The sequence below is a fragment of the Ovis aries genome, chromosome 3, assembly GCF_016772045.2.
Source record: "Ovis aries strain OAR_USU_Benz2616 breed Rambouillet chromosome 3, ARS-UI_Ramb_v3.0, whole genome shotgun sequence".
NCBI classification, from domain to species: Eukaryota; Metazoa; Chordata; class Mammalia; order Artiodactyla; family Bovidae; genus Ovis; species Ovis aries.
This window is the reverse complement of record NC_056056.1, coordinates 204,535,768-204,657,663: the sequence shown is the minus strand read 5'-3', so window position 1 is coordinate 204,657,663 and position 121,896 is coordinate 204,535,768. Positions and strand designations below refer to the sequence as shown.

The 121,896-nt window shown below is 42.0% G+C and overlaps 2 protein-coding genes across 6 annotated transcripts; both read right to left on the bottom strand.

The window, feature by feature from the left end:
• Positions 1–258: 258 nt before the first annotated feature.
• STYK1 (serine/threonine/tyrosine kinase 1) lies at positions 259–53,905 on the bottom strand. 4 transcript variants are annotated; one of them, XM_042247525.2, is made up of 12 exons: positions 53,801–53,905; positions 25,848–26,005; positions 23,097–23,198; positions 21,825–21,943; positions 21,022–21,153; positions 18,176–18,442; positions 13,963–14,144; positions 13,341–13,424; positions 9,418–9,626; positions 7,072–7,112; positions 6,102–6,198; positions 259–2,183 (listed from the first exon to the last, which is right to left on the bottom strand). In XM_042247525.2, exons 3-12 carry the CDS (start codon positions 23,171–23,173, stop codon positions 1,979–1,981), a joined length of 1,413 nt encoding a protein of 470 aa, XP_042103459.1. In that variant the 5' UTR covers positions 23,174–23,198; positions 25,848–26,005; positions 53,801–53,905; the 3' UTR covers positions 259–1,978. The 4 variants fall into 4 exon arrangements, with proteins under 4 accessions (XP_042103459.1, XP_012030743.2, XP_027823668.1 ...); XM_012175353.5 differs by lacking the exon at positions 25,848–26,005; XM_027967867.3 differs by lacking the exon at positions 25,848–26,005 and having other exon boundaries at positions 21,825–21,921.
• Positions 53,906–66,959: 13,054 nt separating this feature from the next.
• Positions 66,960–92,463, bottom strand: YBX3 (Y-box binding protein 3). 2 transcript variants are annotated; one of them, XM_004023316.5, is made up of 10 exons: positions 91,999–92,463; positions 88,099–88,162; positions 87,041–87,074; positions 84,155–84,244; positions 82,043–82,165; positions 78,888–79,091; positions 73,600–73,697; positions 70,311–70,482; positions 69,372–69,471; positions 66,960–67,531 (listed from the first exon to the last, which is right to left on the bottom strand). In XM_004023316.5, the coding sequence occupies exons 1-9, from the start codon at positions 92,276–92,278 to the stop codon at positions 69,406–69,408; spliced, it is 1,131 nt and encodes a 376-aa protein (XP_004023365.4). In that variant the 5' UTR covers positions 92,279–92,463; the 3' UTR covers positions 66,960–67,531; positions 69,372–69,405. The 2 variants fall into 2 exon arrangements, with proteins under 2 accessions (XP_004023365.4, XP_027823667.1); XM_027967866.2 differs by lacking the exon at positions 78,888–79,091.
• Between the last annotated feature and the right edge of the window lie 29,433 nt (positions 92,464–121,896).

The following is a 121,896-nucleotide window of genomic DNA, read 5'->3' as shown; positions in this document are numbered from 1 at the left end:
GTCAAGAAGATCCCCTGGGGAAGGAACCCATTCCAGTATTCTTGCCTGGGAAATCCCATGGACAGAGGAGCCTGGGGGGCTACAGTCCATGAAGTCACAAAAGAGTCAGACACAACTAAACAACAACAATTTGTACTATACCATCATCTTTAAGTGTGCACGGCCTTGCAATGTGACTGACAGACCAAGGTTCTCTTCTTGGTCACCACAGATGTTAAATGAAAAATACATGAAGGAGAACCTAGGATAGTAAAGGGGTGGGTAAGGAAATTAATATTTATTGTCATATAGTATGTGCCACATGTGGTACAAATAACACCCTTTCATTCCATTCTCACAACAATCCTGTGAAGTAAGTATTATCCCCTTTTTACACATGAGGAATCTTTCTGACAATGTAGATTGTCTCCTGAATTTTCCTGTTGACATTAATTCACATTTATTTACTTTCATCCTCCTTATTGTCAAGATAAGGGTTATATAACCCAAAATGTATACTTTCACTCAATAAATATTAATTTAATGAAATAAGTTTCACAGTACATTATTGAATGATTGAAAATCAGAACCTACCATCCTTCTATCTCAGGTTGCATCTTTTTCTAGCACTCCTTGAAGACATCCTGAGCTAGTGAGCACCCTTGCTGGTTTCCACATTTCCCATTTAATAAATACATACAGTCAATTCATCATCAGCCCTATTGGACTCTCTGAGCTCAGTCTCCATAGTCTGATTTGTCATTGTGCAGTCACCCAGTCATGCCCAGCTCTTTGTGATCCCATGAACTGCAGCACGCCAGGCTTCCCTGCCCTTCGCTGTCTTTCTGACTTTGCTCACTCATGGCCATTGAGTCAGCGATACCAAGCAACCATCTCATCCTCTGTTGCCCCCTTCTCCTCCTACCCTCAATCTTTCCCAGCATCAGGGTCTTTTCCAATGAGTCGGCTCTTCGCATCAAGTAGCCAAAGTACTGGGACTTCAGCTTCAGCATCAGTCCTTCCAATAAATAATCAGGATTGATTTCCCTATTCTAACAGGGACCAGAAAGCCACCTGATGGATGATACATAACCAATGCTCATGAAATCACCCCTCCAGCTTCTAGTTAGAATAGTACCAACAGGATTTACCTATTTCAGACTTAGATAAAAGGGGACTGTATTTCTCCATATAAGGTGAGCTTATACCTTAGGTAAGTAAGTAAAGTCACTCAGTCGTGTCCGACTCTTTGTGACCCCGTGTACTGCAGCCCACCAGGCTCCTCAGTCCATGGGATTCTCCAGGCAAGAATACTGGAGTGGGTTGCCATTTCTTTCTCCAGGGGATTTTCCCAACCCAGGGATCGAACCCAGGTCTCCCGCATTGGAGGCAGACGCTTTAACCTCTGAGCCACCAGGGAAGCTCAGAAATCTTCCTTAATGGTTCTCCTTCATCCCTGCACAAACGGGCCAGAAATGAAGAACTCTATGACCTTCCTCTCCCTTCTCTGTGAAGGATGGACCTTGGTCCTCATCTATACTCCTGAGCAAATAGAACCTTTCATTTTCTTCTCATCAATTTCTTTTCAACTTTCTCTTCCCTCATTTGATTCCAATTTTCTGGACCTTACTATAGTCTAGATAAAGGTACGTTTTGAAGGAAACAAGCCTGTGGTAGGAGGAACCAACTTATCTATGCCATGTTGCAACAAAGATTGCAAATCTGTAAAACCTCCCTTGCATGGACACTGTCCAACCCATCTACCCTGTGTCTTCAGAATTGGGATGACAGAAATGAAACTGCATTTCTCCGTCTCAAGGGTACATGGTGAGGGCAGTCTCATCCAGCATCATTTCAGGCTTCTAGGGAAATGTGTAGGGGAAGATTCAAGATCCATGTCCCATTTCTCCCTTTAACTCCCACTAGAAAGTCTTTGTTCTTGGAGGAACTGGTTTCAAGAGTATACGATCTCCCCAGAGCGGGTGTTGTCCCAGGACCTTCATAAGATGCTGTAGCAGTAGGAGATACTCTCCACGCTGATACCTGCCACAGCTGCATACAGTTCAGGTACCACCAGCTCTGGTACTTGCAACACAGCCTTGTCATTTGCACTTTGAGCAGCAGTTTCGAGACACGAGTGTAGCTTTCTAAGTGAGGGGCGGCTGTCCTCACTCCAGCGCCAGCAGGACTTCATGAGACCATACCTGAAAGGAACAAGAGAAACTGACTTCCTTGACAAGGCAAATGCTTGAAAAACATGCTTCTTCGCTTACAAATCTTAACAAAAGGACCCTACAATTCTGTAATCTATTCATCACCCTGTCCCATACTCTTCCCAGAGAATACTATTCCTTCTCACCTTCCTACATACTGAATCTCTTAATATCTTAACCTTTTTTTATAACAGGAATGACTGATGATTTTTTTCTACTGTAACTTTTATTATGGAAAACATTGAACACACATAAATGTAGAGAATAGTTATACTAGTCACACGAATAGTATACTAGTTAATACTAGTCGATAGTTATACTATGGGCTTCCCTAGTGGCTCAGTCAACAAAGAATCCTTTTTTTTTTTACATGAATGCAAAGTTTTTTACATGAATGTGAATTCACATGAGTTCCTTTATTCACTAGAATCTTCTAATCCTATTTCATCACCTTATTCTTTTTCTTTTCCTTCTTTTAAAAATTTGGGATATAATTGGTTTATGGGCTTCCCTCAGGGCACAGATGGTAAAGATTCCAATACAGGAGACCCAGATTCGATCTGTGGGTCGGGAAGATCCCCTGGAGGAGGGCATGGCTGCCCACTCCAGTGTTCTTGCCTGAAGAATTCCATGGTCAGAGGAGCCTGTCGGGCTACAGTCCATGGGGTCAATGTCATGTTGGTTTCTGCTGTACTACAACCAGTATGACAAAACAGTTTTGTTTTTTTTCATTACCAAAAACTCTTTCAGAAGTTGAGTGTTACCCGAGAGAGCGAGCGCAATCATCGGACCATTGAGGCCGAGCCCAGGCCTCTGGAAGAGCCGAAACACGAGACCAAAAAGCTCAAGAATCTTTCAGAGTATGCCCAGACGCTGCAGCTGGGTTGGAACGGGCTTCTGATGTTGAAAAACAGCTGCTTCCCGACATCTATGCACATCCTAGACGGGGACCAGGGGGTGATCAGCAGTCTCCTCAAAGACCATACTTCCGGGAGTAAGCTGACCCAGCTGAAGATTGCCCAGCGCCTTCGCCTGGACCAACCCAAGCTCGATGAGGTCACACGGCGCATCAAGCAGGGGAGCCCCAATGGCTACGCAGTGCTCCTGGCCACGCAGGCGACCCCCAGTGGGCCTGGCTCTGAGGGGATGCCTGCGGTGGAGCCTGGCCTACAGAGGCGGCTTCTCAGGAACCTGGTCTCCTACTTGAAACAGAAGCAGGCTGCAGGGGTGATCAGCCTGCCAGTGGGTGGATCCAAGGGCAGAGACAGCACAGGCATGCTCTACGCCTTCCCGCCCTGTGACTTCTCACAGCAGTACCTCCAGTCAGCGCTGAGGACACTGGGCAAGCTCGAGGAGGAACATATGGTGATAGTCATAGTAAGAGACTCGGCCTAGCCCAAGCCTGGCTGCGCCAGCCTGTCTGTCACTCAAGCAGTTACTTTAAAGTCTGACCGCGGCTGCCCTGCACCCCCTGGCCCATTGTACACCCTTGATTTGAATTCTCTGCTGGGTTACTCCATTTCATTTGGTAGGGGACCAAAGTCCTATCTCCCCACCAAAAACTAAGTTCTTAGGTTTGGGTTTTTTTTGTTTTTTGTTTTTTTTTTTTACCGTGATGAGAAGGGACTCCTGTCGTGTCGGCTTCTAGTGTATGAAATACTGTCTGCTGTGTTCTGTATTTTTTAGTTTTTGACTAACTGTATGGAAAATTGTCAGTAAAGCCTTTGTCAGAGGATGGATTTTAAAAAAAAAAAAAAAAAGAAGAAGTTGAGTGTTTTCATTCTACATATTATGAATTTACATCATTCCAGACCTGATACCTGCTATAACTGATCTACCACTATGAGCTACATTACAACAGGGGAAAATAAGAAGATATGGAATAACATGATTCATACTAATTTCAGATACTGTAATCAGATAGTTCTTTCCATTAGTCCAGGTCATTTTCTCCCTTTATTATTTAGCTTCCCCAGGAAATGGCCTTAGATAGATGTATTTACCACCTTCAGTCTGTCTTTGTTTCAATCCAGTTTCTAGAGAATGTGTAACTCAGTCTGTTATCAAACACTCTTTATCAAGTCTCATTACCACCCAAGAACAGCACTTTCCTACCATTCATCTTATAAAGTCAGCATCCTACGCCCCAGCTTCTTACCACATAGGCCTTGCTTTAACAGGAGCCCTCTCCTCCTCCTAAGACAACATCTAGCTATGCCCCAGACATGGTTAGTAACACCCAGCTTTTTCTTTGCTTATGCTCTGCCCGAGGCATTAATATCCTCTCCCTGGTTATTCTTTGCTAATGGTATAAGTAGGAATTTTTAATTCCTTCTCTTATAACCTGTGTTTCCCATACGCTTTAATGTTGTACCATTAGACTTTGTATAAGATGTTACGTTACTCTACTAATACTGATAACATTTACCAAGAACATACTTATTATAAAAGGCATGGTGCGCTTAGTCAACTATTCAGTCATGTCTGACTTTGCAACCCCACAGATTGTAGCCCACACCAAGCTCCTCTGTCCATGGGATTTTCTAGGCAAGAATACTAGAGTGGGTTGCCATTTCCTTCTCCAGGGGATCTTTTCGACCCAAGGACCCAACCTGAGGTCCTCTGTCTCCTGCATTGCAAGCAGATTCTTTACCCACTGAGCCATCAGGGAAGCCCAAAAGGCATGGAAGGGAAACTTAACATGCATTATTTCATTGCAGCCTCACAATTACTTTGAGGTAGAACTATGATTTTACCTGTTTTAAGTTAAGTAAACAATGTAACATATAGGACTTAAGACTGAAATGTGTCTTTTTGACTATGACATGAATCTGAGTTTTTAACCAGTCTACTCATTGCTTCACACTTTCTGTTAATTTTCATATTATTTCAGGTATTCCTCATCCAAATATTACATGGTTCAAGATCAGGTACTTTTTCAGTTAAATGTCTCTGCCTATCCCCAGTATCAAGGACAGCCACACACACATATATATATATATATATAGCCTACAAGAAATATTTGTCAATAATTTCATTCTAGTATACCCAGCCAGTATCATCACTATCCTATGTGTATATAAGTATATATAGTTATGATTTTTAGCATTTTTAATATGCTTGATACAATTACTGTTTGTATTTGTGGGAAACTCAGGTGCTAGAAAGTCACCTTTTCAGTATTGAAGAATTTACAAAATAACAGCAATTTAAATAGAAATGTATATCAATATATTATCTCCTGCTTTCTTAAAAATAATTGAAGCCTTTCTTACAGTCTATCATAACCTGCTTTGTACTTTATTGTTTATGAAATTCTGCATGTAATTTTTACTTTTCTGCTTCTATGTTAGTTCACCAACTGTCCCTTTCTGCTGGCAATTTGATATCTTCCTTCTGCTGTCTAATTTCTTCTCACTGTCTTTCTTTTGATGGGCTTCCAACATGCTTAGAACCAGGAAAATTTTTTTAAGTTAGATATCAAATAAGAACCAGTGAGTAACTGTGGATTTTATGACAATTATATTAGAACTGAAGCTGGTAGTCTCTGAGACTGACATTTATATAGCTAAAACAGTGCTGTACCTGCCCTGGATTTTGTCTGTTTTAAAGATTCCAGAGGAACTAAACTTTAACAATGTTAGCAAATCTAAATTTATAATATGGCATTCAGTGGCTACCTCCATATTGTATATGTGTGTGTTTGTGTTTTTGCATGTATACACACACACACATACACACACACAAATGTAAAGACACATATACACATATATATGAGCAGATGTATTTTCTGCATAGGTTTGGTTTAAGGTTGTACCTTAGCACATAGAGGACAGCTGAGGATCATCTGAGCCACTTTACAAAGGGCATGACTGATAAAGAGCAAAAAAGATTTTAAAAGCCACTTACATGGTGTGTGTGCAGCTACTGGGTCTCTCCATGATTTGCCCTCTTTGGAGATGCTGTAGGATATTGGTAGGAGGGACTTCAGGATATGGAGGTGCCCCTGTTGGTATGGAAAGAGACAAGTAAGACAACTTTAGAGTCTTCTAGATTATAAATTATAACCAACACTATAATCCATCCACCTGGACTAATCACCTACAAAAGTAGGAAACCTAATAGGCATAATATAGTTGATCCCTGGTGATCAGATAAGGGTATACTTGGAGAATTTTGGAGAAAGGAGATGTTGGGGGAGGGAGACCTGATAATTTAGGAAAATGGCAAGTCTTTAGGAATGTAACAAAATAAAGCCGAGCGAGAAATAAGACCTGCCCTCTACTTCTCAAACAAGAGAAAGTGCTGCAGTTTCTCAGTCAAATGGATTAATAAATCTAAAGACAACATTTTTATATTTATGCAAGATCAGCCTAGGGGTTTCCCAGGTGGCACTAGTGGTAAAGAATCCGCCTTCCATTGCAGGAAACTCAAGAGATGTGGTTTTGATCTCTGGGTGGGGAAGATCCCCTGGAGAAGGAAATGGCAACCCTCTCCAGCAATAATTTGCCTGAAAAATTCCATGGACAGAGGAACCTGGCAGGCAACAGTCCATGGGGTTGCAAAGAGTTGGACACGACTGAGCAACTGAGCACACACAAGGTCATCCTTGGAATACTGCTTGGATTTTAAAATATGCCATGGAATTGTTAACGTCTTGGGGGAAAGAAAGAGGAAGGAGGGAGACAGATAGGGAGGGAATCATGATTTTATAAGACTACCTCAAAAATCAAGCTTGGATTCTGAAAATGTGTCAGCTCAGTTCAATCTTCAGCAATTGTGTCAAAACCTCTTTTCACAGCAAATGCCATCTACCACACAAATAAACATCCTTGCATATTTCTATAGGGGTGCACACTACTTTGGGGACTCTCCTTACCTAGAGTCACCATCTCGTACAGCAGGATCCCAAAAGACCAGCTGTAAAAGGAACAAAGCTGTTTACTTCATTTTTATTTCTGCCTTTCATAAAGATAGCTCACTTAAATACCAGAGACCTTCAGTAAGAAACCCATGACACCAATACAGTATACTAACACATATATATAGAATTTAGAAAGATGGTAATGATAACCCTGTATGCAAGACAGCAAAAGAGACACAGATGTATCGAACAGTCTTTTGGACTCTGGGAGAGGGAGAAGGTGGGATGATTTGGGAGAACGGCATTGAAACATGTATAATATCATATAAGAAATGAATCGCCAGTCTAGGTTCGATGCAGGATACAGGATGCTTGGAGCTGGTGCACTGGGATGACCCAGAGGGATGGTATGCGGAGAGAGGTGGGAGGTGGGTTCAGGATTGGAAACACGTGTACACCCGTAGCAAATTCATGTTGATGTGTGGCAAAACCAATATAATATTGTAAAGTAAACATAATAATAATAAAAAAATTAAATTTAAAAAATAAAAACTAAAAAAAAAGAAACCCATGACAATGGCAGTTAATGGGAATCAAGGATGATTGGTAGAATAAGCAATGTAGTTATGCCATTAGAAAATATTTCTGGAAAAAAAAAAGAAAAAGAAAGTATTTCTGTCCAGTCCCCTTAGAATCTAATTTGCCCGAGAGCTCGATTTATGTCTCCTTTCTGCACATTAATAGATATTTACTATTATTTGTTAAATATTACATATGAATAGATATTACACATTAATAGGTATTTGCACATTAATAGATATTTACTCTTACTTGTTAAATGCCATGAGTGCTTATGCAAATGCAAACATATTCATTCAAACATATAAAAATTCCCCTGTGTATCTTTTTCATCTTTTCTATTCCTTCCTGCTGAAATTCCAGCTTTTATTCTTAGTTTAAGGCCAAGCAGGGTTTTATCATTTGTCTACTATTTCCTCAGTAGATCTAACTGCCCAAACCTAGGTAAAACATTAACAGAGCAAGTTTTATACATAAATGGAGTAAGTAGTTGCCTAAACAATATGATTTGAGAGACATATGTTTCATTATTCTACAGCATCATTGTGAAATGAGCAGTATCTCCCAAGGGAGTTAATTACTTTCAGACCTCTATTGAAAAGCAGATATTAGTGAAACAGCAATGAAATGAAAAATCAGTGTCTTAATAGATTCACCACATTAACTGATGTTCTAAATTTCCCCTGAAGCCCCTAACATTCAAGGCTGGTAAGATATTTTGTATTATACCTACCTGCTCCTCCAAGCAGGTGAGTCATATGGTTACCAAAAGTCAATTGTAATTCTTCGCAATCCTGTTTATGCCAATCATACATATAACTATAACTATGCAATCAATTACATACCATGTGGATTGATTATATACACATGCCAAAAGCCTAAGCTCCCTGAAAACTAGGTTGAATGCTTTGAAAACATTCTCTAAAATCAAGCCGCTAAAAAGAGAGTGTTGTCGAACTGTGTGAGACAATTGTAGAAAACTGGGGGAAAATTAACAATAAATGCCTGCAGTCAAACTGCATCACAATTGTTTCATACAAGAAATACAACATGTAACTTCAATTAGCATAGCACGTGTAGCCTCTTGGCCTTCCTCTGAAAGACTGATAAATAAATATCCATTTATATGTTTTAAGTTAAAATAAATTGAGTATATAAACACATATATACATGGGCTTCCCTGGTGGTGCACCTGCCTGCCAATGCAGGAGAGGTAAAATATAGGGTTTGATCCCTGGGTCAGGAGGACCCCCTGGAGGAGGAATAGGCTACCCAACTCCGGTATTCTTGCCTGGAAAATTTCACGGACAGAGGAGCCTGTCAGTCAGATACAACTGAAGCGACTTAGCACAACCCATACATATATATATATATGTAAATATATATATATTTTTTCTTTTTATTTTAATAGCTCCTAGTTTAAACTTTTGATTAAGTGGATCTGCCTCTTTCAGATAAAACTAGATAAAGAGATAAAACTCTCCCAAATCAAATCCTCAGATATTGGTGTGAATAATCTACTCATTTTTCATTTTTTTCTCCAAATTAAGGCCTCTAATCTAACACAGAGGGAATACTTCAGGAGGCACTAAAAAGGATTGCAGACAGCTGCCAAATATGAGCTCTGCCACATAACACACATTGTTGCTTGAGAGTCTGTCTGACTTCAAAGCAGAGACTTCATGCGTAGACTTAATTGACAATAGACCCAGTCATGTTCACAGGCAGGAGGACGCTGAAATCAAGACAGGAGGAACTCCACGGGGCAGGAACAAACCGTACATGTCTCCTTTGATGCCAGCTGGTTTCAGCAGAAGCCGTTCTGGGGCAAGCCACTTGAGAGGTACGACGCGACTGGAGGAGATGGCCCCTCGGGAGTGAACTTCATAAGCCAGGCCCAGCCCACAGAGCTTAGCAGTGAGGTCACACTGGATCAGAATATTCCTGGCCGCCACGTCGCCATGGAACAGACGCTTCTCCTGGAGAAATTCCTGTCAAGGTGAGGTCAAAATGCATCAGCTCTCTGAGGTCGTGGCTTGGGTCCCAGATAAAATGAAGCAGATCCTCAAAAAGACATTTTCTACCCTGAACAAGCTGCATTAATAATGACATATCCATTCTCCCCCAAACTCCCTCCCATCCAGGCTGCCGCATAACACTGAGAGTTCCCTGTGCTCTACAGTAGGTCCTTGTTGGTTATCCATTTTAAATATAGCAATATGTATTTGTATCCCTGAGTCCCTTTGTCGTCCACCTGAAACTATCACAACATTGTTTATCAGTTATACTGCAATACAAAATAAAAAGTTTAATAATAAAAAAAATTCACATGTCATGTCCACACAGGTACTAAGTGGCAGTGACCAGAACCTAATATTCTAATTCATGAGAAGCACAATACTTATAATGAATCAGACATGTTGGCATTGTGTTTAAGATCAACAAACTGATACCAGAAATTCATTCTTTAAAAAAATAATAAAAACTTTATTATTGAGTGGTTTTAGGGTAAAAACAATGTTGAGTGGAAAACCCAGAGCACTCACGCCTCCTGCCCCTTAGTTTCCTCTATTATTAACAACTTGCATCACTGTGATCCATTTGTTACAACTGATGAACCTATGTGCTCAGTTGCTCAGTTGTGACTCTTTGCAACTCCATGGACTGTAGCCCACCAGGCTCCTCTGTCCATGGGATTTCCCAGACAAGAATACTGGAGTGGTTTGCCATTTCCTCCTCCAGGAGATCTTCCTGATACAGGTATCAAACCCAAGCCTCTTCTTGCATCTTCTGCATTGGCAGGCAGATTCTTTATGACTGTTCCATTTGGGAAGCCCTATGTGCTTAGTCGCTCAGTTGGGTCCGACTCTTTTTGATTCCGTGGACGGTAGCCCTCCAGGCTCCTCTGTCCATGGGGTTCTCCAGGCAAGGATACTGGAGTGGGTTGCCATGCCCTTCTCCAGGGGATCTTCCCAACTCAGGAATCAAACCAGGGTCTCCTGCATTGCAGGCAGATTGCTTACCAGCTGAGCTACCAAGGAAGCCCTATACAGGTACACTGTTTTCAGCTGGAGTCCAGAGCTTACAAAAGGGTGCACTTTTTGTGTTTACATCCTCTGGGTCTGACATTGATCCATACATTTTTGATACATTGATATACCCTTTTTATTTCTGAAGACAAATTTATTAGTAAATATACTAGCTTTGCTTTAAACACACAAATCAAGAATAGCAAACTGAGCAAATGAGCCAAATAATATTCATACTGGGTTTGGAAAATAAAATCTCATATTCTGAATCCAGCCCTGGCCTGATTTCACATTTTTCTGAAACACTGGGCTGGAGGAAGCACAAGCTGGAATCAAGATTGCTGGGAGAAATATCAATAACCTCAGATATGCAGATGACACCACCCTTATGGCAGAAAGTGAAGAAGAACTAAAAAGCCTCTTGATGAAAGTGAAAGAGGAGAGTAAAAAAGTTGGCTTAGAGCTCAACATTCAGAAAACTAAGATCATGGCATCTGGTCCCATCACTTCATGGCAAATAGATGGGGAAACAGTGGAAACAATGGCTGACTATTTTTCTGGGCTCCAAAATCACTGCAGATGGTGATTGCAGCCATGAAATTAAAAGATGCTTACTCCTTAGAAGGAAAGTTATGACCATCGTAGACAGCATATTCAAAAACAGAGAAGTTACTTTGCCAACAAAGATCCATCTGGCCAAGGCTATGGTTTTTCCAGTGGTCATTTATGGATGTGAGAGTTGGACTATAAAGAAAGCTGAGCACCGAAGAATTGATGCTTTTGAACTTGGTGTTGGAGAAGGCTCTTGAGAGTCCCTTGGACTGCAAGGAGATCCAACCAGTCCATTCTAAAGGAGGTCAGTCCTGGGTGTTCTTTGGAAGGACTGATGCTGAAGCTGAAACTCCAATACTTTGGTCACCTGATGTGAAGAGCCAACTCATTGTAAAAGACTCTGATGCTGGGAAAGATTGAAGGTGAAAGGAGAAGAGGGCAGCAGAGGATGAGATGGTTAGATAGCATCACCGACTCAATGGACATGAATCTGAGCAAGCTCTGGGAGATAGCAAAGCATGGGGAAGCCTGGCATGTTGCAGGCCATGGGGTTACAAAGAGTCAGATACAACTTAGTGACTGCACAACAACAATGCATAGCAAAACTGTCACAATAGTAAATTTATATACAATTTTACATCATCTCATTTTGTCCCTAAAGTAACTAGATGGGGTAAGTTAGGGAAGTAGCTTTCCGATAAATCTGAATGATTACAACAAGGCCACATAGATATTAAGTGACCAGAGCCAGGTATTCTAATTCATAGAAATATTACAAATTCTACTAATACTTTTTAGTCCAGAAGTAAAAACCCACTCCAGTATTCTTGACTGGAAAATCCCATGAACAGGGGATCCTGAAGGGCTGCAGTCCATGGGGGTCACAAAGTTGGACATGACTTAGGTACTGAGCATACACGCAAATCAGAACTACCTGAAAGCTTTATAAACTCATAAGGTTTTAACTCTGGATTTACTTAACCAAAATATAGGAAGAGGAGCCTGGTAATCCATATTTTTAAGAAGTATCAAAATTATTCCAGCACAGCCAAGAAGGTGTTTGAGAACCACTGTACCTGGATGACATTGATAAGACATGTGGGATCCTAGTTCCCTGGCCAGGGATTAAACTCGTGCCCCTTGCATCAGAAGTGCAGAGTCAACCACTGGACCACTAGGGAAACCCTTATTTAGGTTAGTTTAAAATAAAGAAATTATCTCATTTTCACCCCTTTCTTATTCCTCCTCTTCCACTTGTTCTTTGTTCCTTTTCAAGTATATTGCAATTCCTGTCACGTTCAGTATTACAGCAAGTCTCCTGCCTAACACATTCTGAGCTAGTATTTCTTGTTCTTCAGGTATAAATTATAAACATCCTTCTGGCTCTGTAGCCTTTCACCCATTTGTTTTCTCTTCCCGACTCTTCTACCGATTCATCTTTTCCTCTTTTACATCTGGTAATAGTATATATAGGGAAGGATGAGAAGGGGGCAGCAGAGGATGGGGTGGCTAGATAGCATCACCAACTCAATAGACATGAATTTGAGCAAACTCTGGGAGATAGTGGAAGACAGAAAAGCCTGGCCGGCTACAGTCCATACAGCTGCAAACAGTCAGACACGACTGAGTGAACAACATGTGGACATAATAGCTGTTGGCCCTGGTGCTTTTACCTTTAAGACTGAGAAACCTTTCAAAACCCTTCTTGGGACTACCCAGTAGTCCAGTAGTTGGGTCCAGTAGTTAAGATTCTGTGCTTCCTGGGGCACAGGTTTGATCCCTGGTTGGGGAACTAAGATCCTGCATGCCTCATGGTGTGTCCAAAAAAAAAATTATTTTTTAATAAACAATAAAAGAAATAAAACCCTTCCTGTTTCTTCTAGAAACCCTAAACCGACCACTTTCTACCTAGAATGACAAATCCTGAATTATAGTATCTCAATAATTTCAGATAGAGAAAACTGAAAACTATTTATCGATGCTTGAGTTTCTGCCCCTAACTTCCATCAGATTTCGTTTACAATATATACCCCATTTGAGAACATAAATATAAGAAATATGACATTAAATACCAGGCTAACAACAAAGATCACTGCCATCTGTTGGCACTTCTCCAAGCCTTACCAAAGCCAAAAGGACCTGCTTCCCAATGTGATATATTTGTTTCTCTGTGAGGTCATAGGGAAGACCATCCATGGTCATCACATCCTAAAGAGATAAAGAAGAAGGCTTTACATCAAAATGACATGAACAGATCTAAAGGGAAAATAGGGAAAGAAATATTCTTAAATGCAGTTACTGACGCTAAGGCAAAGACACAAAAATATAAGGACTTGGGAATTCCTTTGGCAATCCACTGGTTAGGAACCCACACTTTTACTGCAAAGGGCCTGGGTTCGATCCCTTGTCGGGGAAGTTAGCTCCCACTAACCACATGGCACGGCCAAAGATAAATAAATAAAAATTTAAAAACTAAAAAAAGTACAAAAGCTAAAAGATTCAAGAAGAGACAGTATGAGAGATTCCCAGGCATGCAGAGGAGTGCCATGATTTACTGGATCAGGAAGACAATAAAGAATGTAGGTGAATAGCAGAATGAAGGAAGAACAGAATTTGTCAGGCTAATTGGTATGTGCACAGCTATCAACCAGGTCAAGCCTTTCTTCCTAGTCAGGCTAATTGGTATGTGCACAGCTAATTGACCAGGTCAAACCTTTCTTGCTAACACCTCTGCCCCACCACTCACCCGGCGACAGGTCCAGAGAAAGCTGAGCAGGTCTCCCTGGGCCACATCCTCCAGTACCATGTAGAGCGGCAGCCTGTCTGTGCAACAGCCTTCCAGATGTACCAGGTTTTTGTGCTTCCCCAAGTATTGATAGAATTGGATTCGTCCTAAGAAATCCTGCACCTCTTGAAGCCCAGTTGGTTCTGTGGAGGACAGAAGAACCATGGGGAATGAGCAGTCAGAGTGCCAATAAAGTGGGGAGTATGAGGCAGGAAGCAACCTCAGAGATGGTAAATTTCAAGGCCTCAAAGGCGAATGAGCGTACACCAAGAGTAAACAGAAAGGGGATCAATTAGATGATCTTCGATGTCACTGTTCTTTTATCAAAGGTAACATAGAACCACAGTTCTTCAGAACTAGTTAGACTTTCCTCTGCCTAATAGACGACTGTTCTGCTTACATTAAAATATTACCACACATACTATTTTCTTCTTGTTTAGTCACTAAGTTATGTCTGATTCTTTTGGGACCTCATAGACTGTAGTCAACCAACCTCCTCTGTCTATGGAATTCTGCAGGCAAAAATACTGGAATGGGTTGCCATTTCGTTCTCCAGGGGATCTTCTTGACCTAGGGATCGAACCTGTTTCTCCTGCATTGCAGATGGATTCCTTACTGCTGAGCTACATGGAAGCCCCTGACTATAACATCAGCTAAGTTGCTCAGTCATGTCCGACTCTGCGACCCATGAATCACAGCATGCCAGGCCTCCTTGTCCATCACCAGCTCCCAGAGTTCACTCAAACTCACGTCCATCAAGTCGGTGATGCCATCCAGCCATCTCATCCTCTGTCATCCCCTTCTCTTCCTGCCCCCAATCCCTCCCAGCATCAGGGTCTTTTCCAATGAGTCAACTCTTTGCATGAGGTGGCCAAAGTACCGGAGTTTCAGCTTCAGCATTAGTCCTTCCAATGAACACCCAGGACTAATCTCCTTTAGGAAGGACTGCTTGGATCTCCTTGCAGTCCAAGGGACTCTCAAGAGTCTTCTCCAACCCCAAGTTCAAAACCATCAATTCTTCGGCACTCAGCTTTATTCACAGTCCAACTCTCACATCCATACGTGACCACTGGAAAAACCATAGCCTTGACTAGACGGACCTTTGTTGGCAAAGTAATGTCTCTGCTTTTGAATATGCTATCTAGGTTGGTCATAACTTTCCTTTCAAGGAGTAAGTGTCTTTTAATTTCATGGCTGCAATCACCATCTGCAGTGATTTTGGAGCCCAGAAAAATAAGGTTTGACACTATTTCCACTGTTTCCCCATCTATTTGCCATGAAGTGATGGGACCGGATGCCATGATCTTAGTTTTCTGAATGTTGAGCTTTAACCCAACTTTTCCAGTCTCCTCTTTCACTTTCATCAAGAGGCTTTTTAGCTCCTCTTCACTTTCTGCCATAAGGGTGGTGTCATCTGCATATCTGAGGTTATTGATATTTCTCCTGGCAATCTTGATTCCAACTTGTGCTTCCTCCAGCCCAGCGTTTCTCATGATATACTCTTCATAGAAGTTAAATAAGCAGGGTGACAATATACAGCCTTGACGTACTCCTTTTCCTATTTGGAACCAGTCTGTTGTTTCATGTCCAGTTCTAACTGTTGCTTCCTGACCTGCATATAGGTCTCTCAGGAGGCAGGATAGGTGGTCTGGTATTCCCATCTCTCTCAGAATTTTCCACAGTTTATTGTGATCCACACAGTCAAAGGCTTTGGCATAGTCAATAAAGCAGAAATAGATGTTTTTCTGGAACTCTCTTGTTTTTTCAATGATCCAATGGATGTTGGCAATTTGATCCCTGGTTCCTCTGCCTTTTCTATTCCAGCTTGAACATCTGGAAGTTCACAGTTCACGTACTACTGAATCCTGGCTTGGAGAATTTTGAACATTACTTTACTAGCATGTGAGATGAGTACAATTGTGTGGTAGTTTGAGCATTCTTTGGCATTGCCTTTCTTTGGGATTGGAATGAAAACTGACCTTTTCCAGTCCTGTGGCCACTGCTGAATTTTCCAAATTTGCTGGCATATTGAGTGCAGCACTTTCACAGCATCATCTTTCAGGATTTGAAAGAGCTCCACTGGAATTCCATCACCTCCTCTAGCTTTGTTCATAGTGATGCTTTCTAAGGCCCGCTTGACTTCACATTCCAGGAAGTCTGGCTCTAGGTGAGTGATCACACCATCATGATTATCTTGGTATGAAGTTCTTTTTTGTTCAGTTCTTCTGTGTATTCTTGCCACCTCTATTTAGTATCTTCTGCTTCTGTTAGGTCCATACCATTTCTGTCCTTTATTGAGCCCATCTTTGCATGAAATGTTCCCTTGCTATCTCTAATTTTCTTGAAGAGAACTCTACTCTTTCCCATTCTGTTCTTTTCCTCTATTTCTTTGCATTGATCACTGAGGAAGGCTTTCTTATCTCTCCTTGCTATTGTTTGGAACTCTGCATTCAGATGCTTATATCTTTCCTTTTCTCCTTTTCGCTTCTCTCCTTTTCACAGCTATTTTTAAGGCCTCCCTAGACAGCCACTTTGCTTTTTTGCATTTCTTTTCCATGGGGATGGTCTTGATCCCTGTCTCCTGTACAATGTCAGGAACCTCAGTCCATAGTTCATCTGGCATTCTGTCTATCAGATCTAGTTCCTTCAATCTATTTCTCACTTCCACTGTATAATCATAGGGATTTGATTTAGGTCATACCTGAATGGTCTAGTGGTTTTCCCCACTTTCTTCAATTTAAGTCTGAATTTGGCAATAAGGAGTTCATGATCTGAGCCACAGTCAGCTCCTCGTCTTGTTTTTGCTGACTGTATAGAGTTTCTCCATCTTTGGCTACAAAGAATATAATCAATCTGATTTCAATGTTGACCATCTGGTGATGTCCATGTGTAGAGTCTTCTCTTGTGTTGTTGGAAGAGGCTTTTTTCTATGACTAGTGTGTTCTCTTGGGAAAACTCTATTATCCTTTGCCCTGCTTCGTTTTGTACTCCAAGGCCAAACTTCCCTGTTACTTCAGGTGTCTCTTGACTTCCTACTTTTGTATTCCAGTCCCCTATGATAAAAGGGACATCTTTTTTGGGTGTTAGTTCTAAAAGGTCTTGTAGGTCTTCATAGAACCGTTCAACTTCAGCTTCTTCAGTGTTACTGTTGGGCTTGGATTACCGTAATATTGAATGGTTTGCCTTGGAAATGAACAGAGGTCATTCTGTCATTTTTGAGATTGCACCAGGTACTGCATTTCGGACTCTTTTGTTGACCATGATGGCTACTCCATTTCTTCTAAGGGATTCCTGCCCGCAGTAGTAGATATAATGGTCATCTGCATTAAATTCACCCATTCCAGTCTGTCTAGTTTATGACTGTAACCTAGATATTAATATTTTGTTGAAGGAATAGAAAACTAATGGTTGATATATATATATATATAGGTTCAAATTTCATATTCTCATTTGATGCGTAAAGAATGACTTTCTGACAGAGCTTTACAGATTTGAAGTATAAGGAATCCAGGATGGTGAGCAGGTTACAAATATATTTGACTATTATACAGATTAAGCTGAGGTGACAATCTTCTCCCAAACCTCAATATTCTAACCCCAAAAAAGATCTGTATTCCGCTGCTTTCTTAAAGCACTCTGCTTCTGTTTTGTTTGCTTGTTTTCTTTTGTTTGCTGGAGAAATTTTTTATTGTTCCTTCTGCTTTTAATTACATTCAATAAAAACAGCAATGATAAAAAATGGTATCACACATTAAAGTATTATCACTTCTAGACCTTTTGATTATGATTCTTGCTAATCCTATCTTTGTTCTGTTTTATGTATCCATCATTACTGGTCCACATCATGAGTATCAATCCAAAAGAAAATGAAGTATCTGGAAAAGAAATCAAATAGTCAAGAAAAATGAAGAAACAACCTCAAAATCCTCATCCAAGAAATATTCAATAGGCAAAAAGTTAGTTTTAACAAGGTTAAGCTAGGGAAAAACCCAAAGAAGAACTTTTCTGTTCTTGAATTTTTACTTTCTGTTCCCTTCTTATGGTGGGCCAGCTGTGGTCACAACTATCTGCTGATTAACATCCTAATGTCTGAAAATCCTGTTAGCATTCCCTGTTGAGGGTTCACAGTAAAAATGTTAAAAGAGGAAAAGAAGTGCAATACTCCTCCTTTTACCTTTTAAAGTCTTGAGGACCACACTCTTGGGCTTCGCAGGGCTCCCAGTGTGTATCGTGGTGCGATAGATGGCCCCATAGCTACCACTGTGGATTTGCTCCAGAGCTTCAGAGAGTTGCTCCCGGGGTACCTGCAGCTTAGCCAGGACTTTTGCAGAGGTTTGCAGAAGGCTTTCCACCGAGGTCTCCTCAAGTGGTACAAACACAGTCCCCCCAGGTCCTGCTGCTTCCTGGCTTAGGTTCCCAGATGGAGGCACATGGGCAACACCTAAAACAAAGAGGTGACACCAAACAGCTTTTTCCTGGCCCCAGGGACTCCAGGAAATCAGAACCTCAAACAAACCAGCAAGAAGTCCCTTCAGAAATGGTCTCTCTTGGGTCAATGTGAGGTACCTTCAGGTGCTTCTCAATGAACCAGCATCAACACAAACCTCGTAGAATATATGCCATAATCCCATTACTTCTAAGGCAACTCAAGATGGACCTCTGAAAACTGGTAAAGACATTTCTGTTCAGTCTTTCTCAGAATTCCAGTTCAGTATGAGTAGAGTCTAGAGACAATTCAAAAAGCTACTGAATACATCCTCAAACCACGGACACCTAAAAGTGGTGATAACAGCGAGGGGAACTATCATTTCAGTCAATACAGTGACTTTCAAGGGTGAAACAGAGGTATGGATAAGTACTCAACTCTAAGCTAAAGTTATTCCTCTTCCCTCAAGTTGTCCCCAAAATCAAATTATTCCACATTTCCCAGAGTCTCAATCAAGAAAGTCTTAGATTTCCCTGGCAGTCCAGTGGTTACGGGCTTCACTTGTAGCTCAGTCGGTAAAGAATCTGCCTGCAATGCAGGAGACCTGGGTTAGATTCCTGGGTGGGGAAGATCCCCTGGAGAAGGAAATGGCAACCCACTCCAGTATTCTTGCCTGGAAAATCCCATGGACAGAGGAGCCTGATAGGCTACATACAGTCCATGGAGCTGCAAAGAGTGGGACACAAGTTAGCGACTAAACAACAACATTGAAATCAGTGAGCCTGGAACCAAGTGAGATAATAAGAGGGTTATAGGAGATGAGGCCAGAGAGGACTCTGATCATGTTAGGCCACTGAAAGAATTTAATCTATTTTTCATTCTAAGATGAGATGCTACTGGAGGTTTCATGCAGAGAATTAACAGGGCTCACTTAGGCCTTAAAAGAATCATTCCACTGCTCTGAGGAGAACAGACCGTGAAAGCATACAGGCAGAAGCAGGGAAACTAGATAACGGTGTATTACAATTTTTTATGAGAGGTGAGGGTGACTTGAGTCTATTTTGAAAGTTCAGTTAAACAGGATTTGCTAATAGATTGGATACAGAATGTGAGAGAAAGAGGAGGCAAGGACATGTTCAGATTTCATTTAGACTTCATTTTACATTGAACACATAGCGAGCTGGGCTTGCCATTTATTATGACAGGGAAGACTATGATGAGGAAATTGTGAGGGAATTTCAGGACTTCTGTTTTACATACGCTATATATTTTAACTGTGGCGCTGGAGAAGACTCTTGAGAGTCCCTTGGACTGCAAGGAGATCAAATCAATTAATCCTAAAGGAAATCAATCCTGAATATTCATTGGAAGGACTGTTGCTGAAGCTGAAGCTCCAATTCTTTGGCCACTTGATACGAACAGCCGACTCATTGGAAAAGACCCTGATGCTGGGAAAGATTAAATGCAAAAGGAGAAGGGGTTGACAGAGGATGAGATGGTTAGATAGCATCACCAACTTAATGAACATAAACTTGAGCAGACTTGGGGAGATAGGAGAGGACCGGGAAGCCTGGTGTGCTGCAGTCCATGGGTCACAAAAAGTTGGACATGACTTAAGTGACTCAACAACAGCAACAACAACAAATAAGAAAATTAGGATACAATTTAGAGAAGGAGAAGGGATCCACCACTCTAGAGATTCATATTGCTGTCAGGATTTTTTTCCCTTCTTTTTTCTCTGAGTTTTCCATTCAAGCTGACTCTCTTTCATCATATGCTCAGTGATATTCCAGAATAGCATGTTATCATCTCTTACCTCGTGCTTTAAAGACTATTATGGGACTTCCCTGGTGGTCCAGTGTTTAAGAATTTGCCTACCAATGGAGGGGATATGGGTTCAGTCCCTGATCCAGGAAAATTCCACGTGTCACAGGGCAACTAAGCCTGTGCACCACAACTTCTGAGCCTGAGTGCCCTACAGCCCATGTTCCACAACAAGAGAAGCCACCAGAGTAAGTCCATGCACCACGACGAAGGGTAATCCTTGCTGGCCAAAACTAGAGAAAGCCAGGAGCAGCAGTGAAGACCAGAACAATCGTAAATAAATTTTTTAAAATCATCAAGGAAAAGAAAAACTATTATTAATCCTTTACATCAGAAATTCCAGAAGCATGAAATAGAGGTGGAATGTATTATAGAGTAAAATGTCATCCTTCGAAGCTCATTACAAAGCCTTTGGCTTTATCCCCAGGCTTCCTCCCCAGTCCTTAGACACTCACATGGCCAAAGATTTAATGGTGCAATAGGACAAAGAAAACAGAAAGAGGTTATATGAGGCTTCTCTTGCCTTCTCTTCTTTCAGCTAACAAGAAATTCTGAAATTTCTTGTTATATGAGTATAAGAAGTTCATATATTGACGTTCAACTCATGACATTCCTAAGAAAGGATCGCCTGCTGCTCTCAACTCCACAGGAGGGGACCCATACCCTCTATCTCATCAGAGTCCTTGAGATTTGAGCTCACTGAAGCTTGTGTCTTCTTTCCTACCATCTCCATCTTTCCCAAGTCACTGCCCAGACTGTTTGAATCTTACCTTGAGGTCCTGGAGACTGTTGGGCTCTCTGTCCTTTGATAAAAAGCCACAGGATGACGCCAAGCAGGATGAAGAAGGTACCAACTAGGAGGGTTGGGATGATGATGATTTCATACTGCTGTTCCCGGATAACTAGGTAGGAGATCAAGCAAGAAGAGATTGAAGAAGCCCCCTAACTGGACTCCCCCTCTCCTGAGTCTTCAGCTCACCATATGTGACATGATTATCTCTTCTTTCTGATTCCTCTACCGTAATTAAGATCAGCTCCCTGATCTGAATCCCTATGCCCCTGTTTCTCAGCCCAGCAAGTATACCCTGTGCCTCCTCTCTCATTTTTCCTGCTGAAATGAAAATGCAGTACATTTTTATCTCTGATTGCCACTCTCCCCCACCCTGCCCACCTCCTTCAAAGAAAATGCTCCCTAGCACCAATTCCTTTCTCACCACTCTCTTCATTTTATTAGAAATCAAATGATCTTTCTTCCAGAATCTCTTCAGATCTTGTGCATGCAGGCTAAGTCACTTTAGTTGTGTCTGACTCTGTGCCACCCTATGGACTGTAGCCCACCAGGCTCCTCTGTCCATGGGATTTTCCAGGCAAGAATACTGGAGTGGGTTTGTCATGCCCTTCTCAAGGGAATCTTCCCAACTCCGGGATCAAACCTGTGTCCCTCAGGTCTCCTGCCTTGGCAGGTGGATTGTTTACCTCTAGCGCCACCTGGGAAGCCTTGTTCTGAAGCCCTCTTCAGATGTTAATCTCCATCAAAAATCAGAGGGCGGATCTCTGTATCACTTGTACTTACTACACAACTTGTCACTGAGACTGCATTCCAACAGCATCCGCATCACGCCCCTCTCATTTCCCATCACAACGCAGTGGTCCACTCCGGCGCTTGACCCCTTGAGGATGCACAGGGCACCACTGAGAATGATTCCCAAGGATTGAGTTGTTTTGACAAAAATAAAATGGAGCACACACAGAACTTTAAAACACCTCTCCAGATCACTGGTTATTAAGTATCGGGCCACCTGGAACTCTCTGAGCCACCAATTCATCTCTGTCTATCTATCTGATATTCAAAAGGGAAGAAATTGTTTCTTCCTGCCGTTTTCATTTTATACAGCTAATCCAGCCTTGATCTGGTCTGATCCGTTCGTGCCATTGTTTCTCAAATTATTTTAAAGCCTCCCCTCCTGCCCTAGTCTCCCGCTCTGATGATCAAGTTCACAAACGATGTAAAATTGTGGTTCATGGGAACAGATATGGGAAAGATTTATTTCCCTAGCAGTCCTTAAGCAGGTCTAATTTTCTTTTTCTGTGTATCTCCTAATTTTTTAAACAAAACACTTAATTTCATTTTACACAAACCTAATTCAGACCATGAACAAATAGTTGGTGGATTTCAAGAGAGATGAGTTATACACTTGCTTTCCTTCTCTGACATACCCCTCCACTGCATTCTCACTACTAATGAGCAGATAGCAGCTGTGAATAAAACTATTTAGCTTTGCAGCTCTTGAAGCTTCCTCTGTTCTTCATATAAATATAGACACAGACACTCATTCTTACCAGGGTATGGGTTAAAGAAAGTGTCAGTGCTAAGCTCTCTTCTCTCTCTCTCTCTCTCTTTTTTTAAACAAAAAGGAAATATATTCATGATTCAAAAATAAAACTACAAAATGGTATACCATGAAAATCTTTTTTCTACCCCATCTTTCTCCATCTATCCAGTTCCCAATTCCCCTTCAAGGAGACTATAGTTACCAGTTTCTTGTTAACCTGGCCAGAGATTCTTTATATGGTTATACTCTACACAATCAGCATATGCTGTGTTTAGTCGCTTAGTTGTTTCCAACTCTTTGTGACCCCATGGATTGTAGCCTACCAGGCTCCTCTGTTCAAGAAGATTCTCCAGGCAAGAATACTGGAGTGGGTTGCCATGCCCTCCTCCAGGGGATCTTCCCGACCCAGGGATCGAACCCACTTCTCTTACATCTCCTGCATTAGCAGGTGGGTTCTTTACTTCTAGTGCCATCTAGGAAACCCTATCATTGATACTAATAACCACTAATACCTTATTGAGGCAGAGTGTCTCTGTTCTGGAAACACATATGCAAAGAAACCTCCCAGCCAGTTGAATCTTCTTTTCATTCTTCCTGGAGCTCCATGAGTTTGTCTGAGGGAATGAAAATTAAACAATTTCCTTACAACTCAGAAGGCAGACAGGTGTGTGACTGGTTGACAGAAGCCTAAGTCAACAGAGGAGTAGCCAGGAGGAACATCCCAGAGAGAAAAGGAAAGTTTGATTGTCTTATCTGTGGGTTTGCACATAGCGAGGTATCTATGAAGTTAATGAATTATAAGATAGCAAAGTCCCTCTGATCTAGTTTGTGAGGCAAAAAGGCAAGTTGAGAGTTCCCACAATTCCACAAGACCACATGAAAGGGAAAACACTCTGTAAGAAACAGCAAGCCTTGAAAAAGGATAGAGAGAACAAGGTCCTAAAAATAAAACGTTAGCTCAGCCAGGACAATCAAACATAATTTGAAAACGTCATTCTGATTCTTATTTTCCTTTCCACTTACTTCCTTTTCAGTGCATTATCAGAGGTAATTATTTTTATTCAGGGAGCAGCCAGTTAAACGAGTTTGACTCTAGGAAGTTAGTCCTGTGAGTACCTCTCTTACCACGCACAGGAGAAAGAAAGGGGCAGGTGACAGCCAGCTCCAGCTCGTGAGCTCTGCCCAGAAACCAAACTACACACCCACTGACACATACTTGAGCACAAAACATAAAGTCTTGTGTAAGTGTCCCCACATAGAGTTGCTCAGGGTGGAAACCCCCAGTGACAACACATAGCCACGCACACCTATGTCCAAAGACCCAAGTCCATGCTCAAACCCTTTCACTTAGATGTCACACTTATACAGAGCATTCACCTTTGGATGCAACGTGACCTTCTATTTCATTTCCAGAGCAAGGTTCTCATGATCAGTTTTATTTGATCAGCCCTTTGTGGGCTTCCCTGGAGGCTCAAAGGTTAAAGCATCTGCCTGCAATGCGGGAGACCTGGGTTCATTCCCTGGATCAGGAAGATCCCCTGGAGAAGGAAACAGCAACCCACTCCAGTATTCTTGCCTGGAGAATCCCTTGGACAGAGAAGCCTGGCAGGCTATAGTTGATGGGGTCACAAAGAGTTGGACACAACTGAGTGACTTAGTCCAGCACACACAGCACAGAATTCAAAGACACGGCTTAATAACAGGTAGCAATCCGATGAAACTGGACACTGGAGCAAGGAGATAAACTTATATTCTGTTGTTGTTTAGTCGCTAAGTCATGTCTGATTCTTTGAGCCCTCCAGGCTCCTCTTTCCATGGGAATTTCCCAGGCAAGAATACTGGAATGGTTTGCTATTTCCTTCTCCAGAGGATCATCCTCACCCAGGGATTGAACCTGCATCTCCTTCATTGGCAGGCAGATACTTTACCAGTCAGCCATCATGAAAGTCCAATAGGATATATAGAGAAAGATATATATACATATGTATATATGTATATATATATGTATATATGTATATATATTAGATCATGGGAAAGAGCACCTACTTGGATTCCCTTCAGTGACTCCCTTCAGTTACCTTTTACTTAAAGGTCTATCCATTTTGTTGCAACTGGTGGAATTTCATTCTTTTTAATGGTTGAGTAATTATTTTATTGAAGATATATAAGCATGTGTTTCTGCAAATAAAGTACCCTTGTTTCACACGAGACTTGGGTCCCTCGCATCCTTCTTTTCATTGACTCCAGTCCCTAGGTCCTGGTCTGTAAAGACCATAACAAAATAGGAATTGGCTCACAAGGCTATGGAGGCTGAGAAGTCCTACAATCTGCCACCTGCAAGTTGAAAACCAGGAAATCTGAGACCATAATTCAACCTGAAGCTGGAGGCCAGTAAACAGGGGTTACAGGGTCTGAACTCCAGATTCTCCTTATGCCAACATCGCATGGTCTTAATCACTGAAGCTTTGTAGTATGTTTTAAAATAATTAAGTTGTGGGGATTCCCTGATGGTCCAGTAGTTAAGACTCAGCATTTTCACTGCTAAGGGTCTGGATTCAATCCCTAGTCGGGAAACTAAGATCCTATAAGCTGCTCAATGTGGCCTCCCCTTGAAAAAATTCAAATTATTAACTGAGTCCTACAGCTTTGTTCTATTTTTGAAGATTGCTCTGGATACTTTCAATCCCTTGTGTTTCTTTTTAAATGAATTTTAGAATCAACCTGACTATCCCTAAAAAAAAAGGCCATCTGGAATTTTGGCAGAGACTACATTGACTGTATCTATCAACTTGGGAAGATTGTCATCTTAACAATATTAAGTCTTCCTCCTTCCTATGGGATGTCTTTCCATTTATTCTGTTCTTGCTTCATTCCCTTCAATGATATTTTGGAATTTTCAGTGTACCAGTCTCATTTGCTATCAATAGCATTTACAGTTCCGTGGCCTTGAGAGGATAATTAGAATCTGTGTATGACTGGGAGATACCACTGAATGTTCTGTCTCTGAGAAAATCAGTTCTAGAACAGGTTGGACAATACATGCCTTCTAGAAGCTGGCTAGACATGCCATATATAAGATAATAGAAGCCCACTACTGATCTTTCGTATATCTGGATAATTACACCGACTGTAGAGGACCACTTTCTGTGGCTCTCAATGTTAGAACCCAGTTTCTTTCTTTTTTTTGACTGTCCTGAGTTGGTGTAAATCTCTTAGGATGCCATGAATTGGTGGGACTAGAGAGGGTATCCAAAGAATCATACCTCTAAATTCCTACCAAAAGGGACTTAAGACCACCTTCCAATGCAGGGGGTGCAGGTTCGCTCCCTGGTCAGAGAGCCAGATCCCATATGCCACAACTAATTTTCCTTGCCACAACTAAAGGTTCCATGTGCCACAACTTGGTGACATTGGTGAAGACCTGGTGAAGCCAAATAAACAAACAAATATTTGTTAAATGAATAAATAAATAGCTTTCCAGATGTTTGTACAATAAGCTCTTTACAATGATTACACTTTGGCCAGAGAAATATATACTATACCAAATAAATGTATCTAATTTTTAAAGAATGTACACCTGGTATACACATATATCTATGAAAGCCTACAGGAAACCTTACCACACAGAGCCTACCAAAGCACTCAGATCATAAAATTCTTATATTCACTTGTAACAATATTTCTCTCTACATCATTTTTGTCTCTGCCATTCTCTCTGAATACTAATATATAAATTCCCTGGTGGTTCAGTGGTAAAGAATCTGCTTGCCAGTGCAAGAGATGCAGTTTCGATCCCAGGGTTGAGAAGACCCCATGAAGAAAGAAACGGCAACCCACTCCAGTATTCTTGCCTGCAGAATCCCATGGACAGAGGAGCCTGGTGGGCTACAGTCCAGGGGCCACAAAGAGTGAGAAACGACTTAGCGACTAAACAATATTCAATGATCACCTGACCGCTTGCCCATTCTGTGTCAAGCTAAGAAGAGGTACAAAACCTCCTGGGATGACCCTTCCTATGGGTCCAATACTAACCCACCTATTAGAAGAATGTCCTAAATCTGTGACCAAACTCTGTCTCCTTCAACTATATCTCACTATGATAAAAGAAAAATGTTGGCTACTTCTTCTTCTCTTAATTGGACTGTAAAATCCTTAGGGATATAAAACACTCCTATATGCCTTATGCTTTCATGCCATTGCCTCTGAAATTACTTTTAAAGGCTCCCCTCCCATCCACGACTCCAGCTCCAGGGCTCTAGTAAATGTTGACAGCACCCGTCTGAACAACAGTGGTCAGTGGTTTACGGGGGGAAAACTCTACCTCCCCTACAGTCCTTGAAAGTGAAAGTGTTGGTCGCTCAGTCGTGTCCGACTCTTTGTGACCCCATGAACTGTAGCCTGCCACCCTCCACTGTCCATGGGATTCTCCAGGCACGAATACTGTAATAGGTTAAGCTGGTCTAGTTTTCTTTGACTGTTTCTCATTTCTTTTCTAAACAAAACATTTAATTTCATTTTTAATATTTATTTATTTATTTATTTGGCTGCTCCAGGTCTTAGTTGTAGCACTCAGGATCTTTATTTGTGGCATGTGGGATCTAGTTCCCTGACCAGGGATCAAACCTGGACCCCCTGCATTGGGAATGCTGAGTCTTAGCCACTGGACCACCAGGGAAATCCCTAACTTCATTTTTATACAAAGTAATTCAGACAATGAATAAAGAGCTGGAAGACTTCAAGCTCTCTCTTCAGTGCCATGTATTGCTAAATGCAGGGCATTGGAATCAAGGGTCCAGTGAGGCTGTGAAACTGTTAATTCTGATAACTGTATTTGATGACTGGAAAATATGTACATAGCCTACCTACAGTTTATACATACCTATGGTGCCAAATCTCCCAGGCAGGACTCTAATCAAAACAACATTACTGCTTTCGTGGCTATCCTTCCTTGTCTTTTCTCTTTTCATTTACTTCTGAATTTCTATTAGCATATTAAAAAGTGTAGTTTGGGACTTCCTTGGGGGTCCAGTGGTTAAGAATCCACTTCCACCACAGGGACAGGGAAGGGGGGTAGGGAGGGAGCTTCCCTCGTGGCTCAGTGATAAAGCACCTGCTGCCAATGCAGGAGACGCTGGTTTGATCCTATAGGATCTTATGGAGCCTGTCCCCTACAGCCAGGGAGTTGCAACTGCTGAGCCCACACACCTAGAATCTGTGCTCTGCAACAAGAGAAGCCACCACAACGAGAAAGAAGCCCACACACCGCGGCTAAGGAGTGGCCCCTACTTGCCGCAGCTGGAGAAAAGCCTGCGCAGCACAGACCCAACACAGTCAAAAATACATACATTCCTTAAATTATTTTTTAACAAATAATTGTCTAATGCAGAAGACACCAGTTTGATCCCTGGTCTGCGAACTAAGATCCCATATGCTCTGTGAAATGGCCACACACACACAAAAAATTCCCCCCTTGAAGGGACAAACTTTCCCTCCAAAGTTTTTCCTTGAAGGGAAAAATTTTCCCTCCTCTAAAGGGAGGAATAGAGCTATGAAGAAGGAGATACAAATAGGAAGAGAATAAGAGTAAAATGGGAAGTGAAATCCACCCCACATGTGTGCAAGACTATAGTCTAGAGACAATAAAAGTTAATAATCACAACTGATATTGAACTTAACATTCATATTAATTCTCCCAACTCATACACACTTATAATCCAAGTACAATGCATATCTGTTTTATTACACGCAGAGAGTTTATTTGCAACAATAACACAACTCTCACTGGTGACATTTCTGTTCAGTTAGTACAGTAATGTCACAGATACAATCAGCAGTTCACTCATGAATGTCCAGAAGAAACTCCTTACCGAAATATATCTATGAATAAAACTTTAAAAATTCAACACATGCTTCTGTACTCTGTCTGCCTACATGTTGTGAGAAATTCCTTAACAGACTGTATGACACTTGGTTCCACCTCATAAGGGGTTAAATCTGTTATGCCAGCCTCGCCCTCAAGCTTACTACCTGCATTTCAAAGCAAGTGGATCTGCCAATCACATTCTTTCCATACAGACAAGTGACCTGTGGCCTATAGACGAGTGACTGCACTGAGTTAAGGGTGTTATTAACACTGTAGGCTATGCGGCAGAAGGTGTGTGTGCAGGCTAAGTCACTTCAGTTGTATCAGACTCTGTGAGCTTATGGACTATAGCCCACCCGGCTCCTCTATCCATGGGATTTCCTTGGCAAGAATACTGGAGTGGGTTGCCATGCCCTCCTCCAGATGGTCTTCCCAACCCAGAGACAGAACTCAATCTATTTTGTCTCTTGCACTGGCAGATGAGTTCTTTACCAATAGCGCCACCTGTGACGGCAAGGGCCAGAAGACAAAAAGATCCAAAGTGAGGAAGATAAAACATATGGAGATGACGCCCTGAGATGGGGACCATCTGCCTTCTGGTTCAGTCGTTCAGCCTTCCCGTCTCTTCCGCATCACCCTCACCCCAAAATAATTCACTTAATAGATAGAGTGACCACGTTAAGTTGAAATCAAGACAGAAGAGAACTGCTCAAATCTAGAGGATTCCAGAGTTACTTTATCTTCCTGCTGACTTTAACTGAGCAGTCCTTCCTGTTTTCAGGGCCAATAAGTGTACTGATGGAGTACAAAGTGCATGTATCAGGCTAGGCACTTTCACGCTAGGAGGAAACTGAAGTTCAGAGAGATGAAGTTCTGAATTAGCCTGGGTTAAATACCAAAAAAAAAAAAAAAAAAAGAGCAAGTAAGTAAACTTCCAAGAAAGGTTCTGTATGTAGTTGTTGCTGTTGTTTTCCTTTTGGCCATGCTGCTTGCAGGATCTTAGTTCCCAGACCAAGGATGGAACCCACACCCCCTCAGCAGTGAAAGTGCAGAGCCCTAACCACTGGACCACCAGGGAATTCCCCAGGCCCCAACCCTTTACTACAAACCCAGTGTTCTTTAACCTGCATCATGACACATATGTCCTTGTCACTCAAATGGACAGGACACATAGTATCATGAAGGAGTTATGTCAAAATCCAAAGCAATCACGGAAACCACAATGCTGAAACTAAATTTCACCAACAAATACACCCTAAGTTGGAAAGCATGTGTGAGCAGAATCTGCCTCTGTGTTCTTCCCTGTTACCTAGGAGCATGTCTGCATGTCTGTCTTCAGAATGCATTTGGAAAATAACTATAAATCAGAATTTGCTTCCCCGGTCCAAGCCATTTCCCAGGCAAGAGTACTGGAGTGGGTTGTCATTTTCTTCTCTAGGGGATCTTCCCAACCCAGGGAATCAAACCCAGGTCTCTTGCATTGCAGGCAGATTCTTTGCCATCTGAGTCACCAGGGAAGCCCAAATTTGCTTCCAGTACTCACCAAATGATGGAATCCGGGATCACTTGCTTTGTTTGTTCATTTTCCTGGATCTGAGCCCAAGCCTATTTCTATCTTCCGTTTTAGGGAGAAGGACCTGAATTCAGACTTCCATTGTGAGCCCCGGAGGGAGGGGTAGGGAGTCAGGAAGGGGCCAGAACCCCGAGGGGACACAGCATACAAATCATTCAAGACTTCAAGACGCCCTGACAGGTATCAGAGAACCTCAGGCTCCATCACTCTCCTGACGCCCACTCCAGAGAGGATGAATGGACAGAAGAGCTCACTGAGCAGCGGCTCTCTTTAAGCCTCAAGACTTGCACAGATAACCCGCCCCTCTGCCCAGTGATATCTCCTGGTGATGAGGTGGAGAGCAGAGGAGTTACCACCACATCATTCACCCTCCGGTTCTTCTCAGATAGGAAGGATTGTGACTCTTCTCATCTCCACCCTCCTCCTAGAGACCTGGGGCTTGAAATGCCCTTTGAACCATGAAAAAAAAAAAAAAGAGGCTCCATCATGCTGCCTGAAAGGCCTGACCACATTCAAACAAATTCTTTTTACAGTAAGACAGAGCATTATCAGCTTTTCTTGCTTCCTTTAAGTCTGGACTTTTCACCTCTTTGGGAATTCCTGAAATACATGTGATATACAGTAGAGATGAGAAGTTCTAAACTTTATCTTGGCTCCTCCTGAAACCTCCCTCCATAGGGGAAGAAATGGAATCCAAGATAGGGAGCCCTGGGACACCTAGGGGAATCAAACAGCATCAAATTTAAAATATCATTACCAACACGAACACATTTTATGTCCTTTCAAGTGTTATATAAATTCAAGAGGTTTTTATTATAATTATCATTTTACTTACGACATTCCTGATTTCATAACCTTCCATCTACTACATGCAAACCTCAAAAGTCCAAAAATAATATATCTTAAAATATATGCTGGCTATTTTCTCTTCCTGGGATTACTGTTGTTGTTTGGGTGATAAATCACGCCCTGCTCTTTGAGATCCCATGGATTATAGCCCGCCCGGTTCCTCTGTCCATGGGATTCCCGAGGCAAGAATACTGGAGTGGGTTGCCTTTTTTGAGAGGATCTTCCCGTGCCAGGGGTTGAACCAGCATTTTCTGCACTGCAGGCAGATTCTTCAATGCTGCACCCCAAGCACAGAATAAGGGTTACTGATAAGAAAGAAGAGCCAAGAACACACAACCACCGCCTGCTCTCAGCACAGAGCTACCTCTGACCCATCCGTGTTCACTTTTGCCTACCTGATGGACACACCAAAGACATCTATGCCTGCTGCCACGGGCTTGTTTCACACGCCTGGCTTCCACCCCTATCAGTCACACTGCATTTCCAAGGACCAGTCCCCACTTAGCTGTTCACCCTGCTTGGCTTTCCCTTTTAAAAAAGGGGCTCCCGGGTGTCAACTACAAATTGGCACTTACCAAGAGCGCTGCCAGCGACTGAACAACAAGGCATTTGCCGTCTGCCTCTACGGAGACTGAAGCCCACGGTGCTATAGGTGCTGACCTTCACCAACCCCTGAGGGAGTTACGGTGGAGGGAGGCACTCTGTGCTCCAGGGAATCTGGTGGACAGGTCTTTAGATAGTTGGATGCTTTTAGGAACAGATTTGATGATCTCAATCCTTGCATCTCCTCATATCAAGAAGTGAAGTGAAGTGAAGTCGCTCAGTCGTGTCCTACTCTTTGTGACCCTGTGGACTGTAGCATACCAGGCTCCTCTGTCCATGGGATTCTCCAGGCAAGAATACTGGAGTGGGTTGCCATTTCCTTCTCCAGGGAAACTTCCCGACCCAGGGATCAAACCTGGGCCTCCCTCATTGAAGGCAGACGCTTTAACCTCTGAGCCACCAGGGAAGCCCTCATATCTAGAGAAATACTAAATCCCTTCAGGGTGACATCAGATCCTCACGACTAACAAAAAACCTTTTGCAAAAGGAGTGCTTCATGGTATTGAACTCCCCTTCACCAAAACCTTATATACTTACTTTCTCCCACTGCCGCTTTCGAGCAGTCTCTCAGAGCTATCTGAGATGCTGCCTCCCAGGCTGCAGTCTTCATTTTGCCCCAATAAAACTTAACTCACAGCTCTCAAGTTGTATATCTTTTTTTTTAGTCGACATGGAACTTTAAATATCTTTTGGCAGTTTCCCCCATAAGCAAGGAGATCTGTTTTGTTGTCCTATCTTTCTAGCCCACAGCCCTCTGCAGAGAAAAAAGCAGAAAAAAATGCAGTCTACAAGATTGCAGGAACACACACACACACGTACAGTTTCTCATTCTCTAATAAAGGAGTCCCAGACCCAGGCAGGCACAATCAGGGAGTCAGCTCAGCTGCGTTGTAACCTAAATGCTGTGTCACACAGGGTGTGTCCTCCTAAGGACTCTAGACATAGAAGGGAATTTTAGGGAAACAATAACAAAGGCCTGGCAAGATGAAATAGGCACCTGTGGGAAAACATCACTGTCTCATTCTGCAAGGAAATCCAACCAGTCCATCCTAAAGGAAATCAGTCCTGAATATTCATTGGAAGGACTGATGCTGAAGCTGAAACTCCAGTACTTTGGCCACCTGATGCGAAGAACTGACTCATTGGAAAAGACCCTGATGCTGGGAAAGATTGAAGGTGGCAGGAGAAGGGGACGACAGAGGATGAGATGCTTGGATGGGGAGCATCAGCACTGACCCTGGTGCTATGATTACAGAGGCAGAGGTTTTGATTTCTAGTTCTGCATTGGTGACTCACTGAGCATATCGCCTGACCTTGTCATTCCTTCTCATCCTAATTTGGGACCAGGACACCTGCTTCTCTCCTCGGGGCAGTAAAGAATTACAGACAGCAGGAGGAAGTGAATGACACCAGAAAAGGGGCAGGCCAGCTAAGAAGTCCACACACATAGTCTCTCCCCCTCAACTCTCTAATTCTGAAGGCTCGCCTGCAACTGCATCTTGCGACCCACATCACAGTAGCCCCACCAGTTTTCATTTCTGTCCCTACCTCTGCCTGTAATTCCCTATGAGGTAATCAGAAAGAGCTACCCCAGTGGCTCCATGGTCGGGAAGATCCCCTGGAGACAGGAATGGCCACCCTCCAGTATTCTTGCCTAAGAAATCCCATAGATTGAGGAACCTAGTGGGCCACAGTCCGAATTGCTTGCTGATGGCATTGTTTTCTACCTGGGAGAAAGCTAAGTTGGAACTTTTGGAAACAAAGTTAATATATCGTCTGCATCCAACTGTGGCAAGTAGAAGGAACACGGGGACCAAGGTCAGGGATGCAGGATAGATTTATCTTAATCTTTTAATGTCTTGGTTTTCTAATCTTTAATCTGAGATTATCATGAGCCCTTACCTCAGAGGATTCTAGTGAGAATTAATGAGAATGTGAAAATGTTCTTCAAAGGAACAAACTGTGCCATTTGCAGAGACTAATACGGACCTAGAGACTGTCACACAAAGTGAAGTCAGAAAGAGAAAAATAGCATTGTTTATTAAAGCATATATGTGGAATCTAGAAAAACAGTACAGATGAACATATCTGCAAAGCAGAAATAGAGACACGGACATAGAGAACAAACGGACTCCGGGCAGGGTTGAGGGGGGTGGGGCCGGGGGGTGGGAAGGGCTGGGATGAATTGGGAAATTGAGACTGACTTATATAAGGAGCCTGGTAGGCTACAGTCCATGGGGTAGCTAACAGTCAGACACGACTGAGCAACTTGACTTTCACTTTTCACTTTCATGCACTGGAGAAGGAAATGGCAACCCACTCCAGTGTTCTTGCCTGGAGAATCCCAGGGATGGGGGAGCCTGGTGGGCTTCCGTCTATGGGGTTGCACAGAGTTAGACACGACTGAAGTGACTTAGCAGTAGCAGCAGCAGTATATAAACTACTATGTATAAAATATAGAACTAACATTAACTCATTGCACAGCACAGGGAACTCCACTCAGTGCTCTGCGGTGACCTAAATGGGAAGACAATCCAAAAAAAGGGGGATATATGTATACCTCTAGCTGATTCACTTTGCTGCACAGCATAAAATAACACATTGTAAAGCAACTATACTCCAGTAAATTTTATGGCAAAAACCACCACAATATTGTAAAGTAATTTGCCTCCAATTAAAATTTAAAAAAAAAACACCTGATGCTAAAAAGGTAAGTAGTAAAGCTTCTAAAGTTAAAAAAAAGTAACAGTTACACCTTCCTCTTCCAGCAAGAATTCATGTGTGTTTACTTTGCATACATAATTACTTTTGGATACGTAATTACTTTTATATAATTATATAGACATAATTACTTTTCAGACCAAAGGTTCCAACTCAGTGTTCCTAAATAACACATTCTACCTGACAGTCTCTAACTTAATTTCTACTTCCCCACCACAATGATCTCAAGACAGTGTGGCTTTCCTTCAAAGCACCGGCATAAATGTGGATATATTCCCTTTCCTCTAACACAGGCACCATATAATGAAAGTGCTGAATGACTTCCTCAGTTTTGCTCTTTCCTTCTCCAGGGGATCTTCCCAACCCAGGGATCTTCCCAACTCAGGAATCAAACCCAGGTCTCCTACATGGCAGGCAGATTCTTTACAGTCTGAGCCACCAAGGAAGCTAATGGGGGATAGTTCGGTTCAGTAGCTCAGTTGTGTCCGACTCTTTGCAACCCCATGGTCCGCAGCACACCAGGCCTCCCTGTCCATCACCAACTCCCAGAGTTTACTCAAACTCATCTCCATTGGTTGGTGATGCCATCTAACCATCTCTTCCTCTGCCATCCCCTCCTTCTCCTGCCTTCAATTTGTCCCAGCATCAGTGTCTTCCAATGAGTCAGTTGTTCGCATCAGGTGACCAAAGTATTGGAGTTTCAGCTTCAGCATCAGTCCTTCCAATGAACATTCAGGACTGATTTCCTTTAGGATGGACTGGTTGGATCTCCTTGCAGTCCAAGGGACTCTCAAGAGTCTTCTTCAACATTACAGTTCAAAAGCATCAATTCTTCAGCACTCAACTATCTTTATAGTTCGACTCTCACAACCACACATGACTACTGGAAAAACCATAGCTTTGACTAGACAGACCTTTCTTGGCAGGATAATGGAAGATAGTTGGAAAATAAATTCAGTGAGCAAAAACTGCAGGACCACTGTGTGTGTTCACGAATGTGGGTGTGGATAAGGAAAGTATGTAGGCGTGTATTTTATTAAATAGCAGTGAACAATTCTACTGACTTGTTATCTTAATATAGCCTCAGTGTAGCCCCACAGTAGCCCCACCTCAGCTGTGCTTCCCGCTCTGAACTTAATGCATGAGAAAGGTGCTTTGTTTTCAGTTGCGTCTTTGCTTGAAGTCATTTATATCTTCCACAATAAAGGCCCAAAAGGCATACCCGTAGGCTTTGGCTACCTTTCAGTATTTTTATTACAAGTCTCAGAAGTATAGCCCAGTGAAGTTTGAAACCCAATATGTACATATTGTTGTTAGTTATTTGCTCAGTCATGCCTGACTCTTTGCAACTCCATGAACTGTAGCTCACCAGGCTCCTCTGTCCGTGGGATTTCTCAGGCAGGAATACTGGAATGGGTTGCCAATCCATACTCCAGGGGATCTTCCCAACCCAGGGATCGAACCCCTGTCTCCTACATTGGCAGGAGTATTCTTTACCATTGAGCCATCAGGGAAACTCCAATATACCCGTTTCTGCCATTAATTAGCTGTGGTCTCTTGAGCAATCTCTTTTTTTTCATCTGTTAAACTGAATTTATAGTATTATCTATCTCCAAGAATCACTGTAAGAATTAAATGATACTTAGAACAATACATAGCACATAACAAATAATAGTTATTACTAATTATTCCTATAATAATTATAGAAATAAAATATTCCCATAATAATTATACTATTATTCTTCAAATTATGATATCTACAAATGATTTCTCCTTTTGGATAAGATTTTCATCCTAGGCAGTATTAATATAATGACATAATATCACAATTAGAATATTTATATGTCTATGGATCAAGGGAATAAGAAAATCACTTCCTGAAATTTAAATTTAATATGGGCTTCCCTGGTTTACAGAAGGGACTTCCCTGGTGGTCCAGTGGCTAAGACTCTGCACTTCCAATGCCGGCTGTCTGGGTTCAATGTCTAGTCAGGGAACTAGATCCATATGCCACAACTAAGAGTCCACATGCTGCACCACAGACCCGACACAGCCAAATAAATAGACAAATATTTTTAAAAATGTCCTTACAGTAAATATGACCTAGGTTTCTACTACAATTTTCTCATCTTCCTTCTGAGAAGTACCTACTTTTTATAAATGTTAAATTTTCAACTCTCCTGCTCTCTTTTATAAATCGCTTCATGGTCTTAAATTGAAATATCATATACTTAGAATAAAAGTAGATAAAACAAATTTCAGAATTCCTTTTCCACGCTCTAACACCCCAAATTTAAAACCAGTGTGATCAAAGAAACTTTGTAAAAGTTTCAAGGCCCAAGATGATCCATCAATTAAGTCAGAATCAAGAAACAGTCGGGAATGGGAACCGAGTGCTAGGATCTGTTAAGGCTCCAGAAGTTGATTCCAACATGGAGCCAATTTCAGGAACTTTGCCTTAAACCCTCATCTCCTTCCTTTCTTATTTAACACAGAAGAAATCCACCAGTCTCTAATTTAATAATAAAGTTCTAGATTGGCTGCTGTGTTTATTATCCTCTTTCTCTCTCTCTCTTTGGCCAAATTTTATCACTTCCCTGTGTTTTAATTCCTAATCTATAACATCATGGATTATCATTATCCTTGCACTATCTAATCAGAGACATTCTGATAAATGAGATAAAACATGTGAAAGGACTTTTTAAAGTTTTAGAATAAAAGGATTTCAGAAACCCAAGGTAGAATTATTCCCCTCCCAACACACACACACACACACACACACACACACACACACACACACACATACACATACATATACACACACACACACATATACAGACATATATACATACACATACACACATATACATACTCATATATACACACATGTACACACGCATACATACACATATACACACACATACACACATGCCCACTGCCATCTCTTCTGAAGAATCCTCACTTCCCATCGGTTACTTTTTTATAGTAAGACCTGGGGATCTGTTAAGCCTTGTCTATATATTCCAGAGAACTTCAAGACAACTCTGCTCACTGCCCCATCATTTACTAGTCATACATTTTCTCCTTTCATATATCACTGGGTCTTCTCTGATGGTGTGGTGGTGAAAAATTTGCCTGCCAATGCAGGGGCCATAAGAGACCGTGGTTCAATCCCCGGGTCAGGAAGATCCCCTGGTGTAGGAAATGGCAACTCACTCCAGTATTTTGCCTGGAGGAGTCCATGGACAGAAGGGCCTGGTGGGCTACAGACCTTGTAGTCGCAGAGTTGGACACAACCAAGCAGGCACTCATGCATCTTTCCCTCAAAATGGCTATGTAAACCAGTCCTTCTACTAGAATCTCTATTTGTTGTCAATAGATTGAGATCCATAGGAAAATCAAGAAATGTAAGTGTACCTCCACCAAGATGCAGAAAGCAGTTTAAAGCAAAGTGATGCAAATATTGCCTGAAACACCTGCTACCCTCCTGGATTGTTGATTCGTCCTGGGAATAAAAATGCAGCAGTGACATGAACTTTACTTGATCTTATTTTGCTCGATCTTACTTTTTGAAATGAAAGAGCTAAAGATGGGACTTCCCTGGTGGTCCAATGGCTAAGACTCTGAGCTCCCAATGTAGGGAGCCCAGGTTTGATCCCATATGCCACAACTAAAAATCCTGCATGCCTCGACTATAACCTGATGCAGGCAAATAAATATATAAAAATAAATATTTTTTAAAAGAGCAAAAAAAGACTAAAACAAAGACAGTACAAAAGAACGAAAATCATGAGGTTTGTGTCTATGCTCAAGAGGAAAACCCTCAGAATTTTTGCCTAACATTTATTTAATTGAACAACAAAAATACATTAAGTACTGTTCACCATCCCTTGCTCTGGTTTCCTCCATTTGAGCTTCCCAGGCGGCACTGTGGTAAATAATATGCCTGCAATGTGGGAGACCTCGGTTCGATCCCTGGGTCAGGAAGATCCCCTGGAGGAGGAAGTGGCAACCCACTCCAGTAGTCTTGCTTGGAAAATTCCACAGACAGAAGAACCCAGCGGGCTACAGCCCATAAGGTAGCAAAGAGTCAGACACGACTGAGCACACAGCATATTTCTGGACCTTTTTCCAGAACCCAGGTAAGGAGATTCAGTTTAGGCATTCCACATTATCTCCCTCCTTTCCGCTTGCTCCTTGGAAGAAAAGTTATGACCAACCTAGATAGTACATTCAAAAGCAGAGACATTACTTTGACGACTAAGGTCTGTCTAGTCAAGGTTATGGTTTTTCCTGTGGTCATGTATGGATGTGAGAGTTGGACTGTGAAGAAGGCTGAGCACCGAAGAATTGATGCTTTTGAGCTGTGGTGTTGGAGAAGACTCTTGAGAGTCCCTTGGAGATCCAAGGGATCCAACCAGTCCATTCTGAAGGAGATCAGCCCTGGGATTTCTTTGGAAGGAATGATGCTAAAGCTGAGGCTCCAATACTTTGGCCACCTCATGCGAAGAATTGACTCATTGGAAAAGACTCTGATGCTGGGAGGGGTTGGGGGCAGGAGGAGAAGGGGACGACAGAGGATGAGATGGCTGGATGGCATCACGGACTCGATGGATGTGAGTTTGAGTGAACTCCGGGAGCTGGTGATGGACAGGGAGGCCTGGCGAGCTGCAATTCACGAGGTCGCAAAGAGTCGGACACGACTGAGTGACTGAACTGAACTGAACTTCCCGATAAACCCAGACTCTTTCCCTGAGTGACCATGGAGCAGAGTTCAGACAATAAACCAAGTGAAGCAATTCACTTTGGACCCCACCCTTAACTGATACAAATCAACACAGCTTTCTTGACACTGATTTCTGCTTCCCACTGCTGCCTGGTATGTTTCATGGCATATAGTAAAATGATAAACAGTTACACAGTGCTCACCACCTGTCAGGCACTGTTCTAAACACTTTACATATAGATGAAGGAACTTGTCACAGAGAAGTTAAGTAACTTGCTCTAGATCACACAGCTGCTGCGGCTGCTGCTGCTAAATCACTTCAGTCGTGTCCGACTCTGTGCGACCCCATAGACAGCAGCCCATCGGGCTTCCCCATCCCTGGGATTCTCTAGGCAAGAACACTGGAGTGGGTTGCCATTTCCTTCTCCAATGCATGAAAGTGAAAAGTGAAAGTCAAGTCGCTTAGTTGTGTCTGACTCTAAAGACCCCATGGACTGCAGCCTACTAGGCTCCTCCGTCCATGGGATTTTCCAGGCCATTGCCTTCTCCAGATCACACAGCTAGTCAGCAGGGATTTGGAACTTCAGCCCAGGTTGTGTGGTTTTAGAATCAGTGCTTTTACATTACACTGTACACTGCTCCCTTAACAGATTCTCAAAAATTATTTTTTAAAAAATTAAAATTGCCTTTAATATTGCTTTGTGGGGTTTTGGGAAATAAAGTTTACAAAGCATAAAATGCACCCTTTTAATGTATACAATTTAGTGGTTTTTTAGTATATTCACAAAGTTGTACAACCATCACTGCTATCTAGTTTTAGACTATTTTCATCACATCCCTTAAAAAAAACTCTGTCCTAGGGGCTTCCCTGGTGGCACAGTGTTAAAGAATCTGCCTGCCAATGTAGGAGACATCAGTTTGATCCCTGGTCCAGGAAGATCCCATGTGCTGAGGAACAACTAAGCCCACACGCCACAGCTATTGAGCCTTTGCTGTAGAGCCCGAGAGCCACAACTACTGAACCCACGCACTCTAACTACTGAAGCTGGAGCACCCTAGAGCCGGTGCTCCACAAGAGCAGTCACCGCAGCTAGGAGGCCGTGCACTGCAATGAAGAGTAGCCTCCCGGTGGCCACAGCTAGAGAAAAACCCGTGTAGCAATGAAGACCCAGTGCAGCCAAAAATAAATTTTAAAAAATAGATACAAACCTGTACCAAGAGCAGCCACTTCCCGATGCCCACCTCCCCACCACAAGCGCCTGAGCAATCACTAATCTATCTCTCAGCTTTATGGATTTGCCTATTTTAGATATCTCATATAAATTGAATCATATAATCTGTGACCTGTGTTAGGCTTTAGCAAGTTTCCAAGTTTCATCCATTGTATTAATGAGGGTTCTCTGCAGAAACAACTAATAGGATATATATATGAGGAAATTTATCCTACATATAATAGGATATATATATATATATGTATATATATATATATGAGGAAATTTATTATAGGAATTGGCTTGCAAGGCTATGGAGGCTGAGAAGCCCCACAATCTGCCATCTGCAAGTTGGAAAGTCAGGAAATCTGGGACTATAATTCAACTTGAGGCTGGAGGCCTGAAAACAGGGATCCCAGGGTCTGAAATTCTCCTTATGCCTACAGTGCATGGCCTTAGTCACTGCAGCTTTGTAGTACATTTTAAAATAATTAATTCTGGGGACTCCCCTGGAGGTTTAGCAGTTACGACTCAGTGCTTTCACTGCCAAGGGCTGAGGTTTAATCCCTGGTCAGGGAACTAAGATCCTGCAAGTTTTTATATACCTTACCTACAGAAATCACTGCTCCCCAGACACCCAAAATTTGTTTAGTTAATGTTGAAATAAAAATCACAAAGGTGCAGCACCTAATATCACTGTGAAACCACACAACTCAGAGTCCTATCCCAGGGTTCAGTGAACTTTGTCTGAAGGATTTATATCACACACTATCTGAATATATATAAACCCACAACCTGTGGCCTGCTGATACTATCAAAGCTTTATTGCTCTTCTGTTTGTAGATAATCTAAGCTCATACCTTTAAATCAGCTTGCCTCTATTTCCCAGCCCATGTTAAGTCAGTCAATTAAAAATAATTTTAATAGCAAACCAAAGGGATGGGAAGGGGTTCAAGAATGAGAGGATATATGTATACTTATGGCTGATTCATGTTGTTTTACAGCAGAAACCAACAAAACATTGTAAAGCAATGATCCTCCAATTAAAAATAATTTTTTATTTTTTTATTTTTTTAATTTTTAATATAAATTTATTTATTTTAATTGGAGGTTAATTACTTTACAATATTGTATTGGTTTTGCCATACATCAACATGAATCCGCCACAGGTATACACGCGTTCCCCATCCTAAACCCCCCTCCCTCCTCCCTCCCTGTACAATCCCTCTGGGCCAAATAACTAAATAGACATTTCTCCAAATAATTTTTTAAAAAAAGAAAAAAATAGCAGTCCAAGATGAGAAGATCTAGAAAGATCAAGGTAGTGGTGGTGAAGAGGAGGTGCTTTACAGATAATGATAAAATCACATTTCATTTATCTGCATTTTTTTCCAATCCTGAAAACTTGGAGTGTTCCTCAAAGTTATCTTCAGTTTTACTAAAGAAAGCCACTTCAGGATGACCCATGACCATTTTAACAACTTCATAGTGCATGTGGAAAATAAGGTCTAAGTGCAAAGGTGACTCATCTAGGGTCAGAAAATAAATCAGAGATCTGATCTGATGTGGGACTTGCTGATCATGAATCTATTATTACTCTTAATGAACATGGGTGAGGACAAGAAAAACAGGGTGAGACTTTGAGGCAATTTAGTGTTAAGGGAGCTATTTGGGCCTCAAGAAGGAATATAGGTTTACGTATGGCTGACTCATCTTGCTATGCAGTGAAGCTAACACAAAACTGTGAAGCAACTCTACTGCGATAAAAATTAATTAATAAAAATTAAAGAAGGGATGCAAACATGCCAAGTTCAACTCTCAGTGTCAAAAAATCATTCTCTTCCCACCCTGTAATTGAAGAAACCAGCACTGTGTCTCCTGGGCCACTTTAGACACACCTCCCTGCTAAAGAAACTCTAAAAAGAGCAAACCTGCCTTCCATTTCTTATTCTGCTTTACAAGAACACTATGAGATGCAACATGAATTCCACAAACGAATTCTAAACATCTACAATCAGAAGAGCCTTTTGAAAGCCATTAAAAAAAACCTAGCCTCCGTAACTAGCTGATGAGGAAACAGGGGCAGGGTTCAGGTTTTTTCCAACTAATTAGCACTTGAGCTAAGACTAGCCTTGTGTGCCTTGAACGTCCATCTGGTCCTCTTTCATTATAATTTTCCACCCTTCAAAAGGCTGACTGGGTATTGGTTCTTTTTTTATCCAGTTTTGTATGGATGAGGATAAGGAAGATGATCATAGTTGTTAGAATTCATCATGTGCCTACAGTTTCATAGTTTCTTCTGCCTGTCAAGCCTTTGGGTTGTATACGTGTCTGAATTAACCTCAGAAAATCCACCGCATGCATTTCTGAGGTTGAAGAGACTTTACATTCCAGTTGTATTTTCATTGCTGGCCCTGCAGGGCCTTAAGAATGTTTCAGTGAATATTCTGCTTATTTATTCCTCCACCAAAACTCATTTTGATTCATACTAAGAGGTCAGCCCCAGAGAACAGTAAAGGGGTCAGGGATTGGGACCCATGGCGTAAGCCCACAGAAGTAGCAGAGCAGCTTCAAACCAGACTGGTTGTATCTGCGGTGTTTGCTTATAAATCTGATGGAAAGCAAGGCAGTCAAGACAGATTTTCAGCATTCCCTTAGCTCCCTGCCCCTTCCTTGAACCACAAGCCTAGCCTGTCACTTCTACTCAAATAAACAAGCCCTTCCCCGCTGCTGCAGCCTTTAACTAGTCTGAGGCAGCACTGACTTTGGGCTCTGGCTGGTGGGGCATCACCCAGCACTTACTCAAGGGGCAGTGGACACTTGCTCTGTCTGGGTTAAGCCGACCCCATCCAACTTAAAAGCGACTTTGGAGAAGCTGATCCTAAGGACACAAACTCGGGGTAGTGTGGTCTACAGTGGGTCTTGAAAACTGATTACTATCAGAAAAAAAAAGAGAAATTGCTTAGGGTCATCTTCTCTAAACTCCAAATTATCATCTTTGCAAATATTTTTCATCATTCAGGTGACAGCATAATATGAATATAACATCTATGGTGTCTCCCAGAGTTGTTCAACACAACAGCCCATGTGTACCTAACAAGACAGTACATTTGGTTAAATCATTCAAAACTGATGCTCTGGTGAAACCTAATAATTTTGAAGTTTTCTCCAGGAAGTTAACAGACTTCAAATATGAGTATTATATATTTATTATTGAGATTTTTCTATAGCCACAGTGTATGTGGTTCAGTGTAAAGATTCCACCTTTCAAGCAGGAGACATGGATTTGATTCCTGGGTCAGGAAGATTCCCTGGAGAAGGTAATGGCAATTTGCTCCAGTATTCATACCAGATCCCACGGACAGAGGAGCTTGGCGGGCTATAGTCCATGGGATCTCAGAGTTGGATACAGATGAGCAACTGCTGCTAAGTCGCTTCAGTCGTGTCCAACCCTGTGTGACCCCATAGATGGCAGCGCACCAGGCTCCCCTGACCCTGGGATTCTACAGGCAAGAATACTGGAGTGGGTTGCCATTTCCTTCTCCAATGCATGAAAGTGAAAAGTGAAAGTGAAGATGCTCAGTCATATCCGACTCTTAGCGACCCCATGGACTGCAGCCTACCAGGCTCCTCTGTCCATGGGATTTTCCAGGCAAGAGTACTGGAGTGGGGTGCCATTGCCTTCTCTGAAATGAGCAACTAAACAACAACAATGGACCTTTGAAGCACTTTTTTCCCTTAAACTTTAGCATCCCCTACAATTTCTTAGTAGAATTCTAATATAACCCAGAATTACATACATACAATAATTTTAATTTAGATCAATGTTCTGAAAACAGCACCGTATTTCTACGTATTTTGTTAACTGACAAAATACATGTTATGTGCATACACACTGTTATGTGTGTAAAAATAGGGTAGTTTACTATGACTTGAAGGTGTAAGATGTTAACAGCTGTATAAGAAAAAAAATTAAAGCAAGATTTCTTCTCATTTATCATTCTTACCGGTAATTTAGTCCATAAAAGTATAAAACTGTAGGTATAAAAAAATTCAATCACTGTCTTCAAGTTGCTATGATCACTCAGTTGCTAAGAATTGGCTTTATTGAGGGATTTCCGTAGCAATTCTGTGGCTAAGATCCCACACTTACTATGTGGGGACAGGTTTGATCCCTGGTTGGGGATGGAAGATCTGACTCTTTGTGACCCCATGGACAGTAGCCTGCACCAGGCTCCTCCATCCGTGGGATTTTCTAGGCAAGAGTACTGGAGTGGGTTGCCATTTCCTTCTCCACACATGTTGCATGGTATAGCCAAAAAAAATAACAAACAAACCAGGAACTGGTTTTATTGAGGTGGTGAGGCCTGGAGGGCGGAGTAAAAGAACCTGAACTCACCTCCTATCACTGGGACACCAAAATTACAACTATTTACAGAACAACTACAGATAAAAATGACCTGAGGAAGAGCAGGAAGGGTTTTTGACAGCTAAACCTATAAGAAGGACGATGAGCAGGAGAAGTCAAGACCCACGCCTGCAGCTGGGTACCCCACAAACTGCAGGATAGTAACTATTACAGAAGTTCTTGCCAAGCAGTGGGGTTCCGAATCCCACACTAGGCTCCCAAGCGTAGGGTTCCTGAACCACTGGAAAGATGAGTACCCAGATTATCTGGCTTCGAAGGTCAGTAGGGATTCCCTGGTAGCTCAGCTGGTAAAGAATCGACCTGCAAGGCAGGAGACCCCGGTTTGATTTCTGGGTCGGGAAGATCTGCTGGACAAGGGATAGGCTACCCACTCCAGTATTCTTGGGCTTCCCTAGTGTCTCAGCTAGTAAAGAATCTGCCTGTAATGCGGGAGACCTGGGTCCAGTCCCTGGGTTGGGAAGATCCCCTGGAGAAGGGAAAGGCCACCCACTCCATATTCTGGCCTGGAGAATTCCGTGGACTGTATGGTCCCTGGGGTCGCAAAGAGTAGGATGCAACTGAGCGACTTTTATTTCACTTTCATGGCTTCCCTGGTGGCTCAGACGGTAAAGAATCAGCCTGCAATGCAGAAGACCCAGGTTCAATTCCTGGGTTTCAAAGACCCCCTGGAGAAGAGAAGGGCTACCCACTGCAATATTCTTGCCTGGAGAATTCCATGGACAGAGGAGCCTGGCTGGCTACAGTCCATGGGGTTGAAAAGAGTTGGACATGACTAAGCGACTAACACACAACTGCTGTTTTAGTTTATATAAATAAACACAGAGAATTAGACAAAATGAAGTTACAGAGGAATACACTCCAAATAAAGAAACAAAATAAAACACCAGAAGAAGAACAAAACTAAATGGAGATAAGCAACATACATCCAACAGTTTAGGGTAATGATCATCAACAATAATAGGAGAACCTTAACACCCTGCTTACATCAAGGAAAGATCATCTAAGCAGAGAATCAATAAGGAGGGAGTGTGCAAAAAAGGAAACCCTTCTACATGGTTGATGGGAATGTAAACTGGTACAAATACTATGGAGACTAGTATGGAGTTTCCTCAAAAAATAAAAATAGAATCACCATATGATCCAGCAATTCCCCTCCAGGGTATTTTTATGAGGAAAAAAATACTAATTCAAAAAGATATACACACCCCATGTTAATTACAACATTGTTCATAATAGCCAAGGTATGGAAATAGCCTCAGTGTCTATAAATAGTGTACGGAAGTGAAAGTGAAAGTCATTCAGTTGTGTCTGACCCTTTGTGACCCCATGGACTATACAGCTCATGGATTTTTCCAGGCCAGAATACTGGAGTGGGTAGCCTTTCGTTTCTCCAGGGGATCTTCCCAACCCAGAGATTGAACCCAGGTCTCCCGCATTGCAGATGGATTCTTTACCAGCTGAGCTACAAGGAAAGCCCAAGAATACTTGAGTGGGTAGCCTATACCTTCTCCAGTGGATCTTCCCGATCCAGAAATTAAACTGAGGTCTCCTGCACTGCAGACGGATTCTTTACCAGCTGAGCTATAAGGGAAGGCCTAAATAGGTGGATGGATAAAGAATATGTAAGATAGATACACAGACAGATATAGAGAATGGAATATTACTCTGTCAAGAAAAGAATAAATCTTACCATTTATGCCAACATTACTGGATATAGAAGGTATAATGGTAAGTGAAATAAATCATACAGAGAAAGACAAATACCATATGATTTCACTTATATGTGAAATCTGGAAAAGAAAACAAATGACTAAACCTAGCAAAACCGAAACAGACTCACAGATACAGACAAAAACAGGTAGTGGCCAAAGGGGAAGAGGTTGAGGTGATGGGTGAAACAGGCGACTTCCAGTTATAAAATAAATGAGTCATGTGGATGAAATATATAACATGGAGAATATAGTCAATAATATTGTAATAACTTTGTATGATAACTAGACTTATTGTATTGATCTTTTTGAAATGCATAGAATTATCAAATTACTATTTTGTCCACCTGGAACTAACATAGTGTTGTAGGTCAATTATACTTTAATTAAAAAGAAAAAGAATTAGCTGTGTTGGCAACTGGCTACCTCAATGTCAAAAAAGGTTATTATTATAAATTAGACAACAAATTAAGGGCAGATTAGGTGTGGCGGCCGAGAAGGCAATGGCAACCCACTCCACTACGCTTGCCTGGAAAATCCCATGGACGAAGGAACCTGGTAGGCTGCAGCCCATGGGGTCGCTAAGGGTCAGACACCACTGAGAAACTTCACTTTCACTTTTCACTTTCATGCATTGGAGAAGGAAATGGCAACCCACTCCAGTGTTCTTGCCTGTAGAATCCCAGGGACCAGGGAGCCTGGTGGGCTGCCGTCTATGGGGTCACACAGAGTCGGACACGACTGAAGCAACTTAGCAGCAGCAGCAGGTGTGGAAGGGGCAAACCTAATGCTTAAAATCTGAGATAGAACTTAGACTGATGAGGGTTAAATAAACCATGAGCGTCAAGGAAACCCTTGTTCCCTGGAATCTCACTTTTTAGAAGTGACTTTCACAGCATGGTATAACTGGAGTATACATTGCTCAGTTCACCTGGAGTTGTAGTCAGGGGAAAGTTGTGGAGAAGACCCCCTGAGCTTAGAAGTGTAAGAGTAACTTTAGGAAATTGAGCTGAAGTCAAGGCATGGATAGGAACCCCTTTACTTCATCCCCACTTCCTTCTCCTTATCTAGAGCTGACAGTCTCTGCAGCTAAATTTTAACCTATTCTCCTCATGATCATTCTGGTTAGGAAACTCAAAGAAATTACAAGAAATTCAAAAATAAAAGACTCATTTTTTAAATCAAAGAATCTCCCAAGATTTGCCAGTCTATCTCAACTCTTCATTTTCTAAAACAGAAAGATAAAAATAACAATAAAACAATAAAGCTCACTGACGTAAGTACCTTGTTCTTGGCTAACAAAAAGAGTGCCAGTGCTTAAAACAGATTTCAGGTCCTTGGACTCCTTCCATTCTACACAAGACTCTTTCCATGCTACACAAGTATTTGTGTAATATCTCCTTTTCCTTTGTGTACACTTATTCCCTTCTACTTCTGTTTTCTGCAGATGATAGGCTAATATAAAGACTGAATACCTCACCTACTTATTCAGTACTTAATCAGTTTGCCTACAGTCATCAGTTTCTTTCCAATCAGATAGTAATTTCCCTGATAGCATACTCAGCTTCTTTATGCCCTTTTATCGCATGCGTGCATGCATGCTAAGTCGCTTCAGTCGTGTATGACTCTTTTCGACTCTATGGACTGTAGCCTGCCAGGCTCTTCCGTCCATGGGGATTCTCCAGGCAAGAGTACTGGAGTGGGTTGCCATGCCCTCCTGACCCAGGGATCAAACCCACATCTCGTGGCTCCTGCATTGCAGGCAGATTCTTTACCACTGAGCCACCAGAGAAGCCCATGCCTGTTTATTAGCACAGCCCAGAAGCAGACATTGAGCAGTAGCCTGGTGGGGAGCTAGAAGAGAAGCATGAAAGTCTTCATGAGAACAAGAATTTGGGGACTTTGGCTATTTTCCTCCTAGCTGTAGCCCTAACACTTGGAAACAGGGCTTTTTCCAGGTGAATTTCAGTGTGGGTGTGTTACACATTACAATAGCTTAATGCCCTTATCACCACAACTACCAACAGCTGTCAGTAACTAGGGGGAAGAAAGCTTGGTCTCAAATGTGTGAACAGCTCAGATGAGGAGAGGATTCATAACAGGAATCCATAATCACAGAAATAAAAGGGTAAGAAAGGAGACAAAATGGGAATGAGGTTGAGAGACTGATGAAAAGGACCAACAAATCAAGAAAAAGAGGAACTTCCCTGGTGGTCCAGTGGTTAAGAATCCACCTTCCAACGCACTGGGTGTGTGTTCAATCCCTGGTCAGGGAACTAAGCTCCCACATGCCTCGAGGCCAAAAAGTCAAAACATAACGCAGAAGCAATATTACAACAAATTCAATAAAGACATAAACATATGGTCCACATTTTTAAAAATCTTAAAAAAAAGAAAAAGGAAAGACAAAGATGGCATCAAGATGGTGGACTAGGAGGAGGTGGAGAGCACCTCCCTCCATGAACACGTCTAAAATTCATCTACATATGGAACAATTCTCACTGAAAACTAGAGACTGACAGAAACCAAGTTCCTGCACAACCAAGGCTGTAAGAAAGATGCACACTTAATCTAGTAAGAAGAGAAGAAAAGTGATCAGGTCAGGACTTGGGAGGAAAAGGAAGATCACACGGGTGGAAAGCCATGCTGGGGAGTGGGCAGTTCAAGCCACATACTGGGCACCCCAGTCCTGGGGTCCTCTGTGGGGCAGATGGATCCCCCTGGCAGGTAGGAAGACCACCAGGACTAACAGGAGAGCTGTGGGGAACCTGGACTTACGAGTGCACATGTGCTGGCCTGCCCCCACAGGTGGAGTGGAGGTGCAGTGGCCCCAGTTTTTCCAAGACAGCCTGGGCGCACGCCCCAGCTGACGCGGGGAGAGCGAGCCAGCCCGCATTTACCCTGGGTCGTAGCGTGACACCGGATCTGGGTGGCCATGACCAGGAAGAAAGCTCAGCTGTGGGAAACGCAGAGGTGACCTGGGTGGGGCAGAGCCTGGGTGAGGCGGCAGGAGCCATTGTCGGAGCTTATTCCACAGCACCTCAGAAGCAGCCCGGATCTTTGAGGTGGCCAAGCCACCACAGCTCCTGCCTGCCTGCCAAGTCATTTCAGTCATGTCCGACTCTTCGTGACCCCAGGGACTGAGCCTGCCAGGCTCCTCTGTCCATGGGATTCTCCAGGCAAGAATACTGGAGTGGGTTGCTATGCCCTCCTCCAGGGGATCTTCCCAACTTAGGGATCGAGCCTGAGGCTCCTGCATTGCAGGCGGATTCTCTACCACTGAGCCACCAGGGAAGCCCCCACCCCAGCTCACTCCCCAGTAAATACCTCAGGTCCTGGAGAGCCCTGCCTGCCCTGAGGTGATGCTCCATGACAGGGATGGACAGTGATCAGCCATGAGGGACAAAGGGACTTGAACTCAAAGCTACATCTGAGCAGAGTAAGGGAAACGACTGCAGGCATTGGCACAGGCAGCACATCAGAGACAATTCGGATCTCTGTCTGTGACGGGAATGAGTGGACAAACCCCGTGGACCCCCTTGCTTCAGCACTACTCCCTGTAGGACAAGGGTCCCAGAAAAAAGGGAGGGGAAAACACACACTTAGAGGAAACAGAGGGGCTTCCCTAGTGGCTCAGCGGCAAAGACTCCACCTACCAATGCAGGAGACATGGGTTCAACCCCTGGTCCAGGAAGATCCCACATGTTGTGGAGCAATTAAACCCATGAGCCACCTCTACGGAGCCTGTGATTAGAACCCAGGAGCCCCAACGACTGAGCTCACGTGCCGCAGCTACTGAAGCCCATGCTCCCTAGAGCCCTTGCTCTGCAATGAGAGAAGCACCACAATGAGAAGCCCAAGCACCACAGCGAAGACTAGCCCTGCTCGCTGCAACCAGAGGAAAGCCAGTGGCAACAGAGAGACAGCACAGCCAAAACACATAAATAAATAACCTTTAAAAAATAAAAACAAGGAAACCAAGCCAGCTTGGCCCAGCCCTCAGGAATTCTGCTTCAGCAACTTGAAATTAGCCCTTATCCACAACAGAACAGTCATGGCCACTGGGAAGAGGGGAAGTCCCCGCTCACACCAGCTTGAGCTCTTGCCCCTACGTGTCCAGCCTGAACTCCTATCAGGATGGCAGCTTCCAGCACACCCTGAGGAAAGATGTGATTACATCCACATTAAATCCAGCTCTCCCACCAAAGGTACAGGGCACACACAGTCTACACAGAGATGCTCCCACACAAGAACACCCCTTTAAGACTGTAAGAGGTAACTATTTCACCTGAATTTAGGTCAGAGAAAGTTAAACCAAAAAAAAAAAAAGGCAAAGGAACTGCTGTCAACTGAAACAGCAAGAAAAACATCCTGAAAAAAATATAATAAAACAGAAATAAACAATTACCAGAGAAAGAATTCAAAGCCTTAGTAATAAGAATGTTAACTAAATTAGGGAAGAGAATAAATGAACACAGTGAGAATTTTAACTAGAAAATATTTTTTAAAACTCTAAAAAATGGAGAATTCAATAACAAAAAGCACAGTAGAAAGAATAAATAGCAGATTAAGTGATACAGAAGAATGCATAAGAGATCTGTAAGACAGGGTAATGGAAATCACTTGATCATAAAAGCAAAACGAGAAGCAAATTTTAAAAACTAAAATCAACCTAAGAGATCTCTTGGATAAGATTAAGTGCACCAATATTTGTATTAAAGGGCTTCCAGAGAGAGAAGAGAGAGGGAAGGGGATCAAAACTCATTTATAATCATTTCAAAAAGAAAAAAACACTTAGGAATAAATCTGTCTAAGGAGACAAAAGAAATATACTCCAAAAACTATAAGATGCTGATGAAGGAAACTGAAGATAACACAAACAGATGAAAAGCTATATCGTGTGCCTGAACTGGAAGAATCTATAATGTTAAAACTACCATGCTAACCAAGGCAATTTACAGATTCAATGCAATCTCTGCCAAAATATCAATGGCATTTTTTACAGCTGTTGTTCCCCAAGTCATGTCCAACTTTTTGTGACCCCATGGACTGCAACACACCAGGCCTCCTCGTCCTTCACCATCTCCTGGAGTTTGCCCAGGTTCATGTCCATTGATCGGTGATGCCATCAAACCATTTTTCATGGAAGTAGAACAAATAGTTAAGAAATTGTTATAGAAACACAAAAGAGCCCAAATAACCGATCTTGAGAAAGAAGAACAGACCTGGAGGAATCACTCTCCCTGACTTTAGACTAGACAACAAATCTATAGTAATCAAAATAGTATGGTATTGTTGACTCAGTGGACATGAACTTGGGCAAACTTTGGGAGATAGTGAGGGACAAGGAGGCCTGGCCTGCTGCAGTCCATGGGGGTCACAAAGAATCAGACACTGAATAACAACATAAAGTGACTGAATAACAATAACGACATAAAGCAGTGAGATCAGAACATTTCCTTACACAAGAATAAATCAAAATGTAAGACCTGAAATCATAAAATTTCTAAAGGAGGACATAGGTAGAACAGTCTTTGACACAAATTATAACGATATTCTCTTGGATCATTCTCCTAAGACAAAAGAAATAAAAGCAAAAAAAGAAATAAAGAAATAAAAGCAAAAAATCCAAATGGAATAAACTTAGAGGCTTTTGCACAGCAAAGGAAGCACCAAAAAACAAAAAGACAATGTATGGAATGGAAGAAAATGTCTAAAAATGATACAATTAACAAAGGCTTAATATTCAAAATATACAAACAGTTCACACAATTCAATATTTAAAAATAACACAATCAAAAAATGGTCAGAAGATGTAAATAGACATTTTTCCAAAGACATACAGATTGCTAAGAGGCACGTGAAAAGATGCCCAACAACACTAATCAACAGGAAAATGCAAATCAAAATCACTGTCACCTCACACCTGTCAGAATGGCTGTAAATAACAAATGTTGGAAAGGATGTAGAAAAAAGGGAACTCTTGTACACTCTTGGTGGAATAAAAAATTGGTGTAGCTGCTATGGAAACAATATGGATGTTCCTCAAAAAACTAAACACAGAAGGACCCTCTTGTTGTTTAGTCACTGAGTCATGTCTGACTATTTTGTGACTCCATGGACTGCAGCCCGCCAGGCTCCTCTGTCCATGGGATTTCCCAGGCAAGAACACTGAAGTGGATTTCTATTTCTTTCTCCCGGGGATCTTCCCAATCCAGGGATCCAACCCGCCTCTCCATTTGCAGGTGGATTCTTTACCACTGAGCCACCTGGCAAGCCCTAGAACCACCATATTACCCAGCAGTTCCACTCCTGGGTGTCTATCTGGAAACACAAAAACACTAATTTGAAAAGATTCATGTAACCCAGTGTTCAAGGCAACATTATGTACGATATACAAAGTATATTGCAATAGAAGCAACCCAAGTGGCAATTAACAGATAAGTGGATTAAAAAAGACATGACATGAGTATATATATATATATATATATATATATATATATAGCTGAGTAACTGTTCTCAGCCATAAAAAAGAATGAAATTCTGCCATTTGCAGCAACACAGATGAACCCAGAGAATATTATGCATAGTGAAATAAGTCAGACAAATACTGTATTCACACTTACTTGTGGAATATAAAAAATAAAACGAATGAATGTATATAGCAAAACAAAACAGACCCACAGATATGAAAACAAACTAGTAGTTACTAGAGGGGAAAGAGAAGGGAGAAAGGGCAAGACAGGCGTAGAGGATTAAGAGACACAAACTACTCAGTATAAAATAGATAAGCATATTGTACGGCACGGGGAATTACAGCCATTATTTTGTAATAACTTTTAATGGAGTGAATGAAACCTATAATAATACTATAAAGAATCAATCACTATGCTGCGCATCTGATACTAATATAGTATTTAAAATCAACTACACTTCAATACAAAGAAAAAGAGAAAACAAGAAGAAAACCGAAATTCCAGTAAACAAAGAATAGCATATCACACTATACAGTTTTTAAGTGTGATTACAGATATTATCTCATTTAAATATCACAACAACTCCAAGAGATAATTACCATTCTTAATTATGCGTAGCAGCAGATGAGGAGCTGAGCTGAGCCCAAAGGCGGGCTGAAAGACCTTACTGTCCTGTGACAGGTAATTTCTGTACTTGACTTTTTCTTTCTATCTCCCCTCTCGCTATGGCCTCCTCTCCAGGAATACACAGAGACCCCTCATCCCTTCGCTTTCTGGCTACCTCTCTCCTTGCCCAAATTGCTGAAAATTTGCCAAAATTCTGTCTTAAAAAAAAAAAAGACAGACGCTAAAACTCGCGAGATGCCTGTTCCGAAGAAATACAGATTCATTCACCTGGTGATTGCTGTTTGCTCACAAAAAATACAAACAGCCACCCACAGCCATCCCCCTTTCGGCCGCCTCCCTCTTTTTCTTCCCCAAACAGCGAAGTCCACCCCTGACTGCATCACTACTATCCTCCTCTCACCCGTCATACCCCCAGACCGTTTCCACTACCTTGTCCCTCCTCCGGTTCCTCCTCCGGTCACTCTGTATTTCAGATGAAACTTGCTCAGCCAGGGAAGAGGGAAAAAAAACCTCGTTTTGCGTAGGGCAAGTTGTGCCGGCCTCAAGGAAATGTTTTTCAGTCCCTCCTTCCCACCATGGGGCGTGGCCGCGGGCAAAGGATGGAGTTTGGGCGGGCTCCCCACAAAAGGAAAAGTCTGCGGGCACTGAGGTTTCCGGGCCTCACCACACCTGAACCAGCAGGAAACCTCTGCCGAAATTGTAAAAGCTGGACTTGTTGCTGATCAACTTATTCATTTCCTTCTCAAGCGATTGCTAGATAGTCAGGTATAGAAGACCTGCTTGTCCAGGTGAAAATGCAGTCACGATAAGGCGCAACAGCGCCACCTTCTGTGCAACTCAATAACAGTTGCCTTCATCGGTGCTCAAAATGGCCAGGATTTGACCTTGGGCTCCGGGACAATCGCAACCCCAAGCCTTTACTGAGCGCCCCAGTTAATACTGACCATGAGGCAATAGATTGGGAATAATTGAACATAAAAATCTCAGGAGTAAGTAGTCAATCATTCACAAATGCTTTTAAAATAATCTATGTGCTGGGTTCTCCTCTAGGGATACAGTGATGAGCCACCTACTTAGGTTACTGGCCCACAAGGAATTTACAATCATAGGAGACCCTGAAGAAAATACTCGCCTGGGAGAACTCCAGACTTGATACTAGCACCGAATACACGTTCTACTCAAGAAATATAGGCCACATAGTGTGTAGATGGCTTGCTGGCTGAGCATTGTTAGCAAACCAAGCAGAAATTGGGCATCCTTAGAACAGAAAGAATTTGGGTACCATGGGATGTCGAGCGTTTGAAGACTGGGGTACTTCAGTTCTCTGGAGTCTTTGCTATTGTCCAGGTGAAAATTCCCTTTTATTAAAAATTCCAGTTTTATTCTCTTCAGAGCTCTTTTAAAATAGGAAGAACTGTACTGCATGCCATTAAATTGTACATTTAAGAATGGTTGGTGGTTAATTTATGTTATGTGAATTTTACCTCAATTTAAAAAAATGAAAGAATGAAGTCTCCTCAGTCAAATTTTCTTCCCATCCTTTACGTCATAACTGATGAATAAAAGCCAAATGAACAAATCTGAGCTTTATATTATGGCCTCTTCTACTCTGCTTTCCCATGGACCCTGATCTCCTCAAAGCAGAGACTGCGGCATACTCATTTTTGTAATTCCTGCAACACCTGATTATCTTGCTGAATACCCATTCTGATACACAGAATTCTGTTTAAAAATCTCCTTTTCGTAAAGGAGTCACCATAGTCACAAAAGTTATAACCTCTAAGACCTAGAAAAAAATGTAAATACATATAGACTGAACAAAGGGGCATTCAAAAACGTATACTCTAATGTTAATGAACAATTCAATAAATGGTGAATTTTTAAATTTTCGGAGATAGAGAAAACTCTGGAAATAATGCTCAGATATATGAAAACACCAACATACATACTAAATAGAAAATCCTCAGTAAACAAAAGATATAAGCAGGAGGTATTCATGTGTGACTGGTTCCACACATTTACATGTGAGTAAGGTGGCTGGATCATTCTTATTTTGCTCTTCTCTCCGAGTGTCCATTCTCTTATAATTTCCATTATTACCTCTGTCTCACAATTCTGGCCCCTTACTCGTATTCAGCAATCTTCAGTTCATCCATCCTTACCAGATGGTTATTTCTACCTCTCCATATTTATTTATTTATTGTTGGCTGCACTGGATCTTTGTTGCTGCATGCAGACTTTCTCTAGTGGTGAGCGGGGCCACTCTTTTGTTGGGGTGGATGGGCTTCTCACGGCAGTGGCTTCTCCTGTGGCAAAGCACAGACTCTAGGCATGCCGGCTTCAGTAGCTGTGGCCCACTGACTCTGTTGCTCCGAGGCACATGGGATCGTCCCAGACCAGGGACTGAACAGTTCCCTGCATTGGCAGGCGGATTCTTATCCACTATACCACCAAGGAAATCCCAATCAGCATTTATTGAATGCCCGTTTTCTGCTCTGCCAGCATTTATTGAGTGTTAAGTATTGAACAGGCTTCCCTGGTAGCTCAGCTGATAAAGAATCTTCCTGCAGTGAAGGAGACCTCAGTTCAGTTCCTGGGTCAGCAAGATCTGCTGAAGAAGGGTAGGTCTACCCACTCCAGTATTCTTGGGCTTCCCTGGTGGCTCAGCTGGCAAAGAATCCACCTGTAATGCAGGAGACCTGGGTTTGATTTGAAATTAAATTCTATCTTAATTGATAAAAATTTAGTCATATTGAAGAAAAGGACGTGTACTCATCTTCTCCTGAGAGAACTCCGAAGTTGCAACTCTCTGCTGAACAAGCATCGACAAGAAAATTTTGGATCCCACTAAAAAGAGATACCCCATGTCCAAGGACAAAGGAGACACACATCAAGAGAATAGAAAGGATGAAATCACATTTAGAATCAAACCTCATACCTGCCAGAGATGCTCAGAGGGCTCAAGCACACCAGGACCCAGGGATCCCACAGAGACTGAGCCAGACCTGCCTTTGAATGTTTGTCTCAGTCTGTCTTTGTGTGTTTGTCCCTGCGGAGACATGGGTCAGCAGCGGCCTGCTGTGGAGACAGGGGCTCTGGCTGCAGCAGACTTGGGTCATACAGTGTGTGGCATCAGCCCTCTTAGAGGAGGTCACCATTAGCCCCAACATAGAGCCACCGAGCAGACAACCCACAAACTGCAGAACAATTATGCCAAATAAAGTCTCACACTGTTGAGAAAGTTCTAAGACCAACAACAGATTTCCCAATCTCGGGATCTGGCAAAGGGGCTGAGAACCCCCAGGGAATATGACTTTGGAGGCCAGTGGTATTTGATTACAGAACTTCCACAGGACTGGGGACACAGACTCTTGGAGGGCACAGACCAAACCTTGTGCACACCAGGAGCCAGGAGAAAGGAGCAGTGTCCACACAAGAGACTGAGCCAGACTTGCCTGTGAGTGTCCAGGAGTCTCCGGCACAGGTGTGAGTCGACAGTGGCCGGCTGCAGGGTCAGAGGCGCTGAACACAACAGTGCGTGGAGAGTCCTTTTGAAGAAGGTCACCATTATCTTCATTACCATAGGCCTCAGGCCAAACAACAGGGGGAAACACAGCCCCTCGCATCAAGAGAAAATAGCATTAAAGGTTTACTGAGGATGACTCTGCCCTTCAGAACAAGACCCAGTTTCCCCCAGAGTTAGTCTTCCCATCAGGAAACTTCCATAAGTCTCTTATCCTTCTCCATCAGAAGGCAGACAGAATGGAAACCACAATCACAGAAAACTAATCAAACTGATCACATGGACCAAAGCCTTGTGTATCTCAGTGAAACTATGAGCTATGCCATGTAGGGCCACCCAAGACGGACGGGTCATGGTGGAGAGTTCTGACAAAACATGGTCCACTGGAGAAAGGAATGGAAAACCAGGTCAGTATTCTTGCCTTGAGAACCCCATGAACAGTATGAAAAGGCAAAAAGTTATGACACCGAAAGATGAACTCCCCAGGTCAGTTGGTGCCCAATATGCTACTGGAGAAGAGTGGAGAAATAACTCCAGAAATAATGAAGAGACAGAGCCAAAGAGAAGACAATGCCCAGTTGTGGATGTGACTGGTAATGGAAGTAGAGATTGATGCTGTACAGAACAACATTACATAGGAACCTGGAATGTTAGGTCCACAAATCATGGTAAATTGAAAGTGATCAAACAGGAGATGGCAAGAGTGAACATCGACATTTTAGAAATCAGTGAACTAAAATGGACTGGAATGGATTTAATACCGATGACCATTGTATGTACTACTGTAGGCAATAATCACTTAGAAGAAATGAAGTAGCCCTCATAGTCAACAACATAATCCAAAATGCAGTACTTGGGTGCAATCTCAAAAATGAGGGAATGATTTCTGTTCATTTCCGAGACAAACTATTCAATATCACAGTAATCCAAGTCTATGCCCCAACTACTAATGCTGAAGAAGCTGAACGATTCTATGAAGTACCTATAAGACTTTCTAGAACTAACACCAAAAAAAGATGTGCTTTTCAGCATAGGGGACTGGAATGCAAAAGTAGAAAGTCAAGAGATACCTAGGGTAACAGGTAAGTTTGGCCTTGGAGTACAAAATGAAGCAGGGCAAAGACTAATAGTTTTAACAAGACAATGCACTGGTTACTTCCATCACCAGTTACATCCAGCAAACACCCTCTTCCAACAACACAAGAGATGACTCTACACATGGATATCACCAGATGGTCAATACTGAAATCAGATTGCTTATATTCTTTGCAGTTGAAGATGGAGAAGCTCTATTCAGTCAGCAAAAACAATGCTAGGAACTGCCTGTGGCTCTGATCATGAACTCCTTATTGCTAAATTCAGAGTTAAATTGAAGAAAGTAGGGAAAATCACTACTCAGTTCAGTTCAGTTCAGTTCAGTTGCTCAGTCGTGTCTCACTCTTTGTGACCCCATCAATTGCAGCAGGCCAGGCCTCCCTGTCCATCACCAACTCCTGGAGTTCACTCAGACTCACGCCCATCTAGTGGGTGATGCCATCCAGCCATCTCATCCTCTGTCATCCCCTTCTCCTGCCCCCAATCCTTCCCAGCATCAGAGTCTTTTCCAATGAGTCAACTCTTCGCATGAGGTGGCCAAAGGACTGGAGTTTCAGCTTTAGCATCATTCCTTTTAAAGAACATCCAGGACTGATCTCCTTTAGAATGGACTGGTTGGATCTCCTTGCAGTCCAAGGGAGTCTCAAGAGTCTTCTCCAACACTGAAGTTCAAAAGCATCAATTCTTCAGTGCTCAGCTTTCTTCATAGTCCAACTCCCCAACTACTCAGGTATGACCTAAATCAAATCCCTTATGATTGATTGTACAGTGGAAGTGAGAAATAAATTCAAGGGATTAGATCTGATAGACAGAGTGCCTGAGGATCTATGGATGGAGGTTTGTGACATTTGTGACAGGAGGTAGTGATCAAGACCATCCCCAAGAAAAAGAAATGCAAAAAGGTAAAATGGTTGTCTGAAGAGGCCTTACAAACAGCCGAGAAAAGAAGAGAAGTAAAAGGAAAAGGAGAAAAGGAAAGAAATATCTGTCTGAATGCAGAGTTCCAAAGAATAGCAAGGAGAAACAAGAAGGACTTCCTCAGTGGTCAATGCAAAGAAATAGGGGAAAATAATAGAATGGGAAAGATTAGAGATCTCTTCAAGAAAATTATTGATACCAAGGGAACATTTCATGCAAAGATGGACACAATAAAGGACAGAAATGGTATGGACCTAACAGAAGCAGAAGATAGAAGAGGTAGCAAGAATATACAGATGAACTATTCAAAAAAGATCTGCATGACCCAGATAAGCATGATGGTGTGATCACTCACCTTCCTGGAATGTGAAGTCAAGTGGGCCTTAAGAAGCATCACTAAAAAATAATAGCAACTGAAGCAACTGACAAACAACTAATCTCAAAAATATACAAGCAACATAAGCAGCTCTATTCCAGAAAAATAAACGACCCAATCAAAAAATGGGCCAAAGAACTAAATAGGCATTTCTTCAAAGAAGACATACGGATGGCTAACAAACACATGAAAAGATGCTCAACATCACTCATTATCAGAGAAATGCAAATCAAGACCACAATGAGGTAGCATTTCACACCAGTCAGAATGGCTGTGATCCTAATGTCTACAAGCAATAAATGCTGGAGAGGGTGTGGAGAAAAGAGAGCCCTCTTACACTGTTGGTGGGAATGCAAACTAGTACAGCCACTATGGAGAACAGTGTGGAGATTCCTCAAAAAAACTGGAAATAGAACTTCCTTCAGTTCAGTTCAGTTCAGTTGCTCAGTCGTGTCCGACTCTTTATGACCCCATGAATCACAGCACACCAGGCCTTCTGTCCATCACCAATTCCCGGAGTTCACTCAGACTCACGTTCATCGAGTCAGTGATGCCATCCAGCCATCTCATCCTCGGTTGTCCCCTTCTCCTCCTGCCCCCAATCCCTCCCAGCATCAAAGTTTTTTCCAATGAGTCAGCTCTTCACATGAGGTGGCCAGAGTACTGGAGTTTCAGCTTTAGCATCATTCCTTCCAAAGAAATCCCAGGGCTGATCTCCTTCAGAATGGACTGGTTGGATATCCTTGCAGTCCAAGGGACTCTCAAGAGTCTTCTCCAGCACCACAGTTCAAAAGCATCAATTCTTTGGCGCTCAGCCTTCTTCACAGTCCAACGCTCACATCCATACATGACTACTGGAAAACCATAGCCTTGATTAGACGAAACTTAGTTGGCAAAGTAATGTCTCTGCTTTTGAATATACTATCTAGGTTGGTCATAACTTTTCTTCCAAGGAGTAAGCGTCTTTTAATTTCATGGCTGCAGTCACCATCTGCAGTGATTTTGGAGCCCATAAAAATAAAGTCTGACACTGTTTCCTCTGTTTCTCCATCTATTTCCCATGAAGTGATAGGACCAGATGCCATGATCTTCGTTTTCTGAATGTTGAGGTTTAAGCCAACTTTTTCACTCTCCTCTTTCACTTTCATCAAAAGGCTTTTTAGTTCCTCTTCACATTCTGCCATAAGGGTGGTGTCATCTTCATATTTGAGTTTATTGATATTTCTCCCAGCAATCTTGATTCCAGATTGTGTTTTTTCCAGTCCAGCATTTCTCATGATGTACTCTGAATATAAGTTAAATAAGCAGGGTGACAATATACAGCTTTGACGTACTCCTTTTCCTATTTGGAACCACTCTGTTGTTCCATGTCCAGTTCTAACTGTTGCTTCCTGACCTGCATACAGGTTTCTCAAGAGGCAGGTCTGGTGGTCTGGTATTCCCACCTCTCTCAGAATTTTCCATAGTTTATTGCCTTATGCCACTGCTGGGCATACACACCGAGGAAACCAGAATTGAAAGAGACACGTGTACCCCAGTGTTCATCGCAGCATTGTTTATAATAGCCAGGACATGGAAGCAACCTAGATGTCCATCAGCAGATGAATGGATAAGGAAGCTGTGGTACATATACACTATTGAGTATTACTCAGCCATTAAAAAGAATACATTTGAATCAGTTCTAATGAGATGGATGAAACTGGAGCCGATTATACAGAGTGAAGTAAGCCAGAAAGAAAAGCACCAATACAGTATACTAACACATATATACGGAATTTAGAAAGATGGTAATGATAACCCTGTATGTGAGATAGCAAAAGAGACACAGATGTATAGAACAGACTTTTGGATTCTGTGGGAGAGTGAGAGGGTGGGATGATTTGGGAGAACGGCATTGAAACATGTATACTATCATGTAAGAAATGAATCCCCAGTCTAGGTTCGATACAGGATACAGGATGCTTGGGGCAGGTGCACTGGGATGACCCAGAGAGAGGATATGGGGAGGGTGGTGGGAGGCGGCTTCAGGATTGGGAACTCATGTACACCCGTGGCAGATTCATGTCAATGTATGACAAAACCAATACAGTATTGTAAAGTAAAAATAAATAAATAAATAAAAAAGAAGCATCACTACAAACAAAGTGGAAGTAATAGGATTCTAGTTGAGCTGTTTCAAATCCTAAAAGATGATGCTGTGAAAGTGCTGCACTCAATACGCCAGCAAATTTGGAAAACTCAGCAGTGGCCACAGGACTGGAAAAGGTTAGTTTTCATTCCAACAGCAAAGAAAGGCAATGCCAAAGAACGTTCAAACTACTTCACAATTGCACTCATCTCACACGCTAGCAAAGTAATGCTCAAAATTCTCCAAGCCAGGCTTCAACAGTATATAAACCGAGAACTTCCAGATGTTCAAGCTGGATTTAGAAAAGGCAGAGGAATCAGAGATCAAATTGCCAACATCCACTGGATCATCGAAAAAGCAAGAGAGTTCCAGAAAAACATCTACTTCTGCTTTATTGACTACACCAAAGCCTTTGACTGTATAGATCACATCAAACTGTGGAAAATTCTTCAAAAGATGGGAATACCAGACCACCTTACCTGCGTCTTGAGAAACCTGTATGCAGGTCAGGAAGCAACAGTTAGAACTGGACATGGAAAAACAGACTGGTTCCAAATTGGAAAAGGAGTACGTCAAGACTGTATATTCTCACTCTACTTCTTTAGCTTGTGTGCAGAGTACATCATGAGAAATACTGGGCTGGAGGAAGCATAGCTGGAATCAGGATTACTGGGAGAAATATCAATAACCTCAGATATGCAGATAATACCACCCTTATGGCAGAAAGTGAAGAGGAACTAAAGAACCTCTTGATGAAAGTGAAACAGGAGAGAGAAAAAGCTGGCTTAAAACTCAGTATTCAAAACACCAAGATCATTGCATCTGGTCCTATCCCTTCCTGGCAAATAGATGGGGAAACAATGAAAACAGTGACAGATTTATTTTCTTGGGCTCCAGAATCACCAAAGATGGTGGCTGCAGGCATAAAATTAAGAGACACTTGCTCCTTAGAAGAAAAGCTGTGACCAATCTAGACAGCTTATTAAAAAGCAGAGACATTACTTTGCTGACAAAGATCTGTCTAGTCAAAAGTATGGTTTTTCCAGTAGTCACATATGGATGTGAGAGTTGGACCATAAAGAAAGCTGAGGGCCAAAGAATTGATGCTTTTGAACTGTGGTGTTGGAAAGGACTCTTGAGAGCCCTTCAACTTCAAGGAGATCCAACCAGTCAATCCTAAAGGAAATCAGTCCTGAATATTCATTGGAAAGACTGATGCTGAAGCTGAACCTCCAATACTTTGGCCGCTTGATGCAAAGAACTGACTCATTGGAGAAGATCCTAATGCTGGACAAGACTGAAGGCAGGAAGAGAAGGGGACCACCAAGGATGAGATGGTTGGATGGCATCACTGACTCGATCGACATGCGTTTGAGCAAGCACCGGGAGTTGGGGATGGACAGGGAAGCCTGGCATGCTGCAGTCCACAGGGTTGCAAAGAGTCAGACACTACTGAGTGGCTGAACTGAACTGAAGTATTGAACAATGGAAAGTCACACTGCAATATACACCAGGGGCTTCTTCATTCTGCAGTTTAGTCCATACACTTCTCTACAATTCCTATAACATCTTCTAAATTCCTATAACAGCACTCATGCACATGTCATTTAGTGTATTCTGTCTGATTCTATGACTGAGGAATTCCAGTTTGAAGACTGGTGGGATGGACCTCCTGAAATCTATTTACACGAGACAGGGAGAAAGCCCTAGAAAATTATAAGGAAAGAGAGCAAGAAGGCTTTATCCAATGAAAATAGATCAATGTTCAGTCCTGTGTCTGTGTCCTTTGGCCAAGACCTCATAACTTAGCCAAAGGAAAGGCAACTGTGAATACAACTGTAAAGAGTCATTTTACAAAACAGGAAAAAAAAAAAAAAAAGAGGTAAAAATGCTCTCATAGACCTTGGGTCTATCTATAGACATTGCTAGACATAGCTCCAAACATTGCTTTGGAGCTGTTTCAGGGAAAGTTAGCAGAAAAGTGAGGCAAATGGATTCTTCCAACTTTATCTGAAAACAATCCATCTTCATCACTGAAGGGCAGCAGGGGGCAGCACACAGCCGCATAGGCCCTGAGGCTTATGGAGAAGATTTGCATGGCACGTGCAAGCAGAACAATGCTGATGGAAGCTATAAATAGAGTTGGCAAGAGACTCGCTGTGGCGATGCCTCACACCTAAGTGAAGTGTCTTGGGCATTGGAAGAAGGGCTTCCCTAGTAGTTCAGTCAGTAAAGCATCCACCTGCAATGCAGAATACCTGGTTCAATCCCTGGGTCAAGAAGATCCCCTGGAGGGGGAAATGGCAACCCACTCCTGTATCCTTGCCTGGAAAATTCCATGGACAGAGGAGCCTGGCAGGCTATATAGTCCATGGGGTCACAAAGAGTCAGATGCGGCTAACACACACAGGCACTGAAAGAACGGCAGGTGCACGCTCAGTTGCTCAGTCTTGTCCAACTCCTTGTGACCCCATGGACTGTAGCCCACCAGGCTTCTCTATCTATGGGACTTTTCAGGCAAAAACACTCGAGTGGGTTGCCGTTTCATCCTCCAGGGGATCTTCCTGACCCAGGGATCAAATCTGCATCCCCTATACTGGCAGACAGATTCTTTACCACTGAGCCACCTGGGAAGCCCTGAAAGAACAGTAGATGTTGCCAGCCAAAATCTGTCTCACCATCTGGCTCTACAAGGAAGAAGCCCCTGACCACAGCAGTCCCCTGACCTTCCACACACCTGAAAGGAGTCCAGGGTGGAGACCAGGAATGAGGCTCTCCATGCTCTGGAAAAAACTAGCAAACAGGACTCACATAGTTAGATATTTTCAGATGATTTTATGAGCCCAGTTTCTTGCATCTTCTGTTATCTAGAAAAGCACTGAAATCATTGAGACACTTGCTGCTCATGATTAGCAGCAACCCTCTGCCAAAATTTGTGCTTGATTGCGTGGAACCCCTGCCCCTTCGCTAGTATCTAATTTGTACTGACCTTTCGTTCTAATTCTTCAGAACAATGAAAACTGTAGCCCAGGAGACAGCTCCATCTACTGGCTGGCTGATAGCAGGACAAGCTGAAACTAGGTATTAGGACAGCAGACCCATAGCACAGGAAGAGATGTTATTCCTTTAAGAAGCCACTGGGAAGGGCTTCCCTTGTGGCTCAGCTGGTAAAAAAAAAAAAAGCTACTGGGAGGAAAATTGTCCAGGGAAGCCACCCAACCAAACTCGTCCTTAAGAAGAAAATGTGTAATAGTAAGCCACTGAAATGTAAGATGGTTATGTTACAGCAGCTAGAACTAACTACCCTGAGGAATGCAGACATGTTAATGCCATTTTTCATCTCAGGCTTCCACATCATTACATGTTTCCACACCATACCCTTCTTAAAGGAATACTTTCCACACTACAGGAACAGGGGAGAGCTCGTTACCCACGTGGGTTTCAGTTCCCTTGGAAGTACCCATCTCCCATCCTGAAAATCAGGATGATTCTGGACCTAGCTTATCAGCTAAAATGAAATGCTTTCAACCTGGGGAAATCACAAAGGTGATAAAGTCTTTACCACTTCCTCTGGCAAGATCACCCGGTTTTCAGAGACTTCTATCAGCACCTCCTTCCTTTCTAGACTTTTCCTATTAAGACACTGATGCCTATATATACATATATATTACCTAGTACATATATATATATATATATATATATATGATGCCTATATAAAATGATTAGTGTGTCAGTTCTAAGATTGGTAGCTCAGATGGTAAAGCGTCTGCCTACAATGCAGGAGACCCAGGTTCAAGCCCTGGGTCAGGAAGATCCCCTGGAGAAGGAAATGGCAACCCACTCCAGTATTCTTGCCTGGAGAATTCCATGGACCGAGGAGCCTGGTAGGCTACAGTCCATGGGGTGAAAGTCGGACAAGACTGAGCAACTAACACACAAAGTTAAGAGATGTTTTCCTCTTTTCAACCACAACTGAGTCCTACTCTGGGATTTAATGTGTAAAATTCTAAGATTCAGAGAACGTTATTACTTCAAAATCTCTAAGTATTAGTCTTTACAAATACATCTCTTTACTCCCCTAACGGCAAAAGTACTTTTGAAAACTGCATCTGTGTAATAAGCCCGGGAACCTCAATGATGTGGATGCAATTCATTCGTGAAGAAACCTGGCATCACTCGGCAGAGTGGGTACTCAAATATTTTGAGCTGGGTAGGCTACTTTCCCAGTAGGTGCGGTTTCAAACAGGGAAAACTCTGGAGCTGCAAGTTAATACCAATCATAGCTAATTTGTTAATTGCGGTATGACAGCCTCTGATTTAATCTCTAGCTGTGCTTCCACCCAGGCACCACATATCTCTTGGGAAAGAAATTCAACTCCCTAATTTTGTGCTGTAAAAGAATGTAGGCCCATCCTTATATCACATCCAGTTTTTCTTGTCTTCTGTACCACCAACCAGTGTGTTTTAGGGCTATAGTTATACACACTACTGAAGTTTAGACTTTTTCCTCCAATTCTTTGCATTTGTTACTTTTTTTTTTCTCTAGAATGGCTATAACCCTGATGGATGGTGTTTAGAGGTAAGGGTGTTAGAATGATAAAGTGTTTATAACTGCAGTTTTTGGGAACCTTCAGTACCCAATAACAGAAAACTTCACTAACACACAAACTCAGTGGGTCTTTTGTGGGTTTGTGCCTCTAGAACAGTGGATGACTCAAACCCAGACTCAGGAGGTACCTGATTTAAGGAATAAATCATTTGATAGGCACAGCGGATCTGAGAAGTGACTACATAGAATTGACGTGTACTGCAGTGCTGTGCTCTTGCCTGGGAAATCCCATGGACAGGGAGCCTGGTAGGCTACAGTCCATGGGGTCGCGAAGAGTCGGACACAACTGAGCAACTTCACTTCACTTTCCACTTTCATGCATTGGAGAAGGAAATGGCAGCTCACTCCAGTGTTCTTGCCTGGAGAATCCCAGGGACGAGGGAGCCTGGTGGGCTGCTGTCTATGGGGTCACACAGAGTCGGACACGACTGAAGCAACTCAGCAGCAGCAGCAGCAGCAGCAGCAGCAGCAGCGCTGTAGTGTTTCTCCACTTGGGGGCGCCATCTACTCCCTGGGGGAAGAAATCTGTAGTGCGGCTGCAAAGAGGAGCCCTTCCTCTTTTCCGAAAGACACAGGTAGACAATTAGGACACAGCAGTTGGTGTGGAAAGCCAAGCTGTTACAGTTACAAGTTCAAAGATGTTAGGACTACTAACCCCTTCAATAATTTAAAGGAAGTTGTTAACTGAAATGTCATCAACCACCTCAACAAGGATGACTCAGGAGCTGAGAGCACCAAGCATGCTTAGAGCTGAGCTCACATGTGAACCTGTTCATTCCCCAAAGAATCCCATTTCTTCTGCTCTCAGCTCAGGCCCCTACATTTATTAAATAGCACAAATCCACCTGTACACTTGGCTTTGAGCTTACAATTCAGTGAATGAAGTAAGGAAAAAAGACAAAAACATGTGCTCAGAAAAACATTCTCCAGTTATACATCTTTCCTTTCAAGGGTAAAAATTTTATTTTTGCGGAACTTTGTACTGCACATTTTCCAAGAGAGTTACATAAGAAAGCAAAATGTTACCCTCCCCTTATCCTAGAAATAAATAAGAAGGGAATAAAATTTCTTTTTTAAATCATGACACTTGGAAGTTTAGCACCAGCATCCAAAATGAACAGAAAAGGAAAAAAAAAAAAAAGCATTTACTATATATTTCAGATTTCTTTGGTTGGGAGGGGTCTCCCCATGCGGTATTAATAATTCTTCTTTCAATTCGTATTACCAAAACAGTAAAAACCAGGAGAAAAAAATATAAACCTAGTGGCTGCTGAAACTGGGGAGGTCACTCTCTTGTAATATGCAGGCATTCCCAGGATCTCAGCTGCTGGAAAAAATGGCTGATGTTTTCCTCGTGTAGTTGTCTGTTTTGTAAAGAAGTGTAGTCAACATTCTAATGTCCACATCTTGGTTATTAATCTTCCACTTTATTGCTTGGACGTTTCTTTGGTGTTCGTAAGGTCGTGGTCTGCTTTTTGCTTTATTTTTTGAATGGTCATTAATTAAGTCACCTGGAAAATATTCACATCAGACTTATTAAAGGGTGACAAGATGACCAAGGTTAAAGAATAAAAAGGCAAAAATTACCTGTTTTTTATGCAGTTCAAAAAATAATTTGAACTCAAAAGCTCAAAACAAAATCTTCCATGTGTACCTTTTAGAGATTTGTAAACTGAAACATGAATTTAATGGAAACTTTCTAATAAAACATTTTTATAAATAAGAACACTCAGTGCATAATGGTAAAAATTCTGTAAAATTATAAAAAATAAAATTATCATCATGGAGCCTTTTCAAATAATGATACTATAACATTGATAATTCTTCATAATCAGTTTAGTGGTTACACAGTATCTCCTAACATAGGTATATCTCAATATTTAACCACTTCTCCAATACTAGATTATAATAGAAATTTTCCCCCTATATTTTGGATTATTTCCTTTGGAACAATACCTAGAAATAATGTTACTAAACGGTTATGGCCAAATGATTAATATATAATCCTGTCAATTATTTCAAGCAACTCTGAATATGGAATTTATTTCTATGATAAATTGCTCATGTTACCCAGAGGTAAAACAGAATATTTTCAGCATAGCACTTGTCTATCTTGTGAAAAGCTAATTTAAATCCAAACCTCTGCATATAAAAGCAGATGGTATTTAAAATGTAGAAACTTTAAATGATCTTAAAATTTTATGAAATATTAATTTTTTGAAAAAATAACACTACTACTATAAGCTTAAAACCCTTTTAACTAAAAGCTACTTCCCTATTTATTTCATGAAAAGGGCAACAACCAAGAAATACTAAAAAATCAAATTCTCAGGATTTATTAGATGAAAAACCCAGAATGAAACCAACTATGGCTTATATAGTCTTTTAAGACTAGCTCAATCAGTCTTTCCAGTATATTTCTACCTATACAAATACAATTTCCAAGATTTTTAGCAAGAAGACAGAAAAAAAGCAGGAAGTAATAATGAAGAAAAACAAGCTAACTTTATGGAGAGGTTATTCTTCGTCACACCCTGCTTCGGTAGTTCATACGTGTGATATCACTATGTCTGTCTTTGTAATACCCAGACCAGTCAATATCCCTATTTTACCCGCAGCAGACAGAACTGTAGCAGAGGATAAATAAACTGCTCAAGAGCATTCAAGCGAATGAGGAGCAGATCCTGCACTGGACATATAAACCCAAGCGCTCTCAAGCACTACACATAAATAATGCTGGCTATCAAAGGGAAATGGGAAGGAAAAAATAATTCCTGTTTGTTCCACAGATCAGTCTTCTGTTATTAAAATGAAGCCTTGTCAGGCGCATTGGGCTTCCTGGTGGCTCAGTGGTAAAGAATTCGCCTGTCAAGCAGGAGATGCAGGTTTGATCCCAGGGTTGGGAAGATCCCCTGGAGAACAAAATGGCAACCCACTCCAGTTTCTTGCCTGGGAAACTGCATGGATAGAGGAGCCTGGCAGGCTAGTCCAAAGAGTCTGAAGCCACAGAGCAAGCACGCAGGCACTTTAAAATTATCAAACTGGCCACTAGGGGTCACAAAAGTAAAACTTTCAAAAAATCTTTCCACGGTGTTAATAGTTGACAACTGTTTATCTAGAAAAATGACTTTGACACTCATTAACTCTGTCTGCACGTTTATGTCTCCAAAACCAAGCAAAATAAGATCAGCTTCAGAGATATTTCACCACCGAAACAGCTCTTTCTCAGAATCCTGATGCAGGTAAGAGGCTGGCCCAGATGAACTGGAGGGTTAGTTTAGACTGCTCTGTGCTACCGCTGAGAAATCAGCGCTGTTTAAAGAGAACGTCAGTTCCGCATGGGCCGCCTACCTGCAGATGGTGAAGGTGCCTGGGGAGCCGGCTGTTACTCTGCACTGCTCTGCTCAGGAGCTGGAGCGGGGTTCTCAGATGGTGCTTCACCTGCCTTGGTCTGAAACACACAATAAAACCACAAACCGGAAATGAACCAATGTCCACAGCAGTGGAGAGTTCAAGACTGAAAGGTCTCACAAGTAGGGATCTTCCTGCCTGCAGAGGTAAATCACTGTGCAAATTCTTAAATACTCTTAAAGTTGGAGTCAAAGTTAGAATCACCGAAGAATGGCTTCCAAACGGCAACTAAATACCATCACTCTTCACAGCTGAGAGTCATAAAAAATACACAGTTACTTTCAACACATGCTGAGAGGCAGGTTCCTCTCTATAAACGCTGTCCTTTGTTTGGAGAGCTTTAACCAGTCCATTCTGAAGGAGATCAGCCCTGGGATTTCTTTGGAAGGAATGATACTAAAGCTGAAACTCCAGTACTTTGGCCACCTCATGCAAAGAGTTGACTCATTGGGAAAGACTCTGATGCTGGGAGGGATTGGGGGCAGGAGGAGAAGGAGACAACAGAGGATGAGATGGCTGGATGGCATCACTGACTCGATGGACGTGAGTCTGAGTGAACTCTGGGAGTTGGTGATGGACAGGGAGGCCTGGCGTGCTGCGATTCATGGGGTCGCAAAGAGTCGGACACGACTGAGCGACTGAACTGAACTGAACTGTTCTGACTAGAGTGTTAATTGGTTGAATGCAAATATCTGGTTTACGATATGGGCAAGGCATTACATACCTTTATGAAAATGTTATTATACATAAAGATACATATATGATACATATTTTTTGGCCTCAGTTTCCAGACTATGAAACCACTCTTAGGAGGGAATACTAAAGGCTGACATGGTCCAGGGTAGTCTGGCAGCGTGCCCTCTGACTAGCTGGCCTCACCTCTTTGCCATCCTGTGAAGGAGCGTTAGGGGGACGGGGGCGACGCCGATAGTTGTAGGGGCGCTGGTATCCACGGCGAGCAGGTGGCTGGTTTGGACCACTGGCCGCTTGTTGATTCTCCTTATCTTCAGCCTCTCCGACAGCTGGGGCAGGTCGTGGGCGAGGAGGGCCCCTGGAGCAGAGAAAAGAGAACATGTGCAATTGGAAAGGGCCTTCGAGAACAGCAGGTTTTGTCTTTAAAGGTTTAAAACGTCAAGGGATCAAGACTTACTCCTAGAATTATGCAAGGCTAGAGTGAAAAAGTTGGCTTAAAGCTCAACATTCAGAAAACTAAGATCATGGCATCTGGTCCCATCACTTCATGGCAAATAGATGGGGAAACAGTGGAAACAGTGTCAGACTTTATTTTTGGGGGGCTCCAAAATCACTGCAGATGGTGACTGTAGCCATGAAATTAAAAGACGCTTACTCCTTGGAAGGAAAGTTATGACCAACCTAGACAGCATATTCAAAAGCAGAGACATTACTTTGCCAACAAAGGTCCATCTGGTCAAGGCTATGGTTTTTCCAGTGGTCATGTATGGATGTGAGAGTTGGACTGTGAAGAAAGCTGAGCACCAGAGAATTGATGCTTTTGAACTGCAGTGCTGGAGAAGACTCTTGAGAGTCCCTTGGACTGCAAGGAGATCCAACCAGTCCATTCTGAAGGAGATCAGTCGTGAGTGTTTATTAGAAGGACTGATGCTGAAGCTGAAACTCCAGTACTTTGGCCACTTCATGCGAAGAACTGACTCACTGGAAAAAACCCTGATGCTGGGAGGGATTGAGGGCAGGAGGAGAAGGGGATGACAGAGGATGAGATGGCTGGATGGCATCACCAACTCGATGGACATGAGTTTGAGTAAACTCATCACCAACATGAGTTGGTGATGGACAGGGAGGCCTGGCGTGCTGCGATGCATGGGGTCGCAAAGAGTAGGACACGACTGAGCGACTGAACTGAACTGAATGTGGCAAATGGAACAAAAGGATGATGAGATTTAAAAAATTCAATCATTTTCCTCCTTCATTTGAACACTATTTGCAGCGAACAAACACCTATAGAACATAGGTTCTGGTCCTACCAGGCACTGTGGGTGCAAAAATTAAGAGAAGTGCCTGGTATCTGCCCTCTGTGGGCAGCCTGCCTTGAAGACGTGGAGGCTAAGGGGATTCGACACAGCAAGAAAACTAACATTAGTCGTTGTGTGCTGAGGCCTGTGCTCTATGCTTGCATGTTAATTATCTCATTTAATTTCAAGGCTAATTCTGTGAGTTTAAGATTTAGAGTGAGAAAACCAAGAGGCTTAAAGGTGAGTATTTGGTTGAATCACATTGAATTGCTGCTTTTATAGGTCAAAAAGGTTGAATACAACCTTCCCAAGGTCACACACAGCGAGAGACTGACAAAACTGGGACCCGCAGGATCTTTTTCCTGTTTTCCTTAAGACATTTTTACGAAGCTTCTTTTATTTCCAAAGTCATTAGTAGTGAATCATTAGAATGACAGCATCTAAAATTACAAGGAATCCTGTGAGAAAAAAGAATGTAGAATGCTGCCAATCAGGAGAGCTCCAGTAATGTCCTTACTCTCCCGTCAATAATCCCATTCTGCCAAACTTCAAGGGGGTATGGACATCATTCATGAATGAAGCTCTTCAAGGACAGGGCAAAGGAACAGGGAGCCTACAATATAAAAAGCTTATAATGAATCTTGGGGAGTCTAGCCAATTCAGTTTTCACAAGGGATAAAGCAGAAATAAAACAACACTCCTTTCACTACTCTTAAAATCCTCGGTAGTAGTAATAATCAATTTATCAAGGGCTTACTATCTATCAGGCAACATTCTGATTATCTTAAATGCCTTAGAATACATCTAACCTTACTGACAACTGTGGAATATTCCTTATTGTCCGTTTTATAAACCTGGTGACTCCGTCTAAGAGGAGTCCTGAAACTTATGAGAAGGAGACACATACAGCTACAGATGAGCTGCTAGTCGTAGGGTGGGAATTTAAACACAGACACCTGGATCTGCAGTTAGTTGATTCAACCCCTGCATTAGACCGCTTCATTATCAGGACATTCAGTCTGGCAAATCCCCTATGAGCTGCAAACTTTCAAAGACTCGAATGTGCTTGCCCCCCATCTCCTGTTGCTGATGGTCCTTCAGTTCCACCAAATCCCACCTCCTCTCCCTCCTCCAGTCAGTAACTCTTCTTGCCTGGTCACTGGTCACTTCTTGCCAGCCCGTGTGTGCCAGCTGTTGTACTGACTGGACTACTGTACTTTCAAGGTACTGTAATATAAGATTAAAAGTGTTTTTTTAATTTTTTAAAAACTTTTTATTGAAGGATAATTGCTTTACAGAATTTTGTTGTTTTCTGTCAAACCTCAACATGAATCAGCCATAGGTATACATATATCCCTTCTTTTTTGAACCTCCCTCTCATCTCCCTCCCCATCCCAACCCTCTAGGTTGATACAGAACCCCTGTTTGAGTTTCCTGAGCCATACAGCAAATTCCCATTGGCTATCTGTTTTACATGTGGTAATGTAAGTTTCCATGTCACTCTTTTCATCCATCTCACCCTCTCCTCCTCTCTTCCCATGTCCATAAGTCTATTCTCTATGTCTGTTTCTCCACTGCTGCCCTGTAAATAAATTACTTGTTTTTTATGTACACGTTATTTGCATGAAAACTATTATAAACCTATTATAGAACAGTACTGTCTAGCTGATTGTGTTAGGTGGGTACCTAGGCTAACTTTTTACGACTTATGAACGAAGCATGCTGGACTTACAAGCATGCTCTTGGAACAGAACTCACTGGCATGTAGGGGACTTACTGTATCACAAATGCGTGCTGGCAGCCAATTCTTCCTTCATTTGTAGAGCTACCACTGAATAACATATCAGTTAATTTCTGTTGCTCTCATCTCATTAAATATAATAAAATAAAAATTAAGTATGAATTTACATCATGTGAAAGTTATCAGAAACAAAGCATGCTTTGGTAGAGGGATAACTAGAAATTTTAGTTGTTACGGAACAGGGGAAATGACACACAGCCATCTAAAAATATATGTACTGCAGAGCCCCACCAAACCTTGGACATATGGTCAAAGCAGTCACATCTCCTCATTACATAATAAATCCAAAACAAACAGACCTGCAACAACCCCAACCGCCTTACTGTCACTGGCAAGTTCTTCAGTTGGTCATTAGTCAGCAGGCGACATCACCTACCTCCGGTACCTTGCGCGGTAAGTTGGATTCCGATGGACTGGTCCCTGAAGTTGCGCTCCTTCTGGGACCCCATCCTTCATCTCACCAATCTCACCGGCCTGGAGGGAGGCAAGGAGAGCTGAAGTGAGTGTCAGAACGCAGGATATGAGAGACACAGCACACAGTTGCATTGAAAAAAACTTTTAAAGGAAAAAAATAAAAGGCTTCATTTACAAAGCTGGGGAATCTCCTATCAGTGAACCATGTACTGATTAAATGGGCGTGAATGATAGGAAAGAAAGACAGACTCAGTCCCACTAGACAGTCTTTTCCTGATCCCAGTGCAACTAAATTTATTTTACAACATTAAACATGTTAAAAGGTCCCATTTGTCTCCTGAAAGGAAACCTTTATTGCAAAAGGAAATGGAATGATATACTACGTTAGAGCAATGAGAATCCTCAGTGGGTCTGAGAATTTCAAACTCAGACCCACTCATTCTACCAACGGGGTACCCCTTTGATACAGTAATGGTTTCTGCATCCAAAGGTCACCCCACACCTTTTAACCACACCTTTACCTCTGATTCCTTTTTTTTTTTTTTAATGTTTTTCCTTTTATCTGTTTGCATATTTAATTGAAGTATAACAATAAATAATAAAAAATACTTCCTTAAAAAATTTATTTGAAGCTGGGGGAATTATTACAGAACTTCCAGAGGTAGAAAGAACAAAAAACTAACCAACCAACCCATCCAAAATCTCTGAATTTCTTCATAATACAGACACATCTCCATCTGCTTTTACCCACTCAAAGGTAATATCCCTTCCTTCTCCATATTTCACTAAGAAAAGAGAACCAATCAAAGAAGAATCTCTATATTCTTTCGCCATCAAATCTACCAGCCTACACCTACATGTGCTTTTTCTTCTCTCACTCAACTGATTAAGTGGTCCATGCCCACAGACAAAGCCAACCCTTCTCTCTGGCCTATGAGGGCACTTGAACTCTCAATCCTCCTCTCCTCCATCAGCTCCATCCAGGCATATAAACATGCTGAAATAACATCCACCTTTTCCAACTGTGTTCTTTAAATTATCACAAAGTAACAGGGCGGTTGAGAGTATAGACTTGAAACCTCAGACTCCATTTGATTTCCTCAGTTGTCCCAATAATGTCATTTACAATAAAAAGACTCACTTAGAGCCATGCCTTGAATTTAGTTGTCTCTGTAACTGGAACAGTTCTCCAGTCTTTACTTGCCTTTCATGATCTTGATACTTTCAAATGTTACAAGGCAGTTATTTTGCAAAATACTCCTCATTCGCGGTTGTTTAGGGTCTCCACATGATTGAATTACACATCCTTGGAAGAGAAGCCACAACAGTGCTCTGGATTTTTCTCACTGCATCCTGTTGGCCGGCGTATGGTGTCAATTCCTACTTAATTCCTACTGTTACTGACAGTGTTCACTCTGAGAAGAACCCCGGGGGAAGTTTACGCTTTTCCCCTTTGCAATGTATGAGGATTTTGTGACAAAAGTACTTTCAAAAGCCAGTAAATGTTTCATTCTTCATCAAATTCAATATATTTGTTTACATCTGTAAACTTTTATATTTGTTAATATCTTATATAGAAAACTCCTGGTTTTCTACTTTATTCAATGAGCTGTAATCTGTTACTATCATTACTGGCCAATGAGATGGAGCCCTGTCCAGCTGGCTTGTGTCCTCTGGATGTGACTCCAGCATTCTTTGAGCACTTCCTTGTTTTCTGGCACAACAAGATGTTCTAGGCTCATATTGTACTTTCTCTGGCCTGGCTCTGAAATTGGCCGGTTCTCCAAAAGGGCTTCTATTTTTTATTGGAAAATGGTAATATCACAAATGAAAAATTGGGGGCCAGGCATGCTCAGTGCTATTAAGGTGTCACTGATCTGAGGCCATTTCAGTAGGCAGAAATAATACACAAACACAAATACATACCACACATACATACACTGTAAGTTACATGTGTGTGATGTGTGTATATGTATGGCATATTTGATCTGCCCACCAAATGACTTTAGGTTGTTGGTGAAGGAAGGGAGGCCAGGAGAGAATTCAATGTAAAAACATAATCAAATCAAACAAAAACCTTGCCCTGACCCTACATCCTCCACCAGCCACGGCCCCATTTCTCTGAGCTCCTCTACAACATACATACATACAGAGGCAGAAGACCCCCTCTGCCAGCACAGACACCTCCTCAAAGGGGACTATAATACCTCCACTTTGCTCTTTCTTGAATTCAGAGACTTTTGTCCTCACATACCACTAACCTCCAAGTTACCAAACCTACTAACCTAGCCTCAGTCTCCCTTCCTCCCTTCCTCAATAGCACTTAACACAGCACTTCCTTCCAGGACGTTCTCTCCCCATCTGCTCCTTCTCATTGTCCTCTACCAGACTCCTTGTCTCCCTAACCTTAACTGCTTAATCCGAAACTCAGTCCTTGGCTCAGTTTTCTACCTATCCTCGTTGTATCTGTCCCTCTCTCCCTGGCCCAGGCCTTTACCTATGTTTTGATGTCCCCACAGGTGCACCTACAGTCTCGCCTACCCTCCAGGCTCCCTTTGGCCTTTGTATCGTACTTGCCATTCCCTCCACCCTTCATGCCTTTCCTGGTGTGTGAACGCCTTGTTCCCTTGCCTCTTTTAGGTCACTTTTGAAACACCCTCAAAGACTGTCTCCCACCTCTGCTAAAATCACACCTTCTTAACTCAAGCCACTCTCTACCTCTTGCCTCTTTTATTTTTCTGCCAAGTTGACTTCTCTCCCCTTGGAGGTGATATTTAATGTGTCCAGAAGATCTCCAAATGCCTTCTGTGTCTCTGCCCAAACCTGGTCTTCCTTCCCAAGGTATCGTTTATTCCTAACACCACACGTTCACTCCATCATCAGATGCTGTCGCTTCCTAAATGTGGCCACTCCTCACACCTCCACTGATAGCACTCTTAATTCCTGCCCTGACTGCCCCTCCATAGGGCAAATGACGGAGCTGGTCTCCCTAATTCTGCTGCTGCCTTCTGTGGTCCAGCCTCCTTAAACTGTCCGGTGATTTCTCAAATATGTTTCCTCCCCTGTTTAGATCCCTCAACTAGCTTTTCATCACACTGAGGATAGGTCAACAATTCTTATTATGGTCTACAGTAGGCATGCCTAATATGCCTTGATGCCACCTAAATCTAACCTCTTACCCCTCTATTCACCCATAACATCTCAACCACATGAGTCTCCCTTACTTCTCTGAACAAGCAAAGCTACTACTTCTTCAGGAACTTCGATTCAAACACACACACACAGAAACAGAAAGGAACATATATAAAGGATGAACACGTACTAGAATGACAGAACAGGAGGAGACTGGACAGACCCAGTTTAAACCAACGTCTACCACCATGCAACCTTAGGTAAAAGTTGCTGATTTCTTAAACTACTCAAATCCCTTCACTTGTAATAACAACAACAAAAATATAGACACAGCTGCCAATTCCATAAAGCTGTAGGGAAAACTAAGAACTGATTTCAAACATCTGTCTCTTAGTGGAGGCCAAACAATGCTGCTCCTTTTCCTCTGTCATATAATTCTCTTCTTGGGGATGACAAACAGTTGATATCAGCTCAGTAACCGCCATGACTTATTTGCCAAATATCGAGAATTATTATCTTTGAAAAAGGGAAGTCATTTGGACACAGCTATATCACGCTTTATGACATCCTTGGTACACAGTTCAGTTCAGTTCAGTTCAGTCGCTCAGTCATGTCCGACTCCTTGCAACCCCATGAATTTGCAGCATGCCAGGCCTCCCTGTCCATCACTAACTCCAGGAGTTCACCCAAACTCATGTCCATCAAGTCAGTGATGCCATCCAGCCATCTCATCCTCTGTCGTCCCCTTCTCTTCCTGCCCCCAATCCCTCCTAGCATCAGAGTCTTTTCCAATGAGTCAACTCTTTGCACCAGGTGGCCAAAGTATTGGAGTTTCAGCTTCAGCATCTGTCCTTCCGAGACAACTAAAATGCAGTTGCCCGAATATGCACACATTTTCAAAATTAGTTTTCAACCTGCTTTTCTGCATGGCACGCAGAATCCCTTTGCTCTGAACCTCCTATTCCTAAGGTGAAGTATACTTTTCTTTCAACCAATATTGAAGATACTCATCATATACTCAAAAAAAATATGCTACATATGTATATGCTAAACATGAAGGAGGATTATTTTAGGAAGGCACTACTGACTCCCTAAAAATAAATGTGTGTCATAGTCTCCCTGACTCTTCCTGTCCTCATTTCCTAGAGGCCCAGGCTGCTGCCCTAAAGAAACCTACTATGCCTCATGTACCCAATCTCTCCATATACGTAAGGCTACTTGCTATTTTTAGCACATTTGTCAGGGACAGCTGTTAAAGAGTAGAAGGGGAGAAAAAAACAAGAAGCAATGTAGGAAGAACACAGTCATGCATGATAGATAGGAAAAGGGCAGCAAAGAACAGACTGGACACAATGTTCAGTCAAAACACTCAGTGGACAAACAAAAACCAAGGACACTAAGAGGAAGAAGGTATAAGCTAGAGGTACCAAAAATGAGGTCCTCTCCCAAGATTTCCAAGTTTCCTGGGAACTGCAAAGTTGGTGAAAGGCTTATTAACTACAAGTCAAGTTCACAATAGTTGTATCAGTATTTTGCATTAAAAATGAAAAGAAAAGACAATCATCTCCACTTTCATAAGAGGTTTTCTTAATCATCAACATTATCTCATCTAAATTAAGGACTTTATAGACACCCTCCACCCTGAGTTGTCACACACTACAGTCTATCTTGGACTTTATCATCACAGCCCCAAGGTGGAGGCAATTGTCCGAATTTAAGGGATGGACAAGTTAATCTCATAAGCTCACAGTAAGTAGCAGAGATAAGACTCAAACTCAGGCCTGACTGACTTCAGAGTTCAGCTCCTTAGACACCCTCACCTGTCCCTACTTTATGTCTTTCATTTTTTCTATAAACTTGAGACTGTACCTTGTCCACCAGGGTCCCTGGGTATAGGCAAGGCTCAAGGCTCATGTGGTCGTGCCTTTAGAAATGAGACTAGAAGGACCAGTCTCAAAGAGCAGACTAGTCTGCTTGGGTTAAGTAGCGTCAGCATCGAGAAGCCAAAAGCAAGGTTTGATTTCCGGCCGCTGGTATTGGAAGAGGAGGAGGAAGAGTAGGCAGAGGAAGGACGGAGGGGTGAGGACTGCCGGAGAGAAGTCCCAGGTGCTGGTTTACCTGCATTCTGCTGGGATGGGGGAAGACCCGGGAGCGGCGGTCAAAGGTCTGTCCCACGTGGTAAGGCGGGAAGCGCCGCCGGTACTGGGGGCGGTACTGGGGGCGGCGCGGCTGACTCCGGGCCCCAGAGAACTGCCCGGCAGCGGCGGGGGCCTCCAGTCCTTCACTGCTGCCGCTCCCTTCCTCCTCCTCCTCCCCAGCGTACTAGCGAAGCAAAGAAACAGAGGTTCAGAGAGGTGTCGGCAGGGAAAGAAGCAAAGAATACCATTTAGGCTGAGTATCAACGAAACAAACAAACAAACAAAAAATTCTCCCCCAAAGGAACGATCCCTTCTAGTATATCGACAAAAATGCATTTACCCCGGATCATCAGGTGATGACCTGAGATAAGCTACATTAACATTAAAGCAGATCTATGCAGATAAAATACCAAGAAGCAGAAAAGCAAGTGCAATTAATCGCTAAAGAATTTAGTTCGCATCTAGTTAGAATGTCAGTATCAGTTGACTAACCACCCAAAAAACATTTACACAGTTTAGAATATTTGGCTCCACCAAATGTGTCTCCCCAACACTGGTCATCTACTGGGGCAAAGTAAAGAAAAATATGTTTTGTATATTTTGTGGTTGGTCCTAAGTGGTTTGCTTCCTGGAGTGGTTGGGTTCTCAAAGTGTGGATGAGGGTCTCTGAAATCCTTCTTAGGGGGTCATCAAGGTCAAACTATTCTCATAAGGCTGGCAGGATGCTGTCTTTTCCCATCTCATTCTCTCCTGAGTTGGGGGCAGGAGGGGGGTTGGATCTCCCAGAAGCTACAGTGACACATGGTCCCTCACAGCACCAAGGCAGAAGGAGCTGTAAGAAACCAGCTGTCTTTTATTAAACCAACATCAGTGATTGGCAAAAACCTAAAGCAACACCACTCTTTTCATTCAATTAAAAATTAGCTTTCATTAAAAAAAAGTTATTTGTATTTCAAGTAATAGCTTATTTTAAAATAAATCAAATCTTTTAAATTCTGCTTTACTTTCCAATACAATAAGTATTAATAGATATAAATATACATAAAAACTCTGGCATCCCATAATTAAGCATATAAATGGGTCCAAAAACCAGAAGGTTTGAGAACCACTGACTTATGGCATACCTCTCTTTATTTGTTTAGGAATAAAGTTTTAATTGCACTTTAATACATAGTAGCAAGTAATAAATACAGTTTCTGAATATAACAAACTTTATTAACACAAGGAATTATTGATTCATTTTGTCTTTTCCCTGTATTTAAACTACCATTTCACATACTAACATTTTATATCAAAAAATATAAGCAAACAGCTAAACATCCCTTAAAGAATTATTTCAAATCTTACTTTAAAGGGGAATTGCAATGCCAAAGGTAGTCTTAAGTAAAGTAACTATAGCTTTTAAAAAATGAACAAACTTAGAATGAAGAAAATTAAATGACTGATGTTGGGGGTGAGAGTATTTAAGATTTAGAACTCTCCAGAAAACCAAGCCCACATGAGCAACAAAATTCTCAAAGAGGAAAAGCTTCAAGCATAGCCTCAACTAGTCTAATTTCAGAAAATCCAAGTAACTCTATACTTTATAAAATCTATATCAGATACAGTCTCCAATGATTTAAAGGCATATTAGCATAGAAAATGTTCTGCCAAATAGTGTGACTAAATAAACTATAAATTTTCTCTTTAGGTTTCTCTGTATCTGAGTTTTCTATAGCCAAATCTTTCATTAAGATTAGTTTTACAAAATAACAACAATGGCACCACCATTGCCAAACACACTCAGGAAGCTGTCAGGACCTAGAAGACATCACAACAGAAAACCTTCATTTATGTTGATTTTCAGAATTTTGATAATTTTGTTTCTAAACGTCACACACATGACTTCAGAATTTCGAGCTGAGGAGAAACGTCTTTGAAGGAAAATTTTTCACTAAAGGCTTTTTACCACTTGTACTTCTGAGGTAACCTAGAAATCAAAACAATTACAACTAGTGTTCCGTGAATCTGGTGAACCTGAAAGAGTTAACACAACGTAGTAGATGCTATGGTAGCCTATTCCTACTGTCTCTGACACAGTTTATTATTAAAAATTAAACAGGATAAGCAAAACATGGGTAAGAGAAATACAGGAAGAAAAACAAGATATCACATGGAATCTGATAAAAACCAATTTGGGCTGCATGTTTAAGATGACACAATGAAGAGAGGAAACATTTAGGTAAGCAGAAACATACTATTCTATCAAAGTGTAGAGATATAAACCATTCTCAGTCTGCAAATACTTCATTCTGGTGAGACTTTTTTCAAAAGTTTTCCCTGGATGACGCACATAGCCACAATCCTGTGTTCACAAAGCATCTTGAGTTTTATTCCAGAGTACCAATCCCGGGTACTAATTCTAGAAACATTAAAAAATGACTCATATCTAAGAGGGTCCTCATGACCACAAGTTGGATGCCTCAAGAATACTTTAAACTGAGCCTCCTGCAGCCAGACTTGGTTGTAAACCCTTTCACTTAGATTGGTACCAATCTACAGGACTAAAAATTCAGACTTAATTGTTGCTTAACTTTGAAATAATGGGAAATGCTATCCTAAATAAAAGTTACATAATTGAGGCAAATCACTTAATATTTCTGTGGCCAGCACTGTCCATCACTTACTCCAGAGCTGTTCCTCACTATTCCTTGCCAAGGAAAGGCTGACTTTAGAAATAAACAGGGTCAGCGCCAAGGGATGAACACCAGATGTAAGCCAATCACAGAAATCCCAGGCCCCTTCTCCCTACCCCACCCAGTGGATGTCACATGGTTCGGTTCTGGCCGATAAAGGAGCCAAAAGAAGAAAAAACCTTTTTGACAACCTTGGCATGGCCCAAGTTAAGCCTTCTTGTTACATGATAATTAAATGGCTGTTACTTGCAGCCAAATGCAAACAAACGGATAAAACTGCTGAATGGCAAAAATGTCGCATAAGCCCAGTGGGGATGAATTCTGAACATGAAAAATTTCCCATCCAAAAAAATCACTGTGTTTCCAGCAGAAGATACAGCTTTTATGTGCTTCAAACATACACACTTAATTTTAGATGTGCACATTTCTTGGGTCACTGATGATGAAGGAGACAACGTACATTGCGGGGCGGTCCACGGCGCCGGCCATAGTAGCCGCGTCTGTAGCGGCGCCGGTCAGCAGCATATCGGCTCCCTTCCACTGGAACGCCATCCGGGCCGGTCACGTTGGCTGCTTCTGCACCCTGAGAAAGGAAGAAAGCAAAGACGGCCTTCGAGTCAGAAAGAAGCCAAACGACCGAAAGCACCGCCTTAGACAGCCAGAGGGTTTAAGACTGGCAAGAGGTACTAGAAGTTCCTACAGGTGACCTCAAAAACACACCCTCGTTTTAATAAGGTGAGCAAGATGCTTGATGTCCTGATTTAAATGTATACAGCATGACGCCTGACACAACACTGTTTATCAACTATGCTGCAATATAAAGTAAAAAGTTAAAAAAATAATGGATGTCTATACGGCTTGCGTGCTTCCACAACCTCTGCTCTCTTGATTCAAGAGCAATATGTATATATATTTCTTTAAGAAATGCAAAACTGGTAAATATAAAGCAACTGGAGCAAAGGAATGCCAGACCAGGAAGAATATTCTTCACTGGAAATAACTGAGATAATGTTCTCTTCCTAGAAAATACGGAAACCTGTTACTCTGTGAGGTACCAAGAGAATCCACTCATGGGCTCACGTGGTCTGTCCAGCACTGAGCTAGTGAGAGAGAAATTCCTCCCAGTGGCAATGGCAGGAATGAAGGGCTGCTGACTCAGCTCCTGCTTTCATACAGTGTCCACTAAAGTAGTCCCTCTTCAGATCTGATTGTCGAAACAGACATAGCCTTCAGATTCTCTACGGACAAGCGGATAAAGTAATGCTTCAAAAATATAAAAAGTTCGGGAAAAGGAGATTCAAAAGAGTGAAACCCCACTCTATGTCCATTTGTATAACCTCACATGCTGAAAATACACAGAGGTAAAATTAACCTGGCTAGATAAAATTTTAATAGTTGGATGGGACATTAGGGACCGTTACAGGTCTGCATTTGCTCGTAGATAACTTGGAACTCTGGAAGATCTGCAGGATACTCTGGGATCACATTGGTAAAGGTCACTTAAATTTTTATATGAGATGAAATAAAGTGTTTCTCTTTTAAAACAGGAAACAGTTTGAGAGTTGCTAAGAACAGGAACTACAGAATGAATGGTGTGTATATCAGAAGATCAATCATCTGGAAGTGAACTAGTCAGCTTACAATTAAAAAAGCATAAAAGACATTACTAATATTAGAATTAAACATATCACAGCATTAAAAACCTGTTGATGCACATCAAAATGATCCTTTTAGCTTCCTGGGTTAGTCTTCATCTGAAGATAGCGGTTATACAGTCTGTCAAGATGCCTCTGGCTTTTCAAAATCCAAGCCAAAGAGAAAACATAATGATTATATTTGATTTTATTCTTAAAACAAAAAGGTATCTTTCACCCCAAAATAGCTTTTATCAATTTTTAATACTAAAAAACTACCTTAATTTTAAAAATTTTATTTATGTATTTATTTCTGGCTGCCTTGGATCTTCATCACTGTGCGTGAGCTTTCTCTAGTTGCAGCAAGCAGTGGCTAAGCTCTAGTTGTACATGGGCTTCTTGTCGCTGTGGCTTCTCTTGCTGTAGGGTATGCGCTCTAGGAGGGTGTGCAGCTTCAGCAGTTTCAGCTCCAGGGCTCTAGAGTACAGGCTCAATAGCTGTTGTGCACAGGTCCAGTTTCTCTGCAGCATATGGGATCTTCCCAGATCAGAGATCGAACCCATGTCTCCTGGACTGGCAGGTGGATTCTTTAGCACCAAGCCACCAGGAAAGCCCTGTTTTAATTTTAAATTTCACTTGAAAACACATGTGGTACCAAAATAAGATTTGTCATTTTAAATCTTCAGAAATTAGCTTTTCCTTCCATGATTTAAATAGGGTTCATCATTTATTAAAATGGAAATTAAAATATCCTTCTATACTGCATCAAACAATGCATATGATAGTCAATAATCAGAAACACTTTTACTTAAAGAATTGCTTCTTTCTGTCATAGTAAAAATCCAAAGTACTGTTAACTCATAAAGGACTGAGAGACCATTTACTATGCGAGAAAATATTGCCAGCACCCTGGATACCCAACCACAATCTCCTCTCACCTTCTCTCCTTCAACCACATCAAACTCTACGGTTTCTCCATCTCCTACACTGCGCAGGTATTTCCGTGGGTTATTTTTCTTGATGGCAGTCTGTCAAGATTAAAAAAACATTCTGAATGAAGTATAGGTCACAGTTGGCCACAGAGTTCACCCCTTTCAAGTTTACTGGCTCCACTGAAGAAATCGTTAATCTAACGTTGTTGTTTAGTCGCTAAGTCATGTCCGACTCTTTGCGATCTCATGAACTGCAGTGCACAACGCTCCTCTATCCATGGTGTTTCCCAGGAAAGAATACTGGAGTGGGTAGTGATTTCCTCCTCTAGGCACCTTCCTGACCCAGGGATGGAACCTGTGTCTCCTGCATGGGCAGGCGGGTTCTTTACCACTATTCTATTCTATGCTATTCTCCCAACTAACCTGAATCTCTAAAACAAGAACAACAAAACAAAAAAACACTATACAACTATGTTCCACATTATTTTCTTGATTTCACGTTATCCTTCAAAATTCATCTTGGTAGGTGGGTTAAACAGAAAGTGCAGTTATACTGATGAACTAATTGTGTTACTGGATAGATGCGTTTCCTCACACGATGAAGTGTCTTGGGTCAGACTCTATTTTCCATCATTGTGGGGGCTGCGGGACGGGGGACACCTCCATAAAATCTTACACATGCACATAAACACAGAAATATGGGGATAGAGATTTCAGTGAACAAGAGAAACCGCTAACCTCAAAAGAAATTTTAAAAATCCAAGGGGGGATAAATATTTCTGACAATATCTGAAAATACCTCAAGAACAAAACACTGCTGACAACCTTCTCCTCTCCCATTTTACAGATGAGGAAACCAACTGGAGGCTGATAAGTGATTTATTTGAGTTTATAAAAATACAGCCTAGGGGAAGGAGGCGGGTGAGTAGGGGAAGTGTATACCCCTGTACTATAACTGTGTGATATTTACTGAAATTTTTCTCATCACATCATTCATATGTCAGCTCATCCCTGTGCACTTTCTGATAAATAACATTGAAAGGTTAATGATGGTATCCTGCAGTGAACATAGGCACCTAAATACCTGCTTATAAACAGGCTTCTCTTTTTCAATCAGTGGAGGGAAGAAAATAATTCCTGTAATGAATTCCATTTTGTCAGCTGGTATCTCTAAACAGTTAAAGGGGCTCTGGGTTTCTGTGGAACTAGGTCAGCCTTATTTTATAAAGCGATTAGGCATGTGTAATCTAGCCCTTCCCTTACTCTGAGTAGGAGGGAGGGAAAAAAAAAAAAAAAAAAAGAATGAGCCAGTAGGGCAGAGACCTCACCCACAGAGGAAAAAGGCAGTTCAGGACAGGATATACACACAGGCCGCCTGAACATTCAGCCAGTCCAAAAACAGCCCCTCCCTACCGGCTCGTTCTCTTTTTCCTGTTAAACTGGGCAAGCCTCAGCACACCGAGGTGACTCACCGCCCAGCCTCACGGGGGGCTGGAATCAGTTCACACACTCACAGGCCAGTGAGGCTGGCCACTGGCACAGAACCTTGTGAGGTCCCTTTACGCCATCAGTCACCAGAAGGCAGAATTCTTAGCCCAAAAATCTCTATTACTCCCTAGGTGTTATAAGCAACACTCCCTTTAGGTCTGTTCTGACTTTAAAAGTCATTGTGTCTGAACAAAGTAATCCACTCCAGTTACCCCGGCACAACTGGAATACAACTGATAGAAACCACAACGGGATCACTTCTTCTGACATAGCACTCTCTCCAGTCACCAAACTCTACCCCATGGTGCAGAGGATCCTAAACAGCAGGAAAACACAGAAAACCAGACGCTTGACAGAGCCCTGGAGGTGAATGTGCTGGTATTGGTACCTGTCTCTGTACTTCTCTGTTGTTATCCACTAAGAACCACACATATGTAAGACAATTCACTGAAAATTAACCACACAAAAAGAAAACTAAGTGCATGTCATGCTTTTAATCTCTTTTGCCAAGAAAGTCCAGGATACAGAATAACATCCTAGGTCAATAATGTAGAAAAAGACTGAGCTTCCTGTACAGAGAAGTCCGTGTTTTCTGTATTTTACACTTTTTCTACATCTCCTTTGAATACAGGGGACTACAGGCCTATTTGACCTGGACATGTGCTAAGCAGGACAGAGGAGGGGACTAGCCTGGGAGCTGGAGTCTCCTTATGTCTTGGATCTTGCTTGTGCTCAGTCGCTAAGTCGTGTCCAACTCTTCTGTATCCCACGGACCGTAGCCCACCAGGCTCCTCTGCTCACGGGATTTCCCAGGCAAGAATACTGAAGTGGGTTGCCATTTCTTTCTCCAAGGGATCCTCCCCACCCAGGGATTGAACCCGAGTCTCTTGCATTGGCAGGTGGATTCTTTACCCCTGAGCCTCCTGGAAAGCCCCCATGTTTTGGATACACACACTCCAGCCATCTGCTTCGCTGTGCTATTTACCCAAGTTCAAGTTGCTCTGATGGAGGAGGATTTAACCAGTACCCACCCAGGCGAAGGTAAGGTGAGGCCCAGCCAAACACAAGGAGGAAACACAGTCAGGTGCACAGGCTGCTAAGATGGAAATAGAAGTGCTTTAGCTGAAGACTCTAAGGCTGTAAAAATTAGCATGTGGTCTGATTATTACTTCATTAAGCTCAAAAAATAAAACTGTCTGAAAACAGTTAATGTGATGGACGAGAAGAGCTTAAGTGCTAATCTTAAAACGTGGAACTGGGCCCTCTTGCCAAAATAAAACCCCAGGAGGAGTTTCAAGCAGAACAGCAACGTGCAGGGCTTCACTTTGGGAAAGGGATAATAATAGCAGATTACAGACACCCCTCTCCTCAGAGAGCAAACATCACAGTTATCGTCCCTCTTACCTGATGTACAAATACATCTTCTTTGGTGTCATTTCTGTTGGAAGACAAAAAGCTCACAATTAAAAGAACTAGGTAAGTGGGAAAACATACAATAGTTTAGAGCCTAGGACTTCAAAACACAACATAGATGTCTGTCTGTCCTCTAAACTCAGATGCCTCAAGTCAGTCCTCCTTAAAAACTTCTAAACCCAAAAGGGACCCACCTTACTCTTCCATATGACAATGGTGCCTAGCTTCATGCACACAGAGTCAACCTACCGAAACACCCGTTTCCTCTCATCTCTCTCTAAATCACATGGTATGTAACCAGAGCCCGAGGTTTCCCTCCCAGCAAAAGCAAAGCAAGACAGTTAAAAGGACAGGGCACAGCTGTGAACTAGGCTCCCCTTACACTGAAACCTAAAACAACCCCCCCTCCACCACCACCCTACCCTAAACCCCCACCACACCCCCACTGCCCACCAAAACATACAAGGAAGAAATTAGAGGAATTTTTCTTTTTTTTAAGAAGGCGGGGTCCTAGCTAGGAGGGCTAGAGAAAATGATGGTATCATATAAAAACATCAGAACACCCTCACCGCTTGCAGCTGTGTTCTCATTCCTATATGCTTAGAAGTTACCATGGTTTAAAGAAAACACTGTGGTTTCTACACAGGACTTGGACCAGACCTGGGTTACAGATCCAGCTCAATTACTCACTAGTTGTGTGACCTGAGGAAAGTTGCTTAACCAGTCTAGGATTCCACTGCTCCATCTGTGAAATTGTGGATACCCACTCAATTATCTTAAGGCCCTTCCCCTTACTCTATTGTCCCCACTGCCACTGTTTTTTCTTTTAATGACTAGATTATATAAAATAAGTTATTTATCTGTGTTTTAGAAATGCATTGCAATTAATGTTAAATGATCAGCAGCTTAGAAATGAGAGAGTATTTACACAGCTCGGAAATCTGAAAACTTACACAAACCATTAATAAAGTATGGGAAAAGACACCAACAGCAGGTGCCACAGCATGAGGACATATTTAAATAAAACACGCAGAGATACACACACATACCGATTTATAAATCCATATCCATTTCTGACGTTGAACCATTTGACAGTGCCAAGGACTTTGGTGGCTAAAATAGGATTAAGCAGATAAATTAGTATCTGACCTACAAAGAGATAAAGCTCATACCACTAAGGTCTTGATAGCATTATTTAAAGCCTAAATATACCTGAGGAAACCATTAAAAGCTTAACTTTAGAGTTTATCGAGAGAAGAAAATGGAGGAAGTGAAGTTGTCACAGGTTGTCACAGGGAACTACTCTTCAGAAGACTGAACTTTTCTTCCTTGGGAAATGTTTCAGTGAAGTCCTGAGATAAGGTGTTGTCATAAGTCTATATGATTCTGCAGTGATTAAAATTGGGAAACAATGTTTAAGGGGAAAAATGAAAACATGCTCTGTAAAGTTTTACAGCAGAAAAATGTTCCAAGTGCTGAAAGCAGCTCGCGATGAAAGTGACTACAGACACATGAGCAAGGTGAGCCCTGAGACCTGACATCACTCTCACACTCTGAAACAGTCAGCAAACTCCACATAGTGAAAAAGTAGCTCCTTGTTAATAGCTGATCTACAGAGACCTGAAGAAACTTGTCTTGATGCCAGATGGGGGCCCATCAGAGGAGTCCAGAGTAATAATAGAAGTGAGGCGGGCTCAGGCCAGTTCTGTTCTTACCGCCCCGAGACATGACGCAACAGGCCTTTTCAAACCTGCGATGAGTTTGGGATTCTGTTTCATCGTTTATCCTGCTCTCTTCATTTGGTGGGAATCAAACCAAACTGATTTTGGTTTCTCCTATAAACCAAATTCTTATCAGCATTTTCTTATAACCCTCGCAATGTGATTGCTGACTCTACTCGCCCCTGTGACAGGACCATTTCTGTACAATGTAAGATCTTAACAGAACTCAAGAGAAGAAATCTAAACCAATAGTATGGTCATGGAACCTGTACTTCACAGATTTATGTTTATTTTAGCCATTTATGATTTTGGATGACTCCTCTGAATCAACTGTAAATACCAAATCCAGTACCTCTATGAAATGCCCAGGTCTAAATTCAGGAAAAGCATAAAACAATTATCAAAACTCAGTGAGACAAGAAATGTGGCAATAGAGTATCTTTTAAAAAGAATAAAGCTTAGGAGAGAATAAAAGTAACAATTAACCACAAACAATATTTTTAATTTCCAAGGAAAAATAATAAAGATTCAGCTTTTAAATTCAAGAAGAAAACAGTAATTAGAGCTTACTTCGCTGTGGGCAGGGTTAGTTCTGAGTTTTGCTACATGAATATACTTGGGGAAGTAGTTTATTTAGCTCTATTTGTAAAAAGAAAACACAAAAAACTCTTTTGCCTTCAAAGTCATTTGGCACACCATTTACTGAGCAATCTGCAATTCTTATGCCAACTAAGGAAGATCTCTCTCCAATAAAGAGACTAAACTATTAATTCGTTCGGTTTTAGGGCATTTTAATTAGAGCAACAGGGCAAAGAGGCAAATATATATATATATATATATATATATATATATATTTTAGATCTAAATGTACACAGAAGACTGGTTTTGATCGATCATATGCTTTTAAATCTCACATTATTTCAAATGATATGCTTTTTGTCTCATTTGCCCCAAAATTAATGAACTAGAAAAACATAAGGAAAATATAAAGGTAGGAACTCTTTTTGATTCATTTTCATATAGTTATTGTCTACAGGCACTGTCAAAGGCATAATTGTGATTAGAAAAGCAACACTAATAAAGAGAAAGATGAAAGTGATTTTCAAGGATAACTTCAATCCAGGTAGAAGGTTATTTTTATTCCCACTTTAGTTTTTAAAAATTTCCTAATTTCACAAAAATTTCCAGTGACCTCACAAGGCCAAACACAGTCATCCATTCTTCTTGGTTTAAGCCCATAAACTCACTTCGCATACACAGAGCTGGATGGGGAAAGGAGGACAACCAACAAGCTTCCATGAGGTTCATTAAGTTTTCCTTCAGTCATATCAACTACTTCCCCTGGCCTGCGGCTATACGCTGAAGTTTAGAACCACTTCTAAGAACTAGAATGCAAGAATCCCAAACCAGAATTCCATTTCAGTCAGCACTGCACCTGGCACATTGTAGGCACCATGTGTCTGCTTGGCTAAGGACAGGAGATGGCAGAACATACTGGACAGAGACAGCGTTGAAATGTCAGGCAGAAGGCTGTCCTTGTTGCTGAGATTTGGGAATGACAGCGAAAAGACCCAAAACCTACAACCTCACCACCAGGGATGTGCTGGGACTGTCAGAGCAGTTGGTGGCTGAGTAAATTAATTTATCTAGTTCCTTCATCTTTAAAGATATCTATGGCAGTTTAAAATTCAGTTTAGATTCAAGAGAGATACAGGGATCCAGTGAAAAACAGAAATTTCCTTTATATGAAAATAAATCAAATTAAGAACATATCCTAACACTGCTTCGGATAAACCAAGGTTGTCTCTCTTGACATTTGGCATGGGAAGTGTTCCAAGAAACACTTGTTGAAAACAATATCACAATACAACCTGAACTAGACTGGAGCAACTTTTAGCCTAGAGAAATGAAGGCTATTTTGTTTCTTAACCGGCACATGTTACATTTAGCAGCTCATTTGACAGTAACTGAGTAAAATCTAACCCTAAAAAAAAAAAAAAAAAAAAAGAACACAGGCCTCTCAAGGCAGAAAAAATGGGATCCTATTAAACTTTCTTCACATGATTCCTCCAAGTTTCTGCTTATAAAATTTTCTTCCTAGAAAATTGGGCAGGCAAGGCTCACAGAAAGCAAACATGCCCCATGCAAAATACTGAAAATTTCTCAGAAGCATCTTACACCATCTCTTAACCTTCCCTGGTTAAGAAAAAAAAAAAAAAAGGGGGAATGAGATACACAGCACACACCCTTTAGAGACCTTATTCCCCACCCACTGCCTAGGCCTCACACAGGGCGTTAACGTTACTGAATGAGGACGCTGAGATACGTGACAAAACCAACAATAACTACAGACATCCTTTTGTAACGTTCTGCCCCCGGGACCTGAACATCTCCTCTTCCGACTCCCCTTCCTAAGCTACAAGTCCCCAAGATAACGAGGCTGCGAACTAACGTCATCTCCTCACTTCCGACCAAGTTTTTTCAGCTGCTGCACCAAGCGCTTTCCCACAATCCGGGAAGACGAGAGTGATTGGTAAACACCAAGTGGTTCTTGCAGCAGCGGGCAGGGCGAGGGAGGGGGACGCGGGACCGAGACCCAAGTTTCCCCGGAGAAGGATTGCAACACCCTTCGGCCAGCATGTGGCCGACAGAAGCCTGGCCTCGTTCCCGCGCCCCCGTGAGAAGGGCGTCTGGGACGGACACCTGAGCCTTCCCAGCAAGAAGACTTTCCACCACCACCAACTCCCCCACCCGTGCCCTGTCTGCTCCGAGCGCCTTCCTCTTCCCTCCAAGGAAATGCTCTCCTCGCCCAGATCGTATGCGAGGACTCCAAAGTTCCCATGCCACGTGGGTGCCTGTCCCATCCCTACATCCACTTCCATCCCACCCTGGATCCTCTTTCCCGACTGCCGCTTCTTTCCCCTCCGCACCTAGGGATGCGTCGCCACGGGACTGCGCGACAGCGCCCTCCTAGGGTACCCCCAGTTAAGACCCCCAACTTGCGAACCCGGGAGCGCTCGGGCGGCCGGGAGCGCCGCGCCTTGGTCCGGCAGCGCCTGCGGGATGGGCGGCCGCCCGCCCCAGGGTGGGGGGGAACCCCACGTCCCCGGGGACCCTGATCCATGCCGCCCAGACAGGCGGCTGGAGTTGCCCACACGTGCTCGGCGGCCCGGGCCCCAGCCCGGAGCGGCCACCCCCCCTCCCCCCGATCCTCCCCGCCTGACTCACCGAGAACTTTCTTCTCCGCGTCCTCGCTGCCCACGGCGGCCGAAGAGGCGGGGGCCGCGGTGCCCGGGGCCGCGTCCCCACCGGGGTTGCCCGAGACCAGGGCGGCCGGGGCCGGGGCCGGGGGAGCGCCGCCGCCCGCCGGGCTCTTGGGCGCAGGGTCCTGGGGGGCCGCCTCCGCCGGAGCCTGCGGGAGGGCGGCGGCGGTGGTGATGGGGGCGCTGCTGCTGGGAGCGGCGGCGGCGGTGCTGGTGGTGCTGGTGGCCTCGCCCGCCTCGCTCATGCCGCCTCCTCCGCTGTCCCTCGGGCACCTCGGTGGCGGTTGGTCGGCGGTTGGCGCGGCTGGGGGGCGCGGCGGCCGGGGGCTCGCTCTCCCGGAGGCCGGGCTGGGTGGGGGTGTCTCGCGGCGGAGGCGGCTCGCGCTCTTGGGCTGCGCGCTCGCTCCGGGGCTCCGCGCTCGGTCTTACTGCCCCAAAAATGGCCCCGCACGAGTTCTTCTAGGCGGCGCGCGGGCCCGGGGAGGGGAAAGGGTTGGGAGGGTTGGCTCCGGAGTTGGGGCATCGACTTCATTAGCATTTAAAGGCGCCCGCTGCCCTTTTTCCCGCCCCCTCGCCGCTCGGGCCGGGATGGGGCGCAGGGAAGGAAAGCAAGGGTGCGCCGGGGCTTGGCCCGCTGCTCCGGAGTTTTCCGCGCAGCGCGCGCTGCAGCCCCGCTTGGTTGGAGCAGGGGCCGAAGGGCTCCCCTGCCTCGCCACGTCTTCCAGGAGGGGCACACTGGGGCATCCAAGAGACGCGGCGCTTCTCTCTCCCCAAATGCACGCTTTTAAGTCCTTTCTAGTGAAACCGTTCAACATTTCTGAAGCACCATACACTGTTTCTGATACAGCAGTGAAGAACTGGAATAATGCCGTCTTCAGGCTGTTTTGCTACTTCTTCCTGAAAGAGAAGTTATGGATGACTTGTCTATGAGCCTCAGGTGAGGAAATTGAAGTCCAGCCCTCGGTGAATTCATGTAAACGTCAGTTTACAGCAATGTAAGGGCTTACCTGGTGGCTCAGGCGGTAGAGAACCTACCTGCAGTGCGGGAGACAAGGGTTCTCTCCCTGGGCTGGGAAGATACCCTGGAGGAGGGCATGGTAACCTACTCCAGTATTCTTGCCTGGAGAATCCCCATGGACAGAGGAGCCTGGTCGCAAAGAGTCGGACACGACTCAGAGACTAGGCACACACAGGACAACAAACAGCAAGCTGTTAATATGCATAGAATAATGCTAAGCTTGGAGGGAGAAGACTAAATCCACACCCCACTTTCTGCTCGAATTGCCTCTGCCAGCTAGTGAAAACTTAAGCAGTCGAGCCCTCTTAGCCTCGAGGGCTAAGAGGAGGGCCACAGAGAAGCAGATCACTCAATAAACGATATTTTCAGTTTAAGGAGTCCACCTGATCTTAAGAGAATGGAACTGGATTATGCGAAACACAGGCCAAAGGGCCTGTTCTCAAGAACCATTGGAATACAGGGCTCTTAGGTGTTCTTTGCCTCCAGGGTCCAGACAGCCCTAGGTATACACTCGAGTGCTGCCCTTAATTAATGGAGTCAACTTGGACTAGACATTCAATATTCCAGAGTCAATTTCCTCCTTTATGAGGGTTTCTCCAAGGTACCCTGGAAAGTAGATGGGATTATCATATGTAACTCCATTGTCTGGTCCAACAAAATCTCCTTTTGTTCTCCATTCTCCTAAACTACTTACCTTCTCCCCTCCCCTGGGAATTGTGTATCATATGGCTACATAAGGAGGCTAGCAACCAAGTATAATTCCTTATTGCAGTTTCCACTGGTTAGCAGAGTACCTAGCAGTAAAGTAGAACACAGGAAATGTTTACTAAATGAAAACAAAAGACCACACTTTCCAAACTCAATTGCTTATCAGCACATTCATTGTCAATAATTATAAAACTATCCTGACCAACCTAGATAGCATATTCAAAAGCAGAAACATTATTTTGCTGACTAAGGTCCATCTAGTCAAGGCTATGGTTTTTCCTGTGGTCATGTATGGATGTGAGAGTTGGACTGTGAAGAAGGCTGAGCCCCAAAGAATTGATGCTTTTGAACTGTGGTGTTGGAGAAGACTTTTGAGAGTCCCTTGGACTGCAAGGAGATCCAACCAGTCCCATTCTGAAGGAGATCAGCCCTGGGATTTCTTTGGAGGGAATGATGTTGAAGCTGAAACTCCAGTACTTTGGCCACCTCATGCGAAGAGTTGACTCATTGGAAAAGACTCTGATGCTGGGAGGGATTGGGGGCAGGAGGAGAAGGGGTCAACAGAGTATGAGATGGCTGGATGGCATCACTGACTCGATGGACCTGAGTCTGAGTGAACTACAGGAGTTGGTGATGGACAGGGAGGCCTGGCGTACTGCGATTCATGGGGTCGCAGAGAGTCGGACACGACTAAGCAACTGAACTGAACTGATCCTGCCTTATTACTTTCTTACTCCATCCATGAAAAAACATAAAAGTTAAACTTGACGGGAAAAAAAGTAAAATATGGAATATTTGACTTTTCAATGTAACTCACCTATATTTTTAAAATTATAAAGATGTAAATGCTAGATTCATATTTTAGTTGGACTACAATATGGACCATACAGTGATGTTATCTATATGTAGATGTGTTTAAAAAAATTGCTGATCCAATTCTAAGTGTGATTAAATTATTTCTTAATTTTAAAGAGTGAGTCTTAATTACAGTTAGATAATATGCATGATTTTGTTCTGGTGAGGACTGGCCATTGACTTTCTTATCTAACAAGATGATTATCACTGCTATGCAGAACTGGATTGCAAGGGGGGAAAATGATCTAATAGTCAAATCCTTAAAATATTATATATATATATGTATATGTATATCTACCGTTGGAAAATAATTCATAACTAACAGGTGTGGTCTGCAACCTCTGGAAGACCCTAAAATAATTACAGGTGCATCCTGGGATTTCCTAGAATTTTGTGCTGGAATGGCTCCCAAAACTACCCATCATTTTCATCCGAAAAAAGAGGTGAGCAGCTGGGAGTTCTTGGTACTGTGCTAAATAAATCTAGAGAGAATTAATTAGAGCAAACATGATCTGTGTTGTTTTAATAATCATAACAAGAGAGCAACTTTGATGTAGACGCACACGGAGTCTTCCATTTCTTCATTTACTCATGAACTCGTGTGCTCGCTCATTAGCACATACTTACTGAACTACACACTATGTGTCAAGTGCTACACTATGAGTATCTAATGTTGATCAATATGAAGCTTACATTGTGTTTTTTTTCATGTGAAATCATTTTTTTTCACTATCATTTACACCAAAAGAAAACATCATGTCTGATATTTGAGATTAAGTGGAACAATGAAAGAGAATCATAATCTAATTGTTTGACAGCAATCATTTTTAAGCTATGACTGGTTTGGTCATGAAGACAACAGGCACTCTGTTTTATTTATTTATTTATTTTTGTATTTTAATATATTTATTTTACTCTTTCCCCCTAAAAAAGTCATTAAAAGCTAGAGATTTAGTGTTTTATAATTTGAAGGGAGTTAGTGCATCCACAACTGCTGGAAGGGCTGTAGGAGAGAAAGTCAGAGGATTCCGTGGCGGATCTCAAACTCCAGCCCCACCAATGCGGTGCTTCTCAAAAGGTTTCCTGAGACCGCCGGAGTCACAGGATCTCTGGGAGGCCCCCAAACTCTCTGGACTAGAGCCAGGTTTCATGAGACTTAAAGTTTACATGATTTAGAGAGCTTTCTCTGAGAATAAATAAATGAAAGTATGAACACAAAATTGCTAGCCACTTCCAGAGTCTTAGAAAGAGCCCATGCAAGAAAAGAGCCCTGAAGTTTAAACTTCATTAGCTTCATCATGAGTCCACCTGTACCAGTTATCTCAGTCGGCAAAGGAGATGCTGGGATTTCTCAAGAAGTTTAAGCAGCTTTGCACCTCCACCTGCTCATAAGTCTTTCTGTAACTGACTGGGGGTGGGGGGAGATATCTTCTTCTGCCCTCTAAATATTAAATGAGTGCCTCTCATGGAGAGTTTCCAGAGATTCTGGGAAATGTCCTGCCTTTCAGGGGGCTTGAGGATGATGCTGAGTTGACAAGAGACCACCCAGCACATCACCCTAAGGAAGACAGTGCAGCTAATTGACTAAAGAGATGAAGGAGAGTTTAAACCTCTTCTTGGGCTCTAAAATCACTGCGGATGATGACTGCAGCCATGAAATCAGAAGACATTTGCTTCTTGGCAGTAAAGTTATGACAAATCTAGACAACGTTGAAAAGCAGAGACAGTATTCTGCCGACAAAGTCCACATAGTCAAGCAATGGTCTTCTCCAGTGGTCACATGAGAGCAGGACCATAAAGAAGGTTGACTGCTTAAGAATTGATGCCTTTGAGTTGTGGTGCTGGAGAAGACTCCTGAGAGTCCCCTGGACAGCAAGGAGATTAAATCGGTCAATCTCAAGGGAAATCAACCCTGAATACTTGTTGGAAGGACTAATGCCGAAGCTGAAACTCCAGTATTTTGGTCATCTGATGTGAACAACTGACTCATCAGAAAAGTCCGTGATGCTGGGAAAGATTGAGGGCAAAAAAGAGAAGAGGGTGTCAGAGGATGGGATGACTGGATGGCATCACCGAAACAATTGACATGAACTTGGACAAGCTTTGGGAGGTGGTGAGGGACAGAGAGGCCTGTCTTGCTGCAGTCCATGGGATCACAGAGTTGGACATGACTAGGTGACTGAACAACAACAACAAACCCTTCAAGAGACTAAAGTTTAGATATGGAAGCATTGCTATATGAGCATATCTAAAACTGGAAAGTGTGAAGTATTAATTAATCAACACCCATTGATTAATAAATCAATACAAAACTTGGCATAAAAATGTAGAGGACACTTCGCTATGAAAGTGAAATTATTACACATGAAATTATCACATTGTTAATTAACTGTACTCCAATATAAAATAAAAAGTTAAAAATGGTTTTTAAAAGTAGGCGAATAAGAGAGCAAATGTTTTCATTTTCTCAAGCAATGTTCATGGGAATGGGTGCCCTGATTATAAGTCTGTCATCCACCATTAATGCATTTAATGCATGTATTGATTAGTCACATTAGGTGCCAAGGATACCATGCAAATTAAAACCAGATTGGCCATGTAGTCATGGAGCTTATGGTCTAGACCAGTACTGTCCAACTGAAATATAATTTGAGCCCCAAGTATGAGCCACATATGTAATTTGAAGCTTTCTGGCAGCCACAACACATAAAAATAAACAGATTAAATTAATTTTAATACATTTCACTTAACCCAATATATCCAAAATACATATTATCATTCCAACATTTAATACATATAAAATTATTAATGATATATTTTCTTTTTATCTTGTGGTACTATCTTCAAACTCTGGTGTGTATTTTAAACTTACAGCATGTCTCAATTTGTACTTGCCACATCTAAAGTGTTCAACGTGGCTAGTGGCTACTCTATTGCCTCTAGAAGAGTTACACAAGTCCTCTAGACAGCTAGAAGTTTAGCCTGATCATTCTTCAGCAGCCCATCATGGAAAATGTCCTGGTCCTACAGAATCAGTCTGTGGTAACCCATTAAGATGATGCTACCTATAACACTCACTTGAGCTTCCTTATGATGTATCCCAGAGGACTTACATGAACCATAAGTCTGTATGGTAGTCATAAGTTCTAAAGTGTGTAAGTAAAATTATAGTATCCATTCCATGTCACCACTGCCTCTACAAAATACACACTCCTTCTTTAACTTTAATGTATATGGGTATAACAAAGTAAAGATATATTGTGGGCTTTCTTCATTTTCTTTATGAGAACTAAGAATAGATATGACATTGATAGTGGCTTAACTCTCTCCTATGGGAAACTGGATTTAGGATTCGGAAACTGTTGCACTTCTAGATCTAAGATTATTGAAAGGAGAGAAGCAATTCTTGATAACTCTAAATAAAAAGCAGGTTTTAAAACATCTGATTAGTTTAGCATCTCTTGATTTTATATGAAAGTTCCAGTTTCTAAAAGACTTCATTGTGTTGATTTTGTTTCCATTGTTTTTTCCTACACTATTTAGCTGTTCCTAATGTTTCTCTAAAGACTTAGCAAATTGGTATACTTTTGGTTGAAGAACTTGAAAAAATCGTCTGATAGATAAATAAGAACTGCAAAGAAATTTTACCAGTTACACAACTCCATCCATTTTACAAGTGAGACTCAGAGAGATTAACCAGCTTTCTCAAACTCACTTAATGGCAAAGCTAGAACCCAAACCTGAGTCTCCTTATACTCCATCCAGTTCTCTTTCTACAGCGTATATAATTCTGGTTGAAAAAATCCCCTGGTCTGGTGAGAGTAAAGGTATTTCAACTCTCCTCTTTGATAAAGTACACAGTGATTGGAATCTGGTAAAATGTAAGAAAAATTCAGAGAAACCTGTAACCACTCTGATCTCACATCAGCAACAGAAAACTGAGCAGGGCCCTCTGGACACTGGAAGATGTTCATGTCTTCTCAATTAGGAGTCCTGGATAGGAAACCAAGAGGCTGTGTGCAATTTTATTTTCTAGCATTTTGAAACTAACTCTCTGAAACAATTAATACAACATATTCTCCTTTTCCTGAAAAGTTTCCTTCTGTCTTTTTCTACATACTACTTCTCTCTCGCTTTTCTCCTGTTTTCATCTTTCTCTGTTTATTTTCATCTCTTCATTACTTCCCTTTATATCCTCACTTGTTTAGGAATTAAATTTCATGGGATATCTAGTCTAAATTCTTGTCTAGAAACTCTAATAGCTTATGTTTTTTTGGTGGAGATGATAACTCTGGGAAATAAATATTCAATGAGCAAAAGAAAAAAGGAAAAACTGCCAATAGATCTCTTTCAATTTTTGCTCTTCAAAATTCTTTCTGCACTCCTCTTTAATCTGAAATCTTTTCCTAAGTCAGACTTCTATTTTATCTTTATTATTAACATACCTAATTGCTCACATTATAATCCATTTAGTACTCTTTTTCTAGTGACATCTGCTTAGTTTGATTTTGGTACTTCCCCAACGTGGCAATTTTAGGGTATCAGTATCAGTTCAGTCACTCAGTCATGTCCGACTTTTTGTTACCCCATGGACTGCAGCATAGTAGGTTTGCTTGTGTATCACCAACACCCGGAGCTTTCTCAAACTCATGTCCATTGTGTTGGTGATGCCATCCAACCATCTCATCCTCTGTTGTCCCCTTTTCCTCCTGCCCTCAATCTTTTCCAGCATCACGGTCTTTTCCAATGAGTCAGTTCTTCACATCAGGTGGTCAAAGTATTGGAGCTTCAGCTTCAGCATCAGTTCTTCCAATGAATATTTGGGACTGATATCCTTTAGGATGAAATGGTTGGATCTCCTTGCTGTCCAAAGGACTCTCAAGAATCTTCTCCAACACCACAGTTCAAAAGCATCCATTCTTCAGTGCTCAGCTTTCTTTCTAGTCCAACTCTCACATCCATACATGACAACTGGAAAACCATAGCTTTGATTAGACTGACCTTTCTTGGCAAAGTAATGTCTCTGCTTTTTAATATGCTGTCTAGGACAATCATAACTTTTCTTCCAAGTAGCAAGCATATTTTAATTTTATGACTGCAGTCACCATCTGCAGTGATTTTTGGAACCCCCTCCCCAAATAAAGTCTGTCACTGTGTCCATTGTTTCCTCATCTATTTGCCATGAAATGATGGGACCGGATGCCATGATCTTAGTTTTCTGAATGTTGAGGGTTTTTTTTTTTTTTCTCCTTTTTAAAAATTTATTTATTTATTTATTTATTTTACTTTACAATACTGTATTGGCTTTGCCATACATCAACATGAATCTGCCACAGGTGTGCACGTGTTCCCAATCCTGAACCCCCCTCCCACTTCCCTCCCCATACCATCTCTCTGGATCATCCCAGTGTACCAGCCCCAAGAATCCTGTATCCTGCATCGAACCTAGACTGGTGATTCGTTTCTTATATGATATTATACGTGTTTCAATGCCATTCACCCAAATCATCCTACCCTCTCCCTCTCCCACAGAGTCCAAAAGACTGTTCTATCTATCTGTGTCTCTTTTGCTGTCTCACATACAGGGTTATTGTTATCATCTTTCTAAATTCCATATATATGTGTTAGTATACTGTATTGGTGTTTTTCTTTCTGGCTTACTTCACTCTGTATAATCGGCTCCAGTTTCATCCACCTCATTAGAACTAATTCAAATGTATTCATTTTAATGGCTGAGTAATACTGCATTGTGTACATGTACCACAGCTTTCTTATCCATTCATCTGCTGATGGACATCTATGCTGAGTTTTAAGCCAACTTTTTCCCTCTCCTCTTTCACTTTCATCAAGAGGTTCTTTAATTCTTCTTGGCTTTCTGCTATAAGGGTGGTATCATCTGAGTATCTGAGGTTATTGATACTTCTCCCAGCATTTTGGATTCCAGCTTGTGCTTTATCCAGGCCAGCATTTCACATGATGTATTCTGCATATAAGCTAAATAAACGGGGTGACAATATACAGATTTAAGGTACCCCTTTCCCGATTCGGAAGATTGCTGGGAGAAATATCAATAACCTCAGATATGCAGACAACACCACTCTTATGGCAGAAAGTGAAGAGGAACTAAAAAGCCCCTTGATGAAAGTGAAAGAGGAGAGTGAAAAAAATTGGCTTAAAGCTCAACATTCAGAAAATGAAGATCATGGCATCTGGTCCCATCACTTCATGGGAAATAGATGGGGAAACAGTGGAAACAGTGTCAGACTTTAATTTTATGGGCTCCAAAATCACTGCAGATGGTGACTGCAGCCATGAATTTAAAAGACGCTTACTCCTTGGAAGAAAAGTTATGACCAACCTAGATAGCATATTCAAAAGCAGAGACATTACTTTGCCGACTAAGATCTGTCTAGTCAAGGCTATGGTTTTCCAGTAGTCATGTATGGATGTGAGAGTTGGACTGTGAAGAAAGCTGAGTGCCGAAGAATTGATGCTTTTGAACTGTGGTGTTGGAGAAGACTCTTGAGAGTCTCTTGGACTGCAAGGAGATCCAACCAGTCCATTCTGAAGGAGATCAACCCTGTGATTTCTTTGGAAGGAATGATGCTAAAGCTGAAGTTGCAGTACTTTGGCCACCTCATGCGAAGAGTTGACTCTTTGGAAAAGACTCTGATGCTGGGAGGGATTTGGGGCAGGGGGAGAAGGGGACAACAGAGGATGAGATGGCTGGATAGCATCATTGACTCGATGGACACGAATCTTAGTGAACTCCGGGAGTTGGTGATGAACAGGGAGGCCTGGCGTGCTGTGATTCGTGGGGTCTCAGAGTCGGACACAACTGAGCAGCTGAACTGAACTGATACAGAACGAATCTGCTGTTTCATGTCCAGTTCTAACTGTTGCTTCTTGACCTGCATACATACTTCTCAGGAGGCAGGTCTGGTGGTCTGGTATTCCCATCTCTTGAAGAATTTTCCATAGTTTGTTGTGACCCACACAGTTAAAGGCTTTGGCATAGTCAATAAAGTAAAAGTAGATGTTTTTCTGGAACTCTCTTGCTTTTTCGATGATGCAGCTGATGTTGGCAATTTTATCTCTGGTTCCTCTGCCTTTCTAAATCCAGCTTGAATATCTGGAAGTTCTCGGTTCACATACTGTTGAAGCCTGGCTTGGAGAATTTTGAACATTACTTTGCTAGTGTGTGAGATGAGTGCAATTGTTTCATAGTTTGAGTATTGTCTGGCATAGCCTTTCTTTGGTATTGGAATGAAAACTGACCTTTTCCAGTCCTGTGGCCACTGCTAAATTTTCCAAATTTGCTGGCATATTGAGTGCAGCACTTTCACAGCATCATCTTTTAGGATTTGAAATAGCTTAGCTGGAATTCCATCACTTACACTAGCTTTGTTCATAGTGATGCTTTCTAAGGCCCACTTGACTTCACATTCCAGGATGTCTGGTTCTAGGTGAGTGATCACACCATCGTTGTTATCTGGGTCATGAAGATCTTTTTTGTACAGTTCTGTGTATTCTTGACACCTCTTCTTAATATCTTCTGCTTCTGTTAGGTCCATACCATTTCTGTCCTTTATTGTGCCCATATTTGCATGAAATGTTCCCTTGGTATCAATAATTTTCTTAAAGAGATCTCTAGTCCTTCCTATCTGTTGTTTTCCTCTATTTCTTTGCACTGACCCCTGAGGAAGGCTTTCTTATCTCTACTTACTGTTCTTTGGAACTTTGCATTCAGATGGGTATCTCTTTCCTTTTCTCCATTGCCTTCAGCTTCTCTTCTTTTCTCAGCTATTTGTAAGGCCTCAGACAACCATTTTGCCTTTTTGCATTTCTTTCTCTTGGAGATGGTCTTGATCACTGACTCCTATACAACGTCATGAACCTCTGTCCATAGTTCTTCAAGCACTCAGTTTAGCAGATCTAATCCCTTGAATCTATTTGTCACTTCCACTGTATAATCGTAATGTGGTCCACTGAAGAAGGGAATGGAAAACCATTCAGTATTCTTGCCTTGAGAATCCCATAGCCAGGAGCTGACTGTGGCTCAGATCATGACTTTAGGGGAGAAACTGAGAATAAAATAATTTGGGAAGGTAAGGAAGAAACTAGTTCCTAATAAGATTTCAAGAGAGAAAAATTAGTCAAGTCCCTTCAAGGGACTTCTGTATGACAAGGGTATAATGTTGAGAAAAATATATGTATACATATATATATACAAAGACACATATATACATATATAATATATATACATATATATGCAAAAATTACCATAGTTCTGTTCAGTCGCTCAGTTGTGTCCGATTCTTTGCGACCCCATAAATTGCAGCACTCCAGGCCTCCTTGTCCATCACCAACTCCCAGAGTTTACCCAAATTCATGTCCATCAAGTCTGTGATGCCATCCAGCATTCTCATCCTCTGTCGTCCCCTTCTTCTCCTGCCCTCAATCCCTCCCAGCATCAGGGTCTTTTTCAGTGAATCAACTCTTCGCATGAGGTGGCCAAAGTATTGTAGTTTCAGCTTTAGTGTCAGTCCTTCCAAAGAACACCCAGGACTGATCTCCTTTAGAATGGACTGGTTGGATCTCCTTGCAGTCCAAGGGACTCTCAAGAGCCTGCTCCAACACCACAGTTCAAAAGCATCAATTCTTCGGCACTCAGCTTTCTTCACAGTCCAACTCTCACATCCACACGTGACCACTGGAAAAACCATAGCCTTGACTAGATGGACTTTTGTTGGCAAAGTAATGTCTCTGCTTTTCAATATGCTATCTAGGTTGGTCATAACTTTCCTTCCACGGGGTAAGCGCCTTTTAATTTCATGATGTATCAATATTTGTTATATAGAAACAGATTCAAGTTCCATAATCTGTAACGGTAATAAAATGAAATATTGTCCTAAAGCTAAAGTATAAAACCTGCCATTTAAAAAGATTGAGAAGGTGTGTCAGAGCCTAAGAAAATAGAAGAAAGTCTTTCTCTTTTAATTTTCTTAGTGTATAATAATGCTAGCAAGCTATTTCATTTCTTTAATGGAAGTAAACTAAAAGAACCCATGTTAAGTTTACCAAGAAGGATCTCAATTTAATAACATCTAACTGTTAGGTGGTGATAAATTCAATCATGAGACAAATTACTTTGAAGCAGCCCTGCTTGGAAAGGTTCTAAAGTCAGTCTTTACAGGCAGGTTGTTGTTTTTTGGTGGTTGGATGAAGTCTTGTATAAAACCCAGAGGGATTTTTAAAAATAATTTTTATTGGAGCCTAGTTGATTTACAATGTTGTGTTAGTTTCTGCTGTATAGCAAAGTGAGTTAGTTATACATGTATATATATCCACTTTTTTAAGATTATTTTCCCATATAGGTCATTACAGGTTATTGAGTAGAGTTTCCAGTTATCTATTTTATATATAGTAGTATGTATATATCAATCCCAATTTCCCGATTTATCCCTCCCCCCTTCCCACCTGGTCAATAAGTTCATTTGTACCATTTATTTTTAGATTCTTATATAGGTGGCATCATATGTTACCCTTATGGCAGAAAGTGAATAAGAACTAAAGAGCCTCTTGATGAAAGTGAAAGAGAAGAGTGAAAAAGTTGGCTTAAAGCTCAACATTCAGAAAACTAAGATCATGGTATCTGGTCCCATCACTTCATGGCAAATAGATGGGGAAACAGTGGAAACAGCGGCTGAATTTATTGGGGGGGGGGGCGGGCTCTAAAACCATTGCAGATGGCGATTGCAGCCATGAAAGTAAAAGACACTTACTCCTTGGAAGGAAAGTTAGGACCAACCTAGACAGCATATTCAAAAGCAGAGACATTACTTTGCCAACAAAGGTCCGTCTAGACCAGGCTATGGTTTTTCCAGTAGTCATGTATGGAAGTGAGAGTCGGACTATCAAGAAAGCTGAGTGCTAAAGAATTGATGCTTTTGAACTGTGGTGTTGGAGAAGACTCTTGAGAGTCCCTTGGACTGCAAGGAGATTCAACCAGCCCATCCTAAAGGAAATCAGTCCTGAATATTCATTGGAAGGACTGATGTTGATGCTGAAACTCCAATACTCTGGCCACCTGATGTGAAGAGCTGACTCATTGGAAAAGACCCTGATGCTGGGAAAGATTGAGGGCAGGAGGAGAAGGGGATGACAGAGGATGAGTTGGTTGGATGGCATCACCGACTCAATGGACATGGGTTTAGGTAGACTCTGGCAGTTGGTGATGGACAGGGAGGCCTGGTATGCTGCGGTTCATGGGGTCGCACAGGGTCGGACACGACTGAATGACTGAACTGAACTGATATGTTATTTGTCTTTCTCTGTCTGACATACTTTACTCAGTATGACAATCTTTAGATCTATCCACGTTGCTGCAAATGGCATTATTTCATCCTTTTTATGGTTGAGTGATATTCCATCATAGGCTTCCCTAGTGACTCAGTGGTGAGAGAATCCACGTGCCAATGCAGGAGACTCAAGTTCAACCCCTGAGTTGGGAAGATCCTTTGGAAAAGGAAATGGCAACCTACTCCAGTATTCTTGCCTAGGAAATCCCATGGATAGAGAAGACGGTACACAGTTCACGGGGTCACAAAGAGACAACTTAGTGACGAAATAGCAACAATATTCCATTGTGTATATATATATATGTCACACCTTCTTTATCCGCTCCTCTGTCAATGGACGTTTGGGTTGCTTCCATGTTGGGAATAATGCAGCAATGAATGTGCATGTATCTTTTCAATTATGGTTTTCTCCAGATATATGCCCATGGGAGGGATTACTGGATCATACAGTAGGTCTATTTTTAGTTTTTTAAGGAACCTCCATACTGTTCTCCATAATGGTTGTACCATTTTGCATTCCCACCAACAGTGTAGAAGGCTTCTGTTTTCTCCACACCACCAGAGGGATGGTCTTAACTGGTACTTTAGTACCTGGATTTGACTGGAGCAAGAGTCTGCTCTGGATGGGAATACTCATGTCAATTCATCACTCAACTCAATTCGTCACTTCCCTTTGTAGCTTGGGGAGACTTACTGTGGCTGTTCAACAGGTATAACTGGGCACACCTTAGCCTTAATTTCTGATCTCAGTGTATTCTCATCCCTCAAGATTAGCTGGCCCTTTCCTGACCTCCTTTTTGGCTGAAACTCTTAAGCAAGCTGTACATGCCTACAGAAGTAGGCCACAGCGGTGTTTGAAACAGAAGTCTGTCAAGAAAATGCTTGATTGGGATTACTGATGCCTTTGCCTCCAGGTGGGGGCCAAACTCCTATTGAGAGTAAGTTTTGCTATCAGAGGATCCCTCCCAACCTCCTCTCAAACAAAAACGAGAGAGAGAGAAAATAGCTCCTAGGTAGAGACTTCTTATTCTCTTCACTTGACCCTTTCCAGTTGCCATTCTTTTAATTTCATTTGTCCTTACCTCTAGTCCAGTTCATGTTTGAATCCATCAAATTCTGGGATCTTTCTCTCATTTGTTATTTTCTGTAGTATTGAGGGTGACACACAGTTACTTAAATATTAAAAGGAGGCATCACTTATCTGGCAGCTATCGTGGTCTAGATACTAAACAGGGGCCTCATAGCTATTATTTCTAACCCTTACATCAGTTCTGCAAGATTAAGTTTCATGATCCTAATTTTACAGATGAGGAAACCAAAACTTAGAGTGGTTATGTGACTTGTCTAGGGTCATAAAGCTGGTAGATCACAGAACAGAGCTTCAGAGTCAGGGGTTTCAAAGTCCAAAGCCAAGAGCATCTTCTCAAATCTGCCTTCATGCTTCCTCGGACCCTTTTCCACGCATAGTGTGTGAAGCCACTAGAACTAGAGAGTTATCTAACATTCGTTCAGAGATGTGAGTTTGTTTGAAAATTGTAGAGGAAGCCTTATCACCATTTTTTTACCTTTATCTTCTCAGATCCATCCATTTCTATCCAACTTAAAGACTTAGGTTCATGGCACAAAGTGAGGAAGAGGAAAAGGTACACAGGAGTGAAATAAAGGACGAGACTATGGTTCTTCTTCTGTCTTTTTATACACCAGTTTTCTATATTTTAGTATACTGTTTTCTTGTTTCTGTCTTATGTGCTAGGATTAATCTCAATCTCCCCTTCTGCTATAGTACCCCAACACCATTTAAATTTTCAATTTGATTTATGTAAATTAAGTTGCATTTATTTACACTGCAATAAAAGAATCAGGGAGAATTCTGAAGAACTGGGTCAGTTTCTGGGATTTTCTTTTGCCTTATTCCAAAAAGAAAGCCAAGATTTTGGCTGTTAGCTCTATAGGACCAAAGACAGAAGATGATCCAAGACCTCTCTTTCTATCATGAAAATTCAAACTGGCTAAAGATAATATTCTTGAGTATTTTGAAACATAAGGGGAGAAGAGCTAGTCTTTGTAAAGAGATGTGCAAAAGCAGAAGCCAAGGAAAGAAGATTCTCAAGCCTGGGAGAGGGATGTTAGGTTACTGTGAGTGACTGGGACCTCAACCTGCTCCCTCTAGTGCCCCCTAGGGCACTCCATCAAGTGGGGTTGTCTGTGTAGTGGGCACATTTGGATTGCATCATGTTCCTTGGCAGGCTTCCAAGTGGCACAGTGGTAAAAAATAAAATAAAATAAAAATCCGCTGGCCAATGCAAGAGACATAAGAGACGTGGGTTTGATCCCTGGGTCCGGAAGATCCCCTGGAGGAGGAAATGGCAACCCACTCCAGTATTCTTGCCTGGAGTATCCCATGGACAGAGGAGCCTGAGGGGCTACAGTCCACGGGATTGCAAAGAGTCGAACACGACTGGGCACACAGGCACCACCACCACGCACCATGTTCTTTGGCATTCTCGACTCTGCTAGAGACTCCTGTGGACACTGTGGCATAGAGCCACAGGACCACCAGACTTGGGCATTCTCACAAGCCTGGCAAGGCTCATCTCAGCAGAAAGCATGAATAAGCTTTGCTGTATGTAATAAGGATCTTGACACAACTGCGCGACTAAGCACCACCTTTCTCATGCCTTTATCTATGGCTTCTGCAGACTTCTTTGACCTCTGGATTCCAGTTGTGTTCAGCCATTGGGAGGCACTGGCAGGAGATCAGAGAAACAGAGGAGAATAAATTGAGATATTTATTTCCAAGGATCCTTCCCTAGGGGTTGACTGGGTCCCTTCACTGAAGACAGCAGATCCTGTCTGAGGGCCATTTCTTCTAGTTGCTCTCCCTGGGTTGGGTTCTAGTAACCATTTCTTCTCCATGGCCCCTCTAACTCATGATTTTTGGAAGCTCCCTCATTTTTTTCGGATTCTTTCTCCTTATAGGTTATTACAAAATATTGAGTATAGTTCCCAAGTAGTATCTTTGCTAAATCCTCCTCAGTTAATTACCTTTTATCATGGTATCTTTTTCTTGCCAGGACCCTGACTAATGCATTATGTGGCTTTACTTTTTCACACAAGAGTGTGTGACTTTGTAACCCTTATATCATATGCTTTTTTTAAAATTAGAATTACCAAAATTCCTTATGCAGTCTACATCAGAGTCATGGGTAGATTATAACTCCTACCACTAAAGCCAAATCATTTTGAGATTTTAGCATTGAAAGCTCCACATCCTGTGACATGATTCTACCCAAGGCAAATAGGATGATTAATCAACCTGGTTAGGACTCTCATGTACAGTTAGGTGTGCACTCTCAGAAGACCCTAGTAATTTGTGTCTAGTGCACTGTGATGACACAGAATTGAAAATTACTGCATAATTCTACATATAAGATTGTCCAGAAGGAGATGAAAGAACCTGGGGTAAATGCAACATTGCTCAATAATTGTTTGGAGAAAATGTTTTAGTGGGGTGTGTATATAAGACACTCATTTCAGAATGAGTTATTAAAAATTAAGCCACTTCTCACAGATAGAGGAACAGTGTGGTCAAAATTCAGAACACAAGGTAAAAATTATTCTCCAGACCTAGACATGGCATCAGAGGTGTGGCTTAACATATTGAAATGGATGAAACAGAGCTAGAAAAAGACCAGTTAGGTTGTGATTATCAGCCACTGAGAATGTTTTTAGGAGATACAGTTTTAATCCCAAGAGAAAAGACCTTTCTTTCTCTTTTCTACCTGTATCTACCTTGGATACAGTCCATGGAATTCTCCAGGCCAGAATACCGGAATGGGTAGCCAATCCTTTCTCCAGGGAATCTTCCCAACCCAGGAATTGAACCCAGGTCTCCCACATTCTTTACCGGGTGAGCCACCAGGGAAGCCCTCATAGCTCAGTCTGTAAAGAATCTGCCAGCAGTGCAGTAGACCAGGGTTAAATTCCCTGAGTCTTCCTTGGTCAGGAAGATCCCCTGGAGAAGGAAATGGTAACCCACTCCAGTACTCTTGCCTGGAGAATCTCATGGACAAAGGAGCCTAGCAGGCTACAGCCCATGGGTTCAAAAGAGTGGAACACGACTTATTGAGTCAATCACCACCACCACCTTCAATACAGCTAATATTGAGATGACAGGGAGCTGAGAAAATGAACATTATCTATGGAATGTCTGAGGATGTCACCCTGATGAAGACACTTATGGTGTCAAGTAAAATGTTTCAGCGGCTGTGGTTGAAGGTGCTTGAGAGCTGGTTTTGTGTGTGTGTTAGACGCTGAGTTGTGCCCTACTCTTTGTGACCCCATGGACTGTAGGAACCCCACGGTTCCTCTGTCCATGGGATTCTCCAGGCAAGAATACTGGAGTTGGTCGCCATTTCCTTCTCCAGGGGATCTTTCTTACCCAGGGATAGAACTCGTATCTCTTGCACTGGAGGCAGATTCTTTACTGCATCAGCCACTAGGGAAGCTAGATAGCTGGTTCCAGGGACTTAAATTCTGAGAATGTGGTAGGTAAACCTCCTAGAGTGTCACCAGAAAGTTAGGGAAAGCTGTCTATGTTTATGATAAGGGAGTTTAGAGGAGAGACTTTATTACAGAGGTGTCTTCCCTAAGAGCCTGGGGAAGAGAGGAAATGACTCAACACAGACGTGGGCACAAGCAAAGATGAGCATCATTCCCTGCACAAAGCTTAGCCTTATTGAGTTCAACTCCTTTCCAAACGTCCCCCAAATCAGGAAGCTGGTGAAAAGGGGGAAGAAGAAGCAGTTGGTTTCTTCCACAACAGGGAGGGAAATTTCGGGAATATGGGTACTTTTCAGTTGATTGGTCCAAATCATGTAAGAATGGGCTTCCCAGGTGGCACTAAAGGTAAAGAATCCACCAGCCAATGAAGGAGATGCAAGAAATGCAGGTTCAGTCTCTAGGTCAGGAAGATCCTCTGGAGGAGGAAATGGCAACCCACTCCAATATTCTTGCCTGGAAAATTCCATGGACAAAGCAGCCTGGTGGGTTACAGTTCTTGGGGTCGCAAAGAATAAGGCACGACTGAGCACAGCAGAGGCAAATGCGAGAGTAGATAGATAGTTAACATGACAGTTAAAACCTCCGAGTGTCAGGCACTTTCCAAAGTTGCAGAGAACTAGGGGCAGATATCTTTCTCCAGTTCTCCCTGAGAACCAGCTTCTATAAGGAGTGAAACTGGTGCTCCCACCAAACTGTCATTGATTTTAACCTGCCATCTATATGGTGGCCAAAGGCATCTACTTAAAAGACACTGGACCCAACAATGAGACTAACATTCCAGCATTTTTGGTATTAAGGATGGAGGTTTGTTGCTCACTTAGGCAGCATATGTACAATACAGAGAGGATTGGACTTCCCTGGTGGCTCAATGGTAAAGAATCCAACTGCAATGCAGAAACCTGGATTTGGTCCCTGGGTCAGAAATATCCCCTGGAGAAGGAAATGGCAACCAACTCTGTATTTTTTTCCTGGGAAATTCCATTTACAGAAGAGCCTGGCAAGCTACAGTCTATGGAGTCACAAAAGAGTCAGACAACACTTAGTGACTAAACAACAAAGATTAGCATGGGTCCTACACAAAAATGATGCACAAATTTGTAAAGCAGTCCATATCTGTATGTAATATGCAGCACAGGGGACATATTCAATAACATTACAGTAACTTTGCATGATTCATAATCTATAATATTGAACTCCTATGTTGTACACCATAAACTGGTATTGTAAGTCAAGTATAATGCAATTTTTTTTTTTAAAGAATGGAAATCTGGAGCCATATTTGCTGGAATTTCAATCTTACAGGCTGCGAACCTTGAGAAAGTTCACATCTGCAAGCTTCAGTTCCCTTTTCTGTAAAACGGGGTTAAGAGTAGCACTGCTTTTATAAGGCTGTTGTGATGATTAAACAAGATAGGGTACACAAGTGTTAGAGTAATACCTGTCACAGGTAAAGTATTCAGTGAATGTTTGTCTATCCTCCTCCTCACCAGAAAGGACACATTTTACAGGACAGCTGTTTACTTTACTTTGTGCTTCCCAGGTGGCACAGTGGTGAAGAATCTGCCTGCCAATGCAAGAGTTGCAAGAGATGTGTGTTTGATCCCTGGGTCAGGAAGATCCCCTGGAGTAGAAAATGGCAACCCACTCCAGCATCTTGTCTGGAAAATTTCATGGACAGGGGAGCCTGAGGTTTCAAAGAGACAGGCCTGAGCAGCTGAGCATACACACACACACGTTTACAGTTCAGGGGGGTAGCAATACGATTGGTTTTCTTTCATCAGGCTTTTGAGGAAGATCAACCTTCCGTGACTGAGCTCCCAATGAATGCTTGTGATGAAAAACCTAACATAGGCTTTGAAGTTCTCAAGGGAACACCAAAGGGACCACTCTCATCTTAGTGGAGGTCACGTGCAATTGGCACCTCTTTTTCTTGTCTTACTGCCCCTTAACTCAACCCTCTAGTGATCTAATTTCTGCCTATGAATCAAATAGCATTAGCTCTACAAGTCTGCTCAGAAGATGGGTTATTTGTTGTTACCAGGTAAGTGCTCATCACTGCAGAACTTTCTATGCTTTATTTGGGAAATGGTTTTTAGAAAATAATAAATAAACTGGTATTTGTAAAGGGAGGGAACTACAGTCTAATCCTTCACCAGGTAATGGGTGAAGGTCAAGGGTGAATAAAGGACAGGGAAGAATATACCACCTTCTCACTCTTCCCCCAAACATGGATGAATGTGAGCGGGAGACTCTGATCCAAGGGGTAGAGCAAAAGGAAGAAGGTGGTGCCTCTAAGGATGAAGAGGCCTAGCTGAAGATTTGACAGGTGGGCAACTCACATCATTCCCACCAGTCGACCCTATGTTTCTGCTTAAGCCCCTTAAGGTCCCTAAATACACAGACCATTAGACTGAAGTGGCTTTCATGCCTTATGGAAGCTAAAGCTTCAATATTTTGGCCACCTGATGCAAAGAGCCGACTCACTGGAAAAAACCCTGATGCATGGAAAGATTGAAGGCAGGAAGAGAAAGGAGTGACAGAGGATGAGATGGTTGGATGGCATCACTGACTCAATGGACATGAGCTTGAGCAAACTCCGGGAGACAGTGAAGGACAGGGAAACCTAGAATGCTGCAGTCCTTGGGGTGGAAAAGAGTTGGACATGATTCAGTGACTGAATAACAACAAATAAATGTAAGCAAACCAAAACTTAAGCCTGAAGAGCCTCAAGATTAAGAAATTAAAACCTCACATAGCCAATCACAAACAGCTACCTAAGCTTTTCTGATAAGGCAACCTCTAAAGCTACAGCCAATCAGTTTCCTTGCTTTGTTTCCAGGTCTTCTCTGTAAAAGTTTTTCCCCCAGCTCCTGTAGGTGGAGAGTCCTAACCATTTCTGGTTTAGCACTGCCCAATTTGAATTGAATTTTGCCAAATAAACTCTGAACATTTTTAATCTACCTCAGTGTATCTTTTAACAGTTCTGATGTCAGTTGTGGGATCTGAAGGAGGCCGCCATCCCCACACACACCTACAATAGCCCTCAGGAGCAAAGAGCAGCAAGTAGGCATGGGTACGTGCTGAGCTCATTGCGTGTGTTAGTCACTACTCCCTGCTTTCTCAGTAAGTGAAGAGAACTTACCTGGTAACAAAGAATAACCCATTTTCTGAGCACGTAGAGCTAATGCTATTTGATTCATAGGCACAGAAATTAGATCATTAGAAGGTGGAGTGAATGGATTTTAAGTCCAGAAGAAGAGGTGTCGTTGAATGTGACCTCCACTAACATGAGAGTGGCTGTGGGCAGGTCCATGCAAGATACATGAGCTCTGTGACATCTGCATCATGGGCTCTCAGACTCCTTCTTTTTACTGGTCTGTGCCTGAAATTGTCCTGGCTCCCGCTTAAACCCGACAGGGTCCGGGGTTGAACTGAGTCTGTTTAAAACCAGACTGAGTCCACTGTGAGGCCTCAGTTCAGTTTAGTTCAATCACTCAGGTCCGACTCTGTGACCCATGAATCACAGCACGCCAGGCTTCCCTGTCCATCACCATCTCCCGGAGTTCACTCAGACTCATGTCCATTGAGTCAGTGATGCCATCCAGCCATCTCATCCTCTGTCGTCCCCTTCTTCTCCTGCCCCCAATCCCTCCCAGCATCAGAGTCTTTTCCCATGAGTCAACTCTTTGCATGAGGTGGCCGAAGGACTGGAGTTTCAGCTTTAGCATCATTCCTTCCAAAGAGATCCCAGGGCTGATCTCCTTTAGAATGGACTGGTTGGATCTCCTTGCGGTCCAAGGGACTCTCAAGAGTCTTCTCCAACACCACAGTTCAAAAGCATCAAATCTTCAGCACTCAGCTTTCTTCACAATCCAACTCTCACATCCATACATGACTACTGGAAAAACCATAGCCTTGACTAGATGGACCTTAGTCAGCAAAGTAAAGTCTCTGCTTTTGAATATGCTACCTACAAGGTTGGTCATAACTCTCCTTCCAAGGAGTAAGCGTCTTTTAATTCCATGGCTGCAATCACCATCTGCAGTGATTTTGGAGTCCCCCAAAATAAAGTCTGACACTGTTTCCACTGTTTCTACATCTATTTCCCATGAAGTGATGGCACCGGATGCCATGATCTTCGTTTTCTGAATGTTGAGCTTTAAGTCAACTTTTTCACTCTCCTCTTTCACTTTCATCAAGAGGCTTTTTAGTTCCTCTTCACTTTCTGCCATAAGGGTCATGTCATCTGCATATCTGAGGTTATTGATATTTCTCCCGGCAATCATGATTCCAGCTTGCACTTTCTCCAGCCCAGCGTTTCTCATGATGTACCCTGCATATAAGTTAAATAAGCAGGGTGACAATATACAGCCTTGACGTACTCCTTTTCCTATTTGGAACCAGTCTGCTGTTCCATATCCAGTTCTAACTGTTGCTTCCTGACCTGCATATAGGTTTCTCAAGAGGCAGGTCAGGTGGTCTGGTATTCCTATCTCTTTTAGAATTTTCCACAGTTTATTGTGATCTACACAGTCAAAGGCTTTGGCATAGTCAAATAAGCAGAAATAGATGTTTTCTTTCTGGAACTCTCTTGCATTTTCCATGATCCAGCGGATGTTGGCAATTTGATCTCTGGTTCCTCTGCCTGTTCTAAAACCAGCTTGAACATCTGGAAGTTCACGGTCACGTATTGCTGAAGCCTGGCTTGGAGAATGTTGAGCATTACTTTACTAGCGTATGAGATGAGTGCAATTGTGTGGTAGTTTGAGCAATCTTTGGTATTTCCTTTCTTTGGGATTGGAATGAAAACTGCCCTTTTTCAGTCCTGAGGCCACTGGTGAGTTTTCCAAATTTTCTGGTATATTGAGTGCAGCACTTTCACAGCATCATCTTTCAGGACTTGAAAGAGCTCAACTGGCAGTCCATCACCTCCACTAGCTTTGTTCATAGTGATGCTTTCTAAGGCCCACTTGACTTCACATTCCAAGATGTCTGGCTCTAGGTGAGTGATCACACCATCATGATTATTTTGGTCGTGAAGCTCTTTTTGTATAGTTCTTCTGTGTATTCTTGCCACCTCTTCTTAATATCTTCTGCTTCTGTTAGGTCCATACCATTTCTGTCCTTTAATCGAGCCCATCTTTGCATGAAATGTTCCCTTGGTATCTCTAATATTCTTGAAGTGGTCTCTAGTCTTTCCCATTCTGTTGTTTTTGTTTATTGCTTTGCATTGATCACTGAGGAAGGCTTTCTTATCTCTCCTTGCTATTCTTTGGAACTCTGCATTCAGATGCTTGTATCTTTCCTTTTCTCCTTGGCTTTTCGCCTCTCTACTTTTCATAGCTATTTGTAAGGCCTCCCCAGACAGTCATCTTGCTTTTTTGCATTTCTTTTCCATGGGGATGATCTTGATCCCTGTCTTCTGTACAGTGTCACGAACCTCATTCCATAGTTCATCAGGCACTCCATCTATCAGATCTAGTCCCTTAAATCTATTTCTCACTTCCACTGTATCATTGTAAGGGATTTGATTTAGGTCATACCTGAATGGTCTAGTGGTTTTCCCTACTTTCTTCAATTTCAGTCTGAATTTGGCAATAAGGAGTTCATGATCTGAGTCACAGTCAGCTCCCAGTCTTGTTTTTGCTGACTGTATAGAGCTTCTCCATCTTTGGCTGCAAAGAATATAATCAAGCTGATTTCAGTGCTGACCATCTGGTGATATCCATGTGTAGAGCCTTCTCTTGTGTTGTTGGAAGAGAGTGTTTGCTATGACCACTGTCTTCTCTTGTCAAAACTCTATTAGCCTTAGCCTTGCTTCATTCCATATTCCAAGGCCAAATTTGCCTGTTACTCCAGATGTTTCTTACTTCCTACTTTTGCATTCCAGTCCCCTATAATGAAAAGGACATCTTTTCTGGGTGTTAGTTCTAGAAAGTCTTGTAGGTCTTCATAGAACAGTTTAACTTCAGCTTCTTCAGCATTACTGATTGGGGCATAGACTTGGATTACTGTAATATTGAGTGGTTTCCCTTGGAAATGAACAGAGATCATTCTGTCATTTTTGAGATTGCATCAAAGTACTGCATTTTGGACTCTTTTGTTGCCCATGATGTCTACTCCATTTCTTCTAAGGGATTCCTGCCCGCAGTAGTAGATATAATGGTCATCTGAGTTAAATTCACCCATTCCAGTCCATTTTGGTTCACTGATTCCTAGAATGTCGATGTCCACTCTTGCCATCTCCTGTTTGACCACTTCCAATTTGCCTTCATTTATGGACCTAACATTCCAGGTTCCTATGCAATATTGGTCTTTGTTGTGTTGGACCTTGCTTCTATCACCAGTCACATCCACAACTGGGTATTGTTTTTGCTTTAGCTCCATCCCTTCATTCTTTCTGGAGTTATTTCTCCACTGATCTCCAGTAGCATATTGGACACCTACTGACCTGGGGAGTTCCTCTTTCAGTATCCTATCATTTTTCCTTTTCACTCTGTTCATGGGGTTCTCAAGGCAAGAATACTGAAGTGGTTTGCCATTCCCTTCTCCAGTGGACCACATTCTGTCAAACCTCTCCACCATGACCCGCCCGTCTTGGGTGGCCCCACAGGGCATGGCTTAGTTTCATTGAGTTAGACAAGGTGGTAGTCCATGTGATTAGATTGACTAGTTTTCTGTGATTGTGGTTTTAGTGTGTCTGCCCTCTGATGCCCTCTCGTAATGCCTACTGTCTTACATGGGTTATCTGGGTGAAGAGTTACCCACCTCCAAGGTGTGAGGCCTCAGATTAATTTAAAAATATATATTGGTTTGTTTTTTTTTAAGAGGAAGAAGAAAAAATGGGTTCCTTCAAATCCAGAGTATCTGGGTCTCCTCCATCTGGGTCTCTGGCTAACTCTATGAATAAAAATTACTGGTCCAGAAGTTGTGTTTGTTTGAATAAGTAGGTTAATCTTATGAAAGATAATCTTGAATTATAGCAGCCACAGTGGAAAACTTTAAACCTAGATAAGCTTATCTGTTTATGAGGTGCTCTAGAGAATAGTGATTCTCAGCCAAGAACCCAGAAGGGTGGTATTTTTCTTCTCATACACTTTCTGGTCATTCAGAGGGAACTCTACTTACTCTGGAGCCTGGAGATGGGATCCTAGGGAAACCAGCAGAAGCTGACAAGGGGCAAAAGTTCTTTCCGAACTCAGTCCTCTGGATCTCTGTCTGTAGTGCTTGGTCAAGAGGAAGAGAGGGAGGTAGGTGGTCAGTTCTTGTGTGTGGGGGCAGCTCAACCAACAGGCTTGGGGCCCCAAGAATATGGCTGGATAGAAATGTGGATTGCACCCCACTTGCAGTGGCATCCTACTGACCGTAGCCCACTCTCATGGGAATTGTCTAAGCCTTTGCTTTCTTTTGGTTATCCTTGGCAGTGGTTCTGGATCTTGGAAGAGGTAACTTTCCAGGCTTCTTTGAGGATACCTCTTGTATTCATAAAAGGCTTATTGGTTTTGGTTGTGAGTCACTTTATGAGTATGCCCTTGGTTTAAAAGGACAAAAAACTTTAAGAAGTTCATTACAGCCAGAAATATTTAGTGTCTGTCCTGGCTAAACCAGATAATAAGATATTTGAAAGAATTTTTAAATTTTTTCTATAGTACTGTACTGTGCTTATTGATACTGTAAGTTTGCATCATCAGTTTACAAGATGAATCGTCCGTCAGCATCCACGTCAGTGTTGTCTAATCTGATTCAAAATGTGGTAGGTGTCTTATGTGTTACTAATACTGGACATCAACAATGAAATGATCATGTGAAATATAAAATTAGCTTTATGATCAGATGATGGAAACTGATATTCAGAGCTTGATAGAAACTTTTTAAGGTTTTCTTTCCCAAGCTAAAATGGAACAATGTATTCAGAAGGAAAGAAAACACCCTGAAATTATTGTGAAAGGATTTAGTAAAACAGTCCAAAGACACACAGCTCCATCTCTAGAACATAGGATTCTTTTGGTTTCCATCTTTATTGGAAACCTTCTCCCTGATATAAAGAAACAAGTTGAATGTTTGAATCAGCCTCTTGCTACCTTTCAGGTTGCAACCCAATTCTTTGAGGAATTAGAAACAACTGTATTTTGTTTTACAATAATAGAAATGCAACACTAGAAACAATTCAAAGCCCACCAATCCATTAAACAAACAAACAAAAATCCCCAAACCTTTCCCATTCATCTTAGGAAGCTTGCAGATACTGTAAAGGATCAGGACATTGGAAACAAAACTCTTTCTTGGAGAAAAAGTCTTTTCTTTGTGCCTTTGAGGTGTAAATTTTGACCCTGTCTTCTCTAGGAATCCAGAGCCATCTGTTTGAAATGCAAATTTCAGGGAGATGATCTTGATCTGGAAAAAAAAAAATAAAAGGACCTGTCTCCTGGTTAAAATTTAAAAGTTAAAGCTGCAAGATCTTTGTATCCTTCTGTGTGTTTATATATTTATATAGATAGATAGATTAATTTTCTACCTGTAGAGGGTTTGCCAACATGAATTTGTCAAGGAGCTCTATCTAATCAGCTTGGAGAAAAGTAAGTGCTTATACAAATCAAATATGTCCTCTCAGAAATATAGAAAGTACTCAAATGTTTTTCAAATTCAAGCGATAAAGGATAATCGTTAATAAATAAAAGCTACTTTAAGTTTTGTTTATTTAGTTTAAGCAAACATGTCCTCAGAGCTGTCAACATCACAATGCAGACACAGAACTTTCATCCTACTCAAGTTTATTAAAGTCAAAAAAGCTTATGTTATCACCGTTTCAGAATTGTCAGCAAAAAAGAAGATGGTTAGCTGTTAAATGTCTTGTGAAATTTTTCCAGAGTAATCTAAACATAATTGCTTAAAGATAGTTTCCAAAATATTTTCATTAGCTTGAAATGTTATACTGTGCTGTGCTGTGCTCAGTGAATTCAATCGTGTCCGACTCTTTGTGACCTCATGGACTCACGGAACCCATGGACAGGCTCCTCTGTTCATGGGATTCTCCAGGCAAGAATACTGGAGTGGGTTCCTATGCCCTCCTCCAGGGGATCTTTCCCACCCAGGAATCAAACCCGTATCTCTGGTGTCTCCTGCATTACAGACAGGTTCTTTCCCCACTGGGCCACCCGGGAAGACCATAGTTACACTGAGTTAAGTTAAATGATGGATAGTCTTTGAATATCTAGATCCTTTCCAAATTAAACGCTGAAATGTTAAAAACTGAATATACATTTATCTACTTTGAGATTCTTAGTATAGAAGAATTAAAGATGTTTGGGTCTAATAGTAAACACATCTGCCACACTGAAAAGTTTACTGAAAAGACTCCATTTCTAGAATTTATTAACAGTATTTATAAGTTTGCCAGTGCCCAGAATGCTGGTGTAACAACCAGTCCATTATTGCTCACCTTTCAGTTTTCACTAGAAAGTAAGGTTTCTAAGGGTTAAGAATGCTCATTGATACATTTAATTAAAAATACTAGAAGTAATAATAGTGAAAGAAAACAACTGTGTATAAAAAGTAAGTCAGGAGGTATTTCCCTGGTGGTCCAGGAGCTAAGACTCCACACTTCCAATGCAGAGGGCCCAGGTCTGATCCCTGGCCCGGGAATTAGAACCCACATGCCTCAACGAAGAGTTCACATGCCGCAGCTAGAGACCCCACATGCCACAGCTAAGACTTGGTGTAGCCAAATGAATAAAAATATTAAGAACAAAAAGTGGTAAGGAAAGTAGAACGTTTTTAGGATAAGGAAAGCTAAGAAGTATGAACTTTTTTTAAGAGAAAAAGGAAGAAATTTTGTTCAGAAGTAGAATGACTGACTATTAGAGAAAAGAAAGGAAAATATAGGACAAAACATAAATGCATAGAAAAAACTTCATAGAAGGTTTGTGGGAAAGGAATCCTGGAAATGAATTTTATGTGTGGTAAACCTGGCTATGATTGGAATTATGTTTTTAAAGAATGAGCCTTAATATCAAAAGTTGTTTTGTTGCTAAATCGTGTCTGACTCTTTGTGACCCCATGGGCTGCAGCATGCCAGGCTTCTCTGTCCTCCACTAACTTCTAGAGTTTGTTCAAATTCATACCAATTGAGTTGGTGATGCTATCTAACCATCTCATCCTTCGCCGCCCCCTTCTCCTTTTGCCTTCAATCTTTCCCAGCATTAGGATCTTTTCCAATGAGACAGCTCTTCACATAAGGTAGCCAAAGTACTGGTCAAAATATCAAAAGTACACGGGTACAAAATTAGTATACGTTTTTGTTTCTGGGCTTCCCTGGTTCAGATGGTAAAGAATCTGCCTGCAATGCAGGAGACCTCGGTTTGATCCCTGGGTCGGGAAGATCCCCTGGAGAAGGGAATGAAGCAACCCACTCTAGTATTCTTGCCTGGGAAATCTCACGAACAGAGGAGCCTGGCAGGCTACAGCCCAAGGGGTTACTGAGTGATTAAAGCGTTGTTTGTTAAAAAGGCAGTTTTATTGGTAGACTATTTTCTCTGATTAAAAGATATTGAAAGCTTTTTGTTTTTGTTTTGTTGCCTTTTGGATACTTAGCCTGGAAAGCAAAGATTCTGTGTTTTAACAAAATAATTTCCTGTGATTCTTGTTGTCTTTGTTAGATCTTTGATTACCTTAGAAAATGAGCCTTCTCAATACTAAAAAAGCTAAATTTTGTTCACTGCTATGTAACTTTGCACGTTACTGCTGCTACTGCTAAGTCGCTTCAGCCGTGTCTGACTCTGTGCGAATCCATAGACGGCAGCCCACCAGGCTCCCCCATCCCTGGGATTCTCTAGGCAAGAACACTGGAGTGGGTTGCCATTTCCTTCTCCAATGCATGAAAGTGAAAAGTGAAAGTGAAGTTGCTCAGTCGTGTCTGACTCTTAGCGACCCCATGGACTGCAGCCTACGAGGCTCCTCCGCCCATAGGATTTTCCAGGCAAGGGTACTGGAGTGGGTTGCCATTGCCTTCTCCGATGTAACCTTCCATATTTGCCTTTAATATCTTCTATTGTCACTTTCACTAAATAGGTAATTAAGTATTATTTCATGACCTGTGATCCTATTTAATTGCATATTCAATCTTCTGTCCTTTTTTTTTTACGACTTCCCAAATCAAATCTAAATGGAGTCTTTTTTACCTCAAACTAACTTTGAGATTTCCCAGATGGCCCCTGGAAATTCTCGAAAGGTTTGTCTTTCACTCTGTAAAGAAAATGCTAAACTAATTAGGTTTATTTGGATTTGGCATGTTAAATGACATGGGAAACATTGTCAAATAAGAAGTGATAATACATCTTAGATTATATGTGTATGGATGTAAGTTACTGATATAGGTACGTATTCCAGAAATTGAAGTTCAGAGAAATATATCAGTACCCTCATTGACTAATTATTGTCTTAGATTATTGTATGCCATAAAAATAACTGAATTTTCTTATCAAATGAACTCCTATCAGATCTTGAACTTAGCCATTTTAGAAGTCTTTTGGTTATTTATAGACAGTTATTGTTTTATCCTTATGCTTTTGCAAAAATGCTTTATCTTCAGAGAATCATGGAAAAAATTCAGACAAGAACTCTATAATACAGTTTCTGGTACTTTAAGATCATGTCACAGAATTGGGCAAGAACTTTCAGAACTGTAATGGAAAAATTGGATTCAAGCAGGACAAGAATTAATAATATGAGACTGAATGAATTGATGAGGATGAATATAAAATTTAAATGACTTTATGCTAAAGTTGATAAGTGTGCTGTGGTTATTGTCATGTTAAGAGATTGTCATGATTCTTAGGAAATACACTCTGAAAAGTTTAGCGGTAAAAGGCCATGATGTATGTAATTTATCCTGAAACAGTTCAGGCAAAAATAGAGAGACTTACAAAGCAAATGGGCATAAAATGTTATTAAGTGAATCTGAGTGAAAGTACATGGATTAGTTTTGTGTTTTTCTTATAGTTGCAACCTTTCTGAATGTTTGAAATGTTATCTATTAAAAAAAGTTAAAATAATGTTTAAGACATGCTTTTTATCCTCTCTGGTTTTTAATAAACATTTTCAAAGTTTGTATATATATGTCACACACTCATATATATTTTTCTGTCATTACAAATCAAATATATTTAAAATAATTTAAAATTTATTCATCTATTAACTGCTGTGGAAAAACCACAGAGATAGATACCACCAAGGAGAGCTTGGAGTGGTCCTCAGGGGCGCACCAAGGAAGAGACGGTGCAGAAACAGACCTTATGGCATCTTTGTAACTGATTATGATTATTATGGCCACAGGGCAGGGTGGGGAAGGGGTCAAAGTGAG

Coding starts and splice junctions, on each gene's coding strand:
- STYK1 (XM_042247525.2), bottom strand. CDS start 23,173: ATGAAAAGAAGATTCAACTGGCTGGGAGGTTTCTTTGCATATGTGTTT. Junction 13,425..13,962: donor TTCTCTGGACCTGTCGCCGG/GTGAGTGGTGGG, acceptor TTATCTCTTTAG/GATGTGATGACCATGGATGG. Junction 6,199..7,071: donor GTACGAGATGGTGACTCTAG/GTAAGGAGAGTC, acceptor CCATACCAACAG/GGGCACCTCCATATCCTGAA.
- YBX3 (XM_004023316.5), bottom strand. CDS start 92,278: ATGAGCGAGGCGGGCGAGGCCACCAGCACCACCAGCACCGCCGCCGCC. Junction 87,075..88,098: donor GGATATGGATTTATAAATCG/GTATGTGTGTGT, acceptor GTCTTCCAACAG/AAATGACACCAAAGAAGATG. Junction 73,698..78,887: donor CCCATCCCAGCAGAATGCAG/GTAAACCAGCAC, acceptor GCCTCCCTCCAG/GCCGGTGAGATTGGTGAGAT.